Source organism: Gobio gobio (genome assembly GCF_949357685.1).
Source record: "Gobio gobio genome assembly, chromosome: 8".
Lineage (NCBI taxonomy): Eukaryota > Metazoa > Chordata > Actinopteri > Cypriniformes > Gobionidae > Gobio > Gobio gobio.
In genome coordinates this window covers 11,182,642-11,326,820 of record NC_137114.1, presented here as the reverse complement: position 1 = coordinate 11,326,820, position 144,179 = coordinate 11,182,642, and the positions used below count along the sequence as shown (strand labels likewise).

The following is a 144,179-nucleotide window of genomic DNA, read 5'->3' as shown; positions in this document are numbered from 1 at the left end:
CGGTCTCCACCCCGGAAACCTCCACCACCTCTGCCCCCTCTGAAGCCGCCACGGTCCCCGCGGTCACCTCCATATCCGCCCCGACTGCCACGGTCTAGGAAAGGTGGGTGGCAACATGAATCTCTGCTTGGCACTCAAGCCATTTCACAAGTGTTGGGGAAAGAGAAAAAAACCCTCTATTGGTCAAATTTCATTAAACTTACCACCACCACCGCCATAACTTTCGCCTTCCGGTTTTGGCGTTCCACACTTGTTGCATTCATATCTTCTGGCAAAGTTCATGTTTCCACAAGAGCTGCAAGGAGAGGTTTATAAATGAATACAATCTAGACCAGGGGTTTTCAAACTTTATGATGCCGAGGACCCCCAAATATGATGAACCTTTATGTGGGACCCCCTACCTAAAATCCATCTATATATTTGTGTGTATGAAAAAAAACATTGTAAAGTGTTAGATAAATAGTAAGTAGGACATTATAAATACACATTGTTTCCAAACTTAATGTATAAAACTGAAGAACATTGTCAATAAAAAAAAATGTATAAGCAACTTTCACAATAAATGTATGCAAGCAGTTTACCTAGTGTGTTAAGAATCCTGCTTTACAACCCCAGTGAGCGAGATAAAGGGGACTAGTGAGAAAAACTCACTAGAAAGATACAAGGCAAACATATATTTCTGGAAAGTATGCATACGGCAAGAACAGTTAGAATGTTCGGGAAAGACTTTATCCATTTTGGTTTTGTCTTTTGGTTTGAAAACCCCTGATCTAGACTACATATTCCTCTTAAACACATGGTCCAAACCTGTTGGGACAGGGCCAGTCTCCTCCCCTGACATCAAACGAGGGACCGCCACCAAAGCCACCTCTGCCTCGAAAACCTTTGAGCACAAACCAGCATTACATTAGCATAACCCTTGTTTCAATCCAAACGAGACCGAAAGATCAAACTGGTTTTGTTAGACAAGGAAAAGTCCAGATTGAGAACACACCTCCACCTCCTCCACCACCACCACCGCGGCCACCACTTCCTCGGCCGCCTCCTCTCTGGGTGAACTCCGCCCTTCTGGTGGCAAACGACACCTTGATGGGTTTACCTTTAAACTCCTTTCCTATAGTACAGGAAAACAAAACCACATTATAAAAAATGGATTCTGGGGCTAATCGAAGTCCAAGAGACAGCAAGGAGGTTTCCTTTACCATCAAACCAATCAATGGCAGCTTTGGCTGAGGGTGGGTCATCAAAGGAGACTGTGGCTTCACCCTTCAATCGTCCAGTGGCTTTATCAGAATACAGATTGATCATGGGTAAGCCGGTCTTCTTATTGAGCTGTTGAAGAAATGATTTGTTAGAGAAGATTAAGCATCTTAAATACGGGTTCTTTAGGACGCTGAAGGGATCTAGGATTTTCATGCAGAAAACAGACAGAATCTAATCACAAGTGTAAATTACTGTATAATGTGCAATGTGCCAAATTTAGGAATAAATGAGGGCTGTAGAGAAGAAAAGAAAAAAACATGGACTAGTGTCTGAATGTTATACCAAAAAAAAAGTCTGCATCTGCGCGTGAATGAATGGCTTGGTTGAAAACAGCAAGCGTCACATGTAATTGATCATCCACATCTCATTATATAAGAACATGAACTTCAGCATTTCATGTAAGAATTGTAAAGAAAATATGACTGGTTTTGTGCTCCAATGTCACACATGGTAAAAGTCACATGGGTATACAGGATTTGTGGCAATAGCAAAATGCAGTGGCATAAAATCAATAATTCTGACCCATACAAAGATCATTAGGACATTAAGTAAAGATCATTTTCCTACTGTAAATTATCTAATTTAGTAGTAATATGCATCACTAAGGACAAACCATACATCAATGGAAAGCTCATTTCAGATGTACAAATCTAAAAAATAAAAAATAAGACCTTTATGACTGGTTGTGGTGCAGGGTCACATCAGTATTTTACAGTAAAAGGTACTGTGTTCTGCTTTGAATGAAAATTAAACTTCCTTTGGCAAACTATTACATTCAAATGTTGCCACTGATAATACATTTGTATTAAAACCCCCCCCAAATAATTGAGAAAAAATAAATAAAGTTATTAGTTGAATTCAGAATGTTTAGACATGCCTGATTTAAAGTAAACCATTAAAATGGAGTTCATAAATATTAAAACAATATGAGCTGGGATAAAAATAAAAAAAAACTTATGTTTTAAGGCTCTAAAAAGTAATCAATTGAAGTCATAAGTTAACTACTTCATTCTTTTTTATTTTTTTGAGTGCAGAAAAGTTCAATGAACTTGAAAAAAAAAAAGTAATATTTTTGGGATGGAGGATTTCATAGTCAACTTGCCTTTATGATTCCGATTTGTTTGAAGAAGTCACCCACTTCCTGAGTGGTGACATCTTCTCCAAGACCTTGGACAAAGATGGTATTATTGTCCGAGTTATCCTGATCGCCATCTGGAATTGGGAGAATATATTAATATCGGAGTCATGACACCATTACAATACATTCACACCGTCCCCAGGGTTACGTTCACTACCTTCATGCCAACTCAAATAAAACCACTACATGCTCACTCCAATGTCCCCCCACTTCTGAACTCAGGCTGAAATGCTCACGAGCACTTACCTCCATCATCCTTTTGCCCATAGTCTCTGGGTCCTGAAAAACAACAAGACACGAAAGAGAACACAACTTTGAGAACTTGCCATGAACCCTTATTTCAATACAAAGTCTATGAATAAAAGAATCAAACCAAAAACTGCTTTGCTATGTAGATTTGACCTTTACAAAAATGACAGTTTAAGCTATGCACCAGTGTGTCCAAAATTGCTGCACCATTTCCAACAACACCTTTGTACACCAGGACAAATTTCGGTGAGTCTAGCAAAAAATAAATCCAAGTATTCATGTTTCTAAATCATGTTGTTTCTTCACCATGTGCAGGTGGCATCCAGAAGACTGGCATTTAATTCATGCAAAGATACCATTTTACAAGAGTAAAGCTGGGTAGCTGTTAGACTTTAGCCCACAAGAGCACTACCAGAGAGGACAGCAATAAACACAATAAGGTGATGTTCCTTTGGGTTGACATAAAAAGGAGGCTCAAGAGTTCATTTGCCAGCTAATCTCTGTATTTCTTATCTCTTTTCCCCCACTGAGACAGTTCTGATGCTCATCACTTACCACCGTAATTTTTGTAGCCACCACGGTCACCACCACTGCAGAGGAAAAATTGAAGATATGATGGCTTTCCTTTGTTGAAACCTGGGAGCGCAAGGCTCCCACTTTATCAGTATTCATGCCAAGGTTTACTACTGAGGAGGAAACGGCTCCCATTGACAGATGGGTTAAGGATGATGGGCCAAATGTACATGAAACATTTTTTAAATTGAAACCAAGAGGCAAGCCTCTTTCCAAATTAGAATGGTTTTGGATGAACTTCAAGATTTGATGCGCACTCTGAATTGAGACTGTGACGTAACTAAAACCAGAGAAGAGCACGGAGGACAACCTCCCTGCTCCCTCTTTCATTTTTCAAGAAACTAAACTAGATTTGCTGTGGCAACTCGTGTAGACGAGCACACATTGTCTTCCATTATGAGTGCTTATGAGCTCCAAAGGCTGTGGTCCAACTTTAATTTCACTCACTTTGATACCTGTAGTATAAAATGTAGACCAGTTAACACAAAAAGAAACAACACCGTACAGACAGCGATTCATGTGGAGTGACTGAGAATTGTTCCTTGTAGCTGAACCTTCCAGTGTGAACACGCTCCCAAAGGGAAGCAGGAAAAAAGTCGACTGGAACAAATGGAGACCAGAAGAAATGAGAAATAATTGAATTTGACCACCGGTCGTTCGCAATCATCTACTGTGGATAACTTCAGTTTTGGGGGCCTTTTTCTTCCAGAATTAGCATTTAATTCAAGGCAAACGGACCAATCAATTTGGCCTTGAAAAAGTGTAAGCAAAGTCTCTCCATAATTAGCCATGCTTTCATTTAGGGCTGTCACTAACCGTTATTTTGGCAATCAGGTTTGTTTTTATTACTCGAATAAAAAAAACAACAATAAGCAAAGACTTAAACCTTTAAAATGCATTTATTATAGGGCAATAATATTTGCTTCAAATAAAGTATCAAATGCAGGTAATCATATGGTTTTATAGAACACTGTTAAAGTACATAATCTTGTGTACATTATGCATAATAACAAATGCATGCAGCAGCAGATCAAATCCTTGTTTGGCCAAATTACATTTAATTGAAATACTTAAGTTAGTCTTAAAGCATTAGGTCTCTTCAAAATGAAAATTCTGATATTTTTCTCACCCGCCCATCTCAAAGAGATTCCTGTCTGTCTTCAGTCGAAAAGACATTAAGCTTGAGGAAAACATTACAGGATTTCTCCCCATCATAGCCTTCCATGGCAAATGTTGAAGGTCCAAAGTGAATCTATGAAACGTGTATATACTTCTTAACCTAAATTTCTCATCTTGCGCTGCTCTGCGATAGGCCAAGGATTGCACAAATCACACAAGACATAGGCAGAAGTACCACCCCTTACAAAGCGCTCGTGCAAAGACGAATACAAACATCCTTTAGCAAGAAAAGGTGAAACAACGATGTTGAAGATGGAGTGTTTTTGGTAAAGGGCATTTGTATTAGTCCTCACACGTTCGCTTGGGGCGCTACTTCCGCCTACGTCTAGCATGACCTTTCTGAAGTGATTGCGCAATCTTTGGCACGTCGCAGAGCAGCGCAAGATAAAAATAAGATAAAAATACTTAATTTATTATCGACTGAAGACAGACATGAACATCTTGGATGAGATGGGGGTGAGTAAAATATCAGAATTTTCATTTTGAAGTGAACCAATCCTTTCAATATTTGGCCACTTACGAAATAAAAATGCTTCAGCCACAGTGATCTCCTGAACAAGAACATCGAGTTTGCATGTTTTGCCTCCAGAGCGAGGGTTTAAACTTATTTTGAAACTGCGATGAACATTGCACATTTTGAAAGACATTGATGTATTCTCCGGGGTTGGCATAGCTTTATAAATGATTTACCTAACAAATCTAATGAAATGGAGCTCTAGGGTTGGCCGGTGTCTACCAAATTGGCATCAAACGATGACTACAGTGAAACGCGTGGATATGATTTATGGACGCGATGGACGATGACATCGGGGGTTTGCGTCTGAGCGTTAAGCTCCATTAAAGTGCCGTGCGTCTGGAGACAGAACGTGCACGGAGCTGAGAGGGCTTGAAGATAAGGCTTGTTGAAGAGAGGGCTTGTTTGGCTTTAGATAAAACTAGAGGATGTAGCGCTGAAATGTCATTACCACAAACGATCTTGTGCTTGTGGTGATCCGCACCACTGTTTTGACGCTCTGCTCACTTCAACTAGAAACATGGAAAGATGTTCTCGGTCCAGATGGAAAAATTAAACCATTTTGAATGCAATTTGTATCGTGATGGCATCGTCTATCAACCCAACGGCGCACATTGAGTTCCCAGATCAACGTTATAAGCAACCAAGACTCACAGCAAATGCACAGTTTGTGACGCATCACGCATGCAAACGAGAACAGTTCATGTGGAGCAGCATTTACTGTGAATAGAGCCGCTCTGAGACGAACATAACCTACACGCGTGTAAATAAAGCATAGAGCTCTGGAAAAAATTGAGACCACTTAACACAGAAACTTTTTTCCAGAACTGTATATTAAAACCGCAGGGATATATGACTGAATTTACAATAGCACTTTGAAAACTGTCTAATGCAGTTCAATGATTCTCATGCGTGGAAAGAGTCAATTTTCCGGAATTTTGTTGGTTACTTGAAACGCATAAATAGCAAATCGAGGGTTTTTCTTCAATTGAGTACTCCAATTTAAAAAACAAGGAATCGTGACAGCCCTACTTCAATTCTCAGCTCAGTCTTAAATTCAGACGGTTCTAGAGCAGATGAAACCTTGAGAGAAATGTCCATAGATGTATCGGTTGTGTACATTGTTTTGTGTGCGCTTTGAGCTATAACATGTCCCATATGTGAATGTGATGCATTTGAATGCATAAATATGCACTGGAAATGGAGAAACCTGGCTACTGTAGCCTATAAGCTATTTATAAGCATCCAACAACTAACTGCAATAAGTGGACAACATTACATTGGGTGGAGTGTCACTTCACAGAAACAAACAGATGGTGGGTCCATTAAGAGTACAACCACTTCAAATAAAGAGTATAGACGAACCACCTTGAAGTTCACCAAAGTTATCCATAGCCAAATTTTAATAAATAAATTAAAATCCTAGATCAACACCTTTCAGGTCTAAGTGCATTTTCTTTTTCAACAGTGCGCTGAAATACCTTGTGGGGTGGGCACACTTACCCCATACCGGAGGGTGGGCCTCCTCGGCCACCTCTGTCAAAGCCTCCGCGGTCATAGCCACCCCGATCAAAACCCCCACGACCTCTGCCCCTGAAACCCTCAGCCCTGTCTGAGCCACCATCGTCACCAAACCTGCGGGGGGTATCACCTGAGGGGAGGGGGGCAGCGTTTAAGGACATTTTCAGATTTGGCTTGTTTGGAGCTCTAGTTTCTGAATCTGCCGTGTTTTCTCCTTTAGTTCGGTTCGTTTAGGCATACATTAAAACAAATCGCCTGAATGAGGTGGTCTCTCCGAGTGAAAAACTCTGGGGCGGTTCGGTAGAGGCGAGAAAGTAATCCGACCCAACAGTATCAATTCATAACGGGAAAAGCGACAGGGTATGATTCTGAAAACCATACCCTGTTCATCTTAATACGCGTTATTGCTCCTCATTGCAAGAATGCCTTCCAGACTAAGCCTTGACTCCAGCTCTACCTGCATTATAACAATTTTTTTTTATATACAGGGCTCGACATTAAGCCTGTTCACACGCTAGTCCTTTGGACAAGTAAATCTGTCATTCACTTGTCCGAGTAAAACATTTGCTTGTCCGGATTTTTTTTGTAAATATAATCTATTCTGAAGCGTTATTCTCACTAGTGTTCAATCCGTTTTAACATATTTAAATATGCATATTTGTACCATTTTATAAAGGGCATTTTTCCATTATCTTATTAAATATAGGGTATGCTTCGGCTTTCCTTTTATATTCTTAAATTTGATCAATAGAATTAGAATAAGACACTATAGGCTGTTACCAATCAAATTAAATAATTTACGATGAAAAATTACAACTGCATTAAATAATGTTATGAGATTTTAAATATTTTTGAATATACAAATAAGAATTGTTAAGATGAAACTAAAGCACCAGTAGGTGGCGGCAGGTGACCGTCTGAATGAGCGAGTCATTGAGTCGATTCAGTGAAACGGCTGAATCATTCAAGAATTTGGCGGTCGTTTACGAATAGGGTCATTGAATCTTTGATTCAACCGATTCATTCAAACACTGAATCATTCACTAACACACACTGATGCTGTGAGATGCGTTACGGTTCTGCTGTGATCTTTGTTGGGAACTATTTTCGCTGCTGAAATAGAACAAAAACAGTCCATATTGCGTCTAACATGTAAGTGACTTAATGTTAAATTGTTTATGGAACTGGCGAATGAAATCAGTGTCATTTTCAGTCGTGATGGTATTCAGGAAAACAAAACTCTTGTTAGTGTGACGTTGCTTAACTGTATCATATGTTATAAATATAAAAACTCCACAATTTTAACCGTGTATGTTAACAGAGTTTGTGTGAGCGGCGCTCATTTGTTTTCGAGAGAGGCTACGCGAGCCTCAACAGCTCAACCGTGTTAACCTCAGATCGTTTTATATTATCCACTATCGATCTCCACTTGCACTGAATGCAGAATCATTATTGCACTTTGGGGATTCCCTAGTTATTTTTTGTTTTGACGTTTTACTCAGGATACTTGCCCGTCGGGCAAGTCAAATTCTCTTTCACTTGCCACTTCAAAAAATGCACTTGTCCCGGACAAGCGTTAATGTTGAGCCCTGTATATGTAATTTATATTATATACAAGCTCATGGAGCAAACTTGTCAATCATCTTGATAGATGACGCAGAGGAAATAAGAGTTTTACTCACATGTGACTTGTGAACATTTTGGTAAGCTCAAATGTTGCCTTGTGAAAGCGAACCGAACCAAAGAAAATGCTTCATTGTAACAAATTTAGTCACCGTTTCAGAACAAAGTAAACTATATAGAGGTCTGAAAATGCCCAAAGACACAAAATGTGATTAAATTTTTTACAGAGCAGCACATCACGAAACAATTACCATCATTGCGTCGCACATAGCCACCTTGAGAGGAGCCCCCATAGGAGCCACTGGACTGACCATACGCTCCTCCACCAGCACCTGCTGCAGCCGGCTGCCCGTAAGATCGCGGCTGCCCATAGGACTTATCACCATAACTGCAACCAGACAAAGGAAATAAAGAGATTTCACAAGTTAGGGTGCGCAAAAATTTATTTTCAAGTGCATCATTGTTCATCACCTTGTTCTTCAATAAACCCATCTCTGACGTGTTGCCTCCGATCTTTTGAATATTCCAATCTAATATGACTCGATCATTCAATCTAATATGACCTCTGACCTGTAATGTTGCCAGAATAATAATCATACACTGTTTGTTCATTGGCCAGAGGAGAACTGGCACCCCGACTGAGCCTGGTTTCTCCCAAGGTTTATTTTTCTCCATTATGCCCCTGATGGGGTTTTGGTTCCTTGCCACTGTCGCCTTTGGCTTGCTCAGTTGGGGACACTAAATATCCAAATAAATGTAATTACTAAACAAAATTAACTCTATCAACTAAATTACTGATCTGCCCACATTGTCTCTATGATAATAGAAATGAGCTGATGACATCACCGTTTTCCCCAGAGCGCCTGTACAGCCGAATCAAATTCTGTTGCATTATTTTCCTGTTAACACTGTGAAGCTGCTTTGAAACAATCTGCTTTGTAAAAAGTGCTATATAAATAAAGTTGACTTGACTTGTTGAGCGTTCGGGTATGTCCACAGGACCAGCATCTTCGAAGCAGTGACACATGTGACTTCAGGGCCTTGCCCAATGCCAGGCATGGCCTTATCTACATCATTTCATATGAAATGCATCTTCCTCATAGGTTTGGAGCTAAACTCTGCAGGGTCGAGGCCCATCAGAAGCAGCATCTCAAATCCCTGCACTACAGTAACAACTATGGAGCCACAAATACTGAAATTCAAGACAAAAAAAAACATGACCGAAAGGTAAATGGTTGGTACTAGAAACATTTTTATTGAAGAAATCCATTTAACTAAATGTAAATAAAACACCTAAATCATGTTATGTAGCACCAACGTGGCTTTAAGGGAGGAAAAAAAAACAATTGTAATAGGTGGAAACTATCCAGTTTCAGTCAATATTTCTATATTGTGACTCCTTAAACATTACCAGTGCCAAGACATCTAAAGTGCCAAACAAGAAGAAAACTGATTTTAGCTTGATTGACACAAGGACTCAAGAGGTTCGTGACAAGCAATTTTCTGAGATGCATGCAAACACTCTCGCATGTCATCAGCACGCCTGTTTAAGGCTTGTGTCTGTAATGGTGAAGTCAGATCTCTTACCCAGGTGAGGCTTCAGAAGCCGGTTGTCCATAGCTTTCCAAGCTCGGCTGCGCCGGTGGTTGACTGTAGCCAGCGGAGGAGTATCCCTGAGACGACTGGCCATAACTCTCTCCTTTAAGGGAACAAGCCAATTACACACCAGCCATCTTTACTGACCGATTCATTCATCTCAAGTTAAAGATCACATACCACCAGACTGTCCATAACCACTGAAGCTCTGTGCACTGTAAGAGCCACTTCCATTCCCCTGACCATATCCCTGCTGGAAAAACACCATGAAGATGCCAGGTCAACAATAAATCAAACATTATGCCATTCTATTTATATAGGTATTAGTCAATCCTATATTAACCGTTTGAAAATAGTCCAAAATGCCTCAACTTCTCAAAGGCACACGCAAATATGAGCACATTACCTCTGCATTGGTTGCCTGTGTGTTTTCAGAATAGAGTTTAAGGTTGTACTCTGTTTTTAAGGTATTAAATGGACTGGGACCTTCTTATTTCTCTGAACTGAATGTGACTAAAGTGCTAGATGTTTAAGGCCATCTAATCAGAATCTGTTGAAGGACCCAGATCACGGTTAAAAAGAAATTGGAAATGGATTAAGAATAGCCTACCATTAACTATTAGAGCAATCGCTACAGAATCAGTTTAAAATAACTTTAAACCAACCTTTTAAAGGCCTATAATAACCGAGTCTTTCTGAGCTAGTTTCTCTGCATATAAATTTCTTATTGTTTTTTTGTATAGCACAATGGTCAGCGACTAAACTAAGCATTACCTGTCCACTCTGAAAGCCTTGGGATCCACCATAAGAGCCATAGCTACAATAAAGTAGAAACAAGTTACACATCCTGAAACAAACAAACTGGGAGAATATTATAGTATCAGCTTTCATCTTCACCGGTTAATGACTCAATCTTACAAAACTAAGATTGTGAAACCCACATTTACGTATTAAAACTTACCAAAAACAAATAAATAAATATACACACACACACATTATTTTATACATATATATGCTTTAAGTAAAGGTAAGCATCACTTGCCTTTGTTGAGCGCCAGGCTGGCCGTAGCCTGAATCTACGAAAAGAAACAGAAATAAATAATCAGAAATATACAAATGTGTAAACAGGTAAACAGAACTGCATCGACTAGGTTTAAACGAGTTTAATTCAGACGGGAATCGCCCGCTTGTATAGTCGTGTATGTAACGCTAACCCGCAGATAAATGCTATGCTAGCGATCCCACCACGCCACACCATGAGCACGGCGGCTAAACGGCCATCCTCGGCATTCACATAAACCCACCGGCCGACCCGTTGTGTACAATTAAACATAAGTGTTTGTTTAAAAAGCCCGATATTCTCCGCCGTCGACGTGCTTTTACATTTAATCGTTAGCAAAACCCACGGATTAGCCGCTAATGCTAAGCGCGCCGCGTTAATTATCCTTTATGTCTCACAACATCGAACAGCAACCGAATCAAGAACAATTACTGCGTTATAGGTGCTAATATAGATTACATATATAAGCATTTTCTTTACCTGAGGCCATCTTTCTGAAGGAAATAAAATGAAATGACCACCAGTTCCAAAATTAAGAAATTAAAAACCCGGCACGAGCGAAACGCGCACTGCAGCTCTAATGAACTTTGACCCGAGAGCGGATTGTACCTTTTACTTAGCGGGAATGCGTGGATGCATCCATTTATTTGGCTCATATAACACAAGAAATACTGCGGCGAATATTATAAAGCATAATTTATGGTCAAACTGCTATTAGAGAAAGTGCAAAGCATGACGTTATAACATATATTTTGGCAACGTTTTTGGATAAAGACCCCCATGTTTTGGAAAGTGGTATAAACTTTGCGCCTTTTCTGTCACGTGATTTCCACCAGGGTTGACGTCATGGGATGATCGCGCCTATTACTTTAATAATTCGTTTTTACGTTAATACATTTTACTGTTATCATACATCAGTAGGATTGTCCCGTATTTAATGGTGAAATTATCTGTCACGTATCAAATCAATACGGGAAGTGATTTGTCCCACATTTTAGCCGCTCATAACTGAATAAATACACTGTTTACAGTGTGGGGATTATACTAGCAGCAAACATTAGCAAAACAAGAAACAGCGGAGAAGCTCATTTGTGTGTGATTGCATTGTAGCGTCTTTGTTTCCCTAGCGACGGACTCTGAGGTCACGCGCCGTCACGTGCGCGCCGAGCTCACACAATTTATCTCCTCACACTTCCTTCATTTGGAATAATGCCAATATAACGGCTGCCAAATACATCTTTATTCTTAAGATATTGGTTTAACAGGGATATTTATTATCTTATGAATATGTTTGATAATTATGGGAATATTTTAATTTATGAACAATTCATGGGAACCCACAGTTTCCCTGTGCATTTTAAGGAATTTAAATCGGTTATTAAAGCTATTCCTCCTTCTCTTGATCTTGTTAAAGCAAGTCATATTCACTATAACTTTATAATAATGACAAAACCAAAGTAAAAATATTAAACGGTGATGAGCTGATTGATAAAAAATGCAATAACAAACATAGGGTAGAGTGGGGGGAAACGCCCCTTTGGGGTAAAACGCCCCACCTGTTTTTCCCAAAATAACCACTAGAGGGAGTCAAGATACATTTTCACTGTTGCTATGCACTACATTTGACAACGGGGATAAACAAATCTCCTTGGGGAAGCTGACACCAGCGACGTATTTGAAGAGAAGAGGATTACATTGCAAGCGCTATAATTTTCAGATATTAGTAAACAAGTGTTTAAGAGAATATTGTTCTGCAGGATATCACAGTGATGTATGATAGATGAATAGTGAAGTCTGTAGTTTGAGAGTTTATGTTATTTATAAGGAATATTATATTTGAATTTTTTTTTTTTTTAAAGTAATACCTTGTGGGGTAAAATGCCCCCAGAGGGCATAGTTTCTATCATAATTACTGTGATAACATATTTCTGTCTATCAAATCCTTTGTTTTACACTTAATGCAGTATAACTAGGTGGTAAAATCAAAATATTTGAACAAAATAAAATAGCATTAGGCTAGCTTGATAGCACAGTTAGCTCACTGAAGGTGGTTAGGTGACCCAGTGATAAAACAATCATGCATTTATTGAATATATTTCACTACATAAATATACAAATTTATAAGTTTACTATTTATTTAGGGTTTTCTGTTTGTCTTGGTTATAGTGGTGAACAAATACATAAATTATCAACCCCATAAAGGCCTAAAAATCTCAACCTCTGTTGGACATTCCTCAAATAAATATTATTATATATAGGCCTATACATGTTGATACATTACTTTCCTTTTACTTTTAGAGATTAAAAACTAGTCTGTTCATTTTGCTGTTGCCACAATAGTGATTTCACAACTTTCAAAAAGAGGGAAAAAATAGAGTGAGATTGATAACGGCTGTGAAAAGAGAGCAAGATGTTAATTTTTACCATCACTCCCATAGTGAAACGTTGCAGAATTTACAATATTGATGTGATGACTGTTAACAAGTCTGTGAAAAGGGTCTATTAGCTAGTGAAGTAGATTTACTTATTGTAGAGTTTATGAATGGGCCATTGTAATGTTTGAAGTGGCTGTCTTAACAAATGTCAGTAGACCGGGAAGATTTTAAAACGAGTGGTTACCGATAAATCTGTAAGATCTTACCATCACGTTGTGGAATACAAAAATGGAAAAAGGGGTGTGACTATATAAGGTCTATTCCTTTAAAGGGATGGTTCACCCAAAAATGAAAATTCTGTCATCATTTACTCACCCTCAAGTTGTTCCAAACCTGTATGAGTTTCTTTGTTCTGCTGAACACAAAAGAAGATATTTAGAAGAATGTTTGTAACCAAGCAGAGAGAGCAACCATACTAGGGAAAAAATACTATGGTAGTCAATGGTTGCTCTCTCTGCTTGGTTACAAACATTCTTCTAAATATCTTCTTTTGTGTTCAGCAGAACTCATTGAGGGTAAACTATCCCTTTAAGAGGAAGCACAAGGATATAAAAATACTCTTTTTGATAACGGACCTCTTTGGAATATAATACTACGGTGACACATTGCTGCCACATACATATGTTTTCCACTCAATTACGTTGTAATTGTTACAATACTAGTGTTCATATCAAACTCACAAAGGCGAAGGAGAACTTGGAACAGGAACTTTAATGACAAACACTCAGGAAACACTCAAAACACCACTGCACAGGAACGTCGACGGACAAACACTGAGAACTAAATGCACATGGTAAATCAGATAATTAACAGGACACAGGTGGGACAAATTAACTCAATGACGGTGACCATGGAAACAAACAATTGGCGGGAAACAGAACAAAGGAACATGTGACAAGCAAAAACACAACTGACACAGACTAAACATGTAACATAAGCTCCCCCTCCCGCGCCTCAAACAGTCCAACTGAGGAGGGTGGGAGGGCGACTCTGGAGGAGGGCGTGGAAAGAAAAATCCAAAGGAAAGAAAAACAGTCCACGGAGGAGTGAATGGTGTGAGGAGCCTGAATCAGGAGAAGCCGGGTGACAAACCAGATGTTACACCAGACCAGCCAGGACAAGGCCCCGGGGCGGAATCGGAGGCAGGAGGAGCCATGGAGTGGACGATATGGGGACGACCGACAACGATGATGGAGCCACTGGAGGAGCTGCCGAGGTGGAGCCGGAAAACCGCAGAGGAAAAGCGGAGCCAAGGGGAAAGCGGAGCCAGATGAAGCTGAAGGTGAAGGCAGGATGACGACTGACCAAGGCGGAGTCGGAGAGACGAGCAGGGGCGTCGCACCCTACAGGGGGGATGTGGATGTTTTAACACCCACACTTTTCCTGATGAGAGGGTTCAACACCCACACTTTTTCTGCAGTTTTCCCGCAGTTTTGCACAAACGCTTTAGGGATGCCACAATTCTCATTATAATATTAAACTGTTCGGTACGGCATTCACGCGCTTGTGAATTGCGTTGTTTTTTTGTTTTGTTTTTGCACTGTGCCTGTGAGTCTACGCGCTGATATGAGCAAATATCCAATCACAGTGCTAGACACGCTTGCAAAGCTGGTGTCAGAGAGTTATACTCACAGAACACTATAGTTATTCACAATCACGAAAGTTCATTATTTGCATGCCTTTTAAAGCCTTGCCGGTTATTCGCGTGCTTATGCAACGTTTTTACGCGCAGAGCGCGCGTACTAAAAGCCTGTCAAACGCGTGATTACTGGACTAAGTAGTCGTCTTACTGCGCTAATACTGTCAAATACACACAAAGTTAACATAAACACAGTCGGTTATGTCTAAAGAGAAAGTTGAATCAGCGTGTGTCTGTATATTAGATGCACAGAGGTCTTAAATTGACAGCAGCGCAGCCTATAGTGAACACGCCGTCCTTAAAGGGACAGTTCACCTCTAAAATGATGTCATTATTTACTCACTCTAATGTTGTTCCAAACCTGTATTAATTTCTTCTGTTGAACACAGACAGTTGATGGTACCCATTGACTTCCATATTATTTCCTACAATGGGGACTTTAATGTTAATAAAACTACAAAAGACATAGAAAATCACTCTCTGCTCTTGACTGAAAAACATTAACACAGTAGCTTTAATAAGAATCAAAGTATATTTTATAGGGAAGTCTATGTAGTGTTTTATTTGTACATTTATTCATTCAATTTCATACTTAAATGCTGCTGTACAGCTCTGAGCTGCCAGTGTAAATCTTTATATATATTTATTTTATATTATACTATACACTAGGAATGTGTACAAGGTTTTTTAAAGTAAAGTTTTAAGTTTAAGTAAGGTTTTTCAAGTCTTTTAAGCATTTGTTTTCTCCTTAACCTCTTTCTGTTCCCGTCGCCTAAGAATAGAATAGCAAAAAACTGATGTGACTAGCCATCAGAACCCAACCGAATACTGTGGTTAAAAAAAAAGAGGTATGTATAATATCTATATTATATATCTTGTATGTTATACCTTTTGTACCCTTCTGTCATTGTATTCATCGTTTTTATTGTTAACAAACAAACCACATCCATCCCCCACACTTTTGAAAAGCTTGCTACGCCTCTGGAGACGAGGGAGCCCGGGGAACCCGTATGGCTGAAGGTGTCCGGTGGAGCCGAGGGAGGGAGGGAGGAGCCATGGCGTAGCTGAAGTGTCGACGGGCCGTGGTGGAGTGCAGGGGGCAGAGACTGGCGGCGACGACTGGGGATCCTCTGTGCGGAGCATGTGGGCAGAGCAGAGGGGCTGAAGGACAGCTGTGTAGGCAGGGCTGAGGAACTGCTAGACAGGGGAGGCGGGTGAAGGAGGCTGGGCAGGAATTCCGAGGATGGAAACACTGGAGAAACAGGGAACACAGGAAGCACTGGAGATACAGGGGGCACTGGAGATACAAGGGGACTGGGTATAACCTCTCCAAAAGAGTCAATAAGATCCACAAAAATGTCCGTCAGTTCTTCAAGATAGCTTCCAGAGGTCCGCGTTGCTTCCACTGCGGCGGGGTGGTGGGCGGGGCTCCTTTCCCAGCTCTCAAGCTCCACGAGTATCCCCTCCCGGCCATGGACCGCTCATGTTTAGTCTCAGTGGCATAGCCTAACTTTAGTAATGACGGACCCCGGTGCAGCCACAAATATCATAACTATCTATACACCTACTGTAATTAGTAATCTTTGAGTTACCAGCATGGAATTCAAACATTTCGCCCTTCTCTCCCTGCGCGGTGACTACAACCCGACAGGGTTACGGCAATTAACGAAATGTTCTAAATAAGTATGCACATAGCCTAATAATAATAATAAACAAATACACAACTTATAATAAATAAACTCAAATATGCTACAACACGTAGCCTATAGACAAGCTACAATACCATAAATGACGGAGTAGGCTATTTTAAGTTACGCTGCTATAGGCCTAAGGAAAAAATCCAAACGTCACAGTCTATTCATCATCAAACTAAAAATGCAGTCAACCAAATAGAAAAAGTAATTTGGTTCAATTTATATGGTCCCGTTATACAATTGACCTATCGGTAAGCCCCTCCCCTCGAACGCCGATGAGCCAATAGCAGTTGAGTATCAGTCGCGCTGGGACCGGAACTCGGACATCTTTAGGTGTCAGCGCCATAGAGATGCATTGGAAAATCCGAAGCTCTCATCAGTTTGATGGTGTTTATGCTACAAAAATGCTAAAATGTCGTGCCTGAGGTACTGTAGCACTGATTCCAGGAATCCTGAGAGGATTTTCTGGTAGTCATACTCTCGTTAAGTTACGATTAAAGTCCCTGCTAACATACAAACAGAAATAACTAACGTTAACTGTTCTCACGTCGTGTAACGTTAACACTGTAGGTCAAAAACACGAAGGTCTACATTTCAGTGCCTCTCCATATTAAACTGGTTATATGTAAATTAATTTCATTTTAGATATGTTTAAGGTCTACATTATCTGTCTAATAAAGAGGACTCTTATTTTGATGGGTGTTATAGTCTCTGGGTAGTGAAAGGGAGAGCTCGCATGCAGTTTATCGGAGTTGTTTTGCAGATACAAAGTTTACCAGTTATTAACTGCACCCCCGAAAAGGCATAAGCTCTGTGTATATGTTTGTTTACTGTGAGTGTTTTTGTGTAGTTTGCTGTGTATGTTAATGGTAATGCCACAGAGAGAGGGCTATTGAGAGAGAGAGTTTGTGAATGAGACGTTAATGCGCACTTCTTATGCTTTGTTTGTTCAGCTCTTACAATGATTTTTTTTGAGTGAAAAACGATGTTATAAACTTGATAAACCATCAGTAAAGTTTGGCCATCATTCGGACGGGATATACGCTACATTCTGTGTCCAAAAACATCTTGGGATAAGGTTTTCACACTGACAGCTGTACATTGTAAGATATAGCAACTCTGTTTGTTTGTCCGAGTTAGCAACAGTAACTAAGGGGGGCGTGGCTTACCGATAGGTCAATTGTGACTACCGCGTAATCAAGTAATCTTGACTAAATATTACTAGTTTAGTCAAGAAACTCATAAATATAAGTTAGAATAACTTGTTAACCTACAAAATATATAAACTTAAGATTTCAAGTTTTATGAACTCAAAATCATAATTTATTAAAATAGCTCACTCTGGTCTTGCTTTGATGTGATTGGCCATGCAAGGAGTTCTGCCTGGCAACAAGAGAACTAATGCACTGATTGGAGGATATTTACAAAAGGCAGTCCTTTTCGCCTGGTCTGTTGCTTGCTGCTGATTCTAATCAAAATGGAGACTTTTTCATTGTGTGCAATCTTAAATTTGGTGAGTAAAAAGATATGGATATAATGTTATATTTTTTTTCGATTTTTAATAGCCAGAAGGAGTCAAGATCGTTTGGTTAAACCGTAATGGTACATTGTACATTGTATGCAATGGTACATTTTTCCTGGTGAAACTTTGCTAACGTAGCCATAATTAACAATATTTTTATTGATGGGTTTGTGATGGTATAAATTAGATATCAAATGATTCTTTATTTGATTTGTATTATTGAAACATATTAGTTAAGAACGTACACTTAACCATAGTTTAATTATGCCTTTCTGCGAGAAAGAACATGAAGAAAGTTTGCAAGCTAAATCTGTCTGATGTAACACCTTCCATTGTGTCACTTTTTAGAGCCAAAGTCCTTTATTTGTTGGTTTAGGTGTATTTTGAATAGCATTGCAGTATTATAACTTCAATTATAGATAATGTAATTTTCTTTTATATTTTTGCATTGACTTTCGATTGTTTTTCTGTTACAGGTGATATGAGACTAGAACATGTGGAAATGTAAGTATATTTTCATAAAAATACAGCAAAAATACTGATAGTGAGTTGTTGTGTGGCATTAATGGAATTTCTTGTTTCCCACTAAAGTCAGCCAGGCCAGGTCCGAGCCCTTGTCCTTCGAGGGCTACCTGTCCTGTGCGGATACGATGACTCTGATTTCTGAAGCCATGTTTAATAAGTGCATCTGTTCTTATCCTGTTTACATTTGAAGAGTCACCTGTGCTCACAGTAGTCTAAGCATGTGCCAGATAATCATGTTGATTTTCGAGCAATAGTCCACCCAAAATTAATTTGCTTAAAATGTACTCACCCTCAGGTCATCCAAGATATAGATTAGTTTGTTTCTATATTGGAACAGATTTGGAATGATTTGGAATTTAGCATTACATCACTAGAATGAGAGTTCAAATAGCTGATAAATATATATATATATATATATATATATATATATATATATATATATATATATATATATATATATATATATATATATATATATACACAGTGGGGCAAAAAAGTATTTAGTCAGCCACCAATTGTGCAAGTTCTCCCACTTAAAAAGATTTGAGATGCCTGTAATTTTCATCATACGACACTTCAACTATGAGAGACAGAATGAGAAAAGAAAATCCAGAAAATCACATTGTCTGATATTTAAAGAATTTATTGGCAAATTATGGTGGAAAATAAATATTTGGTCACCTACAAAAAAAGCAAGATTTCTGGCTCTCACAGACCTGTAACTTCTTCTTCGAAGAGGCTCCTCTGTCCTCCACTTGTTACCTGTATTAATCGCACCTGTTTGAGCTCGTTATCAGTATAAAAGACACCTGTCCACAACCTCAAACAGTCAGACTCCAAACTCCACTATGGCCAAGACCAAAGAGCTGTCAAAGGACACCAGAAACAAAATTGTAGACCTGCACCAGGCTGGGAAGACTGAATCTGCAATATGTAAGCAGTGTTAATTTTGACAGCAAATTTTGATTTAGTTTTAGTCATAGTCTTTTGACTAAAATGCCATTTAGTTTTAGTCATATTTTAGTCACCTGAATTGTTTTTAGTTTTAGTCTAGTTTTAGTCGACTAAATCTACTGTAGATTTAGGCCCGGTTTCACAAACAGGGTTTAGGGTAAACTAGGATTAGACATTAGTTCAATTAGGACTTTTAAGGAACTTTTATAAACGTGCGCTAGAAAAAAACATTACTGATATGCATCTTGAGACAAAACAATAGCACTGACATATTTTAAGATATATCAGTGCAAGTTTCTTTCAGTTAAAACAACTCAAACATGCATTTTAGTCTAGGACTAGCTTAAGCCTTGTCTGTGAAACCGGGGGTTAGTCTCCTAAAATCGAATAAATTGTAATAGTACAATTCAAGCTCCATTTAATTTTGACATAATTTTGTTTTTGACATTAAAAATACACGTAAGAGAGCTCAATTCACTTTTTTGTTTGTTTTTTAAAAAATACATCTATTTAGTTTTTATAACTAATTTCTTTTAGTTAGTAGGCCATATCAGGTAAAGCTAAAGCTTCAAATAAGTTTGTTTGTTTATTTATTTTTAATTTCAGTTAACATTTATTTGATTTCAAGTAATTATTTTTTTTTAATGGTTTTAGTTAACTATTATAACCCTGATACTTTATTGAATATGTGTCAAATACTGGTCTTTCCTCCTGACTAAGAATTAAATGGGAATTAAAGGTGAACTATGTAGGATTTTTGCAGTAAAATATCCAGAAACCACTAGGCCAGTGTTATATATTTTGTTCAGTTGAGTACTTAGAATATCCCAAATGTTTCCAACTATTTGTAAATCGTGAGAAATTGCTATTTTAACCGAGGAACCGGGACGTGTGAGCTATGCGTGTGAGGGAGTCGCCTGACGATTGCGTCATATCTGCGTCACCCTCGGTCTCCGATTTTATTCAGTGAAACACTTTACTCTCACTGCAGTGTGAACAAGTGTCATAGCAGCCGCCGAGCGAACGTCATAACTTCCTTTTCAACACACTCAGATATATCTAATACGATAAACAGAGTTGCGTTACCTCAAACTCATGACTGGAAAAGAGGAAGTGGCGCCGGCAACCGTGTCATAATAAAAGTCCCGCCGGTCCTGCTCTGCTTCACTACAGTAATGTTAATAATCGCATCCATGAACATGATTTCTGCCCGAGTCCTATCCTGACTGTTTCCCACCGGCTGTGAGGTGAAGACCACATGTCCCAAGATTCTGCACTCAAACGTGGCGTCATCAAACTACGCCTTTGTTTTGAACAGGCGACCTCTAGTGGACAGAAAAGTTACATAGTGTAGCTTTAAATGAAATACAGTTTATTGTGTAACCAAATACGAATATACTGTATAATGAGTGACTTTTAAATTATAAACAAGCTCGAAATACACCGGGACTTTTATTTTGAAATGTCTGCTGTGCCTCTGTTGCAGTTGCAGCTGCTCATTCAAGTTCAGGAGATAAAATATGCATTGTTACAACCGTCTAAAACATATTACTTTATAATCATCATAAAGTAAACATTGTCATTATTCATCAGCATTAGTTCATATACAATTGCCTGGCATAAATGTGCGCTATTCATTGATTGTGAACCGCTCTGGAGCGCTGGATTGGGGATGAGTGAGCCTGGAGAAGCACAACAGCGCCGTGTTTTCCCGCGGTTAGATCAGCACGTTCGAATCAAATGTGCTGTGACACAGGACATCAGTTCTGACTGGATCTCTTCCCTAATCGTCGCTCCCTAACATTTTCGTCTCATTTTTATTTGTTGACGAAAATTACAGTAAGTTTTCGTCATAGTTTTAGTCATCGAACACTAGTTTTTATTTAGTTATCGTCTCATTTTCGTCAGTGAAAAAAGGTCGTTGACAAAAATGATGACAAATTATTTGTCAACGAAATTAACACTGTATGTAAGCAGCTTGGTGTGAAGAAATCAACTGTGGGAGCAATTATTAGAAAATGGAAGACATACAAAACCACTGATAATCTCCCTCGATCTGGGGCTCCACGCAAGATCTCACCCCGTGGGGTCAAAATGATCACAAGAACGGGGAGCAAAAATCCCAGAACCACACGGGGGGACCTAGTGAATGACCTGCAGAGAGCTGGGACCAAGGTAACAAAGGCTACCATCAGTAACACACTGCGCCGCCAGGGACTCCAATCCTGCAGTGCCAGACGTGTCCCCCTGCTTAAGCCAGTACATGTCAGGGCCCGTCTGAAGTTTGCTAGAGAGCATTTGGATGATCCAGAAGAGGTTTGGGAGAATTTCATATGGTCAGATGAAGCCAAAATAGAACTTTTTGGTAAAAACTCAACTTGTCGTGTTTGGAGGAGAAAGAATGCTGAGTTGCATTCAAAGAGCACCATACCTACTGTGAAGCATGGGGGTGGAAACATCATGCGTTGGGGCTGTTTTTCTGCAAAGGGACCAGGACGACTGATCCGTGTAAAGGAAAGAATGAATGGGACCATGTATCATGAGATTGAGTAAAAAACTCCTTCCATCAGCAAGGGCATTGAAGATGAAATGTGGCTGGGTCTTTCAGCATGACAATCCCAAACACACCGCCCGGGCAACGAAGGAGTGGCTTCGTAAGAAGCATTTCAAGGTCCTGGAGTGGCCTAGCCAGTCTCCAGATCTCAACCCCGTGGAAAATCTTTGGAGGGAGATGAAAATCTGTGTTGCCCAGCGACAGCCCTGAGACATCACTGCTCTAGAGGAGATCTGCATGAGGAATGGACCAAACTACCAGCCACAGTGTGTAAAAACCTTGCAGAGACTTACAGAAAACGTTTGACCTCTGTCATTGCCAACAAAGGGTATATAACAAAGTATTGAGATTAACTTTTGTTATTGACCAAATACTTATTTTCCACCATAATTTGCAAATAAATTCTTTAAAAATCAGACAACGTGATTTTCTGGTTTTTGTTTTCTCATTCTGTCTCTCATAGTTGAAGTGTACCTATGATGAAAATTACAGGCCTCTCTCATCTTTTTAAGTGGAAGAACTTGCACAATTGGTGGCTGACTAAATACTTTTTTGCCCCACTGTGTATATGTATATATATCTCCATATCCACAAGTAATCCACACAACGTCCAAGAAATGTCTTGTGATGTGACAAGCTGTGTTTGTACCAAACAAATCCATCAAGCCGTTTTTACTCTAAAATGTTGCCATTATAATGCTATAATGATAATAATGAAAAAAAAAGTCACCAAATCCACCAGCATTTTATCAGAACTGTTTTTGCTTGTAAATGGTGCTTGATCTGTGGTTATTTCTCTTCTGAGTCATAAGAGATGAAACCGTTTAAAGCTAAAATGTATTGATGGATTTTTAAAAAGTTGCATTTTCACAAGACATTAATTAAAGGACTGGAGTCGGATTGGAGTCATGTAGATTATTGTTATGTTTTTATCAGCACTGTTTGAATTCTGAACACATTTCACTGTAAAGGCTTCATTGGTGAGCAAGTGATGTAATCCTAAATTTCACCAAATCTGTTCAGACAAACTCATCGTAAAACTACATAATATAATTTTGCTTTGTACTTACTTTGGTAGTATGTATCCCTATGAAGGTAAATTGATGCCTTAAAGAATCGCAAGCGCAGGGTAAGATTTGTGAAAGTGTACATAAGATTGCAAGCGTAAATTAAATTTGTATGCGCAAGATAAGTTTTGTAAAGGTGTAAATTGCCTTTCAAGTGTAAGAAAAATATTTGCAGCATTTTACTGTTATTCGTAAGTGTAATTCATGTATTGTGAAACTGCAGATTCATGTTAACGCAAAATAAACATGATCTGTATTCTTCTGACTTCCATTTTTCCGTGCTAAGACTTTTGACATGTTTCTTTCGCCAAGATACGGCCAAAATCATTGCACGACTGTGAACATCGATTTGCAAGCGAAAACATCAGAGTCAGGAACTGCAAACCAGATTGACCGTGTAAAACCAGACTTTGTGTAAAAAATATAAACTGCTGCAAATGTCTAAATGACTTGTTGTGGACGTTGGGCAAAAAAGTTCCCGAAAGAAACCGATTTGTACAGTTCCGTCTTTCTTTTAGCTGCGCTTAAAGTTTTGGCGCGATTCTCTCACTCGCTCAGTTTTGCGAGCTCGAGGAGGAAGAAGGCGGGTCCACCTTCTTCTGTAGCCAATCAAATGAGCTGCTCGCTGACTCTGGATTTATCCTTATCTGATTGGTTCAATAAAGACCCCAGACGCCAGAACACATCTTAATCTTCATTTGGCTAAGAATCGTTCTCACGGCCGAAATTGTACTTTTAATGCACACATACATGTTAATAAATAAATAAATCAAGCATGGTTGCTTAATAAGCTGTACACCGTTCAAGGCTGACTACATGTGTTCATCCTGAATTTTGAGCTGGTGTGTCTTTATTGGATTGGTTTGGAATTGCATTGAAATTTTATATATTATATAATCTGTTTACACCACTGAGCTGATGTTATACTTTACAATCAAAACTTTTAATACCCATTCTTTAATACCCAATAATACCATTCTGACTTTTTCAGACCACATTTCATGGTATTTAACACTCAATTATATATTTTGAAATATTGTCCTGGTCGCACTGTATTGATTCTGATTACTATAGTGTGACTGATCAAGCTATTATATGTAGCTAGTATGAATAACAAAATGCTTTCTCTGTCCAGATTTGACAGTAGGCTAATACAAAACTGATACTTCAAATCAATATAAAAACACAACTTTGACAGAGTAGTCTTTCATAATATATATATATATATATACATTATATATATATATATATATATATATATATATATATATATATATATCCAAATGAAAACTAACTAATTATGTCTGAATTAAAACCCAGCAAACAGGGAATACACAGCCATGTTTATGTTTATATATAGGGATATACAGCCATCTAGAGGTTAAACGATTGTATTACAGATGACAAATGGTGCATCATTTAGAGATGCCCTTAAAATACATGATAAAGGAAAAATAATAATTTAATACTAACACTACTACTAATAATAATAAATAATAATAATAATAATAATTCTGGAATCGCCCCTGATCAGTAGACATTATGAAATTATGCATGCAGTATGGCAGATACTATACTTTTAGCATCATCAAGATAAACTAATATTATGTCATGACTCATGATGATGATGATGATGATGATGATGATGATGATGATGATAAGGATACACTGAATATACATTTTCTTTCTTAACACACTAGCTCGGAATGCTGAGCCAAATGAAGATAAAGATGTGTTGATAAAGATGCACCTTGAACGGTGTACAGCTTATTAAGCAACCGTGCTTTATTTATTTATTTATTTATTTATTTATTTATTTATTTATTTATTTATTTATTTATTTATTTATTAACATGTATGTGTGCATTAAAAGTACAATTTCGGCCGTGAGAACGATTCTTAGCCAAATGAAGATTAAGATGTGTTCTGGCGTCTGGGGTCTTTATTGAACCAATCAGATAAGGATAAATCCAGAGTCAGCGAGCAGCTCATTTGATTGGCTACAGAAGAAGGTGGACCCGCCTTCTTCCTCCTCGAGCTCGCAAAACTGAGCGAGTGAGAGAATCGCGCCAAAACTTTAAGCGCAGCTAAAAGAAAGACGGAACTGTACAAATCGGTTTCTTTCTGGAACTTTTTTGCCCAACGTCCACAACAAGTCATTTAGACATTTGCAGCAGTTTATATTTTTTACACAAAGTCTGGTTTTACACGGTCAATCTGGTTTGCAGTTCCTGACTCTGATGTTTTCGCTTGCAAATCGATGTTCACAGTCGTGCAATGATTTTGGCCGTATTTTGGCGAAAGAAACATGTCAAAAGTCTTAGCACGGAAAAATGGAAGTCAGAAGAATACAGATCATGTTTATTTTGCGTTAACATGAATCTGCAGTTTCACAATACATGAATTACACTTACGAATAACAGTAAAATGCTGCAAATATTTTTTTCTTACACTTGAAAGGCAATTTACACCTTTACAAAACTTATCTTGCGCATACAAATTTAATTTATGCTTGCAATCTTATGTACACTTTCACAAATCTTACCCTGCGCTTGCGATTCTTTAAGGCATCAATTTACCTTCATACTCATAATTTCTTTAATAATTTTGTAATTTTTTTTGTCAATTAGTGATTTGTGTTTCTTCACTAGGTGTCTGATCATTGAAACTGGATGTGCCAGTGTGGATCTTATTCAAGGACACCAACCTTCAGCCCCCCAACTCCTTGCATTTGACTTCCTCTATTGGGATAATACTTGAAGGCCAAGTACTGTAGATGGACAACATGTAGGATCTCCCACAAGCAATGGTTCTTCATTTGTCTCATTTACTCATTAGACCTGAATTACCAGAAATGCCGTGCAAACCCTTTTGATTTCATACAGCGTATCAATGGGGCAGAATGCCCTCAAGCTGAAGGGACAGTCTTTGGCACAGCAGCTTTTTGGTTTAGAGAATGTTTTGTCTCATTGTTGCTGACTTGGTGTCAGCATTTTTAGTATTGTCAGCTCAGTACATAATAGTACATTTTTTCTTATTCCGTTATCCATTAATGAAGAATAAAAAGTATGTTTAAATTAAGTGCGCAGAGATCTACAATTGATGTAGTTAGTAATTGTGTCACCGTTACAGTAGTGTACTTTATTTCATTAGTATTGTGAAATTTCTGTCAAAGACATAGAATATGTTGTTCAGTATGTTTTATTTCAGCTCAGTTTGATTGCCCAAAGCTTAAACAGTCGAATGTAATAAGAACGTAGTCATTGTTACATTTACATGATCACTACATTTTAACATAATTGTCAGACTAAAAAAAGTATAATGTTTAACTTAAGTTCACAGAGTTCTACCATTTTTGTAGCACAGTAGTTGATGTGGGATATTGTTACTACTGTTACCACCTTTACAGTTTTGTACAGTCTGGTTTTGTCCCATTTCCATTGCAGCAGTTGGTACTGTAATTTCATTAATATCATGCAATTTTGGTCAATAAAGACATTAAATATGCTGTTCAGTATGTCTTTTTTTTCAGTTTGGTATGTTTGCACAAAGCTTACAGTCAAAAATAAGAACTTTATAATTGTAATTTATAAATAATTTCTAAATTAGTTGGGTTAAGTACACTTAAAACACCAAGTTAAGTGAACTGAATTGTTTAAGTACATTAAATAAACACCAAATTTGGTGAACTTAACAATTTAAGTACAGTCAACATGAGCACCAAGTTGAGCGAACTTAAATATACAAGTTTTGGGAGACTCCATTACTCAATTGAATTGAGAGAACAAGTTTACTCAAATCATTTGAGTTCAATCAACTTAGGGTTTAAGGTATTTAGGTATTAGGGTTTCCAGGATTCCAAACACGTTTTTGCTCATGTGAATGTTGTTTTAGACTGGGACACGAGTCATACAAAGCATTGTTACCATAATAAATAGTTTAGCATCCAAGTGCAATTATCAGTCCCTCCAGAAAAACGCGATTATGCGATCACATGATTTAATGCATAATCAGCCAAAGTCCGCATATTTATGCGGGGGCCGCATTTTTTCAAATATGCCGCACTTTCGCCGCATAAATTGCCTATTTCCGTGTGCAAAATATGCGGGGCTGGCATGATTTCCTAATCCCCGCATTTTCGTTGCAAAAAAATCATATAAATTAGCAGAAAGTTGAAAAATGTTTGTTTACTTCAAGAGCCGCCATTTCCCCCTATTGCCATGGGAACGTTTTGAAGTGACGTAATTACCCGTCGCGAACGTCATCGAAAAGCTGCAAACCCCGTGGTGAAACCATAGATATTGGAGAAACCATGATGAAGCACAAACTCCCATTGGCCAACAAAAATAACAGCAAAAGACACGCAAAGCAGTTTCCCGGTGTGATGACCGATTTCAAAAAACAGCATCATGAAGCTTCGAAGCGTTATGAATCAATGAGTCGATTCAGCGGTTTGGAGCGTTATGAATCAATGAGTCGATTCAGCAGTTTGGAGCGCTATGAATCAGTGAGTCGATTCAGCGGTTTGGAGCGTTATGAATCAGTGAGTCGATTCAGCGGTTTGCAGCGTTATGAATCAGTGAGTCGATTCAGCGGTTTGAAGCGTTATGAATAAGTGAGTCGATTCAGCGGTTTGGAGCGTTATGAATCAGTGAGTCGATTCAGCGGTTTGGAGCGTTATGAATCAGTGAGTCGATTCAGCGGTTTGGAGCGTTATGAATCAGTGAGTCGATTCAGCGGTTTGAAGCGTTATGAATCAGTGAGTCGATTCAGCGGTTTGAAGCGTTATGAATCAGTGAGTCGATTCAGCGGTTTGGAGCATTATGAATCAGTGAGTCGATTCAGCGGTTTGAAGCGTTATGAATCAGTGAGTCGATTCAGCGGTTTGGAGCGTTATGAATCAGTGAGTCGATTCAGCGGTTTGAAGCGTTATGAATCAGTGAGTCGATTCAGCGGTTTGGAGCGTTATGAATCAGTGCGTCGATTCAGCGGTTTGAAGCGTTATGAATCAGTGAGTCGATTCAGCAGTTTGGATCGCCAAAGTCAAGTATTTCAGCAGTTTGACACGCGATCCGAATCATGAATCGACTCGCTGATTTATAACGCTTCGAAGCTTCATGATGCTGTTTTTTGAAATCGGTCATCACTGTATAAGTCGTTATTTAGGTTTTTTTTGCGCACAAAAACTATTTTCGTTGCTTCATAAAGTTATTGTAGAACCACTGTAGTGAGATGGACTTTGTAACGACGTCTTTAGTGTCTTTTAAGGGTCCTGAGAGTGAACCGTGCCATTGAGCCAATGGAGGCCTTTCAGAGCCATCAGATTTACACTAAAATATCTTCATTTCTGTTCCGAAGATGAACGAAGGTCTTACGGGTGTCGAACGACATGAGGGTAAGTCATTAATGACAGAATTTTCATTTTTGGGTGAACTAACCCTTTAAGAGATTGCACTTTGTGCATTGGAAGCACTCAAATGTCTGTTTTGTAAAGCTATCTCTGTAAAACAGGAAGTTATTTATTCATTTTTTCAGAAGTTGTAACATATTCCTTTTGTAAAGCTACAGAAATTGTTTAGCTCAATGTTTTGTAAATTTGAGGCATGTGTTTATTAAGGTCTTCAATAAAACAAGATGAGAACTTAAATATTCCCAGCACTTTCTGTGATGTAGTGCTTTTTTTCTCTTTTTCATCAAACCGCAGTTTTTGCAAATTCACGCAATTTTATTGCATAAAAATCTCGCATTTTCCATCGCATTTTTTAAGAAAACGTGCCGCATAATCAAGGATTTTTGCCTGCAACAATCACACAAAAAAAGCATTTTTCTGGATGGACTGAATTATAGAAATATTTGGATTTGTGCAGAATGAGAGAGGAGCAACTCTGGTTTCAGTTTCGCTTTGAATAGACTGGCCTAATTCGTTTAGGCTTTGAAATAAATTTAGTTTGAAGTCTAATGAATGGCACTATTATTTGTTTGTTTAACATTTATATTTTTCATTCTTGTTATGTCCACGTAATGGGGGATGATCAGGTATTTCTTTTAATTTTATTATTAATTTGTGTTTATGTCACTCTAGCCAGCTACAGAGAAACTGGTAGTCAGACAACAGACAAGTGACCAATCCCGAGTGGCGACGTCACTAGTGTTGTACTCGAGACCGGTCTAAAGACCATTTTTTGACGGTCTTGGTCTGTCTCGGTCTCAACCACATTTTGTTTCAAGACCACACGGGATAAGCACTAAATTGCCGGTGCAATGCCTGATTTATTTATTAACATCATTAATGTGATTGGATGTAAAACTTACTGCTTCAGATGCAATGAATAACTTTGTTCTAAATTCGATTTGCAAAATTCAAGATATTGTTGCAAAAAGTTCCTGTATGAGATCTGGATTTATAACATGATATAATTAACAAATAACACAAGAGCAAGAGAGCTGTTTCACAAGTTTGAACATGACTGCAAACATGATATTATGTTAACAAACATTCAATATTTAAAAAACATAAAAAAAACATTATCCTCAACATTATTTATGCATTTGTAATTTACATATTCAGATGTATCTTCTGTATCACCTCTGTAGCGCAAAGATGAATTTTGTTGTTTATGATTTCATTTGATTAATTACAACTCTATATAGTGTCTTATTCTAATTATATTCATTATAAGTCATTTATTATAAGTTATAAGTCATTTCTCAGGTGGTTGTGTGGATCTCTATGAATTCTGGGTCTGGAATTGGTCTTGACTCGCTCTCGTCCTGTCTTGGTCTGTGGTCTTGGTGACTTTATTATTGAAAGCTTCTCTGAGTGAAGGCAGCAACTGATATTTTCGGGAGGAGTTTGGAGCTTTAACTTTAATTTCAACATTTCCATAACTGTTTATTTCACAAAAAGTTCAGGGCGTGTGTCTTGATATCGCGGCTCCACTTCGCGCTCACTACTGCACACACTCGAGACCCAAGATGTCAGTGCCACATTTGGACACTGGCGGCTTCACTTACTTCAATGGCAGAGAGTGAAGGTGCGTCGTCCATCTTTTTTTACAGTCTATGGATGGAACCAGTGGAGGAGGCGGAGCCAGAAGGATCCAAGTAGGTATAGAGACAGAGCGACACGCGTCATAATCTGAAGACCACGCCTACCGGGGGGGAAAACAATCAAACCGTCTCCATTGACTTTGCATTGCGGGAGGCTGCCTCCTTGCCATTTCGGACTTATTACAAAAAACTGAACAATGTATAAAAGCTGATATGTGACAAAGTGAACTGCAAACAAGCTAAACAAAACCCAGAGGCAAAACCCCAGACGTTTTTATAAGCTGTTGACCCAAAAAAACGAGCGTTTAAGGACAAAAAAGTCGATTCAGGCCATTGAGACAGAGCGCTACACAGGTCATATTACACTGATAACTACGGCGACTAGAGGGGAATGTAATCAACGACAGGAAATATATATAAAACGGACATTTGGATATTTGACTTAACAGTGACAAAATGTTTACTGCATGCATACACATACTGAGACATACTGAGTGTCAGGATCCCAAAATGTACCCATTCATCCTGCTGAAGCGTCACTTTGTATTGCCTGTATCCACTTTTATCTTCTTAAACGCTCGTTTTTTGGGGTTGACAGCTTATAAAAACTTATTTCTGTGTTTTTTAGCTTGTTTGCTGTACACCTTGTCACACATCAGCTTTTAGACATTGTTCTGTTTTTTGTTATAAGTCCGAAATGACAATGAGGCAGCCTCCCGCAATGCAAAGTCAATGGAGAGCGTTGGATTGTTTTCCCCCCCGGTGTGGGCGTGGCCTAAATACGCTCTGTCTCTATAGCTGTAGATCTCCAAAATGGGGCGTGAACTCCAAACATGGAAAGGAGGCGGGGTGTCCACGCTCAAAGACTTTCGCCATTGGCTCGGGCTTCAGCCTATTGTCATCGACAGACATTTAAAAATAAACGTTTAATTCATTTAATAAAAAAAAGGAGTTTGAACCTCCGGTCAACGATATCCCACCGTGGCTTTTACTGTATTGCTTTGTTCTAAGTGAGGGTTAGGAGGGTAGGATGGGGCAATGACGCTGGGTGCAACTAAAAAGGTCCCATTGTCCTATGAGGTCCAGTCGGGTAGTTATGGACGGGCCGGCTCTGCGATCTTATATCGCATGATCTTATTAACTGCTTATACCCACCGCCAAGGTTAGGGTGTAGGGTAGGTTTAGGGGCTTTTTGCAGCATTGTGTAGGAAATCAGCACTGTGATTGACATGACCAATGAAATCTTTAGAATCGGCTGCGGGGTGGAGTTTGTGCTGAACTGGTTTGGGGGGTGGGGTGGGGGGGGATCATGCATGCGTGTCATGTGCCTGTCTGTCAATGGGAGGAGGCCACACCCCATTTTGGAGTTCCCACCCCCATTTGGAGATCTCCAGGCTGCAGCTATACACTTCATGGAGGAAGCCGCAAAGGAGGTGGGGCTAGGAGGCCTGATGGAACCAGTGGAGGAGGAAGGGTCAAGGTCAAGGAACTAGTCAGGACCAGAGTGTCTAACAAGCCGATAGGGAAGGAGAGACCTCAGGGGTGGGAGTCCATTCAAGGGTATCGAGGATACTCATAGAACCCAGATTTCAGCAGTTCCTTCAGTCCAGCATTCAGAAAAGCTTGACAGAGGAACACTGAGCATATAACTGTGTGTGTTCAAGTATCTGTGAATATATCAGTTTTAAAGAAAGTTGTCTACCCATAACCTATAAATATGAATAGATTTCTAGCTCTGTTTTTAAATTATAATTTTGGCCACCCCTGAAATGGGTCATACCATTAACTTTACCTGAGCTATTGAATTAAAGGGCTGGTTCACCCAAAAATTAAAATTCTGATATAATTTACTCACCCTCAATTTGTTCCAAATCTATTTGAAGTTCTATCTTCTGCTGAACACAAAAGAAGGTATTTTGTAGAATGTTGGCAACCAGACAGTTAATGGTCCCCAATGACTTCCATAGTATTTTTAGTAGAAATTCATACGGGTTGGGAACAACTTGAGGGAGAGTAAATGATGACAGAATTGTCATTTTTGGGTGAACTATTCCTTAAATAAGCTATAATTAAACCACGCTCATTCATGGACATGCTTTTCATAATTAGTTTCAAATGCATATACACCCTTCAGTTGAATGATATTTGCCCTTTTTAATGCTGTTAAACAATGTATGAAGCAAACTGTTTGCTGCGCGTGAAAGTTACTAATATAGCCACACAGGATCATTATTTCTGTGTTCCAAATATTCAAATGATCACAGAAGTACCAGGATGAAAGTTTATAGTTCGGATATAAACACTGATATCTATAGCGATAAAATTAAAGCAAATCACCTTTTGAAAGTAACAACTGTGAAGTAAAAGTAAATTTTTATGAATCATTCATTCAAACCAATACAATTTTTTTAACCCTTTTAAATAGGCTGCAGCAATTCATATTTTGTCAGAGGCTCTAGTAAAATTCATGCTATTTTGTTTAGTTGTCTGTTCAGAATCATGATCTCGGTTTGAAACAATTTTTTTTAATTCTCAATTAAGAATCATGCTATACATACAGTGGGGAAAACAAGTATTTGATACACTGCCGATTTTGCAGGTTTTCCTACTTACAAAGCATGTAGAGGTTTGTAAGTTTGATCATACTCTTCAACTGTGAGAGAAGGAATCTAAAACAAAAATCCAGAAAATCACATTGTATGATTTTTAAGTAATTAATTTGCATTTTATTGCATGACATAAGTATTTGATCACCTACCAACCAGTAAGAATTCCGGCTCTCACAGACCTGTTAGTTTTTCTTTTAGAAGCCCTCCTGTTCTCCACTCATTACCTGTATCAACTGCACCTGTTTGAACTCGTTACCTGTATAAAAGACACCTGTCCACACACTCAATCAAACAGACTCCAACCTCTCCACAATGGCCAAGACCAGAGAGCTGTGTAAGGACATCAGGGATAAAATTGTAGACCTGCAGAAGGCTGGGATGGGCTACAGGACTATAGGCAAGCAGCTTGGTGAGAAGGCAACAACTGTTGGTGCAATAATTAGAAAATGGAAGAAGTTCAAGATGACGGTCAATCTCCCTCGGTCTGGGGCAAGATCTTACATCAGGGGGCATCAATGATCGTGAGGGAGGTGAGGGATCAGTCCAGAACTACACAGCAGGACCTGGTCAATGACCTGAAGAGAGCTGGGACCACAGTCTCAAAGAAAACCATTAGTAACACACTACGCCATCATGGATTCAAATCCTGCAGTGCCCGTCTGAAGTTTGCCAATGACCATCTGGATGATCCAGAAGAGGAATGGGAGAAGGTCATGTGGTCAGATGAGACCAAAATAGAACTTTTTGGTCTAAACTCCACTCGCCGTGTTTGGAGGAAGAAGAAGGATGAGTACAACCCCAAGAACACCATCCCAACCGTGAAGCATGGAGGTGGAAACATCATTCTCTGGGGATGATTTTCTGCAAAGGGGACAGGACGACTGCACCGTATTGAGGGGAGGATGGATGGGGCCATGTATCGCGAGATCTTGGCCAACAACCTCCTTCCCTCAGTTAGAGCATTGAAGATGGGTCGAGGCTGGGTCTTCCAGCATGACAATGACCCGAAACACTCAGCCAGAACTAAGGAGTGGCTCCGTAAGAAACATCTCAAGGTCCTGGAGTGGCCTAGCCAGTCTCCAGACCTGAACCCAATAGAAAATCTTTGGAGGGAGCTGAAAGTCTGTATTGCCCAGCGACAGCCAAAAACCTGAAGGATCTGGAGAAGGTGTGTGTGGAGGAGTGGGCCAAAATCTCCTGCAGTGTGTGCAAACCTGCTCAAGAACTACAGGAAACGCATGATCTCTGTAATTGCAAACAAAGGTTTCTGTAACAAATATTAATTTCTGCTTTTCTGATGTATCAAATACTTATGTCATGCAAGAAAATGCAAATTAATTACTTAAATTTTTGTTTTTGTTTTAGATTCCTTCTCTCACAGTTGAAGAGTACACCTATGATAAAAATTACAGACTTCTACATGCTTTGTAAGCGGGCAACCTGCAAAATCGGCAGTGTATCAAATACTTGTTCTCCCCACTGTGTATATATATATATAGACACACACACACACTCTCTCTCTGACCCCCCTGAAGGCCATTGTGTAATTCACACCCTGTGTAGGAGTCCGAACTTTTCACTGGTCCTTTATAAGAGGCAAACTGCCACTAGGATCATCAGCAACAAAACTGTCCTTACATGTAGAGCATCAGATCACATGGGTAAAAGTGAACAAAAACTGGTTAAGGACAAAGGTGATGTTAAATCTAAATTTAATCATTAAAAAGATATGCCTAAATAGTTGTAATGTACTTGGAAACAATAGTTGCATATAAAACTTGATGATGTCCCAACAAACAACAACAACAACTACTACTTTATATAATTCTATCATCTCCCAAAATAGGAAACTTTTCTGCAGCAATGCCGATCTTCCAGTTCCACTAATGAAAATTCAGACTACACAGTAAATAAGGCACAAGAGCTTTTTCAAATCAGTTCTCCAGACCAGCATTTGTTCCCTTGTCTGTGTCTCGGCATTATATACACACACACACACTCTTAGAGATACAACGGGTAAGTCTGTTTCAACTAGTATAGTCGCTATCAGGGAAATTATGAGAAAAGAATAGAGCAAGGTATTTCTGAGCACCTAAAGGAAAAATGAAATCGGTTTGAAATGGTTACATTCATATTCAGCCATAATTAAAGACAAAGAAAAGAAATATCTAGAGAACTACAAAGGAGAAACGTGATCCACATTCACAGTACAACCGCATGTTTGCACTGTTTATGACCTTTGAAGGTTTCCAAAAAGATTTCAGAAATTAACAAGAAAACCATTGAACATCAGTCAACGGCTCATCATCATACTCCATGAAGAATCGGTTTTCAGTGAGTTAGTTTCTTCATGCTTTACAACCCATACCACGTATTTGATTATAAAGTTCCATGCATAACGTGTTTGATTAGTATGTTAAAATCGTGATTTGACGGAGTCTTTTACTTTTTTTTTTTTTTTTTACGTCATTCACTTTAGAATGAAGGGAATGTGTGTCAGTGTTTTCGTAGAATGATAATAGCAAACACATTTAAACTCTTCCTTATAAAAATCACAACATCAGGAATGTAGAGATGGGGAATGTCGCGAGCTGAAAGGTGGTTTAACTCCAGACGTCCTGCGAATAGCGTCCTTTAGTCATCAGTTTCTTGATGTAATCTACAGCTTGAGTGCGGCTCATTCCGCCCAGCTCCTCTGCGATCTCATAGAAGGCGTTCTGCACGTCCCGCGCCATGTTTCGGGCATCTCTGCGGGAGGAGAATCATGGGTAACATTAGAAGAGTTTCAGGAAGGCCTCTGTCTCATGAGGTCTCAACATGTTTTTGATTTTTCCAACTAGTTCTGAAATGTACGCACCCGCAGATGTAGATGTGGGCATTGTCTGTGTGAATTAGTTTCCAAACAGTCTCCCTCTTGTCCTTCAGGAGATGTTGTACATACACCTGGGTGAAAATACAAATAAAGCAAGAAATGCAGAGAATGTTTAAACAATTGATCATCACAGTCAACATAGCTTCACTTTTCCTTCCATTCATTCATAGATTCATTAATGCCATGGTTTTTATTTTTTGAGATGGGTACTGAGAGGAAGTGCAGTTTCTCTTTTCGCAATTACAAGAAATATTACCAAAGTTTTTTGGGAGACGTATACAATATTGCCAAAAGTTTTGGGACGCCTGCCTTTATATGCACATGAACTTTAATGACATCCCATTCTTAATCCGTCGGGTTTAATATGGAGTTGGCCCAGCCTTTGCAGCTCTAACAGCTTCATCTCTTCTGGGAAGGCTTTCCGCAAGGTTTAGGAGTGAGTTTATGGGAATTTTTGACTATTCTTCTAGAAGCGCATTTGTAAGGTCAGACACAGATGTTGGACGAGAAGGCCTGGCTCTCAGTCTCCTCTCTAATTCACCCCAAAGGTGTTCAATCGGGTTGAGGTCAGGACTCTGTGCAGGCCAGTCAAGTTCCTCCACACCAAACTCATCATCCATGTCTTTATGGAGCGACGCTTGCACTGGTGCGCAGTCATGTGTGAGCAGGAAGGGGTCGTCCCCAAACTGTTCCCCCAAAGTTGGGAGCATGAAATTGTTCAAAATGTCTTGGTATGCTGAAGCATTAAGAGTTCCTTTCACTGAAACTAAGGGGCCAAGCCCAACCCCTGAAAAACAACCCCACACCATAATCCCCCTCCACCAAACTTTACACTTGGCACAATGCAGTCAGGCAAGTCCCGTTCTCCTGGCAACCGCCAAACCCAGACTCGTCCATTGGAAGCTCTCTACGCACTGTTCTTGAGCTCATCTGAAGGCCACATGAAGTTTGGAGGTCTGTAGCTGTTGACTCTGCAGAAAGTTGGTCAATTTTTGCGCACTGTGCTCCTCAGCATGCGCTGACCCCGCTCTGTGATTTTACATGGCCTACCACTTCATGGCTGAGTTACTGCCTTTTCCCAATTGCTTCCACTTTGTTAGAACACCACTAACAGTTGAGTGTGGAATATTTAGTATTGAGGAAATTTCACGAATGGACTTATTGCACAGGCGGCAACCCGATCACTGCACCACAGCTCTCAGTTCTCTGAGCTCCTGAGAGAGACACATTCTTCACTAATGTTTGTAGAAGCGTCTGCAGGTCTAGTGCTTGATTTATACACCTGTGGCCATAGAAGTGATTGAACACCTGAACTCAATGATTTGGAGGGTGTCCCAATACTTTTGGCAATATAGTGTAGTTGCTTGTGGGCTAAAATAACTACCATCTGAATTCAACTGGAGATGTGTGTGTGATACTGTACCTTCTGTGCCTGGTCTCTGGAAAAAGCTACATTGAGTGTCGTCAGAACACCCTTCTTTTCAAACTCCTCAAGCTCCTCTTGGTACAGAAAGTCCTCATTCTTGTGACGACAGCCAAAGTACAACACTGTCTCTCCAACGTCCTTACCTACAAATGGGTAATCAAGATATTAATTGATGGGTACAAAAGTAGGCATGTGCACATGTGCAATGCAGATCCTGATACATGCAAGATCCTAATAGTCCCAATCACTGTTGTGGGTAATGCATAGCAAATAACACAATTAGATTACTTTTTTTCAAGTAACTAATAACGTAACATTTCTTTTAAATGTGTAAAAAAATATCTGAGGGTATGTTAACATGACAATGTACTAAAAACAGAAAATGTTGTCAAAACGATCCCCGTTCTCACACGAATCTGCGAAAAAGAACCAACACATAATATGCATGTGTGAATCGTAATCTGCACTACATGGAGATGGTATCGTTTTCAAAACCTTGCACTTTGTAACCCGTTTTCAGGCCCCCAAAACTCTGTTGTCGTGTAAATGAAAGGCCAAAACGCATAAAGTTTTCAGTTGAAACCGGTGTCGTGTAAATATACCCTGAGTTACTTTTTCAAATAAGTAATGCATGTATTCCCATTTATTGACTGAAAGCTCTCCTGTCCCCATGTTGAGAGAAATGCTGAGTAAGTGCAGAGGCATTGTGTGTGCTGTGTGAACATGATGGTTATTGTAGTTTTAGACTAAAATGTGATTCTTTTTTAAACTTTCATCACCTGCAATCCAGAATGGCAGCACAGCTGAAAGGTTTGTTTGAGCTGCGCCCTCTACTGTACAGGTGTGAGTGTGCCTTTCCTTCAGCCTGAGGCTTATTTTGTGTTATTAAAGGGTTAGTTCACCCTAAAATGAAAATTCTGTCATGAATTCCTCACCCTCATGTCAGTCCAAACCTGTAAGACCTTCATTCATCTTCAGAACACAAATGAAGATATTTTTGATCTGCCCCCTCCATAGACAGCTTTTTAATGAACACTTTCAAGGCCCAGAAAGGCAGTAAAGACATTGTTAAAATAGTCCTGCAGTGTTTCCCACAGATTAGAAACCAATTTGTGGTGGTGGGCGGGCGGGGGTATTTGGGGTTGGTGATTGGTACAAATATCGATTTATTTCGATCTTGATTCAGTATCAATTCATATGTATATAGCCTACTGTACATATAAGGAAAAGTAAGTTTGCCTTTTTAGCACTTTTTCAAACTATTTTAAATTATATTTGCTCACATTCATTAATATTCACTCGTGGGTGCTTGTATAAGTATCATTAAAAATATTAGGATGCAAGTTATTAATGTTTTAAAATTTCACATTTAAAGAAATCTAGTGTTTGATCATGTCTAAATGTATTCAAATGCAAAACCTAAAAATAAGTAAGCAGTTATGATCTGCAATACTTTTTTTGAGCAACTAGACTAGATACATGTATATTTATTAAAGAGCCATACAGACACCTATAGTGGGTAAACCATGGCATTACAAATGAAAATTATTTTTCCAGACACATAATGACTCTAATTTGCATTGGATTTCTCCTTTTTAACATTAATTACTACACTAATTGTAATATAAATAAGAACAAGTATATTATTAGAAGTATTTATTTTTATTGAATTCATTAAATGGTCATTAAAGGACCATAATTATTGCACAAATAATAGGCCTATTTAGTACCAAAAGATCTCAAAATATTCAATAAATATTATTAAGCTAAAATATAGAACATTTATTTAATTGAAAAATAGTTAAGATGTGTGGTCACATTTGACCACCAATGAGTACAAGTGTAACCAATAAGTGAGAAAGGCAGTAAAGACATTGTTAAATTAGTCCTGTCTGTCATTCTCCTACACTTCCGAGTTCAACAGCAGAACGCCAGCTTACCATTGGCTGGCGCTGTTCACGTGAGCACCACAACGTATGCGTGTGATGCTGACGCAGGAGCTGGCCAATGATAAGCTCTTTAATAAACAAACAACAACATGCTTTACATTATATATACGTCTGATTTATGCACATAGTAATTCAATTGATTCAATTAAATGCCATTACTTAATTTATGAGATTATTATTGCCTCCTCTGCTTGTAATAAGCACACAACACCAGAACTCCATGACCTGCTCGCGTCTCCTACCTTGTTCTTTGAGCCAGCCACGCTCCTGAACAAAGCCAATGAAGGGTGCGATACCGGTCCCAGGTCCGATCATTATAACTGGGTTTGTGGACTTGAAGGGCAGGCGGAACTGAGATTTGCGGATGTACATGGGCACTGTAGCCTTGTGTCCGTTGTCGGTGGGCATTTTGTTCTTCAGCCAGTTAGTGGCAACTCCTTTATTGACACGGCCAGTCTTAGTCTCATACTCCACCACTACAGCACAGATGTGGATGCTGTTGGGGTGAACCTGTCACATGCAGGAAACATTTAAAGACACACAACAAAGCAAATTATTTAATTTTAAAGTGCCCAATTGTGCAATTCTAAAGGTCTCCTACAGTAGGTTAAAATGCATCCAAGGTCAAAAAACATTTTCTCATAATATACATTGCACATCACCTCATTTCTCAAAGAGTGTGAAAATGGTTTGTTTGTTTGATTCAGTCTCTCTAAACCCTGCCTTTCTGAAAGCCTGCTCTGCTCTAATTGGTCAGTCTGTTGTGATTAGTCCATGTGTCGTAAACAAAATGGCCATTACCATATCTGAATCACAGTGATATGAACGATGGCGTTGATTCCGTATCAATTCCAGCACAAGTCCTCATCCTTTTGAAGTGCAGCAAAGTGAATTTGCAGCTCTGAAAACAGTGTCTTCTCGACATTTCGACACTGCGAACGAAACTCTTCCAGTCTCAGCTGCAACTACAGTGTTTGAGGGTCAAAGTAGATGTTGTCTGCGGGCAGCCAATGAAGACCATAGGCTGGCATTATGCAAATGTGTTCCCTAATTTTTCTGCTGTCTTCTCTGGTGTTACGATATATACCATTAACCCAAATATTACCATTTACCAAGTTCTGGCAACCACTCAGAGTATTGTGGTGGTGGATTTTGCACAAGCGAGCACTGCACTTACTTATAAAATGTAAAAATCTAGTTTGATGTAATGTTTAAAAGGAGTAATTTTGAGTCTTGGAGCAAGGTTTTCTGCTAAAGGAGTTCTATAATGCCTCCATTTTAATCTTTCTTTAGTGTGTAATGTTGCTGTTTGAGCATGAAAAAGTCCCTCCAGCAGGAGTTATTCTCTCGATCAGTGTCAGTGTTTCTGAACTCCCTGAAACGCCTCCATTGTAGTCTTGAGTTTTCTTCTTGGAATGAACACGTCACATTGTTCCTCATTTAAAAAGCTGCATATGCAGAATAAAGGGGTGGGCAGACCGTTTGACCAATCACAACACAGTGGCTATGTTTACATGCAACCAAATAATCCATTAGTAATCGGATTGATCACTCAATCGGACTGAAAAGCCTTCATGTAAACACATTAATCAATCCGATGGAGCTCGATCCGAATGAAATTTCAATGGGATTGAAAGGGGTGGGATATTCCTTTTCTAATCCGATCAAGAGGAGATGTAAACACTTGTTTGGATTGAAAAGCGAAACTGAAAGGACTTCCCATGTGCAATGACGTACAAATGGCGTATGACGTAATAAAGTAATAAACATCCCACCAGTACTTGTTTTCGATTCTCATTTCTCTTTTTTTTTTTTTTACTGCGTGATAAATATTAGCAGCACGGCAAAACGGTTCATATGCTCAGTGTCTCCAAATTATGACCAGAAATGGATAAATATTAAATCTGCTGTTTAAAACAAAATACAGAACCAATATAGGAGAATAGTTATTTTGTGCAAACAGCTGGAAACTTGGCATATTTGTGCAGTGTGCGCATGTCAAATAAACCGATTCCGACTTGAAGCTTGTCTTGTGAAGCATATCAACCCCATTCACTTTGCTTGGTGTTCATGTAAACACTACATTCAGATTCATCAATCGGAATTAATTCAGTCCGATTGAAACAAAAGTTGTGCATGTAAACATAGCCACTGATCCAGCCGACCAATCAGAACACATTGTGCTTTACAGAAGGAGGGGCTTCAAACAGGAACTAAACAGAGCGTTGCTGACAGACGGGGAACAGAGGTGCTGCACCAATGGAGAATATGGAAAATAATATGTGTTTTTGAACATTCAAGCAGGAAATCCTATTCTGGTAGAGCCCAAAACTACATCAAATAGGTCCCCTTAAATATACTCTCCAGTCAAAAGTTTTAAAACCTATTATTTTCCAGTTTTTATTGAATTTAATACCAGTTTGCATCAAACCATCAGATTGATACGTGAGTAAGAGCAAAGTAATCAATACTGAAGCTCAACAAGTGAAATCTAACCCACAAGTTAAATATGACCATTTCTATGTTAATGCAAACACAAATACAAAAAGTAAAACATTCCATCTTTGACGTTAAGTAAAAAGAGCTGACCTTGGAAGATGATGAAATGGAGTAGTAGCGGGCCTGCAGTCGTGGCAGGAGCTCACAGAGGTGATCAATGGGTGGCCGCAAAGATGGCAAATCCTCAAGAATAGCCAAAATATTCCTACACGAGTCCAGCACCCAGCTCTGGTACAGCGCCTGTAATAAGACAAAGACAATGTCACAAATACTGATAGCTATTGCACAACAACATCATGACAATCTCGCCCACCCTGAATTTGCCTCGAACAAAACACAGTACGCGTCTTCGATACGCTGAATAAACGGAATTGGTGAGACAACTGTCCATCACTTAATGAATCAACAGCCTACACTGATGAAAGTGATTCTGTGGTCAAGTAAATACTACAGAAAAATCTAATGTCATTTCTACATGAAAAAAGTTAGTTCAGGCAAGAATTTAAAAAACTAAGTAAATTCTATATTTGTACCCAATTCAAGCTAAATATTAACGTTATAAAATTAAGTAAAACGACTCAACTTTTCTGATACTGGTTTTCCCATCATGCACTGGGCTTGAATAATTAATAAGGTTGATTTTTGCAGTTTTCCAGCTCTATTGACACGGTTTTATCACTGCTTTTGTTGTTAGGTTTAGTAACTTGCCATGTTGTGACATTTGGATTCATTTTCTACTGAAAATGAGACAATCATACTCAAAAACGACCCATCGAATGTTACCGTCATTGTGTTATTGAGGTGTCTGTGTTCAGGTGTTGCGTTACTGCTATTACGTAGATGTGGTGTCAACACAATATTTACCGCATTATTTACTTAGATGTTTTTAAGTAATTATTATAAGAAAACATGGAATTAATTTCCACTGTTATGCTGATGACACTCAATTATATATTTCATCACGACCAGATGAAAACGCAAAATTATCTAAACGGACAGCGTGTGTTGATGATATTAAATACTGGATGATGTGTAATTTTCTGCTATTAAATTCAGATAAAACGGAGGTATTACGTCCAAAAAACTGCCCACAAAACCTCTCACAATACAACTTTAACTTGGAAGGATGTCCTGTCACTTTATCCGATACAGTAAAAGACCTGGGTGTTATATTAGACCGCAACTTGTCTTTCAAAAATTATATTTCATATGTTACAAGAACGGCATTTTTCCACCTTAGAAACATTGCCAAGCTACGTAACATGCTATCTATTTCTGATGCAGAAAAGTTAGTTCATGCATTCATGACCTCGAGACTAGATTACTGTAATGCTTTATTAGCTGGTTGTCCTGCATCATCAATAAACAAGCTACAGTTAGTCCAAAACGCAGCTGCTAGAGTTCTTACTAGGTCAAGAAATTATGATCATATAACACCAATTTTATCATCTCTACACTGGTTACCTGTGAAGTTCCGTATCAATTACAAACTATTGCTACTGACCTATAAAGCCCTAAATGGTTTAGCTCCAGTGTATCTAACGGATCTTCTATCGCCCTACAATCCATCGCGCTCTAAGATCACTAAACTCAAGGCTTCTGGTCATTCCTAGGATATCTAAGTCCACTAAAGGAGGGAGGGCTTTTTCACATTTAGCTCCTAACCTCTGGAATAGTCTTCCTGATATTGTTAAAGGTTCAGACTCTCTGTCCCAGTTTAAAACTAGATTAAAGATGCATCTCTTTAGCCAAGCATTCACATTATAATTACCTTTTATACTACAGTTAAATCGGATCAAAAGCATTAATATTCTGAACATTGACGGCAACATTGCCTAGTTACATTGTTCAAAAAGTTGCCCTGTGTATCATCATCATAAAAGTATTGCAAAGGAAACTTCAACTAGTTAAGTAGAAATTAATGGCCAAGTTGAAATTACTTATTTTCTTTGTTGATTTTAACTTAGTTAAAGTCCCAGTGAACCGGAAGTTGCAACTGATTTTATTTCAGTGCTTTGATGTATTTCCAAGTGAAACTAAATATTGAATAGAAGGCAGAGTTTTACTTCAGCGCTCCTCCTCTCCATCTCTCGCTCATAGCAGACTAACGGTTGGAGGGGAGTGGCCGTCAAACTGCCGTCATCAGAAAGGGAACGCCATTCCAGACCGGAAGTTACTTTTCAGATTTTGATTAAAGATTTCAACGGCAAACAAATAGTGTCATATTTGCACAGATTAATTGTTCACCCCAAGACCTGTAATGTGTGTAAATTTAGATTTCATGAGGACTTTAACTAGAGTTTACTTAATTCCATATGTGACATTTAGTGCAAAAACTTGCAAAAGAAAAATGTAGTAAATTTTACTAATAGTTTTTTTCAGTGTATCTGCTAATCTTCAACATGCGTCTCCCCCGATTTATTCAATCATGTCCTCTGTTGAGGCAAAGTCATGTGAGATTTTTGTTGCGCATCGAGGGATTTATTCAGTAAATGTGTTTATAGTGATAGATGCTAATTACACCATATGAAAGTAGCAGTTCTTTGCAATATGTGTAAATAGTAATTACATGCATTTTATGCTTTATTTTGACAGATACATACTATTTGCACCTCAGTTTTGTTGTACATTAACAAGATGCAATAATAACAGTGTAAATGATTATATTTATTAAAATTATTAAATGGATGACAATAAAAGGCTCCCTACACCGACCCCTAACACTACCCAAAAAATGCTTTTATTATTATTAAACATTTTGTTTTATTTGTTTTATTTCCATTTTTAGAACATTTTCTTTATTGAAAGTAAATGTCTTTCTGATGTGATGTGTGATGGGTAAAGGGAGAAGAGCGAGCTCTGTAAAAAGCAAACAAGGCATGCTATTTGCACATGGTGTTTTTAGAATGAATGCGCATTTTGCCATTTCGATTCAGCAGTGGTATATTATGCAATATCCCCAAATGCTAGTGAAGCTTGCACCACTTTTGCAACAGCTGTACAGTTATGTTCATAAACGACTGACGTAAAACTGATATATCTGATATATCATGGCTTGCAAGCGAGTAAAGTGTTTATTGTCTGGTGAATTGTAAGCCATTTTATTTTTAATAGGGATTCGCTCTTGGTGTGAATTTGGCTCTAGTGACAGTGATGCTTACTTTGCCCTCGGGTGAGGAGGAGGCCATTTTACGCATGTTCTCCTGCTCTTTGGGGTCAGTGGCATATTGTGCCAGTTCATAAAGAACGTTTGTGCGTGGAGTATTCGTGATGTCCAGATAGTGAGTCAGGGCGGTGCGATACGTGGTGGGGCAGGGGAATGGATGCTTCTTATTTGATTCCTCTGAAAAACAGAATTACACACACACACACACACACACACACACACATATTTCACAGCTTTAGTAATGTTGACAACTGGACAGACATGAATGAACTGTTCAAGTTGAACTTTTTAAGGTTAATGCCATACCATCAAGGTTGTTGAGGGAGATAACCGTGTCAAGGTCCACACCAAGGATATCACCAATCCTGTTCACTATGGCCGTGTCATTGATGGGATACACAGCAACATGGTCTCCTGATTCATATCTACATGGACATTTTAAAATGAGCAATCAGTAAGCAGTTTAAAACTCATTTTGCCATTAATAAAAAGGCTCCACTTAAAATGAAAAACAAAATACTCATTTATACTCAGACTTTGTGAATCAGCTAGTTACCCTCGTACACACTGATTATCAAGCGAATGGACAATCTGCATTATCTTTTCAAAGAAATTACACCAAAGGTCCAAAAGAACAAATATTTGCTAATGGTGAATATATTTTATTTATATGGCATTTGATTACTTGTATGTTATTTATAAAGGTTCTCACATTGTAATGCATCATATCCATTTATAATTATGTATTATAAATGTTAATGCATGTTAAATCACAATGTCAGCGACAAATATATTTAACGGCAACTACCTGCTTACCTATTCATGGTTATGCATTAAAAGGGTTAGTTCACCCAAAAATGTAAATTCTGTCCTTGATTCCTCACCCTCATGTTGTTCCAACCCCGTAAGACCTTCGTTCATCTTCAGAACACAAATGAAGATATTTTGGATGAAATCCGAGAGGTCTCTGACCCCTCCATAGACAGCAAATTAATAAACACTTTCAAGGTCCAGAAAGGCAGTCAAGACATTGTTAAAATAGTCCATGTGACTCCAGTGGTTCAAACTTAATGTTATGAAGTTACAAGACTACTTTTTGTATGCAAAAAACAAAAATAACAACCCTTTTTTCTCTTCCGTGCGAGCGAGATTTGGACCGTCATGAGGGTGAGGAATTAATGACAAAATTAAAATTTTGGGTGAGCTAATCCTTTAAAGAGTTATGAAACTACACTTTTTTTTTTATAGATATTTACCCAGATTTACCCAATGAGATCACAAATTATATGGACTATTAAGGGGTAACTCATCTTATTTAGATTCTTAGAAGTTGAAGCAACGTCACACATTGATATGTTAGTGTTAGATGGGTACAAAGTGTGTTACCGAATACATTATTAATTCTCCAACCTTATTCATGAGAGAAATGCCTTACAACTGATTTCCATCCATTGGACACATTTAAGTGTGCATACTCAATTTCATACTCCATTTATACTCCAATATACTTCATTCAAATAACAGCACTGATACATTGATACTTCTGATCATGAATGCGATGACACATTGGAGGTCACATAAACAGAAGTCAATGATTGAAACTCATTAAAAGAAGAATGGACTATGCCTTTATTCTCTGTAACATATATTATATGCATATAAATACACACAAGAATGTAGCGCAGTTAATTATTACTAGTATTAAAGGGGTGATAAATTGAGAAATCTAATTTTCCCTGATCTTTTGAAATATAAGAGGTCATGGTGCTATGAAAACATAATGTAAGTTTCAGAACTCAAATCTCTCTCATTAGTCCAAAAACAGCTTTTATTGAGACCAAGCGGCCAATACAACACGTGTTGTATTTCCTCCACTTTATTACATATTAGATATGAATACATCAGCTCAGGACTGCCTGCACAAACACAAATCATTGATCATAGCCTCTTTGGCCCATGCACTGGCTGGGTTAGGGTTAACGGCTGTTTCTTTCATAATGTTTAAAGGTTAAGCTCGGTTCCTGCTGTTTTAGAATAGGCCACAAAGCTCATGCTGAAGAACACACTATAAGTTCACACAGTACCTGATTTTTGAGCCTGTGATATCCAGCTCCAGGTGCATTAGATGTCTCTCACCGCCCTTATTGAGCTTGCGGTTCACAGTGACTGGTGCCAAGAAGGGGTTCTTCGAATCGAAAGGCCTATGAGAACACACAATGAATAACAGAAAGAACACCAAGACTTTATAGGGTCAGACATTAAAGCTACACTGTGTAACTTTTTTAGTTTATTCTTAGCTAAAAACACTTAGTTCTTTCAAAAATATATGTGCTCATTAACGTATATTTACTTCTTTCAAGTAATAAAGTATTCTCGTAAGTTTATAATATGCCATTGAAAATACATACGGGTGAGGGGTTCGAATGCGGGTCGCCATGTTGCCCCTCCACAAGTGACAAATTAATCCCAGACATTTAAAAATGTGGTGGCAAAAATGTCACTTTTTGTGCATTTGTTTTTCCCCCATGATCCATTTGATAATACAAATATTTCATATCTACTTATGAGTTTTGCAGACACTATAGTGGCTACAGTCTCAGTTATTGAATTACAACCGGCATAAATAAAGAATACAAATTAATTTTATGGATTTATTCAGCGTTTTTTGGCTGAAAAGTAAACATGCCCTCATAATAGACATGAGACATGCCTCTGAAAATCCAAAAATCCATCCAAAAATGTGCAAATATTGTTGTCTGGCTATCACCAGACCAAGCTCAATTTAAGATTGAACATTGGTCTGGGGGAGTCTGCTCTGTATTTTCCACTGCACAAGAGGCGTGATCAACGAGCATAATCCAAATGACTGTACGCAACTGGAAAGTCCTTCAACAAATCAGACCACAAGAGGCGTGATCAACAGGCATCGATCCATCACTTCTCTATGCGTCATCGTGTTGAACCCGCCAATAGCGCGCCAGGTGGATAAGCGAAATCAAATCGCCGGCAGATCAGGCTGGGTTTACCCAGTCTACTAATATTGTCCTTTGATTAAAAAAAAAAAACAACTTTTTACAGATTACAGTCTATATTATAAGCAAATAAAGTATTTTTTTTAATTATTAAGTATCTCAAACAAATATTATGTCTGCATCTGATCAAATTAAGCACATCAGGAGTGTTTATTCTTTTGCAAAGGTTACATGAGAGAGTCATTTAAAAACGAGGGAGATAAAGCGTCTGTCTGACTGACGGATGAGAAAATAGCAAGTGAAGAAAGTGCTTTACTCACGGCTTCTGGTTCTCAAAGCTCTTGATCCGTCCCAGCTCTCCAGAGTAGATCTTATTCATGTTCAGATCAGTGTGTACCTTCAGCTCATACTGACGGATGCTGGGAGAGACAGAGAGTGTGTGTGTAAGAGAGAGACAGCGTATTACCCAGCAACTCCAAGCCAAGAGTTTTGTGACAATCTATTCTTCAGTTTGTCTATGGAGCACTGTTTTCTAGTCTGAAAAGGCCTAGAAGTGCTGTTAAAAAGCAGAGAAGGGCATGTTGAGCTCAGGTCACTGTGACCCACTAACAAAGAGGAAAAGAGGAATAAAAGGTACTGAAGATATAGAAAGATCATTGAGGTTTCAGACCTGGATTCTTCACCAGTTGCTTCAACTCCAAAGTGTTCACAAACAGCCGGCCAGAACTGCTCTCTCCACGACACGAAGTCCTCCTCAAGACTGAGAGAGAAACAATGACAAAACAAATTATCTCTGCATCAGTTGTTCTCTGGGTTCTCTCAGGACCCGGATGATACCGGACAGCAAGAACTTACCCAACACGGTACCACAATTGTGTATCATATGACAGTAAACAACAATGGGTCTCATTCACTTATAATGGTGTGGATAATAGAGTGGTGCAGATATGACGGCAGAAACCGGCAGACTAATTCCTTCAAGATTTTCCTATGGGGTTTTATAATGGGGGTTTTCAGTTTATGAGTCAAATATAGAGAATAACTCCCACTGGTGGGACTTTGTGTTTTGCGAGATCCATTTCATGCTCAAACAGCAACATTACACACTAAAGAAAGAGGAACATGGACTTACAATAAGGTTGTATTAGTTAACATTAGTTAATGCATTAGTGAACATAAACTAATTGTTCATGTTAGTTCACAGTGCATTTACATACATTAACAAGATTTTAATAATGCATTAGTAAATGTTAAAATTAAAAAGATAAATACATGCTTTATAAGTGCCGTTCATTATTAGTTCATGTTAACTAATGAACCTTATTGTAAAGTGTTACCGCATAATAGGACGCCTTGAAAGAATTAGCTCACAAAAAGAATATCACAAGTAGGATATCACAAATCATACTATTATCACTACTATTTATTTATCAACTTCAAAATAACAAGGAATGTCGTGTTTGGCATAACATGTAGTGGGAAAAAAGATGGAAGAATTTTTTTTTTGTAATGCAGAGAAGTAAAACATTTGCAGAACTAAAAATACTCTGATGATGTAAAAACACATGAAAAGTACAGTAACAGTAAAAGTACTGGTAACACTTTACGTATAATGCATTATAAAATATATTTATAATGTACGTTATAATGCATTATATAAATAATAAATATTGATCATAAATAATTGTAACCAAAGTTAAAATGCATTATAATATTTACAGATTCCTTGTTACATCTGAAATTGGTAATATTATAATGTATTTTAACTGTGATTACAATTCTTCATGAGACCATACAATGCAGTATAAGGTGCATTACAATCCATAATTAATGCATTAAAAATACAACTATAATGCATTATACATAAAGGCTTTAAGTAAAGTGTAAAGTGGTCTTCCATACTATCGACTTTTGGAGTCTTGTTGATTTCTCACATTGATCTTGGTCAGGAACATTGTCAACGTGAGCCTGATAATCAGACAGAAGTGTTTAAATGTGTCACTCACTTCCCATCATCGTCTCCCATTCCCAGGTCAAAGATCCTCTGCGCTCCCAGCTCAGCTAGTCTCTTGTCCACATACTTTCCCGTGGCGTTATAGTGCTCATATGTCTTATTCCCCAGTGCAAACACCTTAAAAACAAGTTTTAGAAATGATTTATTCAAGTAGATCAATATTAATTGTTCTATGCTGTATATTCAATTACATTCATGACTCCAAGTGGCCAGTGAATGTTTGAAACCATCTGTACTGTATAAAGCGCTAAATAAATAAAGATAACTTTTTCACTTTAACCTTATGTTTTACCTTAAGAAAGGTCGCAATCAGTTAGGACTCTTTCACTCTGTTCACTACAAATATTTTTTCCCCCACAATGAAAGTGGGTATAATTTTGAAGTTAAAAAGATGAGCACAGTGAACTCTGTTGATGCTGTTTTTATATTTGATGGCAGCAACTTAATGCATTTATGTATGTAGACATGGTCAAGACGATCTGCTGAAGTTGAATCTATGCCACGAAGAATTAAGGCAGTTCTGAAGGCAAAAGGGGCTCCAATCGGGTACTAGCAAGGTGTACCTAATAAAGTGGCCACGGAGTGTATATTGATAACAATATTACATATTAATATTAAAGGTGTCAATCTGTAATTTTTTTTTAAACTAATTAAAAATCACAATTTTTTTCTGTAATTAATCGTGATTAAAAGCGATTAATAAAACCTAATATTAAAGTTTTTAATATATTTTTATATTGTAATAATTTCACATTTAATCTCCAAATGAACGTAGAAACGACAAAGACAGTAGCCTACATTTTAAATATTTGTTTAATGGCATCTTTTTAATGGCATCTTTTTATGAAAGAAGGCATCACCGACCACCAAACTAATCCTTTAAGACCTGACGCACGTCCTATTTTCTTTTTATATTGAGTTCATTTAAGACTTTATTTAACCGCGCTTGCGAGGATACTCAGCAAAATGCACTTTGGCATAATTCTGTGCACACGAGTGTGTGTGTGTGTGTCACACAGACCCGAGATTCACAGACATGCGCACCAGTAGTACCGCACTGCCTTCTCCTTTGTGTCTTATTGCACGTGAATGGTTTAAAAGCATTTGCTTGAATAGGAGCGTAATCATATATTGTAAAGCTAGCAAAAGGATGACAAAAAAAAAAGAATTGCTTGGGTTAACGTGTTCATTTTGACAGCACTAATTAATATTATTTTTATTTAATATTATGCATTTAATAGTAAAATTCTCAGCTCAGACGGAGCTCTTTTTTCACTAGATACTAGAAAAAAAACACGATTGTAGGGTTTTATTGTAAGTTACAGCACAAATTCTACAGTGACTGGTGAAGAGTAGCAACACATTACCCACAAAAAACTTAAGACCTAAACATTGGTATTTCATATAATGCACTAAAAACATACATTCGTTGTATGGACTGTTTCAATACTATGGTGCTATTTCCCCCTTGATTGCGGTCTCCATGAATTATTGTCAAATGAAAATATCTAAATGAAAATTCTTATTTTGCAATGTGGAAGTAAGCTATTTTCTGAAAATGTGCGAGACTTTAGAGTCCGATTCATTTCTCTGCTATAGTGAAATAACTGGAAGAATAACAAAGTGCATTAAACAGTTAAATGTATTGTACTACAAACCAGATTATGACAATACATTAAAATAAGATGGTAAGAAATACCAGTTCGCAATACCAAGCAGCATAAGATAAAACAAACTGGAATCAATTTAAAAATGGTAATGCCCACGTTAGAAATAAGACAATACAACCTTTGGATTGATATCAAGGAAGAGTAAATGAAAGACTTTTAATTTTACTCCTTTAAATCCACTTATGCAGAAGTTGCTCAGTCATATTTGTAGTTTGTCCTTTGCTATATCTGTGGGCAAATTGCTTTGCTATGGGTGTTTTTTCTTTTTTTTTTACCAGTGATTACGTTGAGTCACTGAACTTTGCACAATTTCTGTGTAGTATGCATGGAGTAAGCTGTCTGAGACTTTGGCTTTCAGGAGTATGACACAGCATTCCCCAGAATCACTTCTGCTCTGCAGCACTGTGTCATGGGTCCTGTTTGTTCAAATGTGTTGCAAAGTACCCAAAGTATCGGAAACTGATCTGAAACGGAAATCTGTTGTTGGAGATTTTCTAGTCTAAAAAGTGCTGCTTAAACTAAAACGCTCTGAGCACACATCTAATAAACTGAACCTGACAGGAGGAAGTTTTGTTTAAATTGGTGTGATGAGGAACTCACTGTATATTTAACTCCACTGAGGTCCGCATCTCCCTCCTGTAACCAGTCATAAAAGTCTTGAGCATTATCAGTGGGGTCGCCCTCTCCATACGTGGCCATGCAGAAGATCGCTAAAGAGTTGTCAATCTCAGCCAGACGAGAGAGCTCACCCTGGAAATAAAAGCTTGTTGAAGATCAAGGCAATTTTCATCCCACAGATGAAATAATTGTGATTATGAAGTGCTGAATAAATCTAGCACTGACAGAGACATCATATGCATTACCATTTCATATTCCTCTGGGTCCGCTGCCATCGCCTTCATGCCATAGCGATGAGCATCTTTTGCAAGTCTATTGGAAAACTCTTCAGCTGTGCCCGTCTGTGAGCCGTAAAACACGACAATGTTCCTGCCCTAGAAGGTTATATTAAAAGTCATTATGTATTTCAATGACAATACCAAAAGAGCCAAAGAAAAAACCAAAGACCAAAGAAAACATATTCTTGTAACATAATTTACTTAAATCACTTAACTCACTTAAATTGACTTAGAAAAAGGATTATTTTTACATCCTGCGAAGTCAATATATTTAGAAAAACTAAACAGACTAACCCTCTGAGGAAGTTTGGTTGAGAGTTCAATTCAAAAACATTATCAGGTTAGCCCTTCATCAGTGCCTGTTAGTTTTCTTCCCTCCCCATGTCCAAGCTTTTTCTTCCATATTATGTTTTTTTTATATATTGCACACCTGATAATTTTGGACTTCATTATTTATTGATTGGTGTTATAATTTTGTGGTTGGCAGTGTGTGTATGTATAGGTGCTTTCCTGAAAAGATATGGGAGGTCCGTGTAAATGAAGTGAAACAAATCTTATTTTTTGCTAATCTGGAATTGCATAAATGATGTCCCTGACAATTATAGTTTATACCAGATATGACTTTGTGTGTCAGTGCACCAGCATGAGTAATCATTACTTACATCTATTATTTCAATGTTCACAGTATTATTATTATTATAATTAATTTATTTATTCATTTTTTGCTTATGTTTAGCTGGCTATTATTCAACCACCGTGTCAATGCTCTTCGACTTTATACTTACACCGATTGACAGAAAGACGTTTTATTTTGATGGTCCACTTTAGATATTCTACTAACTATAAGTAACTTTGCAACTACATGTCAACTAACTCTCATTAGAGTATTAGTAGACTGTCTTCTTAATATCTATCATCACATTATTTTGATGGTCCCCCAAACAATCATTCTACAGTAACTAAGTAACGTCTTGGTTACTATTGTAACCTCTGTACCCTGATGAAGGGAACAAAACGTTGTGTTGGAGAGTGGAATTTACACATTACGCTACTCTGCTGGACATATGTTTATAAAAGGAGATGACGTGCATCCACTCATCCAGGTTTGTGCTGAGGAGCCAAGACAGTGTCCCGGCCATTTTAGTGGGCAGTTTACAGATGTGGCAGGAGGGACACAACGTCTTGTTCCATATCTGTTAGTCACTTCAACGTTGTGTCGAGACTATAGACTGTAAAAAAAAAATATGGACATAGTGTCCGTGGCATCACCTGTAGGTTTCTGAGGAGCATTTTTGAAGCCTAAAGTGGGAGGAGCCGGCTGTCGCCATCACCGCGCGTCACTCCTGGATAACTGAAAATGGCCAAAGAGGCGGTATGTGGGGGGAGCTGGGGTGCCTGGTTGCTCAAACCACAGCCGCCTAGCTCGACCATAGCGACAATCCACCTGTCACTCAAGTGGCCACGCCCTTAATTTTGCAGAACTTTAAGCCTTACTTTAATTTACATTTAAAGATAAAAAAAATTAAAATCACCCCCTCACAGTTGTCATGAAGGGCGTACTGACTGTAAAAAAAAAAATTCTGCTGTAAACTTGGGCATTTTAACATGGGGGTCTATGGGATTGACTCCCTTTTGGAGCCAGTCTCTAGCGGCCAGTTGATGAATTGCAGTTTAAGTCACTTCTGTGTTGGCTTCAAGAGAAACTGTGGGAGGTTGCCGCTGGGTCGAGACTGATAATTAGGGGTCCCTATGGAAAGCGGCATATCAGATGAACAGTGTTATGAGGTCTTGGTGGATGCAGAGGTCGGCAAGCTACTGAGTGCTGGGTAAGAGGTGCACTCACAATGTTGTAACCTACCCAATGCACCACATAAGCCGTGTAGTTCATCATACAATGGTAATAGGTCACTTCAGCTAGACATTTCACAGCTGTGCAAAACAGATGTTAGCGCTGGGGGAAGCGCTCTTCTTCCTAAGTAGGAAAAAGAACAATGCAGAGACCACATCCTGCCTGAGGGGAGGATAATGTATTTTCCATATATCGCATGGACATACCAGCCAGGAAGTACCACACGTGGTAAGAAATCTCTACGGTAAGTCCTACCTGAGAAGTGAGGAACCACAGACACAGCTACTGGCAGTATAGACAGAGCTATGCATAGGGGGAAGACACAAGTTTACCGACAGGGAAACCGTACCATGGAAAATACAACATATGGGATTACCAAAAGGGAATCATATACTACATATGGAGTACCTGGCCCAATTACACAAGCTGACCTGAAAAGGGCATACTACACAAGTACAGGGCCTGGTGTCAAATTCCTCCGCCGAAAAGCATGTCCAGGGTTTGTCGGACAAAAAGTGTACGTTATCATCTCAGGGAGGGGAAAGATGTTGTGTGCAAGTGGTCCACCCAGCCAGTTGCCCAAAGTTTTCCTGCTCATACCTAACAACACATGGGCTAAAGCCCAGGAGAATGCGACACTCCTGGAGTGTGCCAAAAAGGCATATTCCAAAAGGGTAAGACACACCCAACCAAGGCAATGGTATCCACAATCCAGTGGGCCAACCTCTGTTTGCCAACAGTCTTCAATTTCTGCTTTCTCCCAAAACATACAAAGAGCTGCTCAGAGCTTCTAAAGCTTTCCGTTCACGTACTAGACACAGAAACAAAAAGGCTGACTCAGCCTCATCTTCGTGGCATCACTTGCAAGTTCACCACTTGCTCCCTAAAAGGGGTAGTGGGAACTTTGTGTACGTAGCCCAGACGGGGTCTCAGGACCATGTGAGAGTATGCTGGACCGAACTGAAGGCATGTTGTTTCGCTAACGGAAATCGCTTACAGATCCCCGACCCTCTTGATGGATAAGCATGGTCAGGAGTACCGTCTTTAAGGAGAGGGCACAAAAGGAGCTCTCTGTAGGCCCACTACAGGCTACAGAGAGGTCCCATGAGAAAATAAGGGTTCCTAACACTCGCCTGATGAGTGGGCTACATCATCCGGGCTGTGGTCTCAGACTGCGGTAGAGCTGGTATGGCGGATGCCTTCAGTGAAGGACAGAGCATGACCTCGATGGCCTGTAAGTGCCGGTGGAATATTGCTGAGGTAAGATATGTTTAATAGCCTCAATCTGCTTCTTAACTATAGGAAACTGCCAGGCAAACTCCTCGACAGTGCCGCTGAAGGTCGCCTTGCGTGATGGTAGCATCAAGAAATCGAACTTTATGGACTTCCCTCATCTCAGCAAGGTTCAGCCCGTGCCATGACTTTAGTCACTTCGAGAGCGAAATTAGCCACAGAGAGAAGTTCTTGCCTCAATCCCAGCTCAGAACTACCCTCGTGCAGTTCTTTTGGACTGGTGCACCAGCAGGATGGCCAGAGGCAGCCTGTCCAGTGGCACTGTAAGTCTTAGGCCACAGGATGGAAACCTAGGACGATTCCACATGTGCACGGCAAATCGCAAGCTCCATCTGGGGAACCTCTGTGTACCCCCTGGCCAACTCACCGTCAAGGGTAGTGAGGGTGGATGAGTTTGTGCTGAGTGACCTGGCAGTAAAAGGTGCATTCCCTAACTTTGTGAGCTCCTCGTGCACTTCTGGGAAGAAAGGCACTGGGGCATGGTGCAGTGGGGGTCATGCTCCGAACCCAGGTATTAATCATCCCGCCACAAGCACTTGGGACAGGGTGGAGGACTCCACTCCAGCCAGCATGGCTGCCAACTCTGCATCAAACTTAGATTGAGCTACCGCACCCAAAGGTGGGAGCCCAGCAGAGTCTTCGGCGTCAAAAGGCATAATCTCACCATCCGATGCTGCAATCGACAGCTTGTCCTTATTCGGACCCCCGAATGAGAAATTAGGCTCACCATAAGATGAGATGTCTAACTCTGTGAGGGGGTTGACCTGGCGGAAATGCTCCTGTTGTAGCCCTCATATCACCCTCAATGTTTACCATTGTGGATGAAGCATCCAGAGGGTCTCTGGCACTTAACTGTGCACAGAGAGAGAGAGAGAGAGAGAGAGACCGCTGATATGCGCTGTACGTCCAAATTAACTTGTTCCTAGGTTTCTTACAGAGGCAAATGGGCAGAGCACTTTTTTAACACAACAACTCAAAGTTGCTCCGAAGAACAAATCTGAACGAATGGATACACACCATCTCCTTTTATACCCATATGTTCAGGGGAGTGGCTCATGCAAATTCCACTCACCAATTCTAATTGGCCTTTTCTCAAAGTATCAGAAGTGTTTGGGGTTCCCAAGTGTGACCCCTGACAGATAAGGGACTGCAAGTATGTCAACTTATTATACTTTCCCGAACCCTAACACCCAAGTTTGAAGAATGTCTAAAGTGGGCCATCGAAATAAAAGTATATTCTATATAAAGTATATTCTAAGTATATAAATGTTTTCTACTGCTGCTTCACAGTGTGAGGAAACAAATTATTGCACAACAGCCCAGTAGGCAATATGCACTAATAATTTTAATCATCATTAAAAAAGTAGAAAAAAGTATGGTGTGTGACTTCTTAAAATCCATTTGAATGGTGATGCCTCTGTGCTTTGTTGTCTTTCTGTGTTCACTGCACATAAACTGAGTTTGTAACTGAGTTGATTAAACAAAACAGTGTTTGTTTTATTACCATCATATTTATAAATTATTTCCCCGATAATATGGGGACAATCTGAATTCTATTTTTAATGTCTATGTATTATTGAATCAATCAATCAATCAATAAGAGATATTAAAGTAGAATACTATAACCCCTAGTCCCTAAATTGGATCGACAAACTTTATTGCTGTAGAGTATAGGCCATTTTCAATAATACAAAATAACACAATTCAGTTAAATTGTTAAATCATTTGACTGCATATCATAATTTTAACATATTAAAATCTACAGGAGAAGAGGAGGGTAAAACTTTTACCGTTTTCTTCATTTTGTCAATAAAACTGGTGTCCCTTGTTGATGGAGTCCTACAAAACACAGACAACCAAAAGTCATACAACAAAACGGATAACAAATTTGTATATTATAAATTATTATGTATACAAATATGGCCAAAAAATAAATAAAAGTAAAGGAACAAATATTGTTGAGGTTTCAAGCACTCCTGAAACAATGTGTGCCCAGTGCCAACAGACAGTGGATCCAAATGCCTGAGACCATATTGATCTGCAATTTATTGTCATTTAAACCTGAGATTTTAGAAATATTTGGGGTGGGGGCCTATTCAAAATTCTGGACTATTTTTTGGATCTCATCTACAGTGGCCAGCTAAGAGTGGGGCCATGAAGCAATGGCCCCAGCAGAAATCTGATTGGCCTCTTCAGTGTGTCCCAGGAAAAGCACTGTCCCAAAAAATGCTGCTCATTTGCACATCCATGTCATTAGCGAGAAGTGCCAATATCCCAGCAACATCACGTCTGCAGCTACATCCCTGTTTTTTACAGCCGCAGAGTTCACATAGCATCGTTTGTCTTTTTTTTCTTTTTAATGTTGATGTTAAGGAAAAAATGCTATTTGTTTTACAGCAAATCTTTTAGAGGTTCCCATATTAAGAATATTACATATATTGATATCTTTATAAAACATTTCTATAATATCAATACAATTATTGCCAAAACCAAACATTTTCAGTGAGTGGAGTAAGTAGCTGTGTTCGATGGTGTTAAAGGCTTTACAAAAATCTAACAACACAATAAGAGCCCCTGAATCAATTTGATCAAAAGTCTGGAAGGCGAATGTCATTACTAATGTGTCTACTTTTCATGAAACCTGTTTGAGTCTCATTAATGATTTCATTTAATCCAGATAGTAATCTTTTTGCATAAACTAGTGCAAACAATGTAGTTATTCAATAACTTATCGTTAGTAGCTTGGAGTAATTGAGTAAGAGTAAAATAAATTAAATCAATGAATATTTAAGACAAATGTAAAATATAAAAGAATTCGTTAAAAATGATGTATAAGTATAAATAAAAGAATTATACAAAAGTTAAATAATTGTTAAAGAATAAATAAGTATACAGAAGAATAATATTAATTTCAGAGTAATAGCATAAGCATCAGTCGATCGTCAACTTTCATCCATCTGTATTTACACTTGTTAAGATCCAAGAACAGAGCAGTTTCTGAGAAGTTTACAATCTTCATCCAGAACCCTTGCCTTCATCTTTCCATCAACACACACACACTCACTCTCAGGGGGGTTTTGTGAAATGTGGGGACATTCCATAGGCGTAATGGTTTTTATACTGCACAAACCGTATTTTCTATCCCCCTACACTGCCCCTGCCCCTAAACCTACCCATCACACACACACACACTGCCCCTAAACCTACCCATCACAGGAAACTGCACAGTTTACTTTCTGTGAAAAAAAACCTCATTCTGTATGATTTAGAAGCATTTTGAAAAGTGAGGACATGGGGAACGTCCTCATATTTCACCCTCTTTTTGTAATACCCATGTCATTATACACATTTGTGTCCTGATATTTCACAAAAACACACACACACACACACACACACACACACACACACACACACACACACACACACACACACACACACACACACACACACACACACACACACACACACACACACACACACACACACACACACACACACACACACACACACACACACACACACACACACACACACACACACACACACACACACACACACACACTAAAAACAATTGTTCAACAGTTCAAGAGAGTGCAGTGAATGGAGAAAGCGTGAGAGACTTTTCACTGTGTAAAAAATCTGGGCTCAAGGCCAACTATTGCACAAGGATGTGAATAGTGTGATTTAATGAGTGAAAACTGCTGTTGAACTCAGCTTTAACTCCAGTGTTTTAAAGATATACTATTGTCCATTCAACAAGAGAATGCTTTTGCACTTTCATTAATCCTGGAATAAAATATACAAATATGATATGTGATACATTTTTATGACATTATGTTATAAAATCAAAGCTTGAAAAAGAAGTCATTGCTGTTGGTTCAACCAAGACATTCAAAACGTGCCTTACTTACTCAGGACCAAGACTGATATATGCTGCTATGTAGGGCGAGATGTGTAAAGCAAAAGCTCAAACTTTTAAATGTTACACATTCAGCTCTCTGCTCTGAATGTCATGTTGTCCAAATATAAAGGAGTTCACAAAATCCGGAGTGACTATCACAGTAAACACTCACCTGTCTATTGCGACCAGCCGGTCCTCCGGTAAGGAAAACACACACCCCATGGTAATAAGAAGCACGTCCAAGAAAGATGACGGCAAGACAAAACTCGTCGACAAACCATTAACTGTAGAGCACGTTGGAAAAACAAGGCACCGCCATGGGTAAGAAAAAACATCTGTTGTACATGCTGGCTTCCTGTTCACGCCGAAAGGGAATCAGAGGTTGACGCCAGCCCAAGAGCCACAAGACAAGAGAGCTGATAAATAGAGTAAAACAATCCCAAAGAGGACCTGAAGGAGAGCTTGAATGTGATTGTGTGTGAAGGAGTTGTTTCCAGAGTAAAGCAGCATTCCTGACAAAGTCAGAGCTTGTGAGAGGCTTTTCCGGCGTCCCTCCTCCATCAAGAAGGTCTGCAGATGGAGACGGCTATTGCCGCTGTGAATCAGCATCATGTCAACAGGGTTCAGAGCTCATATTCTACGCTTTCAAACACGTGCAACATCTGGACAACACAAAGCAGGACTCTTCTGAGGCAAATCTGAAGCACGCAGACATGCCAAAACTCATGTAAACAGAAAGAGAGCTTGAGAAAGGTCCGTTGGTTTCTTATTGTTCTTCACCCCCCTCATCATCCCAGAGAAAAAGACGCCAGAGCAATCCTGTAGCCGTAGCAACAGCTTTGAAAATGACAGTCGTTGGTTTTGAAGACAGCAAATGACTGCGGCCCGCCTCTCCCTACGGAGAGCGGGATCACCATGGCAACCTCATATATCATAAAAGGATCCTCCTGTGACAGGCCAGGCACTGAGAGCAGCGAGACAAATTGGAAATGGTTTCCACATAAATGGGGAGAAAAAAATAGGGTGAACATAATGGAGGGCTTGTGTTCTGCCTCAACTTTCCACCTCAGAGAAAAGACTTGGCTGGCCTTGCCAAATACAATCTCCAATGACATAAGGCTCTAAAAAAAAGATATACATACTTTTATAAGCACAACATTAAGTAATATAACAGAGAGAGAGAGAGAGAGAGAGAGAGAGAGAGGGGACATACTTTACCATTCCTTATCCCCCAAGTTAAAAGGGTAATTTCATAGAAAACTAGACTTAGATCTTTTGAAAGAATTTGTGCCGACTCATTGTAAAATATAAATTTGTGTTCTTTTTCCCATAAACAACACAGTGTGTGTGTGTGTGTGTGTTGTCTAGGCGAAACATTGCTCTTTTCTTCTTTGAATGACCATCTGTTCAACCCTTCTTTCTTCATAACTTTTCCCAATGAGACTCAACCACTTTACAAAAAGTACAAAAATTCAGTCATGTAAAAGAAGAGCCTTGCAGATTTTTTTGTTGTTGAATATGGCTCCTTTAACTCATTCTGGGACTCGATTCGAAAAAGCAATTGATTGAAGCAAGCCTCATTCAATTTAAAGGGAACCCAAAAATGAAAATTATCCCATGATTTACTCGCCCTCAAGTAGGGATGGGTCGCGATTTTCGAATATTCGATTAGTTGTTTAATTATAGAATATCGAATAGTATGTGCGATTATCGTCCAAAAAAAATTCCCATGTTGTCGGTGCTGACGCGTTCATGTAACCAGAGGCGCTGCCAATAACGCTCCTAAAAGCTGCCAGTCAGCTCTCAGGGTGTTTTATACTGGACACGTTTGCTGCGGTCCGAGTCTGATTGTTCCCTCCGCCTCCGCAGTGTTGGTCTGGTTTCACACTCAACTTGAACCCTGGTGCGTTTGCGTTCATCTTACGTCATCACAAACGTGCACCGGCGTGATAGAAAACAGAACGCGGGTCAATATATTGGGCTTTTTTCAATTAATTTGGTGCTATTATGTGCAGCTGAGTAAACGACACTTGGGTTTACCGTATGTGTGTCGCTTGAAGGCGGCTTTGCTGCTTGCAAACAGACTCTTTTGAGGAGACGGTGAATTGCCATTCATTTGCAGCCCTGATTGCACTCTATGCGCAAATACACTGCAGGCTCGCTCACGCGATCGTATCTCAGCCAAATCATCAACACTATCATCTCTTACGTGTATGTTATTGAACTAATGACATTGTAATCGGCTAAAACGCATGCGCTGGTTACTTTCTTCCAGAACAAGTGCGCACCCGAGTGTTGTTTGCACATTCACGTGAATCACGGCTCAGCTCCGAGAGCAACCGAACTCCGGTTGTGTGTTCTCGGGCTCGGTACCTCAGTGCACACCAAGCTCTGTAGGTAAGCTTTCACATTAGCAATTTTTCATGCTAACCGTGCCCCATTCTGAACTAAAATGCCAGAGTAAAAACGCCCTTAGACAACAGAAGAATAACACATCGTCTCGCGCACGCTGTAGACTTGTGGCATTTATCAGGTAACTTGGGGCGATGTCACATTACAGTCATATGTTTCAGCATGTTACAATAATATGGCTTGAGTTGATATAGCCTATTCCCTAATGAATTAAACAGTTTGTTATCATACAGATTGAGAGTGTGAATGGTCTCTCTCCCTCTCTCCTTCTGTTTATGTGTGTAGCCTATACATGCGTACATGCGTGCATGCGGGGGAGGAGTTGCGATTTTCGATTAATAATAATCGAATAATTCCCAGCGATCTTCGAATATCATTTTTGCTTGAAATGCCCATCCCTACCCTCAAGTCATCCTAGGTGTATATGACATTCTTCTTTCAGACGAACACAATCAGAGTTATATTAAAAATGTCCTGGCTAATCCAAGCTTTATAATCTTTATAATGGCAGTGAATTGTTGAGTCATTTTTGAAATCCATAAAAAGTGCATCTATCCATCATATAACTGCTCCACACAGCTCCGGGGGGTTAATAAAGGCCTCCTGAAGCAAAGTGACGTGTTCGTGTAAGAAAAATGTCCAGTAAGCAGTTTATAAATACAGCTAAAAATGCTTTATTCTTTATTTATTTATAAGCATATTTAATAATGTGTTTAATAATTGTATTTTCATACTTTATAAATTATCAATTTATCATTTCTAAATTAAGTATTACATTATTTACAAACCAGTTATTTAGGAGTTGTCAGTGGCTCATCAGATCATTTAGAAAGTGTAAGTAAAGGATTAATAAACTATTTAAATATACATTTATACATCTAATTATTTAGACATATAGTAATAGTTACTCAGTGTGTTAATAAATGCTTTATTAACATGTATTTCCACTGTAAGTCATGAGTAATTCAGGTAGTTATAAAACATTTAGTAGTTGTCAGTTAACTATTTCTGTGAGCTCATCTAAAGTGAGGACGATTTATGCCTCGTAAAGCTTTTACAAAGGAGATTAAAGGCTCAGTTCTCTCATGCACTGCTGTTCTCTAATGTTTTAAAGTTAGTACTGTTTTGACACTGCAAAATATTTTATTATATAATTTTCTTTCAGCAATGTTTACACTTTACAGAAATGTATTTTTATATAAGATTGCAGAGGCTTAGTTTCATTTGACTGCAGTTAAGTTTTCTGGCGGTCTACAGGAATATTATTTTCTATGACATTTGAAGAGGTTTGATTTTAATTTGATATTAAGTTACTAGTTGCGCATTCTCCATTTTTGCATTTTGAAATATGTATATGTGCTATATTCCTCTGTGTTGTGTTTGTTTCCTTCTTTTGTTCAGAAGAGAACTGAGCCTTTAAATCTCTTTTGTAAAAGCTTTACGAGGAATAAATATTAAATGTCTATAAATGCTTTATAAATGATGAATTAACTATTTACTAATGCTTAACTAATGCTTCATAGCTTGTAGTTATTATAAAGTGTTACCAAATATCCATATTTAAAACTATATAGACTAAAATAACTAGCTTCGGCAGTGCTTATTAAGTCTTTCCCCGGCAGTGTTTTTTTTTTTTTTTAAGTTGCCAGCCACCGCCAGGGTTTTTGATCATTTTCACAAAAATGTAATGGCCCATAGAATATTATGTTGTATGAATATCTGAACATGCAATATATCAAAAGAAAGAACAGACCCTCTGCTTTTAAACAAAAAAAAAAAAAGTTTTCTAGCTTCATGCATTCCTTTTCATCAATTAAACACTTAAATATGGGTATGTTTCATAAAAAAGCAACAAAGCTGAGAAAATCACATTTTTGTCAAAAACTACATCCAGATCTGATTCAGAGCAATGATCAAACACAGATGGAGTAGATCGAGTCCATCAACACCCCTAATGCTTGCACAGTCCTATAGCTCGTCCTAGGTCGACATTTCATTCAGTAACATTAGATAGTCTTGATTTATATGATGTTTAATGTTGAGGATCAGGTTGTTTTACATATGCATCTGCTTACATACAATCACTTGTTTTTTTTGCATCTTCCTCGCTTGTGTTTTGATCAGGAGAGATTCTGTACTCATTCAGAAGATGTGTAATAGTGCCCCTTAGCGTATAACAATGAAAACACAGAAAATTCTGTGTTTGGCAGGGAAGCGTTTTCTTACAAATAACGGAAAATTCTGTGTTTGGCGGGGAAAGAGTTAAGAATCACACTTGGGGCCAGATTCACTAACAGCTTGTGGCAGCACAAACCTTCTTTTGGCGTTAAAAATCTTCTTTCAGGATTTACTAAAGACACTCAGTGATAAATTAGCGCTCAAAAGGCGTGGACAGTTATTTTACAGCTGAGTTTCCCTTTCAGATGCTAAATCTACAGCAGGAGAGTATTTAAATGAATCACGCAAGATGTTTGCGCTAGTCATTTTACTGGTATTTCGCTATTATTTAACTCCCAAAAAAGCGCTTGAAATGCTGTGATAGAAGAGGAACCGCAGAAAACAGAGAGCACATGATAGGAGGGACAGAATGTTCTCCACCCATGTTCATTTATTTGGAATGGCAGAGAAAGATGTTATCTGAACATATTATAATTTGCAAAGCCACATTATATTTAATTTGCTGCACCGGCACCTGATTTCGACCCTACATTAATTTGCGCTGCTCTTGGTAGATTGTGTCATTATGGAAATGAGCTGCAGCATCTGTGTTCTTTCATTTGCTCATTGTCAGTAGATCATCAGCAGAATTTTCCACTCTCATCAGTGCTTTTATGGGATTATGGTCTCACGCTAATTTGCCCTGTTTAGTATATCTGGCCCATGATCTCTGTCACGTACACACAACTTGTAGTAACATGAATCAGTTCAGAATTTATTTTTGGAATAGATTCCAAATTTTGGAACAATCGAATCAAAGTTGGAGGCGAATAAAAAAAAAAGTCTGACATTGAAAAGCACTTCCTTTATCAGCTGACTGCATGACTTCTGTTTAATACAAATAAAAGGGCTCTTCTGCGCATTTTCAAACAACAAATGGCCACTTGTCCTTTATAGACACAGACGCTAAATACCATTTTTTCTTTTGCCACTAATTAAAAGATAAAATCTGTCAGCTTTTGTTATGTAACATTAGGGTCAGGACTGATGAGTGCTGATATCTGGAGGACAATAACAAACCATTATCAGCTTGAAGGTCATTCATTATACATTTTCGCATGTATATGTGGTGTGCTATCGGGACACTCATTTAGATTAATTATGTCAGTAAAGTTGCAGGTAATGATTCAACAGATTTTATCCAAATTTAAGCTACACACAAACAAACTACACAACTTTTTAAACCTGAACATATTTTAAAGGTCCCATGGCATGAAATTTTCATTTTATTAGGTTTTTCAACATTAATATGAGTTCCCCTAGCCTGAATAATGTCCCCAAGTGGCTAGAAATGTTGATCGGTGTAAACAGAGTTCTGGCTGTCTTTCTCTGCCCTTGAGAAAATGACAGGCCAGACGAGCCAATCCTGAAGTCTCCTGTTTTGACGTAAAAACAGGAACGGTTACCTCCCTTTCCTCCGCCCAGAGAATCTGGCACGCCCATGCAAGCGCTCGAGAGATCATGGGTTGTGACCGAGTGAATGCTGGCAGTTTCTCAGTGTTTGGATGTACAAATGAAAACAGAAGTCTTTTTTCAGTTCCTTCTGATCTGTGATCAGTGATTTCTGATGTGTAGCTAATTATTTATTATTCGTGCACACACTGCGGCTTCTCTCTATCCCGACAGAACGGTGTTTTCGTGTTTTCTATCTTGTGAGTCCATGTTTTTGTACGTCCTCGTCGCGTCTATCTGTTCTAAAATGTGCATACAGTCGTGAGTTTCAGCTCAACATCGGCAGACTCACATCTTTAGAGATAAACTTCACACACGCCGAAGCTCGGGCTGCACTAGCCGGTGGCCTTCAACATCCCCGACCCCCAGTACTGCATCTGGCCCACAGCGGAGGCACCAAACGCGGCGTGAGATTAAGCAGAAGGGGGGTAAGCGTGAGGGTATATACGGGCTAGCCAGTTTAGCCCCACAATAAACTGGATTACATTCGATTACTGCTGTTGTGTCTTTGTTTGCGCTGTGTACTCAATGCGCGTCACTGACGCTTTTCATTTGATAGGAAAATATCTAAAAATAATGCTATTATTACCACTTACTCGTAACTCGTTCATCTCCACAGCTGTAATGGTACTTTGCATGTGTTACAAAGTTGGTAATAATGATGAAGACGGACTCGGCGTGACTGGGACTCGTGTTTATTCAGAACTCTCAGATACAAACACAAACTTCCGCTGACAGCGCTCTCACACTCAGCGCTACTCAGTAGTAACTATAAATAACTTTGTTAGCAATCGCTCCGTCTCTGATACATTAGTGATGTCCGGTTCGCAAACTAATCATTCTTTTGAACCGGTTCTTTTTAGTGAATCGAATCAGTTCACCAAATATATAATTTACTAAAGTTACTAACTTTCTGACATGAGTGACAGTCCCTCCGACTAGAAATAAACTAATAACCTGAAGTATATGCTGTAACTACAACAGTTCACTGAACTGAGACTGACAGAACTGATGTGAAGTGAACTCAGGTCCATCCGTCTCTCTGGCAGCAGCTCGTGCGTCGTAGACCTCGTTAAACCACGCCCCCTCCGCTCTCACAGCAGACACGCCCCTTGAAACAGGGCATTCAGCCACAGGGCAAAAAGCAGTATAGAAAAAATGCCTTTTATTTCTACATTATGACATTTTATGATGTAAAAATCATACTAACAATATAAGTACACCTCCGGAAACAATATAAAATAATAGAAAAATGCCATGCCATGGGACCTTTAAAGGTGGGGTAAGTGCTTTCTGGTAACCGATGTTGATATTTCAATCACCAAAACAAACACGCCCCTACCCCAAAAAGGGTCTCGTCCCTATTTTGATAGCGTCACCCCACACATACAGTACATACATAATGCAGGCAACAACTATGGCAGAATCTGCTTAGCCAGCCGGCCGAGGGCCTCGAGGGTATGATGGCATCAATAAGTGGTAATCCAGTTTGAATGTTCAATGAAAAAGTCATCCCAAAAACACAAACACAGCTCTATAGCATGAGCACGAACATATTACAATTATGACAAGATTAGAGGGTTGTATCGATCACGAAAAGAGGAACCAAACATAAAGGAGTTTATTATCTTACTCTTCGGACACACTCTGGAAGTTGACCCTTGAAATAGACAGCGAGGAGGTTTAGACGCTCCAGGCTTAGCGGGTGTGGAAATTAACAGGTCTTTATCATCGCTGAAGTGAGCGACAATACGGCTGCAAATGGACAAACAAGCAAACATGACACACAAGCAGGGATGCTCACATTGACCGTTTAACCGTTAACCGAAGGTAAGAATTTTAACCGATTAATTCTATCAGTTAAATGGTTTAAAATGTTTTTTTTTTTTTTGCTGTTTGCTGCATGGTTAAAGGTGAACTATGTAGGATTTTTGCAGTAAAACATCCAGAAATCACTAGGCCAGTGTTATATATTTTGTTCAGTTGAGTACTTAGAATATCCCAAATGTTTCCAACTATTTGTAAATCGTGAGAAAATTGCTATTTTAACCAAGGAGCCGGGACGTGTGAGCTATGCGTGTGAGGGAGTCGCCTGTCGATTGCGTCATATCTGCGTCACCCTCGGTCTCCGGTTTTATTCAGTGAAACACTTTACTCTCACTGCATTGTGAACAAGTGTCATAGCAGCCGCCGAGCGAACGTCATAACTTCCTTTTCAACACACTCAGATATATCTAATACGATAAACAGAGCTGCGTTACCTCTCACTCAGCACTGGAGAAGAGGAAGTGCCGCCGGCAACTGTGTCATAATAAAAGTCCCGCCGGCGATTATGCCATAATAACTGTCCCGCTCTTCAATCGCTCCTGCGGCCTTGCTCAGCTCCACAACACTCGGTCCTGCTCTGCTTCACTACAGTAATGTTAATAATCGCATCCATGAACATGATTTCTGCCCGAGTCCTATCCTGACTTGTTTTCCACCGGCTGTGAGGTGAAGACCACATGTCCCGAGATTCTGCGCTCAAACGTGGCGTCATCAAACTACGCCTTTGTTTTGAACAGGCGACCTCTAGTGGACGGAAAAGTTACATAGTGTAGCTTTAAAGAAAAATATGCTATATGCATACATGCTTATTTGTTAACTCGCGGGCGCGTCATCCGTGCACACACGTGCCTACAGACATATTTCGCTGAGCAACAAGCAAAATGAAGCGAGCGAAAAGAAGTACTGTGTGGGACCATTTCGATAAAAAGGGTGACGAAGTTACTTGTAAAATATGCCACGCGGTATTAAAATACAGCAGCAGCACATGTACAATGCAATAATCACCAGCGAACCAAACATCCACAAGCATCGAGTGATGAAGGGCAACAAACTTTGCCCTCCATGTCATCAGGGAGAATCTGATCGCACGGCGATCTGAGGAGATAAAGCGGAGAATCTGTTCAAATGAAAGGCGCTTCCCAAGGCTGGCCACTCTAGCGAGGCGTTATCTTTGTATTCCCGGGACATCAGTGCCATCTGAGAGGGTGTTTTCAGCCGCGGGTCTAACGGTCATCAGGCTGCGCTCCAGACTAACCCCACAACATGTAGACATGTGACTTTTTAAAAATAAAAACTAGACAATGTGTGGATTGAGGTAGGCCTGCTATTTTTATTTGACGGAAAAAAAATTGTCTAAAATGCCGGTTGTTCAAAGCTTCAAATGGATTCACTGTGTTTTCATTTTGTCATCTTAATTTGTTAAATATTTAAGTAAAAAATATTTAGTGTAGGCCTATTTATTTTATGCTTATTATTTATATAATTTTTTTCTGTTTTTCTGTTAGAAACGCTGCAGGTGTGTGACAATTTGATAATGTGAATACAGGTTGTTGTTTATCTGTTCTATGCTGCTGTTTGCATGTTAAAATAAACCCCCTCGACAATTGTGTGTCATATATATATGTCATATATTATTATCAATAGGCTATACAATATTATAATCTTATTAGTTAACGGTTAATAATCAGGTGTCGATTGTCGGTCTGGAAAATTAACCGAAATGAGCATCACTACACAGCACACAAGCATATTCATGCAAAATCCAGCATATATTAGTTCTGTGAAACAAAACAAAACCAATGTTACTCGCCTATCGAGAAGAAATAACGCAACGCTCGCTCCTTGAGTTCTCTCCAGCGCTGGAAAGCTGATACTTCTTGCCTGATCGTAAGCCTTCTTTTGTTCCACAGACATCTTCTACATGTGTTTTTTTTTTATCTGCCCTCTCTCTCTTTCTGTCGTCTCTCAGCTAATGTCCGTCCTGTGTCGTGTCTTTTGAATAATGACGTGCACTGAGCGCTCTCTTCTCCCCGTCATTTGAAGACACACCCCTTACTGCCGATTGGCTATAAGTTTGTTTTGGTACTCAGCCCGAGACACTTTTCTAAAGCATTTTTGAAATATCACTTACCCCACCTTTAAAACCCTAGGCATCATACACTTGCCAACTTTGTAAATGGTTACATACACTAAACCAGTGGTTCTCAAATGGGGGTACGTGAAGGCACTCCAGGGGGTACGTGAGATTTTAAAATATAGCCTACATATATTTAAAAAGTAGCATCCATGCAAAAATCCTTTAAAAATAATTATTTAATAAATATTTCAGGAAAATATAAGTTTTAAGTTCATAAAATTAATTTTATATTCAGTAGGCTAATCAATTTCATTATCCTAAAAACCCAGAGTCTCCCCCATACCAGGATGGTTTGTCATACTCATTTGAGGTCAAATGTGACCGTACACCTTTTTTTCTAGGTTTCAATTAAATAAACCAACTATTTTTCAATTAAATAAATGTTCTATATTTTAGTTTAATAATATTTATTAAATATTTTGAGGATATCTTTTGGTACTAAATAGGCCTACTATTTGTGCAATAATTATGGTCCATTTGTATTATTATTTATATTACTATTAGTGATATATTACAATTAGTATTACAATTAGTGTAGTAATTAAGGTTAAAATTAGAGGCAAATTAGAGTCATTTTGTGGCTGGAAAAATAATCATTTTCATTTATAAAGCCATGGTTTAACTAATAGGTGTTTGTATGGCTCTTTAATAAATATACATGTATCTAGTCTGGTTGCTCAAAAAAGTATTACAGATCATAACTTCTTACTTATTTTTAGGTTTTGCATTTGAATACACATTTAGACATGATCAAACACTAGATTTCTTTAAATGTGCAATTTTAAAAAGTTAATAACTTGCATCCTTATATATATATTAGGATATATATATATCCTAAAAGCAAACACGAGTGAATATTAATGAATGCAAGCAAATATAATTTAACCCAAGAAAAGTTTAAAATAGTGCTAAAAAGACAAACGTATTTTTACTTATATGTACAGTAGGATATATACATACGAATTGATACTGAATCAAGACTGAAATAGATATTTGTGCCTATCACCAAACATCATCATCAAGTTTTACTTTGAGTGAGTTTGTTGAATTTTCAAAGAGTTCCTCAAGCGTGGGGAAATTGTAAGATGGGAGAAGCCAGAAAACCTGATTTACCGGTTTCCATCCAGATCAATAACCAGGCAATGCAAGTAAACCGTGTTAAACCATTGTATAAAATACAGGTTATTCCCTGGTGGTGACATCAAAACATAAGCAAACATGTAATTTACTCAGAGTATTCTATTCATTATGTGAGATGTGATGTGAAAAACTTGCATTCTCCTCTCAAATAGTTTCTACAACTGTCCCACTCGTCCTTTGGCTGCACGAGATGAGAACAAGTTTTTAAAAAATATTTCTTGGGTCAAGAAAAAGAAATTGCAGTTTGAGCTATATTTCTCCTCACATACGGCAAAAACACTCGATGTGGATGGATGTGCTTAAATCTGCCGTATAAGGATGCTGTCCTGTCACATATCACACATGCACACTTATTCACACAATAAAGCTTAAACTAGGGATCGACCGATATGGATTTTTTAGTGCCGATGCCGATACCGATTTTTTTTTCATCGGCCTTAGCCGATGACCGATACGGTCTGACGATTTTCTTGAGCCGATATTTGGAGCCGATACTGTTTTTGCTCCCTCAGTTTACATAATAAAAACGACACAATGATCATGATGATAATTTAAAATTTAAAATTTAAAAAATCTACAATTTAAAAAAGCAACATTTATTGAACTAAAAAAAACTATTTAACAAATAGTAAAAACAGGTGAGGTAGAACAAGAAAAAAAAGAGTTCAGTGGTGAAAATAAATTCTGAAAATATTTAAGCATAAATAAAATAATTACACTATTGCACACAGTATCAACAAGCAAGCAGCATAAAGTGCACACTGACTGTACTATACTTAATTTTAAAACTATTTACAACCTAGTCATTTAATGGTTACACTCTAAAAAATGCTGGGTTAAAAATAACCCAAGTTGGGTTGAATATGGACTAACCCAGCAATTGGAAGACATTGAAAAAATCTCCCAATGCTCCACGTGAAACTTCAGTCTTTCGACCTTTTACCATTGTGTCAAATCTCAATTGATTTTGATTAATATGCGCGAGGGAGGGAGAGCAAGACAGTTTGAAGATGGTGAGAGCTGCCCTGTGGACGCCTGTCTGTAAATAATGCAGGGGAAAAAATATCAGCGAACGCAGCAGCCTTGTATCGGCCGATGCCGATACACGTAAAAAAAAAACGCAAATACCGGCCTGATATATCGGTCTAACACTAGCTTAAACGTTTTAGCGCATTTACATGACCATGTTTGTCGCCATAAGCATAATCGGTTTAAAAACATGCATTTAAAAGCACTCATACACTAGACGAAGTTTCACATGGGAAGCGACAATACCTTGAACGCACTGTTATTGGCTTATCACGCTGTCCATTCTGTCAATACGATTATGCCTATGACCGGTCATATCATAGTTCTGTTCATTTTGACAGCGTGTTTCATATGCATTTACCTGCACATTGTTTAAACATCATATGGAGTTTGAAGTTACTGCACTTCTGCAGCAACACAACTGGTCACAAGACACAAGACAACCAATGGTGTTCAACATCGACATGGTCTCGAAGACTTTGTGTGCCCGCACAAGTGAGGACTTGCTGTTTGGGACAGGGCCAAAGTTCTTTTTAGAAATCTTAGATGAAAAAGGATGATAATTATACGAGTATTAATATTGTATGGTATTTATTAAAGTATATTTAAGTATAATTCTATAATATCAAATAAAATTTTTCTTCAGTTGTTCCTCCAGAGAGTTTGTTTGTTTGTTTATTATATTTTTAACGCCATGTTAGCATCGAGGTTATTTACATGGCAAACACAAGGTCAATATCACAATCCATACTTTTAATTACTAAAAAAACATTTAAACTTGACATTAGGGCTGGGCAAATTTAAAAAAAAAAATGTTTTATGTGGTCGATTCTCAAAGGCCACGAATCGATTTTTTTCCTTATTTATTTCCGCAAACATTGAACATAACATAAATCTAATTACTAGTCTTCTCCACTAGATGTCACCCTCTTATTTGCCTTGCGTGATGTTACAAAGGAGCGAGAGGCGCGCATGTCATTCATTCAGTGGTTAAATGGCGCTTCCGGTGCGTTGTCGACGTTTGTAACGTTAATGCTGAGGTGAAATGCTGTAGGAATACTACAAATCTGCAGAACCATTTGATGAGACATCACCCAGACGTTGCAACACCCCCACAGCCGAGCACACAACCGCTAAAAATAGATCACATGCATGCGAATGCTTGCCTTGCATCATGATCATTGTATTAAACTTGAGCGTTCACCTAAGCACGTACGTTAGCCATTATAGACATATTCAAATCAACTGAGTCAATAGACAGCGCAGGACCAATAATTCCAACCTAATAGCTTATGTTATAAACAGATTTCCTCAAATAAAAGTTAGTCCACATAAGTCAGCATGTTAAGGTATTGTTGTTCGTTACCATGGCAACTACTTGTGTCCAGGTATGAACGCGCTTCTCGTGTATGAAAAGTAACTGCACACATGATGGGCGACAAAATCCTTGTTGTGTACTGAAAATAGCTGAAAATCCTCCAATATCCTTTTTATGTTTTAGAAAAATGATCTATCAAAATATCCATAAAAACTAAATTGAATAAAATTCTTCTCAGATAAATTTTTTTTTAGAATAAAGTTGCATCAAAACGTCATTGTATTTAACATCATTTTATGCGTTTGAAATATAGAGATGGGTTCTGTTTTAATGTACCCAAGTGTACCTAAAATAAAAAGAGTTTAATATACAGGTTTGTGGCTCCTAATTTCTTTTGAATTACCCACTTGTAAACTTATGTTAACTGTCCTTTTTTTATAAATATAGTATTTGTATTAAATCTATATTCATTGAGTTGAATCAAGAGTCGAAATCGAATCGAGAATCAAAATCTAATCGGTTTGAGAGCTTGCGAATCGAAATCGAATCGAACTGGAACATCTGAATCGATACCGATAATCGATAGAAAATCTAAAATAAATTCAGGTTATACTTTCTCCAGTGAGAAGTGAGGTCTAGTCCTCACTATAATGTTTATAGTAGGTCTGGTAATTGGTAAAATGGTGAAAGCTAAATATTTTATTTAAACTTTTAATTTATGATTTTGATTTACAGACAGCCTTTTTCCATTGGTGACAAGTGGGAATTCTTTGGATAAATACAAATGTTTGAATTAAAAATGTTCAAGGTTTGCTATTATGCAGTTTGATTGGCTGAATTATCATATGAATTACTTACTGAACCATTTATTGAATGTATTGATTAAAAAAAAAAAATTCAAGTAACATTTTCCTTTCCCAACCCTATTCCTGTCTGTCTCTTAAGCCAGGTGATGTATGAAAGAGAGAAACAAAGCACAAAACATGTCCTTCAACCATGAGGAAGTCCTACAGTTTGTTTTCTCTCTATAAAAACTCAGGACTATAATGTCTGGCATTGAGTAAGACCTTTGCCAATGACATTAGTCAAGGCTAAGCAAGCAATAAACATTCCCTGAAACTCCTGCGTCAGCAGTATGAAGTACGGCCTAAGAAAACACTAAATGTTTCCAAGAGGACAGTCGAGTTTTAGTGGGAAGACTGCAATGATAAACCTGCCAATTTCATTTCTCATTTAAATTTCTCAATTTCAATGAAACCTGATAATTTCATTTCTCAAAATACTATTTTTTTCTGAGTTACAACACAAATGCTAAGAAAAACTAACCAAATTATATTTTTGAATCAAGAATCACTTTTTTTTGCAAAAATGTTTTGCTCATTTCTCCTAAAATTATCAAAGTTTCCAAGCGACAAGTTGCCAGCAGCAAGAAATGCACCCATTCACACTGAGCCCAAAACTGCTGAGTGACAATACACAATGACAGAAGATTTAACAGAAGATTTAATGTCCCATTATGTGGAGCAGGACTTTGGAGCAATCACATTTCAGGGTGGGTGAATAAAACCCTCATTATTGTGAGAGTGACAACAATTGAAAATTACAAGTGGATGATATTATACTATCTGAACAGTCTGCTGTATACGGTCTGTTTTTCTCTAAAAATACATTGCATTAATCGGTATAGGATACAGTACTACCATGATATATGCTAAAAGTTGCACTTTACAATTTAAATAATTCTCATTACAGTAGCTTTACTATAAATTTTTTTTATAAAGTATTATACAAAATATTTATAAAGTATGTATATGTGTATGTGTATATGTATGTATGTATGTATGTATGCATGTATGCATGTATGTATATATATATATATATGTATATGTGTGTGTATTTATGTGTGTGTATTTATGTGTGTGTGTGTGTGTGTGTGTGTGTTGCGCGCACACACACACACACACACACACACACACACACACACACACACACACACACACACACACACACACACACACACACACACACACACACACACACACACACACACACACACACACACACACACACACACACACACACACACACACACACACACACACACACACACACACACACACACACACACACACACACACACAAAAGCATTAGGATATATATTAAAAATAAGATTCTACATAGGACCGTTTGATTCTCACTGATCTCAATGACCTGTATTAAAAATAAAAATAAAAGATATCCAAGATTTTTAACAAGTGAAGATTTTTTCAATTTTACATTCTAATTGTTCTCTACTCCTCATCTGGACAGTATTGTAGAGAAACGATACACTGTAAAAAAATTCCAAGAATTTACAGGATTGAAGAGTATTATTTTACAATAATTTACTGTAGTCAGATATTTACAGTGAAATCAATGCATGCTGGGTCATTTTCTTATGAACTGCTGTTAATCAAGAGGAAAACGATGCTGACATCACAGTAATTTACTGCTCTTGTTTCACTGTGAATTCACATGATAAAGTTGTCTTTAAATCATGCCACTGTAAGAAATTATATAGTTTAGTACTGTAATTGTTTTGAAGTCACCCTGATGGTGATCAGTGTTGCATGTGCTTGGGATCTTAGACCTTGACCCATATTCAAATTTCCGATCTAGCCAAGTCAAAAGTGTGATAAATGAAAACATTTGTTAAAACAATGACAAGCTAGAATATAAAATCAGCTAATTGGCTGTTTTTAAGTTAGTCAAACTATACTATTATTAGCACTATTCCAGCATAAAGATTTACCAAAATCTCATTTCAAATTCAGAATTGTTCATAGATGGATATTTCACAATAGTGAAGCAGCTGCAGAGATTTGTCTTTGAAAGATTTGAAATCATTTTGCAACATAAAAATGGTGACACTCAACAAATAAGTTCAGCTGGCACATATAAATCAAACAAGAATCAAGAAACTCCACAGCATAATCTATTCATGCCACACTGCATGCTGGGAACCTTCATAGTACATATGCACTGATATTCTGATATTCCAAGAGTTAGACACAAGAGAAGTGCTACTGTGAAATTACTGTGAAAGTCATGCAATTTCATTTCACACAAAGTGTTTAGCAGCGTACAGAAACATGTCAGGTACTTACGCAGTCTCTAGTTTTTTAAACTCTGGGATGGGTTCAATTTTTTTGCGGAAAATCAGCCAGTAGATGAGCAGGCCAGCGATGAGAGTGAAGAGGAAGAGGTCCAGGTTACTGAAGAAGGGCTCGTCCTCATCCATCAGCTCCGAATGAGTGGAGGGATCGGGCTGTGTGTCTGCCATTGTTAGGAGGAGCAGAGCTGCATTAAGAGAAAAGAGATAACATATATACTCTTGTTACAGTGATGCAAATGTTGTGATTTTCTAAAAAGGACATTTTGGCAAACGCATTCACATCTGTACGTCTCATCCATGTAAGGCGTAATCTGCATATTTAGTAACCTTGCATGGGCAGTTTTATCTAAGGCAAACAAAAAATAAATAAAAGCCAAGGTATGCACTAGTCTTGCCACAAAATCATGACATTCATACAGGTGTGATATCCACGTTCTAAAAGTCAAAACTATGAATTAAAATTGAAACGGATTTCGTGTCTAACAATTGTGTCAGCGTAGAGTTCTTGCCCAGAACAGAACCATACCACCAGTCCAAACTAGATGTTAATTGTCAATCATCTCCTTGAGTCCTGACATTATAACATGCAACTTCACTTAACGTGAAACTTTGCGCATTGCGTTCATAGTCTAGGTTCATCTGCTTGCCTGTACATAGTATGTTTTATTTATAAGGTGTTTACTGAATTTGGTCCTCCAATATCATGGTCTTGGGGCCAGATTTACTAAACAGCAAATTAGCGCGAGAGTGCAATCACATAAAATCGCTGATGGGAGTTTAAAGTTCAGCGCGTGATCTACAGACGACGCATAAATTAAAGAACACAGACACAGGCAGATCATTTCCACAATGACCAACACAATCTACTGGTTAGCGCAAACACCAGTGCATTGACGAGCGCAAACCTTCTGAAGTGAATCTATGGGGTTTTAAAGGTCCTGTTCTTCGTGATCCCATTTTTCAAACTTTAGTTAGTGTGTAATGTTGCTGTTAGAGCATAAACAATACCTGTAAAATTATAAAGCTCAAAGTTCAATGCCAAGCGAGATATTTTATTTAACAGAAGTTCCCTTTCAAAGCCTAAAGCCCTGTACTTCCTGCTTTAATGACGTCAGTTGAACAGTTTGTTGACTAACCTCCGCCCACAAGAATACGCTGAAAAGGGGGCGTGGTCTTGTTGCTCTACCGCGTGGAGAAGAGGAAGTGTTGCGTTTGTAGAGTGTGTTTGTCGCCATGTCGTCGAGACGCTGTTATTTTCATCCCGGGTCTGATTCCGGCTCAAATTGATACGGTAATATAGACATGTTTACAATAACATTGAGCGCATGCATCTCCCCGTTATGGTAAGAGGCGTGACCTTTCCGGACAACGTGCGCTAAGCTGCTGTCCAATCACAACACGGGAACCGCTGGCACAATCAGAACTCGTTACGTATTTCTGAAGGAGGGACTTCATAGAACAAGGAGAAGTGTAAACAGCGGTATACTAGGGATGTGACGGTGAGGAAATTTTCCCACCGGTTAATTGATGTGTGACAACACCGGTAATACCGGTATCACCGGCGGAGGCTTTTAAATCTAAAGTAACATGCACACGACCGCTCTGAACTGAAAACGCGCCGGTGCGTACACACCGTGAATGACAGCTCGTCTGTAAATGCGCGCTCAGTGAGGCCATGGGTGCGTCTCAATCAGTTCCCTAGTTCAGTAGTCAGGGCACTGATCAAGCATTGATCAGTCTATGATTGAGATGCACGCCATGAATGAATAACAGTTCGTCCCCTTGTTTATACTCGACGCGCCCACACGAGCGCGAGGGTGCGCGCGGCAAAAAAATGCGCGGAGGCTCGCACTGCGGAGCAAGGCGAAAGTAAACAATGCGCGCTCTGTGCGGCCGTGCACATTTTACTTTCAGTTTTGAATTAGCGCCAATTCGGCTGCAGGTTGCTTGAATTGTGGGTTCATTAGCCTATTATTTTTAATGAAAAACACAACAACAAAACAAATGACAAACTCCCTTAAATAGGCGCTTTTACGTTTCGCTTTGAAACCAAATCTTCCGCAATCATCTCAATCAGCTCCTCACTCTTAAATCTGATGAATGACTCCTGCCGCTGCCGAGACTCACGGTCGGATCCTGCTTTATTAAGCAGATACGTTCAGTTTTTATTTGTATTGTCTGTTCTCTAACTGAACAAAATTATTTTATTACTATAAAAAAATCAAAGACGGTGGGCAGTGCCACGGTGGGCAAGTGATGTAACCGGTGTTGAGTCTGGACACCGGTAACACCGGCAACACCGACTATCGTAGCAAGCCTACGGTATACAGATCAGTAAATTGTGTGAAAAATACAGTTTTTTTACACGCGAAACATGAACACGTTATATTGCACACTGTAAACACAATCAAAGCTTCAAAAACACAGGAAAAACGGGACCTTTAAGAAAAATATCTGATGAACACAATCAGAGTTATATTAAAGAGGTGGTTGCCTGCGATTTGACTTTTTTAACTTTAGTTAGTGTGTAATGTTGCTGCTTGAGCATAAACAGTATCTGCAAAGTTGCAGCGCTGAAAGTTCAATGCAAACGGGGATATTGTCTTCTAAAGTTATGGAAGTTTATTGCCAACAAAAACGGCCGCTTCGGACTACAACAAGCTTCTTCCCGGGTTGGTGACATCATAAACCCTTGCTATTAACATAAACATTGCCCCCGCGAACACGCAACAAAGTGGGCGAGGCCACGTCGCAGTCATTGCGAATGAGAGAGAGCTGTTGCAGAACTACAAACTAAATTTGGCATCGATTGGCATCTAACCAATCTAAGACCATTGCGTTTTTCGGAGGGATGGGCTTCATAGAAGCAGGAAGCAAACGAGCCGTTCAAAGGACAGCGGAGACAGCGGTGTGGAACAAAGGTAAAATAGAAGAAAAATACAGCGTTTTTAAAAAAAAAAAGGAGAATGTGGAGATGTCGTCACGACACAGCGCACGCCCCCAAATATCACGGCATCCTCCCCCTTCCGCCATTTTGGGGGTATGCCCGCCAGATAATGGATTCGGACAGAAACTGGAGAAGAGATATTCTGATGATTATTATGTACATAGTTTTCCAAACTCAACTGAACATGAAGTTTTAATCCATCCAAGCCAATCTGAGAAAGCAGCGGCTGGTAAACGTACGCCATTATTTCACCACAGGGTGTCAGTCATCGTCTAAACTAATGATCGCGATGCTGAAGTGTGAGACACTTGATCAATACAAACCTTTAATTTATTTGTATTAAACATGTTGATCACTATTCTGTAATTTTTCATTGTCAGTCATTTTACTGTACGTTATAAACATGTTTGTGCCCAAAACGCTTAATTAATATTCAAGGTAGGCCTAGTTGACTGTCATTTTCCCTGTGTGCATTACTGTTAAAGATTAATTCAATATTTAACATTGTTAACATTACATTAATTTAAGGCACGTACCGAGCATTCATTCTACTTAAGGCGGCTGGAATAAAAGCACCAGCGCACACAAACGATCATTTTAATTTTTAGTGAAATTAATTTAAAAATGTAAACTCAACAGGTATAAAATATGATCAGTAAGAGAAAAACACTGCTATGAGGACGAGCACTGGACTGCTGCAGGATAGTGGGGAGATATATTTATTATTCAAAATGCACAGGAAATATATTTATAGACACATTTCAGTGCAAGGTGGTAAAGAGTTGTGAGTTCTGCTGCGGCAGCTCGTATGGGTCAAAGTTTTTGATATCAGCTTCTCTAAATACCTCAGCTTGGCACTGGTAGTAAGTTTCTCCCTGTAAGAGACCTCTTCTCCATTTCTTCTAAGTTTTCTCGTAATTTATCCGCTTTAACGCCACAATGATAATTCCTCGAGCCGTCTTTCCTGCTCTGATCTCTGTATCGCTCTTACAATGTTGCCCCTGGCAACCGATAGCGTGGGATCCCGGAATGGTGGACGGGCTCAGACTCCGCCCAATCTGTCACGTGACCACAAGCGACCATGACGTATCTCCTCATTCTAAGACATGTTATACTGCGCCCCATAAACACAACCAAGCCTAGGAAAACACCACGGAACCACCCCTTTAAAAAATATCCTGATGTTGCCAAGCTTTGTAATGGCAGTGACGGGGTCCAGTGAGTTTGAAGCTCATAAAAGTGCTCCACACGGCTCCGGGGGGTTAATAAAGGCCTTCTGAAGCGAAGCCATGTTCTGAAGCATATACAGATTTAACTAGGGTTGGGTATCGGTTGTTTTATATACAATACTGGTGCCACAACGATACTTTTAAAACGGTACCGGTGCCTAAATGGTGCCTGAACCAATACTTTAAAAACATTTTTTTTTTAAAAGAGCCACAAAATGACGGTGGATTTTAAAAAAAATTAAATTAAATTAAATTGAACAATTTATAAAGGTTTAAAGTATACTTAAATATAAATAAATACAAAACACAACACATTTACATGAATTCACAGTAAAACCTAAGCCACCTAACCCAACTACATTAATTTAACACTATATAAAAGTTACAGGTCTAATAACAGCAGTAGTCTGTATTCTTGGTATGCTACAAACCAGCTTCAGGTTGCAGCTTTATTTTGCAGAAATATGACCATATTCTCTGGCTAAATATTTTAGAAAGCATTTCCATGGCGATGGGTCATGCTTTTCATGTGACACTAACCAGCCACAATAGTGCTGTATATGACAGATGTATCGGTTTTATTTATTTTTTTCCTTTTTATTCAATACATTCACAAACTATGTCATGAACTATCTGATATTCCAATTTTCAAATATGTGCAAGTGAACGTGTTTTGTCATTTTAAAAACCTTTATAATGATCATGTTAGTTAATCTATAATGCGTGATGGGCGCCACGTCTCTGGGAGAGAACTGGAAGAAGAATGGAGTAAACTATATTATAGTTAACTATATAATGTGTATCTAATAAGACACGTAGTCAATTATAATTGAAAGGATTGCCACTTCCATAGACATCAGTGCGTATTTAACACACTAAATGTATTGTTCACTATTTCTTATGAGTATTTAAATGTCTGAAACCTAAAATAAACCTTATGTGGTTGAAACCACTGAATAGTTGTCATTATATATATATATATATATATATATATATCAAGCACTGATATCAAGCGTCTGTCTCTGGCTCAGCGCCAACCAAAGCACAAAAGCTCATGTTAATTGAATTGGCATCGGAATGAGGCACTGAAATCTGCATTCTGTTTCGTCATACACCTAGGATGACTGGAGGGTTAGTAAATCATGGGATGAAATTAAATTTAAAGTGAATTAATTCTTTAATGGCTTTGGAATGTAGTGGTCGGTTTACTGAAAAGAAGCAGCCTCTATGACATATGCAGCCTTCGGAGAACGCAGCCTTCGAAATGAGACACAGAAGTTTCTTTTTGTCTTTTTTTTTTTGTTTCCATGTGTACATCTGTAATGCATATGCTTTATACTGTTTAATAATAATAATAATAATAATTCACTGAATTCACAAGTGTGACTCAAAATGAGCCAAGAAGCTCAGTTAATGCTAAACTAATGCCAAATTTTAGTATTGATTTATGTGAATTAAAATCATATGTAGGTCACGCCTGTCAGTTGTTTGTGAACTAAATCTGCTTTAAAAGGGAATTTTTATGTTTAAAAAAAAACAAAAGAAAAAAAAGAATCAAAACAATAAAATTACACAAATTAATCCCCATGCATCTTCCCCACTGCTGTAGTGGTTTCAACTGATATAAAACTACTATAGCAAAGATTACATTCATAAAATATTATGCATTTTTCCCTAAGTGACGTCTGTTTTTATTTTGTTTGTCAACACACATTTTGTTTGTCAACACACACATTTAGTTTTTTCTCATTTTTAAATACAATGTTATGTTTTGTTTTTTCACTTGTTTGCACACATGAAGTAACCTAAATTGATATTTTAATGTATTTAAATGTTTTGATAGTGTATGACAAGTTTTGGGAATAGAATAAAAGTTTTTTTTAACTTGCTGATCAATACATATTATGCATCCACTAATGATCTTCCTTTCTAACTAGTGCTGGCTACATGACAATTCATAATAATTCATGATGTCAGACCCAGCAAACCATCCAATTTAATTCTTAAAGGAACACGCCAACTTTTTGGGACTTTGGCTTATTAACTGTATTCCCCAGAGTTAGATCATGTTAAATACAATGTTAAATACAATACAATTTTGTTTTTATGGATATTTTGATACACTTATTCTAAAACATAAAAAGGATATTGGATGATTTTCAGCAATTTTCAGTAAAGGACAAGCATTTCTTGCGATTTAGCCGACCGTCATTCAGACTCTGTCCGTTTTTATGGAGGCTTTTTCCTCCAGGGGCGTCTGAGCTTTGATTCGTGCCCTGGATGAAGCATTATATTTCGTCACTATCTCTGTTATTTGCATGCCTTCCTTAGATACGATTGTCATTCGATTTTATCTTAACGACAAGCATATATGCGATACTGGGCAGGATCGACTGAAAACCCCCGAGAAAAAAATAAAAAATAAAATAAAAAATAAAATAAAAAAATCGATTCTTGGCCTTGAGAATCGATTTTGAATCGACCACATTTTAAAAAACGATTAATCGAAAAATCAATTTTTTTGCCCACCCCTAGTCACTACTGTATTGCAGTTTTTCCCGTGCTCCATGTATCCCCTGTAATGTTAGTATTGTGTTGTCACGAACGCACTTTGTCACAGTAACAAATGAGCGGTGCTAGAGGTAATTCTCTGGACTGTAGCATTTACCTTGCTAATGAATTGGAGGGGACAGGGGAGATGGGCAGTTTTAATTTTTGTCTGTGGGTTCATTGAGCAAAAACAGCTAACGTTACCTAGTCACGCTGGTTTTGTTGACGGGAGTAACAACGCTGCTTCTCCGGTGCTGCAAGCAAATCACTCCCCAGAAGTAGAGCAGTGTTGCGCCTTCTGAGAATATGGTCCCCAGTAGGCTTGCTACGATAGTCGGTGTTGCCGGTGTTCAGACTCAACACCGCTTACATCACTTGCCCACCGTGGCACCGCCCCACCGTCGTTTTTTTTTTTTTTTTATCCTAATAAAATAATTTCGTTCATTTAGAGAACAGACAATACAAATTAAAACTGAACGTGTCTGCTTAATAAAGCATGACCCGACCGTGAGTCTCGGCAGGAGTCATTCATCAGATTTCATTCATCATAGAGTGAGGAGCTGACTGAGATGATCGCGGAAGATTTGGTTTCAAAGCGAAACGTAAAAGCGCCTATTTAAGGGAGTTTGTCATTTGTTTTGTTGTTGTGTTTTTCATATAAAATAATAGGCTAATGAACCCACAATTCAAGCAACCCGCCACCGAATTGGAGCTAATTCAAAACCGAAAGTAAAATGTGCACGGCCGCACAGAGCGCGCATTGTTTCCTTTGAGTCCGACACTCTGAGATGACGCAATTTTTGCCGCGCGCACCCTCGCGCTCTTTCGTTCGGACCATGGTGCGGACGCGTCGAGTATAAACAAGGGTTCACGGACAAATTGTCATTCATTCATGGCGTGCCTCTCACACAGACCGATCAATGCCTGATCAGTGCCCTGACTACTAGGGAACTGTTGAGACGCACCCATGGTCTCACAGAGTGCGCATTTACGGATGAACTTCATTCATAGCCTCACAGAGCGCGCATTTACAGATGAACTTCAATCATGGTCTCACAGAGCGCGCATTTACAGACGAGCTGTCATTCACGGTGTGTGCGCGCACTGGTGCGTTTTCAGTTCAGTTTTCAGTTGCGGTCGTGTATGTTACTTTCGGTTAGATAGAATTAGTGATTTACAAGCCCCCGCCGGTGATACCGGTATTACCGGTGTTGTCACACGTCGATTAACCGGTGGGAAAATGTCCTCACCGTCACATCCCTAGTCCCCAGTATGTATAAGTTTATAAGATGGCTGTCTCATGTAACCTTGTTATTTGTATACGCTGTGACTATACACATCACAACATAGCAAATAGGAAAAATGTTGGTGTTATTTTGTCACTTATTGAGCAGTAGGCTAGCTGGAGCCGTTTACCTCCAGTCTTTGTGCTAAGCTAGGCTAGCCAGGGAGGTGGGGGTGGCATGCGCGAGAATATGATGTAGAGCCGGCGTTCCGACACATGACCCGGAAGCGAGGAGCTTTGTTTACAAGCAGCGGAAGATGCGCCGTATCTAAGCTGTTGAATTAGGTCTTGGCGTAGTGGTCAAAATGGGGCTAAAGTGTGCATTTCCTGGATGCCCGAACCATGAGAAATGAACAAGTGCACGTAAAAGTGCCTTATCAAAGCGCAAAATGAAAGTCATATTCTCGTGCATGAGTCGTGGTATTTCGTGAGTTCACGTCAAAGGCCCAGGCAGAAGACAAGAACTTCTTGAATAAAGTCATTATTGTGATTTTTATTTTTTTGCACACTAAAACTATTCTTGTCGCTTCATAAAGTTATTGTAGAACAACTGTAGTGAGATGACTTTGTAACGACGACTTTAGTACCTTTTATGGGTCTTGAGAGAGGAAATGTCATTGCTGCCAATGTAGGCCTTCCTGAGCCATCGGATTTCAAAAAAATATCTCCATTTGTGTTCTGAAGATGAACAAAGGTCTTACGGGTATCGAACGACATGAGGGCAAGTAATTAATCACAGAATTTTCCTTTTTGGTTGAACTAACCCTTTAAGTACATAAAAAACAATTACTTTTGTAGTTTACTCGAGTAAAACTGAAAAGGATTACATCATTTAACTACTCCAATGAAAGGGCCTTGAATATTCTACTTAAATGTTATTTAACTTAAACAAACTGATCCAAATAAGCCAAACCAACAATGACATTTATATACAACCTTCTTTATCATCACCCGATAGCAAACACTACCATTATCTCACAGCTTTCCTTTCAAACATTGCCTTGTTCAGCCTACAAAGTCCATATCACCACCATAGCAACTGGGTTCCTATATCAACCCATCAGGGCAGTAATATTAAGAGACATATAGCAGTCACATGTTTGTACTTCTAAGTAGAGGAAAACAATGGTATAATTGTACCCTAAGGACCAATTGTGTACAGTTATACATTTTGCTCCCCAAGGAACAAAATAGTACCTCCACTGTACCTTTTTTTTTTTTTCAGAGAGTGTACTGTAAAAGTCACTAACACAGGAACTTGCTGTGAACTGTGAAGATCCAACCTATTCAGTCATGATGTCAAAAATAGTAAAATAGGTGTGTGATAACTAGGGTTGGGCATCCAGCACCGGTTCCAACTTGGAAGCGTTTTAAAAAAACAATGCCATTGGAATCATTTAGAAAATTTGTTTTCGATTCCGATCATCGGTTCCAAACGCGCAAGTTTGTGTCTCCATAGTGGCCACCGGATTTCCGGAAGTGCTTGCCGCGCCTGTTTGTTCTGTTGCAGCCATGGAGCACGGTAAGCGGTGCTCAAAAGTGTGGCTTTATTTCACTTTTAAAAAAGCCTGGGTCGGCAGAGTGCAACACATGTGTCAAACGTATTACTTGCAAGGGAGGATGCACTACAAATATACAAATATGTGGTGTACAAATTAACGAGTGTAGAATGTTTGACGTGCTGCGCAGGTCCACTGTCTCGTACTCCTCGGGCAACCCTGCGCAACGTTATTAAAGGGATAGTTCGAAATGAAATGAAAATAAAGCCATCTTTTACTCACCCTGCTATTGTCCCAGTGCCCTATGTCCTATCTTTTTCGGACCTCAAAAGCAGAAATTAAAAAAACAGGGTTTCTGCACATTTCACCAAGTCAAATTTAAGACTTTTTAAGACCTTTTTAAGACCATCATGAATTAAATTTAAGACCTATCACGCAATAAAAAAACGTACAAAGGAAATGCAGAATCACAAAATTAATTGAAAAGCAAATTTATTTATTCAAATTGAACAAAGTATTAGTAATCTTGCACTTCCTCATTGGTCAATCTCAGGATTTCACTAATATATATATATATATATATATATATATATAAATAATTTTTTTATTTCCCCTCCTTCTGAGATCAAAATTATTGATTATCATTTCCAGTTTTGTTGTTTTTTTTCATAGGATGCCACATTTGCCATATTAGATGCAAAATAGTCACACATGACAATAAAACAAACAAAATGCATGAATCTTACAAAAAAAGGCTGGTCCAGTGGTGTGCTATCTAGCTTTAATAACATTATCGCTTAGGGTGGGAAATATGACCAAAATCTTACAAGTAAGCAATTGCTTAAAGGGTTAGTTCACCCAAAAATGAAAATTCTGTCATTAATTACTCACCCTCATGTTGTTCGAGACCCGTCAGACCTCCGTTCATATTCGGAACACAAATGAAGATATTTTTGTTGAAAGCTGATGGCTGAGAAAGGCTTCAGACAGGCCTCCATTGGCATTCAGTACACTTATACTCCCAAGACGGATAAAAGGCACTTAAAACATCGTTACAAAGTCCATCTCACCACAGTGACTCTACAATAATTGTACGATGCGACGACAATAGTTTTTGTGCAAAAAAAATATCTAAATAACACCTTTATCCAATTTGTTCATGTCTTCCGTGTGTGCCTCCACAACGCATGCGCGAGAATATGACGTAGCGCCGGGGTTCAGGAATCCATGAAATGCACACTCTAACCCCATTTTGAGCACTACGCCGAGACCTAAAGCACGATCAATGTAGAATCCAACAGTTTAGATACTCGCGTCTTCCTCTGCTTGTAAACAAATCGCTTCTGGGTCATGTGTCCGAACACCGGATCTGCGTCATATTCTCGCGCATGCGTCGTGGAGGCACACACAGAAGACTTTGTAACGACGTTTTAAGTGCCTTTTATGGGTCTTGGGACTGTGAATGTACTGAATGCCAATGGAGGCCTATCTGAAGCCTTTCTCAGCCATCAGCTTTCAACTAAAATATCTTCATTTGTGTTCCGAATATGAACGGAGGTCTTACGGGTGTCAAACGACATAAGGGTGAGTAATTAATGACAGAATTTTCATTTTTGGGTGAACTAACCCTTTAATATAAGTAAAAAGTTATCAAGTAAACGGTCATTACATAGCCCGGAATAAACACACACACACACACACAAAAGTGCTGGGGGCGCATTTCAATGAGCAATAGATGTAGCGTTACATGGACGTAGGATAATTTAAGACCTGTTTAAAACTATTTAAGACCTAGAACTCAATACTTCAGAGAATTTAAGACTTTTTAAGGCCTTAAAGGGTTAGTTCACCCAAAAATGAAAATTCTGTCATTAATTACTCACCCTCACGTCGTTCGAGACCCGTAAGACCTCCGTTCATATTCGGAACACAAATGAAGATATTTTAGTGTAAAGCTGATGGCTGAGAAAGGCTTCAGACAGGCCTCCATTGGCATTCAGTACACTTATACTCCCAAGACGGATAAAAGGCACTCAAAACATCGTTACAAAGTCCATCTCACCACAGTGACTCTACAATAATCTTACAATGCGACGACAATAGTTTTTGTGCGCAAATAAAAATCAAAATAACACCTTTATCCAGCTTGTTATTGCCTTCCGCGTGTGCCTCCACGACGCATGCGCGAGAATATGACATAGCGCCGGGGTTCGGGAATCCATGAAATGCACACTCTAACCCCATTTTGAGCTCTACGCCGAGACCTAAAGCACGATCAATGTAGAATCCAACAGCTGAGATACGCGCGTCTTCCTCTGATTGTAAACAAATCACTTCTGGGTCATCTGTCCGAACGCCGGATCTGCGTCATATTCTCGCGCATGCGTCGTGGAGGCACACACGGAAGGCAGTAACAAGTTGGATAAAGGTGTTATTTTGATTTTTTTTGCGCACAAAAACTATTGTCGTCGCATCGTAAGATTATTGTAGAGCCACTGTGGTGAGATGGACTTTGTAACGATGTTTTGAGTGCCTTTTATCCGTCTTGGGAGTATAAGTGTACTGAATGCCAATGGAGGCCTGTCTGAAGCCTTTCTCAGCCATCAGATTTCAACAAAAATATCTTCATTTGTGTTCCGAATATGAACGGAGGTCTTACGGGTCTCGAACGACGTGAGGGTGAGTAATTAATGACAGAATTTTCATTTTTGGGTGAACTAACCCTTTAAATGTAGATTTTGAAATTTAAGACATTTTAAGACTTTTTAAGACCCCGCGGGAACCCTGAAAAAAAAAATAGTCCTGCACGCGCTCCTTCCTATTATGGAAGTGAATAGAGACCAGGCTAAAACATTACAAAAAATAAACAAATGTATCACGCAATGATACAGGGAGACGCCCGCCGTATATGGAAAGTGTTCAGAGGCATACTATAAGGTTTTGCGAGAAAGAAATCTTATTATTCAGTCAAAACACTGAGCTCGGCCATTACTCTGCGCGCGTTCCTGTGTGTGCGCGCTCAGCCGTCAGCAGGTGCCGGCGCTCATGCCTACTATAACTCGCACTGTTGTCATGGCACCCAGGATAAACACACACGCACCATTTTGAGAAATCAGGCTCAATAGAAACAAACGCGACTCTCGTCTTTTCTATAACGTATATGATAAGAAATAATACAATAATACTAATAATAAAACCTCCTGAAGTGAATGTTGTGTACCGGTTGTCATGCGTGAGGCTACTGACAGCTTGGAGTGCGCACACACAGGAATGCGCGCAGAATAACGGCCGAATTGCCCACGCTAGTAGCAGTCCTAATATGACTGCTGCTAATGCTATTGCTATTGCTAAACCGGTGGAGACTCAGTGTGAAACTCCATTCACCTTTGCAGCAAAGCAGGGGAAAATGCCAGTGGAGAAAGTCCCAAAACTAAAACTCATTATTGAATCAAAATAAAATGTTCCTCTGTGAAATGAGCCTGTGACATGTTTTGACTCCACCCCTCAAAGAATCGGAATCGAGAATCGAAAAGAACCGAAATGATGGTGATGGCTGCTTAATATTGACGCTCTACCTCAGTTGTCTATTTTTCAAATTGATCTATCCCTACTAAGTTTTTGTCTGCATCTCATGTAAATCCCTTGTTCTAGTGGCACTCTAGATGACATCTAAACGAGAATGAATCCACTCCCCAGTGAAGCAAAAGCATAAAGACGACGAGCACCTTCACGAGGCCATTGCTGAAATGCTTGATAAGCAACTGAGCGCCATAAAGCTAAGCATGTCGACAATTGTTCACCAGGAAATATCGATGATTACAGCACGATTGGACTCGCTGGGAAAAGGATGTCAAATCGTTCGGCAATAGATGTGACAACATGCAGGCTACGGTGCAGGATGTTAAAAGGGACTTGATTGCTAGCAAGTCCTGCCTAAAGGAGCTCCAGGAGAAACTATCTCTTCATGAAGATAAGTCCAGACAAAATAACCTAAGGTTGGTGGGCCTACGGGAAGGAGCTGAAGGAGGGAATGCAATTGAGTTTTTGCAGACCCATATTCCCAAGTGGATTCCGGCTCTACAAGGGAAGACGATCGAGATCGAACGGACGCACCGCTTGTACGCAAACTGGGATTCCTCCATGAATGGAGCGTGCACTTTGATTTTCAAGCTCCTTCGCTACAATGACCGACAGGCGATCCTGCAGGGAGCCAGGAGCGCATCACCTCTGAGCTATGAAGAGGGTCATTTGCGGTTCTTTCCTGACTTCAGCAAGGGAACGTCCCAAAAAAGGAAAGCCATGGTCGAAGGGAGAAAGCGCCTCCAACTACTTGACATCAAATCATTCCTGCTCTACCCTCCTCATCACATAATAGTGCCTCAATAGGAGTTATTATACTTCAGAACAGAAGATTCCCGTTTCTAGTAGAAAAAACGGGAAGGGACGAAAACGGGCGGTTTACATATGCTTCAGGTTCATGGAATAATTAAAAAAAGATTCTCTTCTCAGTATACTCCCCTTATAATTATGATGTAGACTTTTTTCCCATCTCTAAACAAATTCCTTGTTAACTTTGTCGACTACAACTTGGCCATAGGTATGGATGCTAATGCAGTTTGTAACCCTTTAATTGATAGATCCCTTGTCTCGGTTAATGGCGATCAGGCTTCGCAGTCATTAAACGAGCTCATTGTTGATAACGACTTATGCGATATCTAGAGAGTGAAGAATGAGAACTTAGAGACTATACTTTTTACTCAGCACGCCACAAATCATTCTCGAGGTTAGATTACATAATGATTTCCAAATCTCTTACCAAAGGCGTAAACCATTTTGATATTCTACCCGTACTGATTTCAGATCACTACGCTGTGATTTGTAATCTATCTCCGATAATTCCCCTAAGCTCCAAAAGGTGGCGTATGAATACAACTTTTTTGCAAAATGATTTTGTGAAACAATTCTGTTCTAAATGATCTGTGTTTCTCAAAGAAAACTCGAGCTCATTCACTCATCCACAAACCCTATGGGAAACAACCAAGTGTTTCTTGAGAGGAAACTTTATTTATTTTGCCTCCCATGTAAATAAATCCAGGGTAAAACAATTAACTTGTTTGGAGGCCCAGGTTAAATGTGTAGAGAAGGATCTTAAAAAAACTTTTACTGAACAGAAAAGCAGAATCTTGGGGAATTTAAAAACTAGAATTTTTGATACACTGTACCAAATAAAACTACTATTTTAACGGAGAGCGGCCAGGTAAACTAATGGTGTTAAGGCTGAAACGCAATGAGGCCTTGGCCTCAATAACTGCCATTAAGGATAATGCAGAGGTTCTTCACACAGCTCCAGGTGATGTAAACAGGATATTTAAGGAACTTGATGCGCATCATTTCAGATCAGAGGTGGGAGCGAATGAACAACCATTAAATTACTGTTAAATTTAGATCTCTCCCAATGTGAGGAGCAATGTGCCTTTCTCGATTCTCCAATAGAATTAAAAGAATTGAAGGAGGCTTTAGAGGTTATGAATAAGGGTAAGGCCCCTGTTCTGGATGGTTTACCCCCGGAGCTGTATCTGCCGCTATGGGATCTGATTGGACCACTCCTCCTTGACTCCATACATTTAGCTATAGATACAGGTTGTTTCCATAGAGACCAGAACACCGCTCTTATTTCTCTGCTGCTGAAAAAAGGGAAATACCACCCATTGCTGCTCTAGCTACAGACCGATCTCACTAATCGGTACGGATGTCAAGTTATATGCTAAAGTTCTAGCCTATCGTTTGGGAACAGTCGCCAGCTTCAAAAATCGGCCACGACCAGACAGGATTTTAGGGGTGCTCCGATTGATCGGCAACCGATCTCGATCGGTCGATAATCGCTTTGGGATGATTGATCGGCGGTCTCCAAAACGGCCGATCTCATGAACCGATCGCATGCTGACGACACATAAACCCGCACCTGCCGTGAGAGCGAGGGCATGATATGCAGCGACACCGTCTCATTCTCTTTCCAGCGCGGGTAAAATAATTATAATGCTGAAGGTGAGGTACAATTCATATTTCTATATTAAATAACTTACGCAGTCATTTGAAAACTTTCTGTGGGACGTAAATTCACGAACAGCGCGCGTGAATCACCGCGTGCGCGCTCTCTCTCTCTCCCTTTTGAAAATGCTCAAATGGCTTCACATCAGCGCATCGCATCTGCACTAAAATCGAGCTGCACAGTTGACACAGGATTTGCCACTTTGCACAATCGAGGCAGTGTCGCATCGTCACTAAAGTTTATCATTTGCATTTATTTTTGAGTCTTGCCAGTGTTCAAACCGCTCAGCACTCGCGCGCACGGTCTGGAGAGACGAGTGAATGTTTGTGCAACTGCATGTATCCGTGTTCGCTCTTAAAGTGACAGCTGTCGAATAAACTGCTGCTTGATGAACCTTTATGACACTCGCTGCTCTTGAATAACCAACTTTTGCAACCTTAAATGTAAGGATTAATCTAATTTAATTTATTCAGGGGAGACCAATATTAATTTACATTTGATTTCTTATTAAATGTCTTTAGTATTTCTTACCTCAATACTGTTAGACCTACCTGAAAAGTTGTTTTTAAAAACAAAAATGCACTGCATGATCAAATATTTAGGTGAGATAATTATATACATTTATTATATACATGTATTTGGGTAAGATGGCCTACAGTAGCCTTAAGTTATCTCATTTTCTAAAATTAACACTTTGTGGTTCTTCAAGATCTTGACTCAGTTAATTTAGAGTTAGTTTCATTTCTACAAATGGTGCAAACTCTACAAGATTATAGATAAAAGATTGCCATTCCCCTGCCATTCTGTGATCGGCAGTGATCGGCAATCGGCAGATCATGATCTTGGTGATCGGTAATCGGTGATCGGCCCCAAAAATGCAGATCGGAGCTTCTCTACAGGATTTCCTAAGAAACATTTTGCTATGGATAACATGCAACGCCTTTTGAACATTATTGACTCACCCGACCCGGTTAATGAACAACGTCGAGTGGAAATATTTATGGTCTGCCTTAACCCGTTTTGGCTTTGGCCGTCGTTTTATTCATATGATTCAGACCCTCTATGTTAATTCTTCTGCACGGGTCTCAACGCGGTTGTGCTGTTCGGATGCAATCCAGTTGAATAGAGGCACTCGACAGGGTTGCCCTTTATCGCCCTTGCTATTTCATTAGAGCCCTTAGTGCAGGCAATTCGGCAGGACCACATTATCTCTCAGAATACCATAGGTGACTGCATGCATTTTCACTCTCTTTTCGCGGATGATATCCTTCTCTACATGTCTAATCTTTCCTCTTCTCTACCTCAGTTTCTTAAAATATTTAATGACTTTAGTGTCATAAGTGGTTAAAAAATTAACTGGGGAAAATCTGTATTAATGTCCTTGTCAGCGTCAACCAATACTGCATTAGCATTAGGGGTGCACCGATCCGACTTTTTCAGTCCCGATACCGATACCGATGCCTGGGCTTTGTGTATCTGTCGATACCCGATACCGATCCGATATATTGTTGAATTAATAATAAACTGTATATCTTCCACCTTATACCTTCCTTGAAGAGACTAAAGGCACCAGACTTTACTAACTAAACATAACTAAGACAAAATAACAGATGTATGTAAGGTGTTGAATTCTTATTTATTTAAAAAACAATTGTGCATTCAAATCTAAAATAGAATGTAATCTAACTTCTTTAAATAAATAAAATGTAGCAGTGGAAACAAAAAACAGTGTATTGGTCAAACATACAATAGTAATCTGACAGTTACCAAACATTTTTTACACTACAGATAATTGTTTTGGTATATAATCATATCAATATTAAAAAGTAGCATTACAAATTAACAAATAGTCTAATTTTCTACCATATGCAATTTAATAAAAAATTTCAGCTAGCTAATAACAACTTTGTTCTGGTTTCACCTCACTCCAGATTAAATGATTGTAGGCTAGGCCTATTTATTTTACTACACATTGTCAACAGAAATAAGATGAAATACTGTTGATAATTAAAAATAATTCTTACTATCCACTCTTGCTAAAATGGGTAAGCACACTTGTGTTCTCATTTCAGATGCGTTCTGAGTAAATTAATAAACTGAGTTCATGAGTTCAGTGTTGGACAGATCAGTTGTTCTAACCAGTCGTTAAAATGATTCGGTTCAAAGGAGTCATTAGGTCACGAATCGGACATTAGCAGACGCGTTGTGTGCGAATCCCGTCTGTTAGAACATCGCGAAAGATGTCAACACACAGAAAACACTTCATAACTGGATATAATTTGTCTCCCGCTTATTGAAAGTATGCTTTATGTCAGCTGGTCAGAGAAGAGTCAATGTTTTTTGAGCGCAATTCACACCCAGTGATAATTCAAGGACAAAATTGTCCGAATGTGTCACGTGCAACATGGTTTCGGTCTTCCGAGCTTTTGATTTGGATTAATATGTGAAATATGAGAGCGAACACTGATTATTTTGAAGACCCAGAGAGCGCGCGCGGGGGAGGAGCTCTCAGATCGGTCTCTCTGTCACTCAGTCACAAGCGCAGCATCTGTTCTACATCACTCGTAAATCACAATAACTCATCAAATTAGGCTTTGGCCGTCAAAAAAATGTCAATGCAGGAAAGACCCTTACTTTGCAGTAATACCCTCGAAACAGCGACGAACTAGTTGGCGTGGCAAGCGTGAAATATCTCCTCCACACAGCCGACTCTCTGGCTCGCTCCCTTCTAGCATGCGACACACGTGAAGCTGACGAATGACGTCGGTTCTGCTGCGACGGAAAAAAACACCTGGATCGGCTTGTGGATCTGTTAATTTTTCCGATCCCCGATCCAGCTATTTTGTCAGTATCGCGGCCGATATCCGATCCTAATATCGGATCGGTGCACCCCTAATTAGCATCCTCCTAGATCCCAATTAGTAAGACATTTTAATATTAGGGAATTCAGATTTTTCCCTCACTGCAGAAAGGAAAATTATAGTTCTTTATTTACTACTATCAGACAAGATTTACAAAGATGGGATGTTATTTTAGCCTCACTGCAAGGCAGGATCACAATCATTAAAATGAATATCCTTCCTCGACTTTTATTTCTGTTTTCTGGGATCCCTTAATCTCCTCATAGAACCTTTTTTTAAAGAAATTGACTCCTTGATTACAAAATTCATTTGGAACAAGAAACGACCAAGAATTCAACTCTCAACATTGCAGAGAAGATCTGATAAACGAGGCTTGTCACTACCGAACTTACAATTGTACTTTTGGGCATGTCAGCTGTGCTTTCTTAAGACTTGGTTAGAAGTTGACTCACAGATCGCCTGGTGGGACGTGGAAGCGTCAGCAATGCTTCCGCATCGGCTCCAGGATATTTTATTCACAGGTTTATCAAAGAAAGACCTGAAGTTTGGGAATACAATTGTTCATGGGAAGTTCATCTAAGTTCACATCTGAATCTCCGATTTGGCATAATCATAACTTACAATCTGACAACAGACCTTTTGTTTTTAAGCCATGGTCGGATCAAGGTGTACATACCCTGCGTGATATATTCGACAATCAGGGCTTAAGGTCCTTTCAAGATCTGAAAGAGTGTAACAATCTTCCTGGTCATTCTGATTTTCTGTATTTAAGGTTGAGAAGCGCTATGCGCTCTTATGGAGTACTGTGGAACTGTTACTTGGACTTGAACTTTTCACAGGCGAGAGGAGCGGTGTCATTCATTTACAACAGACTGCTCAAGCATGGCTGTGGTATGCTTCCCATCACTACGGTATGGGGAAAGAAATTGGCTCCTTGCAAACTAAATTGGGACTGGATATGGGACACTATTCCACCAACAATGTCAAAAAATCTTGCCCATCAGTTAATTCACTAGAAACTGCTACATAAGGCTTATGCTACTCCAAATATCTTGCACAAAATTAAGCGCTTGCCTAGCCCCTTCTGCTCACTCTGTCACTCCAATACTGTGGGTAACTATATGCACATGTTTTATGAGTGTCAATATATTGGTAACTTCTGGGATGAGGTCTTTCGAGTTGTGACGGAACTATGTGACAAGGTTACCTTAAACACCCCAGTCTCTGTTTGTTGAATGAGGATGCGGATCTTGATCTGACTTTCAGTCAGCGTAGGATTCTTCACACTGCTCTAACTGCGGCCAAAAAGATAATCTTCAAGATTTGGCATGAGCCTACAATTCCAGCAGCCAAATTGTGGCTTATAGAACTTAAATACATCGCCCTGTTAGAACTTACTACAGCGAGAATTAACAAAGCCAAACCAAAAACACTTAAAGGCCTGGACTGAATTTGTTACAAAACGCTCATATATAATAACTCAATAGGCCACCCGTACTGGTTGCTTCTGAACATTATCAAGGAGGAGCAGTGGGAATCCTGGAGCTGTGCTGGTGTTGTTAATCCACCCCCCAATTTTTATTTATGATTTTTTTTTTTTTTTAAACAAGCAAACCCTGGTCTTGTATATAGTCGTATATATGTATTTGTGGTCGCACATGTTCAGCCTTGCAATAAGTAAATAAATATTCACACAAAAAAACATTGACAGATCTGTATGGAAGCCTAATAAAATCATGCTCCGGTAAGTCATAATTATGAGAGAAAAAATTATGGCAAAAAAAAAAAAAACTCTCTCATAATTATGACTTAAATGAGCATGTTTTTTTATGTGGCAGACATAGCTAATTAAATCTTTGATTAAATCTATGCAATTCTGAACCCATGGCTCCAGAGGGAGGGAACCCATGTACGGTACACATTTAAGGACATCCTCTTATGGTGAAAAGGCATCATGCCTCAGACCAAAAGGCTTCAGTCATTGGACCAAACGGTGACATGCCTTAAATGTTACACTGGTCAAGTTCTATACAGAAGAGAATATGACTACACATTGTTAATCGATATATTGCGATATAAAAAACAATATGTTTCGTTGATGTAAACTATATGATTCGTGATATAGAGTTGTTTTATCCAAGGCTCAGCTTACTGAATTTAAAAGGTATAATTCACCCAAAAATGTAAATTCTGTCATCATGTACTCACCCTCATGTCGTTTCGTTTAACTTCCAAACACAAATGAAGATATTTTTATGAAACCTGAGAGATTTCTGTCCCTCCATTTAAAGTCCATTTCTCTCAAACTTAAAAGATCCAAAACATGTCAAAGGCATCTTAAAAATAACTAATCGAGTGATCTAATCCAAATACAAGTCTTCTGAAGAGACACGATGGCTTTATATGTGATGTGTGAAAATAACAGGAGAGTGAGTAAATGCAGAACTAACCATTTACAGTTTGAGAACATTTACTGGATGAGGGAAAAAAATAAACATTTACAGAGTTTCAGTGAAAAAAAAAACCCTCTCTATTTTGGCTTAAAATATTGCGATAAATATAAATAACATAATTAAATATCATTGTGAGTTCCGTATCACGATTTGTATCGAATCGTGACACGAGTGTATAGTTACACCCCTAGCTTCCCCGGCAACCAGTGTGGCCAAGTTGGGCTACTTTTAAATTGTTGCCACGGACCACGGGTAAAATAAATTTGATTTCCACCCCCGCTTTGGTACTTCACCCCCACTACACCGCTTCAGCGCTCCAAAAACCCCAGAACACCCCCTAGACATACAAATTCACTTGAGAATTCGGCCACCCGATGAAGAAGACATATTGGGCTTTTTTGGCCTACTTTTGACAGGCCATTGGGCTACTTTTGTTGCACAGACCTGGCAACCCTGCCTGTAACCTCTCTACACAACACAGTCTCGAAAGATTTCTTTCATGATAGTTTGCCAACATACAAGCTTGCTAGTTGCAATGTGTTATTCAGCTAACTTTTTAAGCGTGCAAATAGAACAAGCGAAAATTTACAAAATAATCCCAGTGGGACATGTTCTATACAACTTAATCAGTGTAACATTTAAGTAAAGCAGTAAGAAAACCGTGTGCATGTGACGTTACATTGGCTGTGTTTACACCGCAGGTCTTAATGTACAGATCCAATCTTTTGACCATATCCGCCTGTTTACATTCCCTTTAGACCTGGGGCCTGTACCATGATGGTAGTTTAACAAACTCAGGGTTACAGGATTAGTTTTGAGTTGACAAAACCAAACCAATCTATTCAGGCTTTGTTGGTCCCATGATGCTGATCATCAGCTTTCTCTGTCAACTCAGGCTTTGATCCTGAGTTTAGGAGTTTAGCTGTGACATCAGCAGTGAACAGCCAATCACAGGCTGTGGATCAGTGAAACTGAGATTCACTTCTCACGAGAGAAGCAGTGAGATTCACTTCACTCTTCTGCAGAATATACATGATTGAAAATATTAAGAATTTAAACTCATTTACACAGAAGAAAAGAGCTGTCGAGGACAACTTTAAGAAAAATCTTATACATCAATGCAAGTAAAAGTTATGAAGTTAGTTGAGTTCATATATAGAGAGAATTGAACATTTATGCTCACATGTAATTTTTTATAGATTTAGTTATTGAATTTAAAGCTTATTTGTATGACCTTTATATAGGCTATTTATTTTAATATTAACAAAATGCACATTAATGATTGATTTACTAAAATTATACATGTGTAATTGATTAAGGGTATAATAATTACATAAATTATTTTTAAATAATTCAAAATTATTATTATTATAAATAAGCATTGTTAAAAGCCAGAGGCTTAAGTCTTTAATAGCCATTTGCTATAGTGACCTTTAATATGGAGAAGAAAAAGGGGAGTGACTTTATTGTATCAGATATGTGTCACCTTGCTCACAGCTGATTGGTCCAATTTCAGTTTGAGATCTCTTATCCAGAACATAACCTGTCCTGGAGCAGGTTAGCTGTGGAGGGTAAGTTACTATGGAGATGAACACAGCTAAAAGCCAAACCACTTTAATGGTACCTTAAACCCAGGATTGGCACAAACTAAGCTTAAACATATCTGGCTAGCAGCTAAACCGGCTTCATGGTATAGGCCCCAGACTGGTATCTGATATCTGTGTTTACATTAATTCCCGCACAAATGATTGTCGTGATCGCTTTACGATGCACATGGTAGACCCTCTGGTTTTGAATGGCCGTGCTATTAAAATTATTTATACAATTAATGTCGGGTGGAAATTATTATTTGCCATCATCGACAAAATAACAGCAGTCATGGATGTTTTGCAGCGCAATATCTGACCGGACAGATATAGACAGGGAAATCAGCTACTCAATGTTAATGTGTGCATGCAATTGCTTTGCTTTAATTATAAAAGTTTCCATCTCAATAAAAAAGCTTTGAGCGAGCGCATACAGGCACATCTGCTTCATAATACAGCATTAAAAAGCTATCCTTGTGGGCAAACGTGTCGCCCTTGCCTTGTGGTGGCATAGGTCGGATGTGTTTAGACATAGGTCGGATGTGTTTAGACATAGGTTTTGGAAGTGGCTCAGAACGGATGTGGGGAAAAAACAGATCTCGCGCCGATTTGTGTGTTTACACGAGTGCAACAAATTCCGATCTGTGTCAGATGTGAGTAAAAAAAAAAAAGTGATTTTTGGTGCCAGTGTAAACGCAGCCATTGAGGAGGGGCAATTCGAGAGTCCATTTTGTCCGATGCCTTTATGTCGGAGGCTGTTTCTTCTGATGCCTAATTGTACAAGACCTGACGTTGTTTTTCCTGAGACGTCAAAGCCTTTTAGTCTGAAGTTTGATGGCCTTTCATCATAAGACTGAGGTCTAAGGATGTCCTAAAACGTACACTGTACCCAGTGTTGCCAGACGTACGATAATTATTGTATTTGTACGATAATTTTTACCTCTGTAACAATGAAAAAAATCCCATAACGTTCGATCATTTCAGAATTTTGTGACACTTCAAATAATGGTCGTTGTAATCATAAGGCGTCTATACTCATAGATCTAGCAGTGGATCCTACGTCTACCGTCATTACGCATTTCTAACATCTCATCTCACGTTAAGTCTTCTCGGCCAATCATTGTGGAGAATGACTCTCTCACGACTTAACATTCCTGCCGCAGGCTTAAGCCGGGTGCACACTGTGCGATTTATAATAGTCCTTTACGTTTGTTCCTTGTCAGACTGTGTGAACATGATCCCCGCTGTAAGCCACGTCTAGGGATGAAACGATTACCGGTTTCACGATAAAATTTAGTGACGGTTAGTAATATCGTATAAAATTTTATTATCATTTAAACCGCGTGATTATCACGGTTGTGAAAACTCGCGGTAAATCCGGTGTAGTCAGCGTCAGTCAGGCGCAGCACCGCTGTTTTTTGAATGAGAAGAAATGTCAGATGGCAGTGACAGCACTCGGGGGATTGTTCAGATTTCTAAAAGGACCAAATCTGAGGTGTGGTCATATTTTGGCTTTTACAAAAGTCCTGAGGGAAACTTAATTGAAGATGGTCACCCTGTCTGCAGAACATGCCAGAAGAAAGTCACTGTAATAGGGGGAACACTTCAAAACTACGAACTCAAGGCAAGTGGACTTTGACCTCAATACCAAAACTACATCTGGCAAATTATAACGTGAAGTGAACAAACAAATTCAGACAAGACTAGGAAGACATTTAAGGGACAATAATCAGGGCTTGACATTAACAACCGGCATTTGCGGGTGTAACGTTATTTCGGCTGCACACTAGTCACTCTGACTGTTGAACTTATTATAGTCTTCTCAAAAGCCATCTGTTATAATCACATTGCGCATTATAACCACTCACACGTGTTTATATTGAGTTTATGAATGCTATGTCTCATAATCAGAGGCGTTCAGATTAGTGGAGTTTAGTTCAGAGTGCGCGCCGCTCTCACTCACTGAAATCTACACTCAAAGCAGAGATAAATGTGCGATGTATGCAGGAGATTCACTCATCAAACAGAGGTTGTACTGTTTTTGTTCTATTTCAGCAGCAAAAATGGTTTTAAAAAACACAGCAGAACCACAGCGCATCTGATATGACTGGCATAACGCAGGCGAATTTAGGGACCGTCTGTAAAGTTACACACAACATTGGTAACGTTATACACGTTTCAAACTTCACTAGCATTTGAAGAGAATGACAGTCATAAAACTGACTGTAAAGTGATCATTTAGTGTCAGGTATGATGCACACATTTTGATATTTAATAAAATAAACTGTCAAATCATATGGAAATATGGATATGCATTATTTCACTAGGATACTGTTTGGGCTCTAACACAAAATATGCTGATTTAAATGCATCATTGCTGAACACTGATGAGAATATTGCTTGAGAATATATTTACAGAGATAATATTAGAGATTATATTTACGACAAATTATTATTATTTATGCGTTGCTATTGACGACGGCCATTAAGGAAGGAAATCCCACAGAATCTAGCTTCAAAAAGTGCAAAGAGCTGCTTGATTTATTTGTGGTTTGTTGATTTTCAAATATAAAACTTGTTGAAATGTTTTAAGTGTGTGTATCTGTTCTTTTTTAACACTTTCATCTCGTTTGAACAAAACCGTGATAATATTGATAACCGTGATAATTTGGGTCACTATAATCGTGATGTTAAATTTCCATACCGTTTCATCCCTAGCCACGTCACACTGTAAGATCTCAGTTTTCATTATGTCAGACTGTACGATAGTCAAGGCACGTTAAAAACGGACGCACGCAAGAAAACTTGTCCGGAGTTTTATATCATCAATCAATGACTGTGAGCGTGAGCTGCACGGGACTGAAATGGTGGCTAGCGCTCATTTTGGTCATAGTTTGTCTTTAAAAAACGAAGATAATTTGACGGCCGTCGTAGTAGAAGTCACACCGCCAGAATTTCGTCTGAGGTCAAATTTGATCGCATCGGTCATTAATCGGCTGTCGGTGAACATGTCACACTAATGATCAAAGACTTCAGATTTTAGCCTAGGATCAGAGGAATCTTTTAGGATTTGCGTGAAATAGTGTGAAAAAGACGTACTATTAAATGTATTAAAAAGGCATTATAGTATATTTGTATTGTACTAAAAACATACTCAAGTACATTTTTAATGTATTTAATAGTACATATTTTCACCTGTGGAAGTTGATAGTTTAGCAATAAAGTATTGAAAATGAGTGCTGAAAAGGAAGGTGAAGAGGAAGGCAGAGTCTACGGAGCAGCGTGTCAAAAAGATAAATAGCTGTGTTCTGTAATTTTCTTCCAAATAGGATCATTTTGGGCTTCTGGTATGATACTTGGACGTTTCCAACCTGGCAACACTGACCGTACCCATGGCTCGAAAATGCTAACGGTCTTCCAGATTTTAGAAACTACAAATTGAGGAGCTCTTTTGAGGAAAAGCAAACACAGTGAGATTTATAAGAAAGCAGGAGTTTCGTGACTCTTAAAATTACTGGCCATAAGAGAGAGAACCGTGGTGTGCATTTGACAAACCTGTCAAACCACGTGTTGGGAAAATCTGCTTTGTCAGCATCAAGAACATGATGAACATGAACCAGCTCAATTTCACAGTTGACAAGTTTTAATGCGACCAAACAACTAATAGATAGAAAATTAGAAATTAATGAAGACAACATGCAAATGATCTCTAGAAGAAAATAAAAAGAGCACCAAACATCTTTGTGCATAACGTTACTTGTTGTACACATAATAATTATTGTATTTAAGTATATTCATAGTATTTTAAATGAAATGGCAAGTTAATTAATTAAATGTGAAATTGCACTAAATACACATTTTATTTTATTTTATTTTAACATTTAAAACAAGTTCACTTTATGTATCATCAATATAGTGTGAATTCATGAGAAGGAATTACTAGCTACTTGTATTATTAGCTACTTCCTACTTTTAACAATGTAGAAATCTACTTCTTCTTAAATGACTAACCCAGAGTATTTTTTTTTTATTTAATTTGTACACGTTAACTTAAGCATATTCTAAAATGTTGAGCAACTCTTAACTGTAGGATAAACTCTGAATCAACAGTGTGAGGTCTTTTTGATTGTTTGTTTGTGTAAAACTGAAGAACTGAGAACTGAAGACACAATCCTAACCCACCGCAAAGCTTCAGCGGCATCTAAATGCATGCCTTATCACAGTCCCTTGATATCCAGTCGATTTAAGTTGCCTGCTATATTGAAAGCAACTTTAAGAGATAGTTTTAAGACAGGTAAGTTTGAGAAAAGTTCTTACCTGCTCTCTTCAGCACTGACAAGAGATTCTCGCGATGCGGAAAACTGATGTTACTCTTCCGTCATACACGCTCGACTAGTCCATTCCGCTGAGGGGGAGACCAGACACACATTTGTAACTGTATGTTTCTTTTCTTGGGTAAATACAATCCCATTTAGCTGTAGTGATTATTTCTCGTATTTCCAGCATGTAGTAGTGTGTCCTTACCCCGCGGTGTGGTAGTATAATGCAGTGTAAGTTTAACTTCCACCTATCCCCACCTGGTGATGCAGTGGACGCTTCGAAAAGATGTTTTGTAATGGTGCACATGCAACGTGAAATAATCAATTTCAAAGTGCATCGGGTTAAGGGTGATGGTTATGCAATCATTAGGATGGTACAACACGTCTTCACGTCCCTGAATCCGCGGTAAACTGTCCTCCGTCAGGAGGTTACAAAAATATAACCACGTGAAACTAAAAGTTGTCCGGGTCATTCCTAGCATTCGGTGCCATTTGAGTCCCCATGACATAATGTGGTATATTTTGAGTAAAAATGGGCTAATAATTGTATTTAACGGCTCATTTTACACAGTTAATCCCCCTTTACCATACAACACAATAATATGTACCCAAGATTAATTAATTAAAAATAATTACTCTGATTTTAGTGCAAGTATGCTAAACTGCCATGTCCCCACCAAGTAAGTTTGCCTAACTTCAGCCACAAATATAAGTAAAAGAAATCAAACAAATTCCAAATTTTTCAATATTGTTGTATATTCTTATTTATAATATTCCTCACCAATATATATTTTTTGTTATTAAAACATTTTTAATGCTTAAAGTCTGTAAAATATGTTGTGTCCCTGAAAGGAATGTCCCCCCTGTTACTCTGATGGAAAATCCATCTGAACACACCCCTTGACTGTTCCTCTAATCCCATGATTCTCAGGAAGTAGAATACCTTTTGGCGGCAAACTATCTACAAGAATCAAAGTAAGTCTCTCTCCTTAATTTACACTTTTTTTGAATGTATTACAACGATTCATTCATGTGGTAAAGCATAACATCCACCCTGTCATGCTTATTTATAGTGGAAACTGATAATTGATTGTAATTTTGAAAATATGGTTAATAAACATGTTAAAAATCTTCCTCAGTGATCACTGCGCACTAGCTTGTTGTTCATCACATAAGTAGCAATGGCTAACTTTAGCATAAAATGTCCCTCCTGTTACTGTCCACCCTGTTACTTTTTTTGCAGTAACAGGGTGGACATATTGTAACAGAGTGGCATAATACCTAGATAAATAAGTGTTTATAGCATTTATTTGTATTTATAATCAATTTATAAGGAATTTATTTTAATAATAATTTAATAATTTATATAATCTCAAGAAATAGTAGCTTAAATAGTATGCATGTATTTGTCAGGAAATGGCGCTGCTGTCTGCTGCAGAAAAGCAGCGACGCTACAGGGAATGTCGTGATGCAGACCCAGAAAGAAGGCAGAAAGAGAGGTGGAGAAAGGACAGAGAGGAAGGAATAAAATAGGGGTTGGCAGGGTAAATTAGTTGATTTGTGGTGTGATGTCCTGTTGTTCAGTGCCGTGATGTCCACTCTGTTATGTCCTGTCCACCCTGTTACCTCTGTTTTTTTTTATGTTAATAAAATAAGTTCAACAAATGTCATGCATATCTTTGTGGTTACTTGTAGAAAATTAAATGGCAAAATTGAATTATTTAAGATGGGGACAAAATTCCGAAGAAATGTATTTTTATTCTAAAAGAAATATGTTGAAATTACCATTGTGCCTTAAAAAAAAAAACTTTTCTCAAGATAATGCTTGTTTATGAACACTTTGTTAAAACATTTGCAGGGTAGAGTGAGGGACATTTTAGCTCTTAGAATATGTAAATATTACAATAATTATGCATTTAAAACGAGTATTAATTGAGATGAGAATGTCCGGTAACAGGGTGGACATTTGGCCTTTGCATGTGTGAAGAATTTGGTCAAAATTATTAAACAATAATATCCTGAGCTGGACCAATATATTTTTACTGTAGTGTAACAAGCCATTCTTCAGATAAAATTATAAAATCATAGAAATGTTTACATTTTTGAATAGAAAGTTACCAAGCTGAAAAGGCACCGAATAGTAAGAATGACCCGTCCATGTTTTCCTATAAATAGGCCTGCCTGGATTTCATGAATTGTTTTGTCATGAAATTAGAAAATGAATTTGTTTCATGGGCGTCGGAAGCAAAAAAAAAATGTGGGTGGGTCCTTCCCCAGAAAAAATGTACTGGAGTAGATGCCATTTACATTTAGTAGAAATATGCCGCCTTGTTTGCTAACTGTCTTTTTGGGAAAGACAAACTCACGGAAATCACCATATCATTGAGAGCAGCAATAGTGTAGGGCACTAGTTAGTCAAAGTGTGGTACGAGTACCACTGCCTCTAGTGGTACTCAGAGGAATCACTAAATAAATGAATGTTAAAACACATACATTTTAATTTTAATCATTATATAAAGGGTTAGTTCACCCAAAAATGAAAATTCTGTCATTAATGACTTACCCTCATGTCGTTGGACACCCGTCAGACCTCCGTTCATCTTCAGACACAAATGAAGATATTTTAGTGTAAATCTGATGGCTCTGAAAGTCCTCCATTGGCACAATGGCACGGTTCACTCTCAAGACCCTTAAAAGGCACTAAAGACGTCGTTACAAAGTTCATCTCACTACAGTGGTTCTACAATAACTTTATGAATCTGCGAGAATAGTTTTTGTGCACAAAAAAACCCCTAAATTACGACTTATATAGTGATGACGATTTCAAAACACGGCCTCATGAAGTTTCGAAGCGTTATGAATCAGCGAGTCGATTCATGATTCGGATCGCGTGTCAAACTGCTGAAATTGCGTGACTTTGGCGATCCAAACTGCTGAATCGACTCACTGATTCATAACGCTATATAAGTCATCACTATATAAGTCGTTATTTAGGGGGTTTTTTTGCGCACAAAAACTATTCTCGTCACTCCATAAAGTTATTGTAGAGCCACTGTAGTGAGATGGACTTTGTAACGACGTCTTTAGTGCCTTTTAAGGGTCTTGAGAGTGTAAAGTGCCATTGTGCCAATGGAGGCCTTTCAGAGCCATCAGATTTACACTAAAATATCTTCATTTGTGTCTGAAGATGAACGGAGGTCTGACTGGTGTCGAACGACATGAGGGGACGTCATTAATGACAGAATTTTCATTTTTGGGTGAACTAACCCTTTATTATTTTATTTACTAGCACAGTGCAGTGTTACTGTATAAACTGTCTATTTACAATGTTAAAGTGGCTGACAACAATAAATGTTCCTATTAGGAATAAACTGCCTCGTTTTTTAACTGTGCAGAGCTGTAGCTGAATAGTTAGGCCTACTATGCTATTGTATTTTAATTTTGGTCATTATGGTGGTACTTGGTATAAAAAGTTTGAGAATCACTGGTGTAGGGGTAAGATGAATTAAGTTTTGACACAAATCAACCAGAGGTTCAAATCCACCTTTTGCCGAACTCACTCTACTCCCTTTTCACATATGAGATCGGAAAGGCATTTATTTTCAATAAAAATGAAGAAAATATTCAAAATGTGGAAATAAAGCGTCTAACATGTGTTTGATAATAAGTGTTTATCGGTTAGGGGAAGGTAAACAGACATGTGCTGGATTAGAGACGAGTGGGTCCAATATCATTGATCGTAAAAAAGTGGGTGGGTCTTGTCCCACCCGAATACAATGGTTCCGACGCCCATGATTTGTTTAATTGCAAAAGTGAAATCTGTAATGGGCTTAAGTAGTACATGCTGTGTTCCAAAAAGTACAACTTTTAATTAAAATTACTTTTTTAAAATTAAATAAACACTTTTGATTAGTCTTCCAATCATCAACCTTGTATCCATGTTTTTTTCTTTTCCTTAATATTTATATTATCACTTTAAACTGTTATATAGGAATATATATCACTCTATCTTCTGCCTGAGGGCATACAGCTCAAACATCTCCTGAGGAGAAAATGGGGGCAACATACCAAATGTTTTTCCAGCTCTTCTCACCACATTTTGAAGTTGTGACCTAAGTTGTAAAACCATAACATATTCTATTCAATTGCTGATCTGTAAAACAATAACATGACTTTTATTCACCCCATAAACCCTAAGCCTTCACAAAAAGTGCAAGCGCTGACTAGCTTGTGTGCAAACATACTCCACTCGACCCCATTGTAGTTGAGAATCCAAGTAGATGCCTAAGTACTTATACACCGATCAGGTATAACATTATGACCTAATTTTGTGTTGGTCCCCGTTTTCATGCTAAAACAGCCCTGACCGCCGAGGCATGGACTAGACCCCTGAAGGTGTGCTGTGGTATCTGGCGCCAAGATGTTAGCAGCAGATCCTTTGTCCGATACTGGGTCTAGAGCCCAGTGTGCAAATAATGTGGGAAAAAATAAATGCTCTGAACCACAAGTGGATTTAGTCAAACTGAGAAAGTCAAAAAGCGTTAGGTTGTGCCCCGCTCTCTCCTAATTAGCGAGACATGCTGGAAGAATGGGAAAATGACAAAGATAGAGTTTTCTGTGAATATATTGTAAAATGTAATTAATTCCTGTGGTCAAAGCTGGATTTTCAGCATCTTCACATGAACCTTCAGAAATCATTGTTACATGGACTGATGTTATGGTAGGTATTGAACTTTAGTGATATTAAAACTCATGGGAAAGAGATTTCAAAATTTGTGGAATAAATGAATAAATAAATACATAAAATAATTTGCTATTTGCCATCTGCACCAGGAAAGACAAAATATAACCTAAAGAAGTATGCCAGTCATTCATTAATGTTATCAATAAGCATTTCAATAATACAAAAAATATAATATATATGTTTGTATAAATAGCATATTTGTATGATAGTAAGTGGTGTTTAAAATAGCTCTGTGCATAATGAGCTGGTGGGTTTATGGTGAGGCGTGTTGCAGTCCGGCCCTGCATCTCAATGTGCAGACTATCCGCCCTAAATAGTATTGAATATTAGTAATGTCACACTATTTAGGATGAATAGTCTGCACATTGAGATGGGTGTGATGGGCCGCTTTGTGCCAGAAAGTCCAGGGCCACTTTTCTGCCCCAGTCCATTCCTGATATAGGCTACATCATTTTCAGAGGTGGACAGTAACGAAGTACATTTACTTGAGTATCTGTACTTTACTGGAGTTTTATTTTTTAGGGATACTTTTACTTTAACTTCACTACATTTGAAAGACAAATATCATATTTTTTACTCCACTACATTTCTATCGAAGTCCTCAAAGTCGAAAGTCGTTTCTGTAGCAGCTTTGAAAGTAAGTGGATGATTTTTTCTTCTTTAAAAAGGTTTTTATTTATTTATGTAGGGTCATGTGAAGTTTCCTAACAATTTTTTGAACACTGATCAGTTTATAGCAAAATGGAAAAAGACGGTTCCTTGGCACAGTGTGTGCACCCTGGCCATACTAAAAGTGTGTTTCAGTTTTCTCAAAAGATTAAAGACTAGTTTAGTTGACATATACTTGACGCATGTCTCATAAAATGTAAAAAAAATGTAAATGTCTGGGAGAAAGAGAAGAGTAAACAGTTGGGAGAATATCGGATGCAGTATCAGAGTATAGGGTCCATGCATTCTGCCTTAAAGTGACAGCAGCTTTGTAAAGAGTGTTGTAACTTTTATACAAGTATTGAAATGAGTTTAAGGTGGTCGTATGCTAGCATGTCGGATGGAGCATCACTGACTGGCTTAAACCACCATGATGACATAGAGTGCATTTATACAACAATGCAACAGTAATAAAATAATGCATTGACATACAAAAGGAAATGTACTTTTAAAAACAAATACTTCTGTACTTTTACTCAAGTAAAAATCTGTTTTTAGAACTTTCACTTGTAGCGGAGTAATATTTGACCAGTAGTACTTTTACTTTTACTCAAGTAATAGAGTTGTGTACTTTGTCCACCTCTGATAATTTTACTATAATTCATTCTTCATATATACATGTATTTATGTGGGCCGGCTCACATTTTGGTTAGATGGATGGTTAAGATCTTGAGCGCCCCCTGTAGTGAATTTCTCTGACACCATGCCATACATACATTTTAGTCTGGATGTCCAGAGCACTTTCAAGGCTTTTCAGAGATACGTTTGGAGGTTTCATCAGGACAACAACTTCTCCTTGATCTTTAAAAATGACGGAATGATCAAATGTAGCATTCTTATGGAAATATGATAATATTTTGTAATGATTTAAATCGGACTAATTTTCTAATTGTTTGTCATAAATTAACATCTCAGGAAAATGTTACGGGTTTCTAATCAAAATATGACTTTATGCTACAAAACAGGGCATTGATTTCATATGTGTCTTCCATAGAGGAAGATACAATATTCCTATAAAATGTTAGAGATTATGATGCAAATGTTGCAGATTATTATTACACTTATTTTCCCATTAGCGTATATGTTGCCTCAAAAATACATTTATTTGCTAAATAAATACATTGTATTTAATGGGACTACACATATGGCCCTTTTACCCATATTGCATAAAGTAAAATGATATATCATTCCCTTATATCTTTTATAGCATAGTTGAGAATCCTCTTTATACAAAGTTTGGTTAAAAAATCCTGAAACCTAAAAACTGAGTGAATGGGGAAATAAAATCCCATTGTTTTTGTCTATGCCATTTCATGTCATTTGATCCTTTAGTCCTAATGTCACGAATAGCTTAATATACGAATAAAATATGATTTTTCAAAAGTGTTTTCCCCATTTGTTTCTTATGCTCTAAACAATGTGATGACATGAAAAAGTATGTTTTTTCCCCCCCTGGGGTTTTTTTATTTATTGGATTTCTCACAGATATAATCACAAATGTAAACAACCCTTTTGACAACAACATAAATCATACAAAAAAACAAAATAAAAATATCAATGCAAAACAAAATGGATAGAGGGACAGGGTTAATATAAATTACATTATATAAAATTTAGGTGTCTCATTATTAGCAATCAGACAAAATGTCACAGAGCACATGTACATTATAGGAAATACTGAATATTATATGATGTACACAATGTCGTGGATTTTAAGGCTTTAACATTGCAGGAGGTAGATATTGTTTCTAAGTAGTACTTCAAATCTTTACAAAATATATTACATTTCCCCCCTGGGTCTCAGCGGGACATTTTGCGTGTCATCATGGCATTCCTCCAATCCCCCAGGAGTCGCTGCGGCGGCCATGCGCAGAAAGTGACCGAGTGTGGCGCATTCGAGGAAGAGTAGGCAGGAAGAAACGGGCATTGGAGGAGTAACTCAACGCTGCGTTGAGCTAAAGAGAACCAACCATGTCAATATTTACACCTACCAACCAGATCAGGTTAACAAATGTTGCCGTCGTGAGGATGAAGAAAGGAGGGAAAAGATTTGAAATAGCCTGCTATAAAAACAAAGTGATGAGTTGGAGATCTGGAGCGTGAGTGTGTTATGAATATGGTTATTTATGTTTATATTGTGTGTTATTATAGCTATTATAACAGTGTTAAATTACTGATATGTCACTATTGGAATGATTTTATTGCGTACATTTGCTTGGTTTTTGTTGATGTTATATAGAAATAGTTTCTTTACAAGAACCAACTAACGCCAGGTTCACGTGCGTGTTGTAGTGCGCGTGCACATATGATGACGCATTTGCAGTGCACAGTCGATACTACAAACACAGCATTTATTATTTTATTATTCATTATTTTGTTAACACTTTACAATTAGACTTCATTAGTTAACCTAAACTAATAATGATAAAATATACTAAATATAAAAAAATTTACTGATATAAAAATACCTTGCAGCGTTTATTAATCTTTGTTAATTTCAACATTTACTAATAGCCTACATTATTAAAATGTATTTGTTAACATTAGTTGATGCACTGAACTAACATGAACAAACCATTGAGCAGCTGTGTTTTTATTAACTAACATTAACAAAGATTTATAAATACTAGCAAATGTATTGCTCATGGTTAGTTCATGTGTGTTAATACATTAACTAATGTTAACAAAGGAAAACTTATTGTTAAGCATTACCATTATTTTTATTTCGTTGATACTAAATTTTCTCTTTTACGCTGTACAGTTATACAGTCTTTCACAGACATATTTACGTTTAAGGCAAGACACTAACTACTGGATATATCGCCATACTTCCCAAAGACTGATTACATTAAAATTGCAACAACAAAACATTTTTATTACAAGTTTTCTGAAATGTTACTTTTAAATATGCAAATGAAGTGTTATCTAATTAAATATGCAGGGATTTGCATACATTTCTAGAACAGAAATCTGAACATTGGAAATCGGGTTCAAAATTATTTTCTTTCTCTTTTTTTTCTTCACACATTCGAGTCGAGAGGTTTTTACAGAGGCTTTTTTTATCACTCCATAAATCAGAAAATACTGAAAACAGCCAGAAGAAGAAGAAAACATTTTTTTTTAGGAATGAAATGTGCAAAATCAGGCAAATTATAAATGAACAAAACCTTCAGAATATAGATGGGAATAAAAAAGTAAAGTTTGGTGTTGCTGAAGTGGAGATTTCTGATTTCCCAGCATGCTCTCTGTGCAAGCAGGTTGTCAGGTTGGTTATGTTGACGGAAGTTAGTCTATTTTCAGGCGCCGCTGCACTCATGGTACGGCACAAAGCTCCTTGATTATTACACAGGAACGAGAGTATAGTTCCTACACACATCGGCCTAGAAAATCGCAACTTTTCATTTTCCGTCGGTCTTAGAAGAGTCAAGTTTTAAATTGGACAAATATCAAAACTCTTTGGCCATTTTTGAGGGAGATGCTAACGGTCTAATCAGATTCAATGATCTATGCTAAGCTATGCTAAAAGTGCTACCGCCAGACCAGAAAATCGGCTGAATGGATTCAAAAAACGTAAAACTCAACTGTTTAACTCTAGGGGAGTCGGAAAATGTGCCTATTTATTTAAAAAAAAAAATTAAGTGTTCCTTTAAAAATGTCTTAAAATGGAGCAGAAAGTCTTAAATTCAATATCATTTGAATTTGAGAAAGAATAAAACATATCAAAGGCCCTATATATATATATATATATATATATATATATATATATATATATATATATATATATATATATATATATAAATAAAACATTTGTTAAAGTTAATAAATTGCTGTTACATTGTATGTTTTTATGATTTAAATTAATTAGACATGCTTTAACAGAGTAAAACTAAAACAAACAAAAAAATATTCTTTTGTTTTCCAATACAAATATCTAAACATCCTTAAATCAAGATACATTTACTTGACATGCAAAATGAAGAAATAAAGTCTTGTTTTCTGAGAAATTGAACAAAAAAGTTTATGCTTGAAACAAGTGTCAGTGTCTGTCAGTGGGTTTTTAAAATAAGTTATGTAATTATGTTCTTATGTAATTTTGCTTTTCAAGTAAATCTATCTTAATTTAAGAATCTTTTAGATATTTGCACTGGAAAACAAGACAAAACTACTAAAAAAAGAACATCACTTTTTTGTAGTGTGAGCAGAAGTTTCATGAAAAGTTATTTCCATATTCTAGTGTAACGTGATCCCGGCACGGCAAACAATATTCACCACTTTTACACTGCAAACGGAGTATGTGTGAATCTTTCAGTGGTTGAATTGAATTGTTTAAATAAAATAAAAAGTCATTGACTTGTGATAGTGTCTCAGCCCACATCACATTCACACTGGTGTTTTTAGGAACCCAGACAATAATAATAATAATAATAATAATAATAATAATAATAATAATAATAATAATAATGAAATTAAATGAATTATACAAAAGTATTTGAAATTGTTAATATGACCTTATAAAAAAAAGTAATGTGACATAAATATATTACTATTGTAATACAATTGTACAGTACAATAAAAAAAAATTAAGTTTAAAACTAATATTTCTGTGTTGAATTCTTCACTGACATGTTAAACCCTCAAGCTGTACGTGTGTAAATAAACACACTGGGCTTTTCGGTCTAAAAATGCAGCGCATTAGACGAAATTGCAGCCTTTTGCTATTTGAAAAGCTATATAGTGACTTCGTTTCTACTTTTTATTTATTTTAATTTGACTATTTATGATGTAATTTATTAATAGCTTTGATCAACCCACAACCCCCCATTTGGGAAACTCTGTCTTAAGGGATTTGTTACATCATATTATAGAAATGTTATGATCACTTGGTAAAACAGTTAGCAGTTTTCTTAAAGGGTCATGAGACCCACTGCTTCAGCAGCCGACAATTTTATTTCGCTCTCATTAAAAGCATCAAAGCTTCCCACAAATGCAGGCAAAATTACCATTGGGTTACATGCAACACAATATACACATGGTTTTGTTAGCTCACCGTTACATAAATACATAGAGGAAAGGCCGATCAACACGTGCTGTCATGAATAATTAAGCGCATGTTGTCATGAATTAAGCAACGCGTCTTCTCATAGGACAAAGACACGCAGTCTCATGAATAATTATGGGTATCGATTCAGATGTTCGATTCGATTCACAAGCTCTCAAATCGATTTGATTTCGATTTTCGATTCAATTTCGATTCAACTCAATGAATATAGATTTCATTCACATAGCCTACTATATTTATACAAAAGAACAGTGAAGATGAGTTTACAAGTGGGTAATTAAAAAGAAATGAAGAGCCACAAACCTGTATATTAAACTCAGGTACACTTGGGTACATTAAAACAGAACCCATCTCTATATTTCAAATGCATACAATTATGTTAAATACAATACAATTTTGTTTTTATGGATATTTTGATTCCTCCAGGGGCGTCTGAGCTTTGATTCGTGCCCCGGATGATGCATTATATTTCGTCACTATCTCTGTTATTTGCGTGCCTTCCTTAGATGCGATTGTCATTAGATTTTATCTTAACGACAAGCATATATGCGATACTGGGCAGGATTGACTGAAAACCCCCGGGGAAAAAAAACGATTCTTGGCCTTGAGAATCGATTTTGAATCGACCACATTTTAAAAAACGATTAATCGAAAACATCGATTTTTTTGCCCAGTCCTAGTCATCGCCGTACTATAGTACGAGAAAACGTCACAACCTATGACGTTGACATGAAGACGAATTTAAACCAGGAAGTTGAAAATAGAGCAAAAATGTTTAAAATTAACTCGTTTTCTCCCACATTCAAAACTAACAGATGGTAACATTGTCTTCCGTGATGTTCAACACATACTGCTGTTAAAATCTCAGGAAATTTGGTTTAGGGTTTCATGACCCTTTAAGTGACATTAATGCAATGTGCACAAATCAACTGTACCTACGTGCATTTTCTTTTTTTAACAGGGAGAAGGATCTTGATGAAGTCCTGCAGACAAACACGGTGTTTGTAAATGTGTCTAAGGGTCAAGTGGCGAAGAAAGATGACCTGTCCAGCGCTTTTGGCACAGAGGACTTGACAGAAATATGCAAACAGGTGAATTTGCAGGCTCTGTTTGATCTAATCTGGCCTGACTCTGTGGAAGAAGATTGTTTTCATTATAATAACAGTGTATTCAGTTGACATGCTTTATACAAATCTGCATAAATGGTTCGCTTTTATTTCCAGATTTTATCTAAAGGAGAACTACAGGTGTCAGACAGGGAACGACACAGCCAGCTGGAACAGATGTTTCGTGATATTGCAACTATTGTGGCAGAAAAATGTGTGAATCCTGAGACCAAACGTCCCTACACAGTCAGCCTTATAGAGAGAGCGATGAAGGACATTCACTTCTCCGTCAAGGCAAACAAAAGCACTAAACAGCAGGTCAGTAGACCTTGATCATGTGACGATCTGTGAAATGTTTAGCTACATACCAGGTTAATTACACAATCACTGAAGAGGTCACTAACATGAAAATGGTCTCTGCGAGTAGCATACAGTCTGATTGTGGTCAGTGTCACCCCTTCCAGGCACTAGAGGTCATCAAGCAGCTGAAGGAGTCCATCCAGATTCAGAGAGCTCACATGCGGCTGCGCTTCGTCTTGCCAGCCAAGGATGGGAAGAGACTGAAAGAAAAGCTCAGACCATTAATAAAGGCAGTGGAGAACGAGGACTTTGATGATCAGCTTGAAATGGTAAGAGTCTTCCAGGTCAATTTATTAATTCATTCATTTTGACTAAATATCACTGGTCTATAAACGAGGGATATACGATATAAACAAACTATAAACGATATATATATGGCGCAACGCCATAGAACGCCCACTTTTAGGGGAATAAAAGATTTCCATAGATTTCAATACAAAACAGCGGCACAAAACAGCGGCCGGCAGGCATGAATAACTTAAGAAATCAACAATATTAAACATGTCAAGTAATTATGTCCAGCCTGCCTGCCATAGAGCGAGAAAGACACATCCACACACTACATTTGGTCAATTTAAAAAAACATTCTCCCACTGTCAAATTGGTGTAACAACCCCACCCAGTGGCCAGAGGACATTTACTCGTACCCAGTGTTGGGGTAACGCATTACAAGTAACTTGAGTTACGTAATAATATTTGTAACTAGTAAAGTAACGCATAACTTTTCAAATTTACAACAAAATATCTGAGTTACTTTTTCACATTAATTTGACTGACAGCTCTCCTGCCCCCATGTTGAGAGTAAGTGCAGAGGCGTGTGTGTGTGAACATGATGGTTATTGTAGTTCTAGACTAAATGTGAGCATTTATTTATCTCACTTGCACAATAAAGAGTCTGTACTCCTCAAAATGAATAAAATCAGTCAAATGCAAAATCAGAATACTATGCAAACCTCCAATAATTAAATGTTAAACTATTTTATGCATAATCTACCTTTTATATTTAATTTACCAATGTCTTGCTGCTGTTTTTATTGGTAACTTTTCTCCTGCATCCTATTCTTCCATTATCCAGAATGGCAGCACAGCAGAGCTGCGCCCTCTACTGCTCCTGCGTCAATTCGCATTTTTACCTCAGCCTCTTCATACCATAATTTAGGTATAGGCATGTGCCGGTATCACATTTTCATGTTGCGGTTAATTGTTGAAGCTTTTATCACGGTATACGGTATTATCACAATATTGAAATAAGTTGCAAGAAATATGTTGTCATACTATAACAGGTTTAATAACTTTCTTATAACAAAAAGAATTGAACATTTAAATACAATAAAGGAATACACAATTAAATATTAAAACAGATTAAAGTGCTAAAGAATTATAAAGAACAATAGGTAACACTTTACAATAAGGTCTCACTAGTGAATGCATTAACATCAACAAAGAGCGAATAGCTACATTTTTACAGAAGTTATTCTTCTTTGATGACGTTAGCAGGGCTCGACATTAAGCCTGTTCACACGCTTAAAGTAAATCTGTCATTCACTTGTCCGAGTAAAACATTTGCTTGTCCGGATTTTTTTTGTAAATATAATCTATTCTGAAGCATTATTCTCACTAGTGTTCAATCAGTTTTTACATATTTAAATATGCATATTTGTGATATTTTTACCTTTTTACAAAGGGCATTTTTCCATAATCTTATTAAATATAGGCTGTGCTTCATCTTTCCTTTTATATTCTTACATTTGATCTATAAATTAAATTAGAATAAGACACTATAGGCTGTTACCAATCAAATTAAATAATTTACACTGAAAAATTACAACTGCATTAAATAATGTTCTGAGATTATTTTAAATATTTTTGAATATACAAATAAGAAATGTTGTAAAGATGAAACTAAAGCACCAGTAGGTGGCGCTGTGACCGTCTGAATGAGCGAGTCATTGAGTCGATTCAGTGAAACGGCTAAATCATTCAAGAATTTGGCGGTCGTTTACGAATAGTTCATTGAATCTTCGATTCAACCGATTCATTCAAACAATGAATCATTCACTAACACACACTGTTGCTGTGAGATGCGTTACGGTCCTGGAACTATTTTCGCTGCTGAAATAGAACAAAAACAGTCCATATTGCGTCTAAAATGTAAGTGACTTAATGTTAATGAATTGTTTATGGAACTGGCGTAAATCATTTTCAGTCGTGATGGTATTCAGGAAAAAACTCTTGTTAGTGTGATGTTGCTTAACTGTATCATATGTTATAAATATTAAAACTACACAATTTTAACCGTGTATGTTAACTGAGTTTCTGTGTGTGAGCGGCGCTCATTTGTTTTCGCTGTGCGAGCCTCAACAGCTCAACCTTGTTAACGTCAGTTCGTTTTATATTATTATCCACTATCGATCTCCACTTACACTAACTGAATGCAGGATACTTGTCTGTCGGGCAAGTAAAATTATTTTTCACTTGCCCCTTCAAAAAATCCACTTGTCCCGGACAAGCGGACAAACGTTAATGTCGAGCCCTGGTTAGTTAAAAAAAAAAACTGTTAGTGTTAGCTCAGGTCCATTAAATACAGTTACAACTTTTCATTTTAATAATGTGTTATTAAATGCTGAAATTTACATTTAACTAAGATTAATAAATGCTTTAGAAGTATGTTTGTTAATGAATGAACTAATGTTAAATAATGGATCCTTATTGTAAAGTGTATGACTGAACAACAAAGAATCAGAACATATTCAAACAATATCAAGCCTTAAGTCTTTAAGTATGGAGTATTTTGTGATGCGATGAGCACCGAATACAGAACTCTGACTGAATGGCTGTGTGTTTAGTAGCGAGTGTTTTTTTACGAGGGTTACCGTGGAAACGGCGGCGTTTCTGCTGTTCCGTCAGCGCCCTCTGCTGTCAGAGAGTGTGAATGTGCACTTTTCAGTGCATTTCCTTCACTCGTTCCGCCACGCGCTGCTCATGCACGTTGGTTTTGATTACATCAATGCGCGTTCCTCTTTGAGGTGTTGTTCATTTTAAATGGTTGATGGGTAAAGTATTCTTAAAATGCATTCTAAAAATCGGAATAATTCGTAATAAATAATTATTCCCGGTATTTTGAAGTGCCCACGATAACAATATTGTGCATGTTCATTATTGTGATATATTGTATTGCCGTATACCGGCACATGTCTATTTAGGTATGAAGAGGTCTTTACCGTTGCACAAAAATATAACTTTTGTTATAAAAAAAAAGCAAAAACAAGCCCAGCCCAGGTGAGAAAAAGTAACGCAAAAGTAACATAACTCATTACTTTTCTTAAAAAGTAACTAAGTAACTCAATTAGTTACTTTTTAAGGGAGTAACGCAATATTGTAATGCATTACTTTTCAAAGTAACTTTCCCCAACACTGATCGTACCTCATCGAGTCAGCAGATAAACCAGTGAATGATTTAACTTCGTTTTTGAATCATGAAGTACAGATGATGCTATCAGAAGCTAAATCAGGCTTGTTGTATGGCTGGACAGAAAAGTACACCCAGTCCTCTAAATATAAAGACATAATATATACATTTAAAGATGTTTACTTGCACATGTTTTTAAATTGACGTGTGTGTGGATGTATCTTTCACGCTCTATGGCAGGCAGGCTGGACATATAATTACTTGACATGTTTAATCTGAGTGATTTCTTAAGTTATTCAAGCCTGCCGGATCAAAGTCTAGTTTATTTTCCCCTAAAAAGAGGCGTTGATGAAATTGACAGTTAAGTTCCCGGATGTGCCGGTCGTCCGTATGCCAGCATGATCAGACTAGTTAAGTGAGTTTGATGAGCGTGCTACTGTACTTGCTTCCGGTTGTTAGTCAAAAGTGTTATGCTTTTATAAAATATTTGCAGTAGGAAAAAAATCCTCATATTTCGATGGCATATCACAAACTACTGTAGATGATGTGCACCCACATAGGGTTGTCACGGCAACAAAACTCCAGTAGTCTGTACAAAATACCAGTAACATTTCAGGGTTGTTTGTAACAATTTCAGTACATTACTCTCTTTCGGTACAACTCTTGGAACTATTTTACTATTTTAATTAACTATTTAAAAAGAAAAGGTGCACTGTGTAAATTTGAGTGGCATCTACTGGTGAGGTTGCGAATTGCAACCACTCATCCCTCCCTTTCGAAGCACACAGGGAAGCTACGGTGGCCCACACAGGACAAAGATGTCGTCTTCTGAGACAGCAGAGAGTAGCTAGTAGAGGTCGACCTATAGTGGATTTTTCGATACGATAACTAGGTTTATTGCAAGAAATAAAAAACAAAAAACATTACTGAATCATGAAAATGTGCTACATGAAATGCATATATAAATATATTAAAATGAGGAGTTATAACAGAACAAATTCTACAGAAAATAATTTAAACATTAAAATATTACAGGTCAAATGTGTTTCTTTAGTTATAACCTAGAAACACGCATGTACATTTTATAGGTAACACTTTGCAAGTTGCATTTGTTAACAAGGATGTAGCTTACATTAACTATATGCATTATGCAATATACGTTTTTACAGCATGTATTAATATTTGAGCAATTCAATTGTACCTTGATCATTCATGTTAATTAAGGTTAACAGATAAAATAAAAATTAAAACTAAATTTAAAAAATTTATTAGTACATGTTGAAATTAACAAACTAACAATGAACAATTCTTCTACAGCAATTATTAACCTTAGTTAATGTTACAAATGGAATCGTATTGTAAAGTGTTACCTTTTCATCTAAATCCAAACAGAACACTTGACGTTTTTCTGATCAAAATAACAAAATATGTATTTTAAATCGAATGTTTAAATCTAGTTTTATATATGCAACATTTGGTTCGAACTTTTGTGTATTTTTGTCATATTGTTTTAACTGCTTGAGGTTTTGCTAATGTTAGCGTCCTCTCAGCCTCGAAAAAGTACATACACACTGCTGTTCTTTCCCTGCTAATGCAGCATCTAGTCAAAATGTATTACTTTATAATGATTTGGCAACATGTTCTGTTGTCATGCCGTTTCGCTGTCAGTGTTTTAAACGTGCATCTCACGTGCCAATATAAACAACACGAGGCGTCAGTGATTTCGCCACTAGAGGCCGCTCTCGTGCCATATAATGCCAGCAGTGTCTTTAGGGCAACTGTGCATGACGGGCAATATGCATTTAAACTGAGTGAATGTAAAAGGATTATGTCTATCGGGCTATTCGGATGGTAATTGTTTCTCACATGGAAGTCCGTTAAAATTAATTTGCATGCCACCTCTTAAAAACTTGTGCATTCGGATGGTGATTTATTCACGGTGGAGGAGCGAGTTTTGTGATCCTGCGAACCCGGGAACCTGCTCACGTGCTCAATAACATGATTGACTGCTGTAAATTAAAATGTCATATGCTTGGTATAATAAGAATAAATGCATATTTAATTTAATAATAGGAAAATAATATCCTAATTATTATTTAAATCTGTTTAAAGGGTTACCTCAGCGATTTAGCATTTAAGCTTTGTATCAGTAGAAACCCAATCGTATATTCGAATGATGAAGTTTGCACTCAGTTGTGGAGAAAGATCGAGTTTATCTCTTAAATAAATGTATTTTCTCTCTAAATCTTTTCTACATAATGTCACTGAGCATATTTCCTCACTTTTCGCTGGTTTATGCTACAGATTTATTTTAAGCCTTTTATGGCTTTATTTCTGTAAAGCTTTTTTCTCAGCTCTCCCTTATAAGGGGGCGCGCCGTAAGCGCGTTCACACACGCTGCATTCCTCAGTGCGAGTCGTCACGACAAGCTGTTTGTCCGACTTTATTGAGTAATTTTTACATTAAAAAAAAGCTTTTATTCCTCATATATTTCTCTTTTTGCCTCAAGTCATTCTCGAAGAAGGTATTGTGTATACCGAGAAAAATGCACCTAACCACGATCAGTGACATGTTTCTGAGAGGAGGTGCAGAAACGAGACGGGGCGATAACCCTGCCCTCGCGCCATAGCACATGACCGGGAGAGAAGAGAGGTCGTTTCGATGGGGGAGGGAAAGTTAACATATTTGATTAAAGATTATAAGGGTAAATGAATTTTTAAAAAATAATGAAGTGCACAGATAAATCAGTTATAGTAAACACTACAATATTAATATAAAAATACGAATTCTAAAATTTGATTTCATGCCGCCTTTAAATGAATAAGCTGCACACTGTGCGCAGTACTTGGTAGCCTTGTTGTCTGCCTAAATTAATTATAAATAAACATAAAAAACTAGTAGGCTATTTGCAGTATATTAAATAGTTTTTGAGCTGATTATTTTGCACTGAAATGAGTCTGACACACGAATCTGACAGCGCTGCATCACGTGCACCTGCGCAATATCATAGCCTATGACTTCCGAAAATATAGTATTTATGTGTTGTCAACTAGCTATCATCACAAGAACTTTTGAGGAATATGCAACATAATTTAGACAATTGTTTTTGTCATATGTATTATAATAACTGACAGACACTCATTTCAGCCGCTCTGTGCAGCTCGAACAGGAGCTCAGCTTCGCGGCTGAGACACGAATAGACTATTAACTTAAAGCTTTTACTCTTAAACACAAAAGGCACGTCCACTTTAATAAAAAAGGAATATTTATTAAACAAGCCAGATCAAGAGCAGAAAAAACGCTCTCACAATTAAATAAATAATATACAAGAAAACTAGCCTTCTTCAATCTGTCTCTCTTCTCCAGTGGGTTGGGCTAATCCAAAAGTGGAAACAATGGGGGTGTTCTGAAGACAGACTGTTACCTGTGAAACGGGTGTTCTGAAAACACCCCCATTAGCAATTAGTGCTTTCCACCTGATGAAATGAACGCGGTGCGGCAAAACTGATGAAATGAACGCGGCAAAACAGACAGTACAGATCCACTTTTGCGGCACGACTGAAGCGTGGTGTTGTGACGCTTCCCCTCATGTGTGTGTTGATGGGCGTTCCTCATGTTTACCGCTATGGGTGTGCGTTTGAGGCAGCGGGGAATGAAAAATAAAGGACCCGCGAGAGACTTCTCTTCGCCAGTTGGTTGGGCTAATCCAAAAGAAGTGAAAACAACGACTAAAAAACAATGATTGTTGTTTAGTCGTTTCTGGATTACAATCCGCCATCAAAATGATATGTTGAATTATTCCAGCTGCTGTGAGAAAAGGCTATAAATGATCCGCCACCTGCAGCATCCTTACATGCGATACTACTACTAGCCGGACTCCTTCTTTATGTAATGACGCAAAGACGAACTGCGCCATGCTCGAATTTCCCATGGAAAGCTACCAGTACCACTCAAATTTAGTGATGCACCGATCATGATTTTACATGGCCGATTCCGATACCGATTTTTTTCAAGAAAACTGGCCGATTCCGATACCGATTTATTTTTTTTACACAATAAAATAATGAAAGTATACATGAACAAGATGTTTATTTGGTATGTAATCAACCAAAGAAAATCTTGGTCGACTGAAGTCCTGAAATTTTCAACTAAAAATGACGCTAGGAAAAAAAAAGTTAAATTAATTAGCTGCACACTGTGCGCAGTACTTGGTAGCCTTGTTGTCTGCATAAATGAATTATAAATAAACATAAAAAACTAGTAGGTTATTTGCAGTATATTAAATCGTTTTTGAGCTGATTATTTTGGACTGAAGTGAGTCTGACACACCACGTGCACCTGCGCAATATCATAGCCTATGACTTCCGAAAATATAGTACTATTGTCAACTAGCTATCATCACAAGAACTTTTGAGGAATATGCAACATAATTTAGACAATTGTTTTTGTCATATGTATTATAATAACTGACAGACACTCATTTCAGCCGCTCTGTGCAGCTCGAACAGGAGCTCAGCTTCGCGGCTGAGACACGAATAGACTATTAACTTAAAGCTTTTACTCTTAAACACAAAAGGCACGTCCACTTTAATAAAAAAGGAATATTTATTAAACAAGCCAGATCAAGAGCAGAAAAAACGCTCTCACAATTAAATAAATAATATACAAGAAAACTAGCCTTCTTCAATCTGTCTCTCTTCTCCAGTTGGTTGGGCTAATCCAAAAGAAGTAAAAACAATGGGGGTGTTCTGAAGACAGACTGTTACCTGTGAAACAGAGGTGTTCTGAAAACACCCCCATTAGCAATTAGTGCTTTCCACCTGATGAAATGAACGCGGTGCGGCAAAACTGATGAAATGAACGCAGCAAAAGTAATGAAATGAACGTGGCTCGGCAAAACTGATTAAATGAACGCGACAAAACTGACAGTACAGATCCACTTATAGTGCGGTGTTGTGGCGCTTCCAGTCGACCAATCAGAATTTTGGTCGAGCCAGAACGTAACGACTAATAATCGACTGGGAGATTACAGCCCTAGTGCTCTGCAGTGGTTAAAAATTATAAACTGTGAATTTTGGCGGCGATTGAATTACCACACGACCTTGGTGTTTGTCAAACTATAGTAGGTAATTCGGCCGGGGATTGTTACTTGGGTGGTGGGAGAAAAAAAAACACTGACATTCTGGAATCGGACGACAACAAAATCACAGACTAGCCCCTGTAAATGATGAAAATACCTTACGACCCCACGAGAAACAATTATTGTCCGAATAGGACTAAAGTCGTTTGAATACGGCACGTTTTCTGCAGCCAGTAAATGTCCCAAATGTATAACGTGATCAATCTTGAAGATGTCCACAATCTACTTTTCAGATTGTGATCTTTTATGTCCTCGTAATAATGTTAAAAACCAGCAATGGCTTTGCTGACTTTGCAACTTATAGCATGTGTCTCTATCATGTGTGGTGATGCATTTGAAAAAAACATCAGCAGTAGGGCTGTGCAACGAATCAAATTTTTTTTCGATTTTGGCTTCCAACGATTATGAAAACGTGATTTATATGCAAAATTAAATATTGGTATTATATATTTTCTCCTTGTGTTTGAGTTGTGTTTCCTGCCTTTCAGGTGTGTTTGATAGATCCAGGTTGCTTCCGTGAGATTGATGAGCTCATCCGCTGTGAGACTAAAGGAAAGGGAACACTGGAGGTGCTCAGTCTCAAAGATGTGGAGGAAGGAGACGAGAAACTAGAATAACCTCTTCACCTGTTTCTCTAACTAACACATTAAACTATTGCAGATTTATTTTATATGGAGAGCCTTTCTTAATGAGTTATATCACTTTATTATAGCCCATTAGCAGTAATTGCATCAGTATTTTCACAACTGGTACTTCAGTGACAATTCTAAATCATTTAAAACAATGTTCCCAAAAAGACATTTTCCCCCTGTTGCAATAATTTATTTTCTGTGAAAATGAAAATAATTTGAATTCTTAGATTAATAATAGAAAACAATATAGTAAGAGATTCTGTAAGAGAGCATGATTAAATGTTTGGTCTTTAAATAGCTTGAATTTGTTGTATCTGTGATGGCACAGCCATATTTTCGGCAGCCATTGATCCAATCTACTTAGAAAGCATTGTCACACGGTCCTTATGTTCTCATTTTAATGTGCTAATTTGGTGCCAGAGAAACCTTATAATCTTGGCTCTGCTGAAAACTGTTAAAGATCATTATTGGGCTATTTAAATAAGTGAACTGCTATACAAGAAACTCTTTCTCTAGAAACTCATATTTGTGTCCGTGTGTACTTCTGCTATTAAAGAAGAAAGCCAAGCAGGACAGATGGAGAAATAAATGGTCCTGCTGTACAACAACACTAAAAAACGGGAAAACGCATATTTGTGATGTATACAGCAAAATAATTTTTCTTCTAAACTGGATTTCTTTGCTTTCAATGAATGCAATTGTCTAATATGTGCAATGCACTTGGTTACGTTTGTGTAGTCAGAATGTGAACGAATCAAGTATGTTGAACAGCACTCGAAAATAACTTTTTGCTGTTATGTGTTGACTTGATAGTGTTTAATGTTCAGTTATGTTTGGGATTTAGACTGGTCCCAGTTACCCTGGGTTACCATTGTGTAATGGTAACCCAGGGTACGTGCAGAGCCTTTTTGATGCTTTATTTAAGGAGCATTTCATTCTTTGCTTTTAGTTTATTAATTAGTTTAGTTTTATCATTTAATGATGTAAGAAAAATATTTTATGAAAATATAGCTGCAAGCAACAATTATCGGGGCCAAGCACAACAGAGGCAAACAAGAAAGCTAGCAACTGACCATCTGCCAAAATTAGTAAAAACATTTGGAGAAAATTAAGCAAAAAGGTTGAAAGTTGTATAGAGCCAATTTCATGTTTGTTCAATTATAGCGCCACCAAGTGGTCCCACCACTTGTTTGTTTTTGTTTGTATGTCCTCAGAGTGCCCCCATACATAAGCGTGTCAAATTTGGTGAAAATATCTCATTTTGTTTAAGAGTTATAGACATTTGTATTTATGAGCATATAAAAAAATAACCCACACCTGACTGATTGCATTTGTTTGCCACTTACTATCAAAATTGACATTTGGCCTTGAGCATTTAATCAACCCCCTAAGATTCCGATTAACGTTGAACAAACCATAAGGTGAAACCTAGCATGTTTGGTATCGTTGGACTTGACAAGGATTCAGGAATATAAATCAACCAAATAAAGTTATAAACATGTGAATATTTGATTTTATCACTAGGTGGCGCTGGCTCGAAACTTCTCAGGCTCCTTCAGGGCATTGTGCTGATGACCCATACAGAGTTTCGTAATGAAATGCTAATGTGTTCATAAAATACAGCATTTTACTACTAAATTAAAAATGGCGGACGCCCAAAATGACCGATGTGATATCGGCATGCCACCCCGGATCTTAAAGCTACACTGTGTGATATTTTCCCCCATCTAGTGGTGAAAAGGTATATGACCATCCAGTGAATTTTAGTTTCTGTTCCTCTCAATTCCGATTTCGTTTCAACTCCTACGGTGGCCGATTTAGTCCAAGATTAACATGGCTTCCAGTTCGACCTCGTCCACATTCGACACGGTGCCTGTGGGATATTTGGAACTCAACTGGCCTAATTATTCGGCTAGAAAGAACTGCAGCTAATCCAGAGTGAACTTTGATGATAGTAATGTTTATTCAGTCATCCAATTGCAAGGCATAAACAGGTTTGCGTGGATATGTACATAAATGTGGTTTCTGTGAGAGAACAAATAAGGATGGTAAATATACATACACAGTTAAGAACTGTATAACTATACTTATAAGTTACATTTGTATAATGTAACCGTAAACCAGAGCTTATTGTACCATATATAGGCGCTAAATGCAGCTGCATTAAAAGGAGCGGAGCTGCCGCTGCTAACAAGCGGTGTCGGATTACAAAAGTGTGTGCGCAGCTTTAACGTTAGCACTGCAGTGCGCTCTGTATAACAATTGTTAATATGCCGATCAGACCTGATACATATTTCCATCAACATACATTACAAGCAAATATTTTCTATAAACGAATAAACATTGTTGATAACAAAATAACTGAATGATTATTCAAATAGGTGAGCATTACGCTATTGTATGTTGACACAAAAATACTTCTGAGGTGACATCAACTGAATTACGCGATGACACACTCTGAAACACATCTACAATGACAATAACTATTATTACTTACGGAGTTATTAACGCACAGAAATACCACACAAGGAAAAACAGACTTTTGAGGAATAAACAAGCCAGGAAAACTCCGTATAACTCTGTTACTGGACGCTGCTGAGATGAAAACTCTCTGCACATGCACCAGACAAGTCTGAACAAGTTGACGCGCACATGCGCGAGGCAGAGAATTTTGTACAGTGCCATCGAGTATTAAAACCGGTTAAAACGCGAAAAGCGAAGCTTGAATTTACGGGTATGTCCCTCTTTGGCTAATGTACTTTCAAGATGGAGGGGCAACATGGCGACCACCGTTAGATCCCATTACCTTATGTATTTTCAATGGCATATTATAAACTTACGAGAATACTTTATTACTTGAAAGAAGTAAATATACATTAATGAGCACATATATTTTTGAAAGAACTAAGTGTTTTTAGCTAAGAATAGACTAAAAAAGTTACACAGTGTAGCTTTAACGAGACAAATTATATGGTTTTTGGACAAATCGATTTCAAGTTATAAGCAAAAATAGCCATTTTTCTGTTTCGGAGGTGTTTGAAAAAGTAGGTTTTTTGCAAAATTCAAATGGCGGGAAAAGTTTTGTGACGGAAAATTACGACAATCGAATCGTCATGAGCCAAGGAATTAGAGAAACATTTTGTTTCTAGCCCTTGTGGTTCAAAAGTTATTCGCCCAAACATGAGTGAAAGTTTGTACAGGTGGTGGCGCTATAGGGGTTGAGTTAGAGATCCCAAAATTGTAGTTAATGTTGGGCCAGTCCTTTATCAGTGTGCCAAATTTCGTTACTTTCCCACAAACGGTTCTATGGGCTGCCATTGACTGAAGAAGAAGAATAGGAGCGCCAACAATTACAATAGGCCTAAACCTAATTCATTCTGTTAGAGAACCATATAAAATCACTTTGAGGCTACTTAATTGGAACAGTTCAACATAAATCCATGTGATATTTAAGTTATATTAATAAAATGTTTCCTGGCCTAGAATTATTTAAAATAATAATAATAATAGAAGAAAATTATATACAAATGCAACTGAGGGGGCTTTCACACTGGGCACATTTTTTTATCATCATTTTCATTATTGTTTACATGCACAAGACACAAATGTATGTCAATTTACAACAACTATAGGAGGATAGTTGCAGAATTATATCAAAGCACAAGAAAATTGAACAATCTAAAATACTATACAAAGCAGTTAATAGCGGAATAATTCATTGTTAATAATAACTGGTAATAAAAAAAATTAAATGAAACGTGGTATTTTGTGGAGGTTGAACCTATTACAATATAAATGATTATCTCTAATGTTCACAAATCCTGATGTGCAAACTAAATCCAGAGATGAAGAGTCATCATTAATTGACGACGTTTGAAAGTGACGCTAAAGGCTGAGAGGATATGTCATTTCACTTGATACAATTCCTCTGTCCTTGGAGCTAAGACGTGAAGAAAGGAGCCAAGGAAAGGAAACGAGGATGCACAAATAAGAATTGAGAAGCACCCGAGGTCTCTCAATAAGGGTTGTTGAGACCATTCTCAATTCCAGAGCTCCCTCCATGATGAAACTATATACCCTATATATATCATCCCCCCTTCTTGAGAATAGTCATGAAAATGCACTATCCAAACTTAAAGGGCTGTAATTCATGCTTTGGAATATAGACCTAAGTTTGGTCTTGTTTTAAAGAAGACACTAAGCAGATTATTGCTGAAGTGAAAGCATTTCAATATGAAATATGAGTATGAAAAAAGTAGTTTAAATTTACTGTAAATGAAAAATACTGTACTAAATAATTTTTATTTTATATAAAATATATATTTTACAAAAAATTTTTACTCTAAAACTACTATAAAATCAAAGCCATATGTCTAACCAAGTTCCAAAATTTCCAAATTTGAAGTTGACATCACAAAAATTGAAGTTCCCATGAGATTTTGTTGAAGCGCAGTACCAAAAATAGCCACCGGGTGTCACATTCCATTGATCGTTTTTTAAATGTATTTTCCTGTAAATTTCTGTCCAAATATCACTTCAATCACAAAACAGTCACTAAATATGTAACCTTGAGACTCAGATCTTTTTGACGATATGTTTTGTCAATATTAGAAAAGATTTTGATTATAAAGTAGTTAAAAGTGGAGCGTCATTCACTTTATGATGCAGAGAAAGTTAGTAGGACCCAGTTAACTGCTCGGTGGCTTCAGTGCTGGAGTTCCTTCAGGACCGCTTTCTGCTGGTCCTTCTCCATCCACGCTTAAGGTTTATGTTTCCTGCCTCTCAAGCACCATTGAGCAAGGGATCTTGGGGGGGAAACCATTTGGATTTGCTTCCTATGTCTCGCCTTTCATCCTCCTCATGTGTCAGCAGACCAGGAGAAGCTACATTACTTTGCCTTTACTTTGTTAGGGCTTTTAGATGCATGTCCATAGGACTGCTCAATGGTGGAAACTCTCTCCATGGCTTGTTGTCAGGAGTCTCCCTCCATGACGTTTGTGATGCAGCGGGTTGGTCGTCCCCACACTCATTTTTAAGATTTTTCAGCCTGGACCTGCAGGGTTTTAGGTGCTTTGATCCTGAGTTGTGCCTTAACAGTTTCACACCAGGGCAGGCACTTGTGTCAGTTTGGTGCAGTGGGTATTTTTTTCCCCATAGCGTCATCACTGGACACATCGCGAGTTCTCCCGAAAGGGAACGTCTCAGATTACGAATGTAATCCGAAGATGATGCTGCTTTGTTGCCGGCTTACCTTTTGTAGCTTCTGCGGTACGCCGTCACAAGTCGACACGGCACCAATAAAGATTGGACACATGCTTGAGACACAGTCACACAGAGGCGTTCTCCATAGCATCATCATTGGACATAGCATCTCGTTCCCCTCTCAGGGAACAATGGTTACATTCATAACCCAAGGCGTTTTTGCTGCTTAATTTTTGTGGAAATGGTGATACTTTTTTCAGGATTCTTTGATGAATAGAAAGTAAAAATGATTAAATGTTTTATTATATAGAAACCTTCTGTAGCATTATAAATGTCTTCACTGTCACTTGATCAATTTAATGCATCCTTGAATAAAAGTATAGATTTTTTTAACCACAAATGTTTGAATGGTATCATTGATCTAACATTTGTGTGGAAACGTCAACCAAATGTGTCAATGCATTTTTTTTTTCGATATAATTTTTGTGTTTGTATTTTATCTCGGTAGTTGGGCTTTTCAGTTTTGAACATTTTATTCAATCAGTATCATACATTAATTAAAGCTGCGAGCAGCGATGACGGGCCCAAGCCGGTGGCACCGCCACCCCGGTGGCATCAGTTTAACTGTGCAATAGGCATTTAAAATGGGAAAACATAAAAGGACTATGTCAAAGTCATCTGAATTCACCACATTAACTGCAGCAGTTGGTGCTGCTATGACCACAAACCACAACAGCCACATCTATGAGATCAATTAAATTTTATATGAATTTCATGTCAGATTATGTCAAAGGTCAAATTGGAATGAGTTCAGAATACCATTCGAATGCTGATGTTGTTTTATTCTAACACTTCTCTTCATGTGTTTTTGAGCTACCTTAGCTACCGTTTGTGCACCAATCTTATGCACCATAAAACATGCTTTCATTTCAATATGGGTGGTCCAATAAAAATTTTTTAATAAAAAATGTATAAATGGAGCCAAATCACAGAAACTGCAAAGATGATTTTAATATCAGTGTTAGGTAAGAGTAAGATGCGTGTCTACATTTTATGGAAGTTTATTATAAATAGCCACTTTTATAAAATCATGTGAAATTTATGTTTTAATACATTTATATTATATCAGTAAATAATTAATTTAAAGACATATGCATCATACGTGATCTTGGCAAACACATCACATGACGTTTTTATTTCAAGTGATAGTTATTTGTGATAGCCTATATGAAAGGGTTAAATTATGATCATCAAGAGAGAAAGTCACACACACACACACACACACACAATGATAGAGTGAGAGTGAGGGGGAGGGGAAGGACTGAGAGAAAGGCACACACACAAACTCACAGGGTGAGAGAGACCCCCCCCCCCCCCCCCACACACACACACACAGATAGAGAGGGGGAAGGGGAAAGACAGGCAGATGGCATTCCATAGACTTAATGGTTTGTATACTGTACAAACTGTACATTCTATCCCCCTACACTACCCCTAAGCCTACATATCGCACGCACACACACACACACACACACACACACACACACACACACACACACACACACACACACACACACACACACACACACACACACACACACACACACACACACACACACACACACACACACACACACACACACACACACACACACACACTACCCCTAAACCTACCATCACAGAAAACATTCTGCATTTTTACATTTTTATTAAAAAATTGTTTAGTATGCTGTTAAAGCTATTTTGATTTACGGGGACACATGAAATGTCTTCATAAACCATGATTATGTTGTAATAAACACCCCTCCAACACACCCATTTCTGAGGCTTTGCCCATTTTCACTGACTGACATCTCTGATGTGTGTGTTGAGTTTCAAGCAATTTCAAGCATGCTAAGAGCCTCAAAAACAGCCAAAAGATGATTAAACTTTGACACACTGCCATGGCAACAGTATGTAAAATATCAGGAATCCATTCGTATGTCTACATATGCCATGTTTTGTCATTATACTGATGAAGTTTGAAGTAAATCGGGTGAAGACAAGACAGAGATTTAGCATTTTTGAAAGTGACACACTTCCTGCTGCCAGTTGGTGGACACACAAACACACACACACACACACACACACACACAAACCCCTTAAAGCTATTTCATTTATGGGACACAGGAAATATTCTCATAAACCATGTTTACATTGTAATTTGTAGTATATTTTTAAAGCTACTTGAGCTACTTCCTGAGCAGGAAACTGACGCGAGTCTATCTATGCGTCGAGTGTGTGTGTGTGTGTGTGTGTGTGTGTGTGTGTGTGTGTGTGTGTGTGTGTGTGTGTGTGTCAGTGTCCCTTGATTAGCTGACATGAGACGCATCCACACAGATAGAACACTGACTGACAGACACACACACACACACACACACACACACACACACACACACACACACACACACACACACACACACACACACAGCATACCGCAGCATAGCCATACAGTTTAGGTTCACCCACACTTTATATTAATAAAAAGGTTTACAGTGCAAATACTGTTGTTGCATATACTGTGCATAAAATTTGAAAACATTTGCAAAAAACACCACTGTATCATTAATTTTTTTTTAAACCTTTAAGTAACCATTTTTTAAACATCTATAAACATTACATTTACATAGATAGACGGACCAGATATTCCTAACACTTTGGGAATATTTAAGGGTTACTAGTTGGTTTGTAAACTGTCTATAAACATTATCTGGATGGTTATTGTAAAGTTGCAAGCGATGACTATAATACCTTGTTAAATAGTTTAATAAACAGTACCAGTAAAACGTGGGCAGTACCAGTAAAACATGTAAACAGTACCAGTCAAACATGTGGGTTGTCCTGATACTGTACTTCAAAATGTAATAGTGTAAAAATTGCCACAGAATAAAGTAATTGTTCAAGATCTATTGGTAACTCATAAAAATAATGTCATATTTGCATAAACTGTCACTACCGTATATATCCCGACACTAGCACATTAAGATAAGCTATGAAAAAAATCATGTTCCTCTGCCTCTTTCTGGTAAAATAATGTTTATAATAATTGTTAATATAGCATGCTATATTAACTATTCCAGGTTATTTATGCATAGCATAAATAATAGTTAGTATAGCATGCTATGCCACTTTCATCAAAACATATTACAAAGCTATAGCAATCTCATGTCATTCCGTCTGTTCGAAAAAAAAGTTGCACTAACTGTTCGTTACAAGCAGCATTTGCCATCAGACAGTTAACGATAGCTAACATAAACATATTTTTGCTAGCCTACCTGCTGCAAACTTACACCATTTTTGTACAAGACAAGTAGAGCTATTTTATCCAGTGTAATTTATCACATACCACTATCTTGTTTTTTCTTATCCTCCTCTTCCTTTCTCTTTTTTCTTTTCTGGCTTCCTGAAGCATAAAATTCCGCTTCAAATCCGAAGATTTTGTATTTTGCCGCAGCAGAGATCGCGTGGTTGGCTGGCTGCTGTCAGCGACTTCTGAGAGGGGGCCCTTAAGGGGGATCCCGATAACAGTGTCATTGCACTTTACTGCATTGACTATCAATGGGGCGCTCACACAGTTTGTCGTTTCATTTTATTCTTAACCTGTCGCTGTCTTGGGGCCCCAGGCCAGCTCGAGGCCCCAAGCAATTGCTTGGTTTGCCTGCCTTGTCGCGACGGGCCTGCACACACACACACACACACACACACACACACACACACACACACACAGACAGGACACTGACACACACACACACACACACACACACACACACACACACACACACACACACACAGGACACTGGCATACAGCGTGTTATCTTGTGTCTTGTCGCGCTTGGAACACTGCTACCTTTTAGTGAGGGGAGGGCAGACAGAGAATAAATATTCAGAAGAAATATATTAAATAAAATAAATATATTGATCTGAAAAATAGTATGATTATTTTAAAGCTATTTGGTTACATTTTAATAAAACATTGTTTTAGTATGTTTTTAAACACACACACATACACGTTGTAATACCAGTGTAATACCCATGTCATTATACAAATTTGTGTCCTCATAAATCACAAACGAGAGAGAGAGAGAGAGAGAGAGAGAGAGAGAGAGAGAGACACAAGTTTTTTTTTATCCTGCTTCAAAACTAATACAATGCTGCCATCTTGTGTTCATTGAGGGGAGAGCAGCAGACACAGAGAATTTCTGTTCCCCTTTTTTGTCCTTATTTAATCCCTTGCCATGGAAACACCGTTTGAGATATCCAATATCCGTTCACATTTTAGCATCTTCAGTATCTTTGTTTCATGTTGACCGAGTTTGGTGGAGATTGAATAAATCGCCTACGAGGAGAACGTAAAAACTCAGACCCCGATTTAACCAAAAATTTACCTTCAAACCAAAATATCTGACTTCCTGTTGGTCGGAGCTAATGACTGTAAATTAGAAAGTTGTCCGGCTCGATGAGGTCAATATATGTACTGAGTTTGGTGATTGTAGATGAAACGAAGCCCTTCACTTTTGTCAAAAGGTGGCGCTAGAGAGCCCCTCATCCCCGCCCGTTTCTGAGGCTTTGCCCATGTGTACTGACTGACATCTCTGATGTGTGTGTTGAGTTTCAAGCAGTTTCAAGCAATTTCAAGCATGCTAAGAGCCTCAGAACAGCCAAAAGATTATTAAACTTTGACACGTTGCCATGGCAACAGTATTTGAAATTTCAGGAATCCATTTCATACGTCTCTATCTGTCATGTTTTCACATTATACTGATGAAGTTTGAAGTAAATCTGGTGAAAATAAGATGGTGATTCAAAGCATTTTTGAAAATGACACACTTCCTACTGCCAGTTGGTGGCGCTATAACTTTGACTCACAAATGTCATATCCATGTGATCGGCCTCTTACAACGAACACACAGCTGAAGTTTCATCCAAATCAGTCAATGTTTGCTGACGTTATAACACACTTCCTGTTCTCCCCTTTTCTCGCCATAAATTCGTTGCTTCGCCACGGCCAAACCATTTGAGATATCAAAAATCCGCTCGCAATTTAGCATCCTGGATATGTTCACTTCATGCTGACCGAGTTTGGCGATGATCGAAACAATGGCCTCGGAGGAGTATATTAAATTCCAGAGCATGGGTTTTCCGAACAACCGATTATAGCTCACTTCCTGTTGGGCTGACGCATAACTATGAGCACGAAAGTTGTTTGGCCCGATGAGGTCTATATGTGTACCGAGTTTCATACATGTACGTGCAAGTGTGTTTGATATATGGACCAAGTTTTCAGACCCCACTTTAGGGGGCGCTGTCGAGCCCCCCTGCCACGCCCGGGTACCAGCTTCAGCCCGGCTCTGATGGCCGCGCATTCCGACGCCTGTGCGAAGTTTCAAGAGTTTTCGAGCATGTTAAGTGCCCCAAAAGTACCCGAGAAGTCGAAAAAAAAAACAAAACAAAAAAAAACAAAGAATAATCTGAGGAAGAACAATAGGGCTCTGCGCCCTTTCAGGGCTTGGGCCCTAAAAATGGACACAAACAATCATATATCATCTTTTAATATATAAAAAGAAACATTTTACATTTTAATTATTCTTATTTACAATTTACAACAGTACATGAAGTAACAGTAAAACATTGTCAATCATAAAAAAACGTATAAAATAGCACATTTGTGTTTGTAAAATGAACGAGCTGGGATTCTCATAATGTTAGACGGCTTTACATTCACTCAGGGAGTAGAGATGTGTTCAACACGATTATGTGGAATACATAGAATGAAACATGACAACCATACTCCTAACAGTATTCAGATATCAGTGGAAAATTACATCTGAAAGCAATGAAGTGAGAGCCCTATAAAATATTTGGAACAAGAGATTTGCTTAGTCTGGTTAATTAAGGTCGCTGTTTTCTAAAAGAACGGTCTAGAATAAAAAGGCATATCTGATGCTATGTATGTACTGCTTGAGATGGTATTGGTGAGTTTATGTTGGGGTGTGTGTGCGTGTGCATGCTATGCATAAAGACACAGTCGTATGCTTCATCCACAAGACTACGATGCTTTTCCTTTTTTGTCTATTTCTATTTCATTAAAATCACAAATTCTAGTCTCCCTTTTGTCAGAAAAATCTGGCAGCCATTTTGGATAAAAAATGTCTGTGAGCAGTTTTCAAAACTCTTTCGCAGCTCAGATGGCATTGGGTCGCTCTGTTCCTGGTTGCCTTGTATATGGAATCTTTGAAAGGTAGAAAAAACATGCAGTCAACATACAGAGAAACTACTTACAAGCAAAGAGCAGAAGTTTTATTTCAACAATTAAAGGTGCGGCATGTAATAATGGCAGCTAGCGATTGAAATGGACACCAGTCCAAACTCAAAATATTAAAGAGTTGTTTCCCCGCCAAAGAGAAACAACGACAGAAAGAACAGAAAAACAAGAACTACAACTGACTTCAGCCACAGCCTTAGATGAAATCAACTGAAGATAACAGAAGACATTAAAGGGGTAGTTCACCCAAAAATGAAAATTCTGTCATTAATGACTTCCCCTCATGTCGTTCGACACCCGTCAGACCTCCGTTCATCTTCAGACACAAATGAAGATATTTTAGTGTAAATCTGATGGCTCTGAAAGGCCTCCATTGGCACAATGCACGGTTCACTCTCAAGACCCTTAAAAGGCACTAAAGACGTCGTTACAAAGTCCATCTCACTACAGTGGCTCTACAATAACTTTATGGAGTGACGAAAATAGTTTTTGTGCGCAAAAAAACCCTAAATAACGACTTATATAGTGATGACGATTTCAAAACACGGCCTCATGAAGCTTCGAAGCGTTATGAATCAGCGAGTCGATTCATGATTCGGATCGCGTTTCAAACTGCCAAACTGCTGAAATTTGGCGATTCAAACTGCTGAATCGACTCACTGATTCATAACGCTTCGAAGCTTCATGAGGCCGTGTTTTGAAATCGTCATCACTATATAAGTCGTAATTTAGGGTTTTTTTGCTCACAAAAACTATTCTCGTCACTCCATAAAGTTATTGTAGAACCACTGTAGTGAGATGGACTTTGTAACGACGTCTTTAGTGCCTTTTAAGGGTCTTGAGAGTGTAAAGTGCCATTGTGCCAATGGAGGCCTTTCAGAGCCATCAGATTTCAACTAAAATATCTTCATTTGTGTTCTGAAGATGAACGGAGGTCTGACGGGTGTCGAACGACATGAGGGTGAGTAATTAATGACAGAATTTTCATTTTTGGGTGAACTAACCCATTAAATCTCTGAAGATCTCAGCTGAGGATTAAACAACTCCATAAACAGCACTACCAGCTTCACACAACACTGATCACCATAATGGTGACAACAAAACAAACTATTATCTTCAATAAAGCATCAACCTAAATCTAAACCTCTGTAGATGTCTGAAAGAAATAAAGTCAATCTGGTTAGTAATAAGTGAAGCTGGTAATGCTGTGTGTGGAGTTGTTGAATCCTCCTCTGAGATCATTTCATCTGGACTAACCCATGTGAGGCCTACATGGAAACTGGACAAAACTGGCTGGGCCCCAGTTAGACAGCCCAAGTCAAACCCAATTGTTAATGGTGGCAAGATGAAGCTTTCCAGCCAGATGTGTTGAAAAGGGGTTCATTTCTCGAGGTTTCGAATGCACGCAGTTTATGTTGTTGAAATACGTTGTAGGAAAAAATTTGTCAGGAGTGTGACAGCGCCAAAATGGTTCATGATACATTAACATATACACACACAAACACATGTATAAATAAATAAATAGTTCGTTTAAGTATTTATGCTCAGCGCTGTTTCATAATTTTGTAACTGGGCAGTGCTTTTGTTGAAATATACGGAGTTCTTTAGACTGGATAAAAGAAGGTGAAAGTGATTAAGGTGGACTGGAGGAGAGAAGTGGAAGTGCTTGTGTAACATGAGAGGGAAAAAACATCATCGTTCTACCAAAACCGAAGCACCGCACTCAAACGAGGCTTCGAACGTCACTAGCAGTGTTGGGAAGGTACCTTTGGAAATGTTATAGGTTACAGATTACAAGTTACCCTATTTAAAATGCAATAAGAAGTGTAACTATTTAAATTGCTTTATTAAAGTAATGTAACTGATTACATTTCGGTTACTTTTCTAATTTCCAGAACTGGAACACATTTTTCTCGCCATGGTGGCAAAATCTCAGACAGGTTGTAGCATAGCTTTCAGCGGCAATGTGGATTGATGTAAAAATTCAAACAAGAGAACCAATCAAAAGCATCAGAATAGCATTGCTTTACTAAACGGCCTTTAAATGGCAGGAGACACCGTAAAAAGCAACAAATTAATATTATTCAACATTTCCTAGCTTTTTACTGAAAATATTCAGTAAATAACCCCCTTTGTAATCATTAACATTTTCATAAGTAACTGTAATTTAATTACATACTTTTTCTGATTAGTTACATTTATTTTGTAATTAAATGACGTAATCTAATTACATGTAACTAGTTACTCCCCAACACTGACACCAGTGACTTCGTTTCACTAAAACAATACAAGCCTCGATACGGAGCTCCGGCGGGAAGTACCTGATGTTTTCTTGACACAAGCTTCAAAGCCTCGGTATCAGGCGTACCATCACTAACATTTGGGCCCACATGGGTGTGCTGGCTGGGGTATATCTGATTCATCTCTAAAGGTACATTTTTTTGTCTTGCGTCAGAGATCAAGTGTGCTGACCTGCTCATTCATGATGGCGGAGAGCTCGGTGAGCATGTCTTTATAGTGAGCTTTCATCTCCTCCTGATACTCCAGCTGATCTTCTTTTATGAGACGCTCATTCACATTCAGGGCCTGCCCACATGCGTCTGCAAACTGCCTGCAGGACAAGAAACAAAACAAATAGAATTGCAGTCACAACAGTTTTGTAAAAAAAAAAAGTGTACAAAAACTAAAACTTTAAGCATTGTCTTTATCTTTAAGTACAAATTTAAAACCTCATTAAAACATAATTATGGACATAATGGGCCTAATTTTAACGTTCTGAAGCTCATGGCTCAGGTGCACTTAGGGCGTGTCCGAATCCACTTTTGCTAGTTTAACAACGGGACAAAGGGTTGTGCGCACCAGGCGCATGGTCTAAAAGTGTTGTACCTCGTCTCTTAATGAGTCATGGGTGTGTTTTGGGTGTAACGTGCAATAAACCAATCAGAGTCTCATCTCCCATTCCCTTTAAAAGCCAGTTGCACTCGCACCATGGCAGATTCGCTATTTACATGGAGGAAAGACTGAATGCTTCTCCAGAGAGGAATCCTTTTATTTTTAATATTTGCCATGTTTGTGTGCAGCGTCCTCTGTGTGTGTAATAATCAAAGTGTACGTGTGTTGTGCACCGCCTATAGGCTCATATTACTAACACAATGCTCCTGAACACACCTGGTTTTCAGACCAGACGCCCATGGGTGAACAGATGGGTGTGAGGGCATTTGCTATTTAAACAACCTGGAGCTGGACGTCAAAATGAGAACTGCGTCGGGCTGAAACGAACTAAAACAATTGCATCGCGCCTGGCATCGCATTGCTCCGGATGTATGAAAGAGACATTTATCACAAATGTCCAGCTTTAAAACTTTCCAAACAAACCAAAGGTCATTTAAACCTATATCATTATTTTCTAGTGTCATTGTAAGTTACTTAACATATGTAACAGCATTGAGCGAAAGCAAGCGCACAGAGAGATTTGACATCTTCATTAGTAAGTACAGCATATCTGGAACCCTGCACATTAATTTGTGCCACAGTGAAGGAAATTAGCCGTTTTTATACATCCTTGATGGGCGGAACAATAAATAAAGAAGTACCTGAAGATCTCTTTCAGGAGTTTGACTTGGTTATCTGGATATTTCTTGGCATTCTTCTCCTCAAAGAAGGCTCGGGCGTAGGCCATGGGCCCTGCATTTACCTAAAAAAAAACACAAACTTCATGAAATACATTCTTACTTTACAGTCTTAGTAAAGAATATGCTAGTGCTACCGGAGTTAAAAAAAAAAAACCTGTAATGTCATTAAAGGGATAGTTCACCCAAGGATAATTTAAAGGCAGCGGCTATTTACACTAAGTGCAAATAGACCAGAAACGATTCTATTTACACTCAGTGAAATAGCATACTAAGTGAAAATAGTGATATATTCTATTTACACCATATAAAAAGTAGCAGTTCTGGCCCCACTTTATATTAGGTGGCCTTAAGTACTATGTACTTACATTAAAAAATAAGTACAATGTACTTACTGTGTTGAAATTGTATAGCAAAACACCTTTGCTGATACTGAAGTGGGATACGGGTAAAGTTAGGGACAGGTGTGGTGGTGTGGGTAAGTTTAAGGGTAAAGTTAGGGACAGGTGTGGTGGTGTGGGTAAGTTTAAGGGTAAAGTTAGGGACAGGTGTGGTGGTGTGGGTAAGTTTAAGGGTAAAGTTAGGGACAGGTGTGGTGGTGTGGGTAAGTTTAAGGGTAAAGTTAGGGACAGGTGTGGTGGTGTGGGTAAGTTTAAGGGTAAAGTTAGAGACAGGTGTGGTGGTGTGGGTAAGTTTAAGGGTAAAGTTAGGGACAGGTGTGGTGGTGTGGGTAAGTTTAAGGGTAAAGTTAGGTACAGGTGTGGTGGTGTGGGTAAGTTTAAGGGTAAAGTTAGAGACAGGTGTGGTGGTGTGGGTAAGTTTAAGAGTAAAGTTAGGGACAGGTGTGGTGGTGTGGGTAAGTTTAAGGGTAAAGTTAGGGACAGGTGTGGTGGTATGGGTAAGTTTAAGGGTAAAGTTAGAGACAGGTGTGGTGGTGTGGGTAAGTTTAAGGGTAAAGTTAGGGACAGGTGTGGTGGTGTGGGTAAGTTTAAGGGTAAAGTTAGGGACAGGTGTGGTGGTGTGGGTAAGTTTAAGGGTAAAGTTAGGGACAGGTGTGGTGGTGTGGGTAAGTTTAAGGGTAAAGTTAGAGACAGGTGTGGTGGTGTGGGTAAGTTTAAGGGTAAAGTTAGAGACAGGTGTGGTGGTATGGGTAAGTTTAAGGGTAAAGTTAGGGACAGGTGTGGTGGTGTGGGTAAGTTTAAGGGTAAAGTTAGAGACAGGTGTGGTGGTGTGGGTAAGTTTAAGGGTAAAGTTAGAGACAGGTGTGGTGGTGTGGGTAAGTTTAAGGGTAAAGTTAGAGACAGGTGTGGTGGTATGGGTAAGTTTAAGGGTAAAGTTAGGGACAGGTGTGGTGGTATGGGTAAGTTTAAGGGTAAAGTTAGAGACAGGTGTGGTGGTGTGGGTAAGTTTAAGGGTAAAGTTAGGGACAGGTGTGGTGGTGTGGGTAAGTTTAAGGGTAAAGTTAGGGACAGGTGTGGTGGTATGGGTAAGTTTAAGGGTAAAGTTAGGGACAGGTGTGGTGGTGTGGGTAAGTTTAAGGGTAAAGTTAGGGACAGGTGTGCTGGTGTGGGTAAGTTTAAGGGTAAAGTTAGGGACAGGTGTGGTGGTATGGGTAAGTTTAAGGGTAAAGTTAGGGACAGGTGTGGTGGTATGGGTAAGTTTAAGGGTAAAGTTAGGGACAGGTGTGGTGGTGTGGGTAAGTTTAAGGGTAAAGTTAGGGACAGGTGTGGTGGTATGGGTAAGTTTAAGGGTAAAGTTAGGGACAGGTGTGGTGGTGTGGGTAAGTTTAAGGGTAAAGTTAGGGACAGGTGTGGTGGTGTGGGTAAGTTTAAGGGTAAAGTTAGGGACAGGTGTGGTGGTGTGGGTAAGTTTAAGGGTAAAGTTAGGGACAGGTGTGGTGGTGTGGGTAAGTTTAAGGGTAAAGTTAGGGACAGGTGTGGTGGTGTGGGTAAGTTTAAGGGTAAAGTTAGGGACAGGTGTGGTGGTATGGGTAAGTTTAAGGGTAAAGTTAGGGACAGGTGTGGTGGTGTGGGTAAGTTTAAGGGTAAAGTTAGGGACATGTGTGGTGGTGTGGGTAAGTTTAAGAGTAAAGTTAGGGACAGGTGTGGTGGTATGGGTAAGTTTAAGGGTAAAGTTAGGGACAGGTGTGGTGGTGTGGGTAAGTTTAAGGGTAAAGTTAGGGACAGGTGTGGTGGTGTGGGTAAGTTTAAGGGTAGGGTTAGGGACAGGTGTGGTGGTGTGGGTAAGTTAAGGGTAAAGTTAGGGACAGGTGTGGTGGTATGGGTAAGTTTAAGTGTAGGGTTAGGTGTAAGGGAAGTGTCAACTGTTTAATTACAAATGTAACTACAGAAATTACAGACGTAATTACATGCAGTTATTTTTAAAAATGTAAGTACAATGTAAAAACATGTATGTACACAATAAGTGCATTGTATCAAATTATTAATTAAAATGTTAGTACATAGTAGTTGAGGCCACCTAATATAAAGTGGGTCCGCAGTTCTTTGCAATATGTGTAATTGCATGCAATTTATACTTTATTTTGACAGATACATACTATTTGCACCTCAGTATTGTTGTACATTAACAAGATGCAATAATAAGCTTTCCTGTAGCTCAAACAGTAGAGCGTGGCGCTAGCAACGCCAAGGTCATGGGTTCGATTCCGAGGGAAAGCAAGAACTGACAAAATGTAAAATGTGTACCTTGAATGCAATGTAAGTCGCTTTGGATAAAAGCGTCTGCCAAATGCATAAATGTAAATGTAATAACAGAGTGTAAATGATTATATTTATTTAAATTATTAAATGGATGCCACCTCTGGGACAATAATAACCCTGCCTACACCGACCCCTAACCCAACCCAATAAATGCTTTTATTATGATTAAAAGGGATAAGAGCGAGCTCTGCAAAAGGCGGATTTGAACGTCAAAACCAAGATCCTTAAGCCTTATGCTTTACCCACTACACCACTGAAGACGTTGAAATATGACTTTTTTATTTTTTTTTATCTTGTTTGGCCCAACCAGGCTTTGTTAGGCGGAGATAGCACTTGCCAACAAGGCACACCATTTGCACTTGGTGTGAATAGACACTCCATAATTTAAAAAGGATAATTTTTTGAAGAATGCCGGTAACCAAACAGTTGATGGGCCCCGTTGACTTCCGTAGTATGGAGGAAAAAGATCCTATGGAAGTCAATGGGGCCTGTTTGGTTACAGGCATTCTTCAAATATCTTATTTTGTGTTCAGCAGAAGAAGAAAAACAAAAAACAGGTTTAGAATAACTCGAGGGTGAATAAATGAGGACTGAATCTGTATTTTTGGGTGAACTATCCCTTTAACGTAAGGAATCAGAAACGGCTAGATGTGCATTAAACAATTTTAACCACCTGACATGTATTTATAATGATGCGATATGACTGAAAGAGCAATTCAGGATACCATATATAATGTCATCTATTTAATATCATCTACCATATAATCACTGACACTAATGCTGTATGAGCACATATTGTAACTCACCTTAACACTGACACTGCCCTGTAGTTTCAGCTGGAGGCGGATCATGTCCACCTCCTCCATGTTGCACAGCTGATTGAGTTCAGACACTTTACGGCTCATCTCGTCTATCGCCACCTCGATGGGGTTCATCTCTGTGCTTTGCTGTTCCACCACCTCTATACGCTTCTTCAAGAAGGGAAAACTAGAGCTTGCTGCAGAAGGAGATGTGAGAGGGTTCATAAGAAGGTGTTTGGGAAATGTGCATGTGAAGCATTTTATGGGCAGTGTTAGGTAAGATACTCTCAAAATCCATACATTTTACAACAACTTATTAATGGTAATTCATTATTTACTAGCTACTAATTACATCTTCAACAGTCTAAATGAATTAATATACTAATTACTCTCTCTAAAAAGTATTCCTAAATACTTTCTAAATCCTGTATCAACCTCGACCCGTTGAACAATACAAAGATAGACATTTTAATTTTAATTCGGTCAAATAAATCATGTAAAACTGCATAATTTATTCTTGAATTGACCAAACTGTTTAAAGTGAGAAGGTTACATTAAAAGCATGCACTATTGTTTTATACAGAATTGTTCTATAGTCTTTAATGCAATTACATCAGAAGTAACTACAATTTAAATGAAAGAAACCTTAAGATTAAGCCCTTACTTTACTTTTTTTAAGGGAAAAGTAATTAAATGACAGCAATGAATTACTTAGTAATGAATTACACCCAACACTGTTTATGGGTCTTTTCAGTCTCTAACTTAAACATCAACTCTTTTTCTGTGACATTATGTTTTGCTGTCTAATTCTTTCAAATCAGCGATCATACTGTATTGTAAATATAAATAACAGTATCGGGCAGTTTCTATATTTTATTAAACACAGATTGAGCACACTGCCAAAAAGATTTTGCGGGATGGTAATCAAAATAAAGTAGATTTATGCTTAAAACAAGAAAAATATCTCCCAATGGGGTCAGACAAATAAACTTAATTCAAAGGGAACACACATTGATTTTTCTGACCCCATTGGCAGATATTGTTTTCATGTTTTAAGCATAAACTCACTTCATTTTGATCAGTTTTTTTTAGAGAACAAGACTTAATTTCTTATGCCATTTTGCTTCTCCAGTAAATGTGTCTTGATGTAAGAATTTGTACTGGAAGACAAGCTGCAGTGCACATCATACTTTTTGGTACACTTGGTCAGATGGCCATTACACTCTCAGAAAAAAAGGTACAGTGGAGGTACAATTTTGTTCCTTGGGGAACAAAACGTATAACTGTACCTTTAAAAGGTACACAATTGGCCCTTAGGGTACAATTAACCATTAGCAGGCAAGTTCGGTCCTAGTGAGCCGATGTCCTGCAGAGTTTGGCTCCAACCCTGAAAGATATCTATAGAAGCTCTTATTGAGAATTAACAGAGGTTTAGATGTTGGTTTTATTGAAAATATGTGGTCATCATTATGGCGATCAGTGTTTCATTTAGTTGGGCAGTGTAACTCTTGGCTTTTTTATTCGAGTTTGTGGTCTTTGTTACAGTGTTAACAAAACACATAATCTGTCCAAATCAAAAGAAGCCATAAATAAAAATTGTCATGAAGAAAAATGTACTGAACTCATCACTGAC

General features: G+C 38.2%; 4 protein-coding genes across 10 annotated transcripts in view; 1 reads left to right on the top strand and 3 right to left on the bottom strand.

The window, feature by feature from the left end:
• taf15 (TAF15 RNA polymerase II, TATA box binding protein (TBP)-associated factor) overlaps positions 1-11,314 on the bottom strand; it is a 13,200-nt gene extending 1,886 nt beyond the window's left edge. The window contains exons 1-15 of one of the 4 annotated variants that reach the window (XM_079823053.1): positions 11,197-11,314; positions 10,699-10,732; positions 10,431-10,473; positions 9,837-9,909; positions 9,648-9,759; positions 8,336-8,448; positions 6,420-6,567; positions 3,206-3,240; positions 2,648-2,680; positions 2,366-2,475; positions 1,203-1,332; positions 995-1,114; positions 808-883; positions 204-295; positions 1-94 (exon numbers count right to left, since the gene is read on the bottom strand). The exon at positions 1-94 is cut by the window's left edge and continues 45 nt beyond it. In XM_079823053.1, coding sequence (XP_079679179.1) covers positions 1-94; positions 204-295; positions 808-883; positions 995-1,114; positions 1,203-1,332; positions 2,366-2,475; positions 2,648-2,680; positions 3,206-3,240; positions 6,420-6,567; positions 8,336-8,448; positions 9,648-9,759; positions 9,837-9,909; positions 10,431-10,473; positions 10,699-10,732; positions 11,197-11,206 — 1,223 coding nt within the window. In that variant the 5' untranslated portion in view covers positions 11,207-11,314. Of the gene's footprint in view, positions 95-203; positions 296-807; positions 884-994; positions 1,115-1,202; positions 1,333-2,365; positions 2,476-2,647; positions 2,681-3,205; positions 3,241-6,419; positions 6,568-8,311; positions 8,449-9,647; positions 9,760-9,836; positions 9,910-10,430; positions 10,474-10,698; positions 10,733-11,196 lie in introns of all 4 variants that reach the window. The other 3 variants (XM_079823051.1, XM_079823054.1, XM_079823052.1) reach the window with 3 other exon arrangements.
• Positions 11,315-34,460: 23,146 nt separating this feature from the next.
• porb (P450 (cytochrome) oxidoreductase b) lies at positions 34,461-103,024 on the bottom strand. Of its 3 annotated transcripts, none has more exons than XM_079823038.1 (17): positions 102,942-103,024; positions 102,735-102,822; positions 75,951-76,143; positions 57,162-57,210; positions 52,197-52,325; positions 51,934-52,083; positions 49,656-49,780; positions 48,320-48,409; positions 47,970-48,068; positions 46,762-46,878; positions 44,984-45,102; positions 44,673-44,854; positions 41,602-41,751; positions 39,255-39,522; positions 37,061-37,206; positions 35,623-35,708; positions 34,461-35,513 (listed from the first exon to the last, which is right to left on the bottom strand). In XM_079823038.1, exons 3-17 carry the CDS (start codon positions 76,124-76,126, stop codon positions 35,369-35,371), a joined length of 2,031 nt encoding a protein of 676 aa, XP_079679164.1. In that variant the 5' UTR covers positions 76,127-76,143; positions 102,735-102,822; positions 102,942-103,024; the 3' UTR covers positions 34,461-35,368. The 3 variants fall into 3 exon arrangements, with proteins under 3 accessions (XP_079679164.1, XP_079679165.1, XP_079679166.1); XM_079823039.1 differs by lacking the exon at positions 102,942-103,024 and adding an exon at positions 85,751-85,792 and having other exon boundaries at positions 102,735-102,780; XM_079823040.1 differs by lacking the exons at positions 75,951-76,143; positions 102,735-102,822; positions 102,942-103,024 and adding an exon at positions 59,445-60,274.
• A 7,025-nt stretch (positions 103,025-110,049) lies between these two features.
• Positions 110,050-125,210, top strand: sbds (SBDS ribosome maturation factor). Its single transcript, XM_079823056.1, has 5 exons — positions 110,050-110,287; positions 114,209-114,338; positions 114,471-114,671; positions 114,818-114,982; positions 123,751-125,210. The coding sequence occupies exons 1-5, from the start codon at positions 110,160-110,162 to the stop codon at positions 123,877-123,879; spliced, it is 753 nt and encodes a 250-aa protein (XP_079679182.1). The 5' UTR covers positions 110,050-110,159; the 3' UTR covers positions 123,880-125,210.
• Positions 125,211-134,666: 9,456 nt separating this feature from the next.
• dock10 (dedicator of cytokinesis 10) overlaps positions 134,667-144,179 on the bottom strand; it is a 162,029-nt gene continuing 152,516 nt past the window's right edge. For both annotated transcript variants that reach the window (XM_079823032.1, XM_079823033.1), the window contains exons 53-56: positions 142,553-142,743; positions 138,991-139,091; positions 137,870-138,008; positions 134,667-135,364 (exon numbers count right to left, since the gene is read on the bottom strand). In XM_079823032.1, coding sequence (XP_079679158.1) covers positions 135,317-135,364; positions 137,870-138,008; positions 138,991-139,091; positions 142,553-142,743 — 479 coding nt within the window. In that variant the 3' untranslated portion in view covers positions 134,667-135,316. The remainder of the gene's footprint in view (positions 135,365-137,869; positions 138,009-138,990; positions 139,092-142,552; positions 142,744-144,179) is intronic.

Bases quoted from the DNA above. Each gene is read 5' to 3' on its own strand.
- porb (XM_079823038.1), bottom strand. From the start codon at position 76,126: ATGGCAGACACACAGCCCGATCCCTCCACTCATTCGGAGCTGATGGAT. The intron at 48,069-48,319 runs GTCTGAAACCTC...TGTCTCTCCCAG, and splicing joins GCAACTGGTGAAGAATCCAG to CATCCGTCAGTATGAGCTGA. The intron at 45,103-46,761 runs GTACTGTGTGAA...ATGTCCATGTAG, and splicing joins ATCACAGGCTCAAAAATCAG to ATATGAATCAGGAGACCATG.
- sbds (XM_079823056.1), top strand. From the start codon at position 110,160: ATGTCAATATTTACACCTACCAACCAGATCAGGTTAACAAATGTTGCC. The intron at 114,339-114,470 runs GTGAATTTGCAG...TTTTATTTCCAG, and splicing joins TGACAGAAATATGCAAACAG to ATTTTATCTAAAGGAGAACT. The intron at 114,983-123,750 runs GTAAGAGTCTTC...CCTGCCTTTCAG, and splicing joins TTGATGATCAGCTTGAAATG to GTGTGTTTGATAGATCCAGG.